General features: G+C 45.4%; 6 protein-coding genes, 1 long non-coding RNA gene and 2 pseudogenes across 16 annotated transcripts; 7 read left to right on the forward strand and 2 right to left on the reverse strand.

The window, feature by feature from the left end:
- Positions 1–698: 698 nt before the first annotated feature.
- LOC115421964 (IQ motif and SEC7 domain-containing protein 2-like) lies at positions 699–14,208 on the forward strand (annotated as a pseudogene).
- Positions 14,209–21,796: 7,588 nt separating this feature from the next.
- LOC115422277 (ER membrane protein complex subunit 3-like) lies at positions 21,797–31,842 on the forward strand (annotated as a pseudogene).
- A 3,636-nt stretch (positions 31,843–35,478) lies between these two features.
- Positions 35,479–50,859, reverse strand: LOC115422273 (ubiquitin carboxyl-terminal hydrolase 11-like). The gene is given in 25 exon segments (XM_030138521.1): positions 35,479–36,490; positions 36,798–36,886; positions 37,078–37,180; positions 37,183–37,195; positions 37,396–37,490; positions 37,492–37,546; positions 38,167–38,259; positions 38,261–38,277; positions 38,373–38,437; positions 39,426–39,567; positions 39,569–39,936; positions 41,403–41,506; positions 41,582–41,785; positions 42,540–42,634; positions 42,907–42,990; positions 43,085–43,309; positions 43,477–43,635; positions 44,931–45,104; positions 45,191–45,290; positions 47,105–47,166; positions 47,656–47,801; positions 48,536–48,653; positions 48,836–48,966; positions 49,043–49,152; positions 50,610–50,859. Coding segments are annotated over 25 exon segments (3,042 nt in total). The 5' UTR covers positions 50,720–50,859; the 3' UTR covers positions 35,479–36,310.
- Positions 50,860–52,037: 1,178 nt separating this feature from the next.
- LOC115422254 (replication factor C subunit 2-like) lies at positions 52,038–56,739 on the forward strand. Its single transcript, XM_030138483.1, has 6 exons — positions 52,038–52,300; positions 54,324–54,429; positions 54,529–54,630; positions 55,410–55,668; positions 55,747–56,007; positions 56,520–56,739. The coding sequence occupies exons 1-6, from the start codon at positions 52,060–52,062 to the stop codon at positions 56,631–56,633; spliced, it is 1,083 nt and encodes a 360-aa protein (XP_029994343.1). The 5' UTR covers positions 52,038–52,059; the 3' UTR covers positions 56,634–56,739.
- A 990-nt stretch (positions 56,740–57,729) lies between these two features.
- Positions 57,730–68,013, reverse strand: LOC115421965 (PHD finger protein 20-like). The gene is made up of 18 exons (XM_030137984.1): positions 67,914–68,013; positions 65,382–65,461; positions 65,132–65,297; positions 64,740–64,824; positions 63,951–64,024; positions 62,774–63,005; positions 62,585–62,668; positions 62,138–62,197; positions 61,858–62,053; positions 61,598–61,698; positions 61,421–61,516; positions 60,659–60,757; positions 60,449–60,594; positions 59,707–59,806; positions 59,391–59,586; positions 59,133–59,307; positions 58,695–59,031; positions 57,730–58,433 (listed from the first exon to the last, which is right to left on the reverse strand). Exons 2-18 carry the CDS (start codon positions 65,459–65,461, stop codon positions 58,297–58,299), a joined length of 2,364 nt encoding a protein of 787 aa, XP_029993844.1. The 5' UTR covers positions 67,914–68,013; the 3' UTR covers positions 57,730–58,296.
- Positions 68,014–69,572: 1,559 nt separating this feature from the next.
- On the forward strand, positions 69,573–75,661 carry LOC115422245 (ER degradation-enhancing alpha-mannosidase-like protein 2). Of its 6 annotated transcripts, XM_030138456.1 has the most exons (13): positions 69,573–69,823; positions 70,236–70,346; positions 70,429–70,468; positions 70,887–70,992; positions 71,227–71,352; positions 71,757–71,968; positions 72,992–73,133; positions 73,213–73,337; positions 73,414–73,558; positions 73,685–73,806; positions 74,644–75,143; positions 75,354–75,373; positions 75,526–75,661. In XM_030138456.1, the coding sequence occupies exons 1-11, from the start codon at positions 69,588–69,590 to the stop codon at positions 75,112–75,114; spliced, it is 1,836 nt and encodes a 611-aa protein (XP_029994316.1). In that variant the 5' UTR covers positions 69,573–69,587; the 3' UTR covers positions 75,115–75,143; positions 75,354–75,373; positions 75,526–75,661. The 6 variants fall into 6 exon arrangements, 3 of the variants coding, with proteins under 3 accessions (XP_029994316.1, XP_029994315.1, XP_029994314.1); XR_003935812.1 differs by having other exon boundaries at positions 74,644–75,359; XR_003935813.1 differs by lacking the exon at positions 75,354–75,373 and having other exon boundaries at positions 74,644–75,317.
- An 11,259-nt stretch (positions 75,662–86,920) lies between these two features.
- On the forward strand, positions 86,921–102,246 carry LOC115422253 (peptidase inhibitor 16-like). Of its 5 annotated transcripts, none has more exons than XR_003935815.1 (7): positions 86,921–87,451; positions 98,201–98,351; positions 98,461–98,528; positions 100,028–100,137; positions 100,985–101,076; positions 101,259–101,798; positions 101,883–102,246. XR_003935815.1 is itself a non-coding variant. In XM_030138480.1 (7 exons), exons 1-6 carry the CDS (start codon positions 87,158–87,160, stop codon positions 101,735–101,737), a joined length of 1,194 nt encoding a protein of 397 aa, XP_029994340.1. In that variant the 5' UTR covers positions 86,921–87,157; the 3' UTR covers positions 101,738–101,756; positions 101,883–102,246. The 5 variants fall into 5 exon arrangements, 4 of the variants coding, with proteins under 4 accessions (XP_029994340.1, XP_029994341.1, XP_029994342.1 ...); XM_030138480.1 differs by having other exon boundaries at positions 101,259–101,756; XM_030138481.1 differs by having other exon boundaries at positions 101,259–101,742; positions 101,942–102,246.
- Positions 102,247–104,458: 2,212 nt separating this feature from the next.
- Positions 104,459–121,041, forward strand: LOC115421966 (uncharacterized). The gene is made up of 8 exons (XM_030137985.1): positions 104,459–104,934; positions 116,755–116,969; positions 117,187–117,376; positions 118,319–118,414; positions 118,508–118,680; positions 118,749–119,017; positions 119,935–120,219; positions 120,386–121,041. The coding sequence occupies exons 1-8, from the start codon at positions 104,908–104,910 to the stop codon at positions 121,039–121,041; spliced, it is 1,911 nt and encodes a 636-aa protein (XP_029993845.1). The 5' UTR covers positions 104,459–104,907.
- Positions 121,042–129,145: 8,104 nt separating this feature from the next.
- LOC115422282 (uncharacterized) lies at positions 129,146–129,910 on the forward strand. Its single transcript, XR_003935820.1, has 3 exons — positions 129,146–129,178; positions 129,261–129,365; positions 129,856–129,910. It is a non-coding gene; the product is annotated as an uncharacterized LOC115422282 (long non-coding RNA).
- The last annotated feature ends 4,761 nt before the right edge of the window (positions 129,911–134,671 follow it).

A 134,671-nucleotide genomic window follows, 5' to 3' on the forward strand; every position in this document is an offset into this window, starting at 1 on the left:
AAGCCGGTCCGCAGATCTGGACCGCTGGTTCTGGTTCTGGTTCTTTCCAGTCCATAAACACTGTTCACATGTGGATGAGACGAACAAACAGAGAAAAGACCCTGACTGGTCCAACGTGTGCAGGAGTTTCCAGATGATTCCATTTGAATTTTCAACTTTTAGGTCCCATTAAACCCACATCAGCTCAACAGGGTTAGGGGGACCATAATCCAGTACGATCCACTACAGTCCAGCACAGTCCACTACGGTCCAGTACAGTCCAGTACAGTCCAATACAGTCCACTACGGTCTAATACGGTTTCTGCTGTCCTGTACAGTTCAGTACGATCCACTACAGTCTAGTACGGTCCACTACAGTTCACTCAGTCCATTACAGTCCACTACGGTCCAATGCAGTCCACTACAGTCCAATACAGTCCACTATGGTCCAATATGGTTCACTACGGTCCAGTTAAAGGGTTAAAGAACTAAGCAATATATTGATGAAATACTTGACAGCAGCATGGTGAAATGTTGAGAGGTTCCCAATCCTTTACGCTCTTGCCCCCCCCCCCCCCCCCCCCAGGGCAGCTGTCCAGTCTCTCCCTCCAGTCCGGCGAGCCTGACCTGGGCTCAGCGTAGCCGACACCAGCCGGCCAGCCTGGCGCTGCGCAAGCAAGAGGAGGAGAGCAAACGCTGCAAGGCTTTATCTGACAGCTATGAGCTCTCTACAGACCTCCAGGACAAGAAGGTACAGGGTCCAACTGGACCAGGTTCCAGGTCTAAAGTAGAATAAACTTAGAAGGACTAACCTTCAGTTTGATCATTCCCACCTCCTGGTTTAGTTCAGACTGTCAGACCTCTGCTCCTGTTGGTCGGTTTATCATCCAGTCTTGTGACGGCCGTGTCATGTGACAGGTGGAGATCTGGAGAGGAAGTACGGGGGTCAGTTTGTGTCCAGGCGGGCCGCCAGGACCATCCAGACGGCGTTTCGTCAGTATCGTATGAACAAGAATTTTGAGAAGCTGCGGAGCTCAGCATCGGAGAGCAGGATGACCCGACGCATCATCCTGTCCAACATGAGGCTCCAGGTAAACGACACACACACAGGTAACACTCAAAGCACCGAGACCCCGCCCAGCTCTGACCCCGCCCCCATCTGTCTGTCCAGTACTCGTTTGATGAGCGTCAGCCTCAGGGTCAGGGGTCAACGGGACAGCAGGGGTCAGAGGATGCCGGAGACATGGACGACTCCTTCACTAAACAGGTGAGCACGTTCCAACCAAAACTGACGTCATTAAGGCTGTGAAATGATTGGACAACAGTAGATGGACAGCAGCAGATGAATGAGTGTGATGGACAGAAGGCAGACAAGTGAAAGGAAGCCCCCCCCCCCCCCCCGTCTCATATTTAGTGAGCATCATGGTGTTCTACGATCCTTTTTTTTTTTTTTTTTTTTTTTTTTTGTTAATCATGAAAATGTCGGACTTTTATTTGTGCTAAATAAAGCGTTTCTGAAACAGGTGTCCGATACTACAGTACCCATGAGTCTCAGCTGTTTTTGATCACACACCAGCCTCAAACATTTATGATAAAAACTCAAATTCCCTGAATACGAATATTCAGATGATAAAGTTAAACATTTACCAGCAAATAAAAATGAAATATTCAGAGATTTTCTTTGTAAATTTGTGACTTTAAACTATTAAACTAAATTAAATTTACATTAAAAAACGACGGCCAAGTCACAAATTTACAAGAAAAAAAGTCAACGTAGAAAAGAGAAAAACAGCGACGTTGAAGAGAAACGACTTGATGGATTTAAATGTTTTTCAACTAAAACAGTAGATGTTGAAATCCGACCCTGAAGGAGGAGGCGGCCCAAGGTCCAGTTGGGGCGGGGCTAGGGGCTGAAAGACAGGCCTGCTGGGGGCGGGGCTAGGTAGCTGACAGACAGGCCTGCCGGATGTTCTGGGTCCATTGGGCGGGGCTAGGTAGCTGACCGACAGGCCTGCTGGGGGCAGGGCCAGGCGGCTGACAGGCAGGCCTGCCAGATGCTCTGGGTCTGGGGGCGGGGCTAGGTGGCTGACAGACACACCTGCGGATGCTCTGGGTCCAGGGGCGGGGCTAGGCGGCTGACAGACAGGCCTGTGTTCTACATCCTTAAAGCCACAGGGTACTGCCTCGGGTACCACCAGGTTCTGTCCATCCTGAAAGTATCATGTAGGTTCTGACGTTTATTGAATTTGGAATCTCAGACTCGTTCTTGTGTTTTTTTTCCATGATGATAAAAAAGTGTTCAGTGTCCATGAGAGTGTGTAGAAGTTGAAATGTTTGCGCGCGCAGGTGAAGTCGTTGGCCGACTCTATGGACGACTCCCTCACCTGTCAGTCCGGTCGGGAAGACTCCCAGGAGGCGGGAGGAGAAGGAGAGGAGGACGAGGAGGAGGACGAGGACGAAGGAGAAGAAGAGGAGGAAGAGGAGGAGGAGGAGGAAGGAGAAGAGGATGAGGAGGAAGACGATGAAGATTACAGAACTTGCGGCTGGCAACGCGGCGACGCATTGTCGCGGCGCCGTGTGGTCCGGACTGGGGGAGGAGTTGGAAGGGGAGGAGCGATGCACGAGGACAGCACCACCACCTCCTTCAGCGACGTCACCCTCTACATGGACGAAGGCTGCCTCCCCTCATCACCGCTGTCTAGACCCACCTCCAGCTCCGACACCGAGTACTGGGGAGGAGGAGGAGCAGGGGGAGGGAGGACAGCAGAGAGACGGAGGGAGGCAGCAGCACCTCCCGCAGGAGCAGCACCCCTGCACTGAGTGTCGAGGAGAGTACAGAGGACGAGCAGCAGGAGGAGGAGGAGGAGGAGGAGGGGGACACCTCCCTGTTCTGACCATAGAGCCGCCCAGTGACAGCTCCGTTGATATGAGTGACAGGTGGTACAGCCAATCAGGAGCCTTGAACAGTTTGTCCCACCCACAGTCGCCTGTAGAGACTCAGTGTGTGTTTGACTTCCAGGTCTGAAAGAGGCTCCATCGGACGTCTGGTTTACGAACAGGACACGCCAGGAGGCGAGCGAGCGGGAGGAGAGAGAGAACAGAGGGGAGGGGGTGAAGGAGAGAGTGGAGAGGATGAGCGAGGAGGAGGAGGAGGAGGAGGGAGCAGTGAAGCCGAGTCTCCGCAGGGAACCATCAAACACAAACCCAACGGACGCTCGGTGGCCACGGCGCAGGGACAGACACGAAGCCCCGCCTCCGTGTCCATATCCATGCCCTCCGCCCGGACCCTGCCCTCCCACCCGCTGCCTCCCGCTGCACCCCACCTCCCCACCGTCCTCCACCACCACCCGCAGTACAGCCAGCCGCACATCCTGCACATGCACCACGCCCACGGCTCCGCCCCTACGTGCAGCACCACCTGGCCCAGCACCACTACCACCACCTGCACCACCAGCACCACCACCACCTCCGCACACGTACCCGGAACCCCCTTCTTCCCCGCTGCCGTCCCCCGTTCTGCCGCTCGCACCCCCGTCGCCGCTGCCGCCGCCTTCTTCGCTGTCATCCTCCTCGTCCTCCGCCATTCCCAACATGGACGCTCAGCAGCAGCAGCACCACGCCCACCTCCACCACCACCACCACGCCCACCTCCACCACCACCTGCTCTGCTCTGACGGAGACAACGAAAGCGTCAACTCCACCACCACCAACTCCAACGACGACACCACCGTCAACAACTGCAGCTCCGGCTCGTCGTCGCGCGACAGCCTTCGCGAGCCGATGGGAGGGGCAGCGCCGGGGAAGCAGACGTACCAGAGGGAGAGCCGCCACAGCTGGGACTCGCCCGCCTTCAACAACGACGTGGTGCAGCGGCGCCAGTACCGCATCGGACTTAACCTCTTCAACAAGTGAGATTCCTCTAACTGCGGTCATTTTCACAGATGACCGCTGTCATACCAGCGCCAGATTTTACCGTGAATTCCATTGAATGTCCTTTTGTCCTGATTATGGATGGAACCATATGAAAATTTCATATCACAGTTATTGTGACCAAATTTGTCACGGTTATCATTATTTGCGGTATTATTGAAATTGTGCTCAAAATATTCAAAAAGTACTAATACACACATTGAAAGAATTTAACCAAGTTGTATTTAAAAAAAATAATAATAAATATAATGACAGTCCCAATGTCCCTTCTGTGTCAGAAACATTCACATATTAACCCTTAGTGGTCTGAGTCTATTCTGTCTGTTTTTCAGTCCTTTGGATTTGGCCTTTATACTATAGAAACAAATGTTTACTATACCCATGTTTGGGATCTGTTTTTTCAGCACAACTTCATCTGTATATTATTTTTCACTTTAACCTACTATAAAAACACAAAAGGACAAAAAACAAAAAATATAAAATCTGATTTGAAAAATGTATATAATTTATTGCATAAATACACAGATGTTTAACGAACCTTTTCAAAGACTTTAAAAGTGAATATTGGTTCCAAATATTAGGGATAGAAAATTAAAATTGTAATAAATTCAAACTATACTCAATATTTGACATAAAAGCAGATCTTTATAGGGTTTTTTCCCGTGAAAGTGCAGTAATCAAACTCGGTTATCATGAGAATTAGAATTTAAATGGTAATACTAACCGTCTGCAATTTTACCGTGGTTTATTGTTATACGGTAATCGTTACATCCCTAGTCCTGATAATGTTCCTTTTCCCTCAGGTCAGAAGTGAATTGTACACGACTGTACTCTTTTAAAACAAGTGTAGCTGGAATGCGCCTACGCGTATACCAGTCGATTACATCTTAAACTAGAAGCACTCGGAGAGCGCAGACCTCCGCCAAGGCTGATCAGTGGCCCCCCCCCTGGGCCCCCCATGCAAGGGTTATGTTTTTGCCAGGGTTTGTTTGTTGTCTGTCTGTCCGTTAGTGTGCAACATAACTCAAAAAGTTATGGACAGATTTTGATGAAATTTTTGGTCTGTGCCCCCCCATGGGCCCCCCCACCCCCGATCACCACCAAAATTTAATCATTTCTTCCTTATCCCATTTCCAACAAACCCTGAAAATTTCATCAAAATCTGTCCATAACTTTTTGAGTTATGTTGCACACTAACGGACAGACAAACAAACAAACAAACCCTGGCAAAAACATAACCTCCTTGGCGGAGGTAATTAGTCAAGAGTAGGGCTGTGTATCGGCAAGAATCTGGCGATACAATACAAATCACAATACAATATATCACAATATATCATGATACTGTTCAAAAGGAAAATTTTTTGTTTGTTTCTTTTTTTTATGATTATTTCCTTGAAGAATTGAATTACTCCAGAAATCTGCACAAATACTAAACACATTTTTTTTTTTTTTATCACAACAGGATCTAATGTTATATCACAAAATGTTCCTGTGTTCAAACCAAGGTTATAATCGTTAACGAAAACTAACAAAATGGCCAAAACTAGAATTGTAAAAACATTTTCGTTAACTGAAATAAATAAAAACTACAATTAAAAGAAAAAAACATAACTAACTGAAACTGTATTGTGAGTTTACAAAGCTAACTAAAATGGATAAAAATTCTGGATCAAATTCCCTTGGTTTTGGTCTTTGTCAATGTCAGATTGATGTTAAATGGATTTCTTTGTCTCTCTCAGTTTTCTGTGCTGTCTCCATAAGACACTTTTTGCTCCGTCACTTGTGTTCACTTGTGGTTTCCAGTCGTCTTCTGGTCCCCACTCTACCTGGAAACATGGAGACTAAAGCAGCAGACTCCTGTCTGGGATTGATTTGAATGAGGAGCACAGAGAAGAAGAAAAAGAGACCACTGAACTACAACTGAACTACAACTAAACTACAACTGAACTACAACTGAACTACAACTGAACTACAACTGAACTACAACTAAACTACAACTGAACTACAACTAAACTACACTACACAACTGAACTACAACTAAACTACAACTGAACTAAAACTGAACTACAACTAAACTACAACTAAACTACAACTGAACTACAACTGAACTACAACTAAACTACAACTGAACTACAACTGAACTACAACTGAACTACAACTGAACTACAACTAAGCATTTAGAAAAAAATGAAAAAACTAATAAAAACTAGCAAACCTGCTCTAAAAACTAATTAAAACGAACTGAATTAGAGAAAAAAAAGTCAAAACTAAATAAAACTGAACTAGAATGAAAAATCCAAAACTATTAGAACCTTGTAAACCACAAGTGACAAGAAGTGACGGACCATGAAGTACCATATGGTGCCGCTAGCTAAAATTGCTAGAGCGAAATGAATCACTTTTTTCAATCCGACATTGACAAAGACGAAAACGAAGGGAATTTTATCTATAATTTTTATATGTTTTAGTTAGTTTTGTAAACACACAATACAGTTTTAGTTATCATTTTGTCTTTTAGGTATAGTTTTTATTTATTTCATTTAATGAAAATGTTTTTCAATTCTAGTTTTCGTCATTTCATTAGTTTTCCTTAACAATAATAACCTTGATTATGATCTTTTTTTTTGAGTTTGATGCCCTAACTTGCACTTTGTAAATACATCCTGTGGGCTGGATCGGACCCTTTGGTGGTCTGGTTTTGGGCCCTGGGCTGCATGTTTGACACCTGTGGTCTATCGGATCATAACGGAGGGTTGTTTTGGAATCCACCCCGTCCATCAAACCAGTTAATCTGAGAACCTCCTTCACCTTCTGCAGGAAGCCGGAGAAGGGGATCCAGTACCTGATCGACAGGGGGTTCGTGTCGGACACTCCGGTGGGCATCGCCAGGTTCATCCTGGAGAGGAAAGGCCTGAGCAGACAGATGATCGGAGAGTTTCTGGGCAGCCGGCAGCAGTTCAACAAAGACGTCCTGGAGTGAGTAGGAAACCCACCACATGAACCAGTGGTTTGGTGAGGGTCCACTGTGATCAGGACCACAGTTATGGGAAAGATTTGTCTGAAACAGGTCTTGCTTCAACAGTTAGGAATCAACAGGAGTGGGCGGTCCTCCAGGATGCCCTTGACCCACGCCCATCTGTATATCCAGCACTGATGACCATCAATCAACAATCCAATTTATGCATTATAGGTCACATCATAACCCAAGTTCTCTGACCCTAACCCTGACCCGTGGGACTGGACCAGGGTCCACTGTCACCTCCTACCCTAACCCCAAACCCCAGGGCTCCGCCCATCTCCACTGACTGGGCCTGTTGTGCGTTGTGTTGGAGCTGCTCAATGCATCTGCTGTGTCTTTTTCCTCAGCTGTGTTCTGGATGAGATGGATTTCTCGGGGATGGATCTGGACGACGCTCTGCGGAAGTTTCAGGCTCAGATTAAGGTTCAGGGTGAAGCTCAGCGTGTGGAGCGTCTGGTGGAGGCCTTCAGGTACCGTCCAGCGCTGTGGACCCACATCCAACCGCTTTATGAAACCTGTTGACCTCCTGTGTTCATGTCTTCTCTCCAGTCAGCGGTACTGCGTCTGCAATCCGGTTCTGATCCGACAGTTCCAGAACCCAGACACCATCTTCATCCTGGCCTTCGCCATCATCCTCCTCAACACAGACATGTACAGCCCCAACGTCAAACCGGAAAGAAAGATGAAGCTAGAGGACTTCATCAAGAACCTCAGGGGTCAGTGTCACCGAGGGTCAGGGTCAGAGGAAAGACTGAGTGGGGTCACCATGGAAACCAGCCTCTGACATCCCATCAACATAGCCTTTAGGATTAGTTTTATAACAAGATGAAAAACTTCAAAATACAGTCACATCATCAGCATAAATGAACATAATCAATAAATACTGTAAAAAAAAACCCACTCACAATAAAATGAACGTGTTTAACTGTGAATAAAGTTAGTTCAAGAAGAACAGGTCTGAAATGAAAGGATTCTGTTCAGGTTCTGTTGGAGAACATGGAGATCTGTTTCCTAAGTTTAAAAAAAAGATTGTCTTAAACTCTGCAACATGGTTTCCACAGGTGTGGACAACGGACAGGACATTCCCCGGGACCTGCTGGTGTCCATATATGGCCGGATCCAGAAGTGGGAGCTGAGGACCAACGATGACCACGTGTCTCAGGTCCAGGCCGTGGAGAGGATGGTGGTCGGGAAGAAGCCGGTAGGACTAGAACTGCTGTGGAACCGCTGCAGAACCACTGTAGAACTGGTGTGGATCCACTGTAGAACTGCTGTGGAACCACTGTAGAACCGCTATAGGACCACTGTAGGACCGCTGTCGAACCACTGTAGAACCGCTGTAGGACCATGTAGAACATCTGTAGAACCTCTAAACCTCAGAAATGCTGGAGGGGGAGGATCTTAGGATTAGGAATGTGATTCTGTGTGAAATAATGGAGTTTTGTTTTCATTTCAGCCTCAGTTTAAATAAAAAGCAGCAAATAAAGACTAAGAGCCCAGGCTTTAGGACCTAACAAGTGATTCAAGAAACATAAATGCTGCCATTTCTAATCGTCCTCAGGGTTTTCAGGAGCAGAGACAGAAACAGGAAGTGATGTCATAATCTGGGATCAGGACACAAATCAGCTGATTGGTCATTAAGCAGTGTTTGTGATTGGTGGGTACTCAGTGTTAATAAAGCGCAGGTGAGACATTCTGAGTAATGGGTGTAGGTTCTCCTGTGCCCAGGTCCCGGTTCTTCTGGGTTCAACTGGACTGGGTTTAGAGCTAAACCAGTCCCGCTGAACCCAGAAGAACCAGGTCTGAATCATTGTTGGATTCATTTAGTACAAGGATCCATCAGGTTCGGAAAGTGGTACCGTTTGAGGGTCTGGACAGGATGTTTGGTGGGGCCGGTTTAGTCCAGAACCACCCGCTGATGGTCCCTGCCGTCCATTCGGACCTTTTCCAGGTGCTGTCGCTGCCTCATCGCAGGCTGGTCTGCTGCTGTCAGCTGTTTGAGGTTCCGGATCCGAACCGAGGCCAGAGGAGCGGCGTTCATCAGCGAGAAGTCTTCCTGTTCAACGACCTGCTCATGGTAAAGCGGATTTTTTAAGTAGGATGATTTTTTAAAAAGGGAAATTGTCAAATCGATTTCATCTTTGTCGTGCCTCCGGGCTGTGCGCCTGCGGTCTACTGTAGGCTCCTCCTCCTATCAGTGACAGTAGTCTGTCACAGAAGTCCATGTAATGACCGGACTTTAAATCTGTTAATGAGCCCGCAGTACTTAGAGCAATGTAAGCCGTGGCTTCACGCACGGATCCCCCAGTTTAAATAGAACCACATGTGGATCACTCATATTCTGTGGTCCACGCACACACAACTGCTGTCTGTCACTGACTGACACTGGTGTCACTGCTGTGGGCCAGATGCCCAGAAAAGTAAAAAAACAACTTTTAAAAAAAAAAAAAAAATTAATTTAGTCCTCTTACTTGCTTTTTTTGTCATTCACTAATGTAAGTTCTGTAACACAAAACCAAATATTATTTATTTTTTGAAAGATGTTGAACTTTATTCAAAGCTGTTTGATAAATCTGGAACAAAAAGGCTGTAGTGTATTCCCCCTGGCAAACTTGTGATGTTATTTTCTTGTTGTATACATCGTTTGTACTGTATACTGTACTTCATTCAATAAAGATTTAATGGAAAAAAAAAAACTTCTGTGGGTTCATCAAATGATCCCATCACAGATTTGAGGTGGGAGCAGTGCCTTGCATTGTGGGCGGCTCACGGAAGTGACATGCTGACTTGTTTTGTCTTTTGTAGTTTTATCCGAAAATTGAAATTGAAAATTGAGTTTTTAGAGGAAAAATTCAGGATTTTTTTTTGCCAAAATCATGCAGCCCTAGTTGGGGTTGGCGTTACAGTTGGGGTTAGGTTATTGTTGGGTTCGGGTCAGGTTTAGGGTCAGGGGTGTTGGGGTCGTTTGGTTAGTGTTAGGGTTAGGGTTTAGGTTGATTGGACTTCGACCAGACCAGACTTCAGACCAGTTGATGACCTCTGACCTCTGCTGGGTGGTTTCTGTCCAATGTCATCCATGTTTACACTCTGCTTTGGACTTTCCTAACCCTAACCCTAACCCTAACCTTAACCCTCATCATCCTCTGCAGGTCACGAAGATCTTCCAGAAGAAGAAGACTTCAGTGACGTACAGTTTCAGACAATCGTTTCCATTGGTGGACATGCAGGTGCACACCTTCCAGAACACCTGTAAGCCCACACCACACATTCAAGACTCTACAATGTTTACTGTCATTATGTGCACATGACGACATTTTCCTTGGAGGTAGTTCTCAGCTAGATAGAAATAAAAAAAAGAAAATATCAAATCACTAAAGAACATGTGTATCCAAACTATGTCTATTGTATGTAGAAGGAATTGTATAAGACAGTGTGTCCAGTCCAGTCCAGTGCAGGGTTAGGACCAAGGCTGGTTCTATCCTGTCATATTAGGGTGGGCTGGTTGAAATAACAGGTGGGTAGGGTTAGGGGTAGGGGTAGAGCTTTCTGGGTTAGGCTCCTCATCCTCATATTCACATGTTGACGTGGAGGTCAGAGGTCACAGGTGTGTGTTCTTTTCCATAGACTATCCTCACGGTATCAGACTGACATCAGCCAATCCTGGAGGAGAGAGGAAGGTTCTGATCGTCTTCACGGCTCCAAGTCAACAGGACCGAGCCCGGTTCACCTCGGACCTCCGAGAGAGCATCGCAGAGGTCCAAGACATGGAGAAGTACCGAGTAGAATGTAAGTACTGGACTACTGGACTGGACTACTATAGTACTGTACTACTGTACTACAAGTTCTGTAGTACTGTAGTACTAGTACTGTATTACTGTAGTACTGTAGTACTCATACTGTACTACTGTACCACTAGTTCTGTAGTACTGTAGTACTAGTACTGTATTACTGTAGTACTATAGTACTTGTACTGTACCACTGCACTACTAGTTCTGTAGTACTGTAGTTCTGGTTCTGTAGCACTATAGTGATAGTATTGTACTACTGTAGTTCTAGTTCTGTAGTACTATAGTTCTAGTGTTGTAGTACTGTAGTACTAGTTCTGTAGAACTATAGTACTAGTACTGTACTACTATAGTACTAGTTCTGTAGTACTGTTACTAGTACTGTATTACTGTAGTACTAATTGTCTAGTTCTGTGGTACTAGTTCTGTAGTACTGTAGTACTAGTATGGTACTACTGTAGTACTAGTTGTGCTACTGTAGTGCTAGTTCTGTAGTTCTGTAGTACTAGCTCTGTAGTACTGTTGTAGTCCTAGTCATAGTTCCACTGAATGCTGAGTTCCTGAAGGTGACCTTGGTCTTGTGTCCGTCCAGCTGAACTGGAGAAGCAGAAAGGTGTGATGCGTCCTGGCGTGTTGACGAGTGGCGGCCCAGGAGGCGGAACTCATGGGGGGGGCCAACACCAGCGGCCCAGTGAAGAGTGAGGTGGTGAATGGAACGGTGGGTAGACCGAGCCTGGATGACACGTACGCCTCAGTGGACGGACTGAAGCGAACAGCGCTGAGTTCATCCCTGAGAGACCTGTCCGACACAGGTGAGGATGGACACACCCACTTAACATGTGTAATTCAACACGCAGAAAACACGGCACACATATGAACCACATCTGACATGTCAGCCAGTAAAAAAGAAGTCTGAGCGAATACTGATATAATACTATGGAGATGTGTCTCCACCTTCTGGACACCTGTAGGAACTACAAACTAATGATTAGACACTGGACGGCTGGTCACTGTGTGTCCAAGACTGAGACTGTTTTAGAACAGATGAAGTCCAGTCCATGATGGTCCATGAGACCATGATGGTCCATAAGTCCATGATGGTTCATGAGTCCATGATGGTTCATGATGGTCCATGAGACCATGATGGTCCAGAAGTCCATGATGGTCCATGAGTCCATGATGGTTCATGATGGTCCATGAGTCCATGAGGGTCCATGATGGTCTGGTTCTTCCTTGTGATCCTCTGCTCTTTGTTCGTATGTTGCTGTTTCTGACTAACCTCACACACTGCCTTGTTCTGATTGGCTAACAGGGAAGCGAGGTCGTAGGAACAGTGTGGGCTCATTGGACAGTACTATTGAAGTAAGTTTGAGCAGGGGCGGGGCTTATTGTACGTGTCATGTGACCTCTGTACAAGCATGTTTGATGATGTGTTTTTGTTTATTTATGTCTCTGCCTTTGTCATGATGGCCGTTTCTCAATATCAAGAACGCAGAGTACAGTCTGAGTACAGCGACCTTTAACCCTGTCTCCTGGTCCTGGTGACCTTTAACCTTGTCCCGGTCCAGGTGACCTTTAACCCTTTCCTGCTTCTGGTGACCTTAACCCTGTCTCCTGGTCCTGTTCTATGGGTTCTAGGTTTATGTTAAAGCTAGCCGACAGAACAACATCCGGGTATTCCATGGGTTCTAGGTTTTTGCAAACTTTCAAATGGAACAGAACTAGAGCCACGACTGATGACGTTTCATGAGAATGTGAGAACAGAAGAACAGACAAGAACACATATTGAGAAATGGCCATTGTCTGGACTTTTGCAAATAGAAGACACAACAGAGAATGTTGGACTTTATTGTCGTCATTCACAGTAAAAATCTGAATCTGTTCAGATTTTCATGTGTCAGCATCTGTATTTGTATATTCTTTGCATCTGTTTTGGTGTGAACATCATTTTTTTGGTGTAATGGGTGGCTGGATGTGGCTAACTGGTCCTGGAAGTTCAACTCTGTGGGTTTGTGCTATTGTTTCTTGCCAGGGTTCCATCATTAGTAGCCCTCGGCCTCATCAGCAGCGCCTCTTCCTGTCGGAGGCCTGTCCTACAGCCCCATGATGGTCCCTTTGTCTCCTGCTTACCGGCCGCACCGCCCTACTCAGAGCCCCGGTACAGGGTGGGGGGTGGGCCGGGGCTCTGTCACAACCAGGGAGGGGCCGCCGCCTCCCAGCTCGCGAGCGGGGTCGGGGCTGGGGGCGTAGGCGGGATGGCGGGTGGAGTCGGGGGTCCGGCTGGAGGCGGGGGCCTTCTAGGGAACTTCTTTGGCAGCCGACGAGGGAAAGTTCCTGGTCCCCTGACGATGATGTCACCGACGCCACAGGGTCCCCCGAGTCCCCTGATGATATCGTCACCCCCCCACTACCCCTCCCGCACCTCCAATCCCCCACCCCTCCTCCCCATCCCCTTGCCCCTCCCCCGCGGCCAACATCGGCCAGTCAGACTCGGGTGGCGGCGGTACGGCAGGGGTGCCATCCAAACTCCAGGCTTTGCACGCCCAGTACTGCCACGGCAACAGTGGAGGAGGAGGAGTTACTGGGCAGCAACAGCAGACGCCACCACCGCCACCCTAACCACCATCACCGCTACCATATGCAGAGTGCCGCCCCGCCACCAGGTGCTGTCGCACCGAGCGTCCGTTCCGCGGCGGCAAGGCCCATCCGGCTGCGCTCCCTCTCTTACCCATCAGAGGATCCAACAAGGCCCCGTCCACCCCCGCTACAGCGGCGGGGTGGGGGGGGCTCAGGCTTCATCACACCTCCGCCGCTGTCCCCCCACTCCCCCGTTACCCCTACGACCCCACACGGACTCTACCACTCCCACCGACGCGGGCCGGCCGGGTGGCGCCAGCGTCACCAAGTTGCCGCTGACCGTCTCCCACTCGCAGCCCCACCCTCACGCTCACACACACTCTCACAATCACGCCATGCACATACACTCCCCACTCAGCCCCTCCCCTCCGCCTCCCCCTCCACCCACTTCATCTTCTCCACACCTCCTCCACAGGCGCCCTCAGCGGCCTCGTAAGCCAGACACCACCGCAGCCTTTCCAGTACCCGCCGCTTTCCTCCATCCCACCTCCGCCTCCACACTCCCCTTTACCACCCCCATCTACCGCCCCCCCACTCTCCCCACACCTGGGAGGAGGGTTGGGGGGGCCTCAAGGGGGTGGGTCCAAGTCAAAACCCGTCAGTCGGATCAGTACAGTCGTGTGAGGAGGCAGAAGTCCAGTGAGGTGGCAGCGGTCCGACACCTGCTGCGAGCCACCATTGGGGGGCGGTAGTGAGAGGGAACCAGATGAGGAGGGGAGGAGGGGGAGGAGAAGTGGAAGAGGAGGAGGAGAAGGAGGAAGACAGATGCAGGTTTATCAAAATGGCCGCCTGGTGAAGAGGAGGGCACTGAGAGCCGGGAGGAGGAAGTTACTGAGCTTGTGTTACTTCCACATCCACTTCCCCACAGGTAGAACAGAACTGCCAAGACCAGGACCACAGAGTCCAGCCCTGACTAGGGTGACCAGATCCCAGTAAACCAGATCCCAATAAATCAGATCCCAACAAACCAGGTCACAACAAACCAGATTGCAATAAACTGATTGATGAATTTAGAATAGATGAATGACATAAATTATAATAAACCTGACTTTAATAAATCTGACTTTAAGAAATCTGACTGTAATGAACCTGACTGTAGTAAACCTGACTGTAGTAAACTGACTGTAGTAAACCTGACTGTCGTAAACTTGACTGTAGTAAACTTGACTGTAGTAAACCTGACTGTTGTAAACTTGACTGTAGTAAACCTGACTGTAGTAAACCTGACTGTAGTAAACTTGACTGTAGTAAACCTGACTGTTGTAAACTTGACTGTAGTAAACTTGACTGTTGTAAACTTGACTGTAGTAAACTTGACTGTAGTAAACTTGACTGTAGTAAACCTGACTGTAGTAAACTTGACTGTAGTAAACTTGACTGTTGTAAACTTGACTGTAGTAAACCTGACTGTAATAAACTTGACTGTAGTAAACCTGACTGTAGTAAACCTGACTGTTGTAAACTTGACTGTAGTAAACCTGACTGTAGTAAACCTGACTGTAGTAAACCTGACTGTTGTAAACTTGACTGTAGTAAACCTGACTGTAATAAACCTGACTGTAGTAAACTTGACTGTAGTAAACCTGACTGTAATAAACTTGACTGTAGTAAACCTGACTGTAGTAAACCTGACTGTTGTAAACTTGACTGTAGTAAACCTGACTGTAGTAAACCTGACTGTAGTAAACCTGACTGTTGTAAACTTGACTGTAGTAAACCTGACTGTAGTAAACCTGACTGTAGTAAACCTGACTGTAGTAAACCTGACTGTTGTAAACTTGACTGTAGTAAACCTGACTGTAATAAACTTGACTGTAGTAAACCTGACTGTAGTAAACCTGACTGTTGTAAACTTGACTGTAGTAAACCTGACTGTAGTAAACCTGACTGTAGTAAACCTGACTGTTGTAAACTTGACTGTAGTAAACCTGACTGTAATAAACCTGACTGTAGTAAACCTGACTTTAATTTGGGTTTACGCCATGGCTTGTCTTCGTGGATGTGGGTGTGGCCTCATGGATGCAGTCAGGTGCATTGTGGGATTCCTGGTCACCCTAGCCATGTGAGGGATGTGTTTGTGGTTTTCCTGCGATGGAGGAACTCTTCGTGTCTTATTGTGAGTCAGAAATTATGAGTTTTCCGAAGGACTACAGGTTTTGGGACCAGACGACGTGAAGGGAACAGTGCCTACGAACTGAACACTCGCTGCCGGTTTTCCTGAGAACAGGACCAGTCCTTTTATTCCAAAACCACAGGAGGCAGACGTTCCATGGTTGGAGTCCGGAGCTCTGGTGGTTGGTGTGAATGTGGTCGGACACAGGGTTTGGCCTGTGCAACAGCTGATGAGTGTCTTCAATCCCATATGCAGAGGGGGGGTTAAAGCCCCGGTCCAGAGTTTTATGGCTTTAAAAAGTGTCATTTGTGAAAGTCACTGACGAGTTGACTTTCTTCATGGACAATAAACATTTGTAAAACCTTAAAAAAAAGCCATTATTACAAAACTTACAGGTGTTTTTTTAACCTTTTATTTTCAGCAAAAAAGGCTGAAGGAGAACCTGACTGCCTTCAGCAGGGGCGCTGTCCTGATGGACTGGACCTTTAGAACCAGGGGGATGTCCCCAGAGCGGTTTAAGCCTTTGTACCCGACAGTGAATGCTCCTCCTCAGTATCCCCATATACACTCAAGTATACGCCCCCATGTGTCAGCTGGGTTTCACCGTGAGGTTAGGACTAGTTACATTAGTACCAGTTAACATTAGCATCATGGGTTAGGACTAGTTACATTAGCATTAGCTAACATTAGCATCATCGGTTAGGATTAATTACATTAGCATCAGCTAACATTAGCATCACAGGTTAGGATTAGTTACATTAGCATCAGATAACAGCATCATAGATTAGGGTTAGTTACATTAGCATCAGCTAACATTAGCATCATGGTTTGAAACCCCTTAAAAACCAGCAGACATTAGTGTCATTAAACTTTTCAGCCAATCCTCAGGCTCCAAAGGAGGTTGAAAAGAGGGTTAATTTCACCCCAGTTCAGACTTGACTTGTGGAAATGTTCATACAAGGTCAAAGGTCAGACTGAGTCCAGCCGTGGTTGAAAAGAGACTGAGGTGACGCTGAGCGCTGACCACGTGGGGACGCTGAGCGTAGACCACATGGGGATGCTAGGTGTTTACTGTGTAGACCACGTGGGGACGCTTTAACATCTAAAAATGATGGTGACTTTCGGAGGAAATAAATGGTGTCCACCTCATGGTGATGAACAGTGACACAAAAGAACCTGCTAAGCAGACCCAGAGGACTAACCCTGACCCAGACTCAGAGGACTAACCCTGACCCAGACCCAGAGGACTAACCCTGACCCAGACCCAGAGGACTAACCCTGTCCCAGACTCAGAGGACTAACCCTGACCCAGACCCAGAGGACTAACCCTGACCCAGACCCAGAGGACTAACCCTGTCCCAGACTCAGAGGACTGATGTGCAGTCAGATATTGGAGACTAATTCCTTTTCCACATTCTTTTGCACTTTGATTTCATCTCAGTGTCCATTCTAATGGATGTAACTGGAGTCAGAGAAGCCTGTGGTTTGTCCATTACAGCCTCATATACATAATACCAGCATTCGACTGATGCATGATGGGAAACGTGTCTGTTTCCTGTGGTCCGGCGAATGCATGGCTTTGCTGTAGATATTACCTGTACAGTGTGTTCTCCTTTTACTGGGGCATCTGTAAATGAGGTTGGGTCTGCTTCTCAGAGGTCCTGGTGCTGATCAGCCTTTTCTATGGTCAGACCACTGCACCTGAAGGACCCTTTGGACCCCTTGGACCCTTTGGACCCTGTTCAGACCAAAGGCAAAGCCCACCGTTGGGTTTGACTCGATACAAATGATGGAACCAGTGGCTGATGATGGAGGGAGCGCTGTGGATGTTTCTGACAGAATGAGGCCAGGATCATGTGGACAGGTCTATTCTTCTATATTCTGGACAGTTCAATGTTCTAATAAAATAACAAAAACATGAAAACAGATGATGTGAGCCAAAACATTTTTATATGATTCCCCTAACCCCAACCCTAACCCCTAACCTAACCCTCTAACCCCCTAATGCCCTAACCCTCTGACCTAACCCCCTAACCCTCTAACCCTAACCCCCTAACCCTAACCCTCTAACCCTAACCCCCTAACCCTCTAACCCTCTAACCCTAACCCCTAACCTCTAACCCTAACCCCCTAACCCCCTAACCCTCTAACCCTAACCCTCTAACCCCTAACCTCTAACCCTAACCCCTAACCCTCTAACCCTAACCCCCTAACCTCTAACCCAACTCTAACCCCCTAACCCTCTGACCCTAACCCCCTAACCCTCTAACCCTAACCCCTAACCCTCTGACCCTAACCCTCTAACCCCCTAACCCTCTGACCCAACCCTCTAACCCTCTGACCCTCACCCCCTAACCCTCTAACCCTAACCCTCTAACCCTCTGACCCTAACTCCCTAACCCTCTAACCCTCTGACCCTAATCCCTAACCCTCTAACCCTAACCCTCTAACCTACCCTCTAACCCTCTGACCCTAACCCTCTAACCCTCTGACCCTAACCCTCTAACCCTCTAACCCTAACCCTCTAACCCTAACCCTCTAACCTCTGACCCTAACCCTCAACCCCCTAACCCTCAATCTAACCCTAACCCTCTGACCCTAACCCCCTAACCTCTCCTAACCCTCTAACCCTAACCCCTAACCCTCTAACCCACTAACCTAACCCTCTAACCCTCTAACCCTCTAACCCTAACCCTCTAACCCTCTAACCCTCTAACCCTAACCCTCTAACCCTAACCCTCTAACCCTAACCCTCTAACCCTAACCCTAACCCTCTAACCCTCTGACCCTAACCCCTAACCCTCTAACCCTCTAACCCTAACCCTCTAACCCTCTAACCCTAACCCTCTAACCTCTAACCCTAACCCTCTAACCCTCTGACCCTAACCCCCTAACCCTCTAACCCTAACCCTCTAACCCTCTAACCCTAACCCTCTAACCCTCTAACCCTAACCCTCTAACCCTCTAACCCTAACCCTCTGACCCTAACCCCCTAACCCTCTAACCCTAACCCTCTAACCCTCTGACCCTAACTCCCTAACCCTCTAACCCTAACCCTCTAACCCTCTGACCCTAACCCTCTAACCCCCTAACCCTCTAACCCTAACCCTCTAACCCTCTAACCCTAACTCTCTAACCCTCTGACCCTAACCCTCTAACCCCCTAACCTCTAACCCTAACCCTCTAACCCTAACCCTCTAACCCTCTAACCCTAACCCTCTAACCCTCTGACCCTAACCCCCTAACCCCCTAACCCTCTAACCCTAACCCTCTAACCCTAACCCTCTGACCCTAACCTCTAACCCTCTAACCCTCTAACCCTAACCCTCTAACCCTAACCCTCTAACCCCTAACCCTAACCCTCTAACCCTCTGACCCTAACCCCCTAACCTCTAACCCTAACCCTCTAACCCTAACCCTCAACCCTAACCCTCTAACCCTAACCCCCTAACCCTCTAACCCTAACCCTCTAACCCTAACCCTCTAACCCTCTAACCCTAACCCTCTAACCCTCTAACCCTAACCCTAACCCTCTAACCCTCTGACCCTAACCCCTAACCCTCTAACCCTAACCCTCTAACCCTCTAACCCTAACCCTCTAACCCTCTAACCCTAACCTCTAACCCTCTAACCTAACCTCTAACCTCTAAACCCTAACCCTCTAACCCTCTAACCCCTAACCCCCTAACCCTCTAACCCTCTGACCCTACCTGAAGCAGAAGCTGAAGTGACTTTTATTCAGCGTCATGTCCTGTTTCAGGCTGATGACCACCATCCAAGCTCAATCTCCTCTGGGATTCCACCCGTTTCCACCCGCGGCCTTTGTGTTTTGCCGTCTTTGCGTGGGCTCGGCCTTTGGTCTGAACATCCACCATCTGATATTATTATGAATATTGTTGTGACGAGCTTCTACTAACATGACCTACTCCTTGGGCTGTTTGTATTTTTCATATTTTTTATTTGGTTCTTGGTTTTCATTTATGTGATTACGAGTGTGAGATGATGACTGGTTTCTTTCTAATTTGGGCATTTTATGAAAGTATTACAACTTTTTTTGTAAATTTTTAATATGTTTTGCAACAAAATGAAGACTTTCTGTGGCGCCCAGCGGACAAACATTTACTGTGTCATATCTGAACACAAACTGGGAGGAGGGTTGGATCTGAAACACAGACTGGAGAGGAGGAGGAGGTTGGATCTGAACACAGACTGGGAGGAGGATTTTCACAGACATTCGCTTGTGCAAAAGCCTCTGAATCAACAGTGAAGCAACTTTAAAATAATCACGAACAAATCAACCTTTCACGACCACTGAAGTCATCCAAGCGATGCCGAGGCCCCCGTCATGTATCTGTGATGGCAGTAGTTTAATCCAGACTAACCCTAGACCTGAATGAGACCTGGATCAGACCTACCTGGTAAAAGGTTCATCCTCCAGATTTCAACCCCTTTCACTGCATGTGTCATTGTCCCTAAACTGCACACGTTAAAGCTCCATAAACCAGTCTATTCATTGATCTCACACGGGTTTTCTTCAGACACACGCTGGTCTAAGTTTCAGTAAAACTCCGCTTGGACAGAGTGGACAGTAAATGTCCTCAAAAAGTCACACAACTTTGCAAAGCTGCCCAGATGTTTTTCTGTGTTTGTGAAAAAAACTGTCTCAATAATATTTTAAGAATGAAGCTTGAGGTTTGACATCTATGAAACAGATTTATGTATCAGGTCCAGTTACACAAAAGCATCTTGAACCCACCAACATCCGCCATTTTGGATTAAAAATAGGTCTCCAGATTTGTTCTGTTTTATTTAAAGATGTTAAGGATGAAAAGTTTGACCTTTCAATGAATGGTGCTGCCGTGATGATGCAACAACTTTCACTGCACCGCCCAGAAACTACACTGCACTGTCCAAAAATTACACTGCACCGCCCAGAAACTACACTGCACCATCCAGAAATTACACTGCACCACCCAGAAACTACACTGCACTGCTCAGAAACTACAACTGCACTGCCTGGAGGCTCAGCTTGAACCTGAGAGAAAACCCAGGACCTGATCCAAAAGCACTTTTTCCCTGTTTTGTCATTTGGACCCATTGTGCAGTCGACACCAAAACATCTATTTCATGTTGACGTTCCTGTGTCCACTGCCCATCTGAGATGATCACCGTTGGCAGCTTTGTTAAACTGGTTCTTCAGACAATAGTCATTGAAAGGCAGCTTTTCTTGAAGAAGCCGTTCAGTGTGGAAATGACCAAATGCATCTGTTTTGTCCTGTTGACGGTTCCATGGATGAGATGATGTGAAGATGAGGCTAACATGTGTCTGGAAGGAAGGAGCTGGTGCTGATGTTCAAGTAGTGGACATTCATGCACAAACCCAGGTCTGGTCCTTTAAAGGTCTGGATGGGGTCTGTGAAGGTCTCCTGGGCCCAGGTCTGGTCCTTTAAAGGTCTGGAGGGTCTGTGAAGGTCTCCTGGGCCCAGGTCTGGTCCTTAAAGGTCTGGATGGGGTCTGTGAAGGTCTCCTGGGCCCAGGTCTGCTCTCAGTTTGCATGTGAATTTATTCCAGTATCTGCACTGAATCAAACGCTATAATAAACGTGAATGTATATAATAACCGTTGTTGTACTGAAATGAATACTTTACTCTGTGTATGTGGTGGGGGTGGGGGTGTTGTGGGGGTTATCTGGGTCCGGATCTAAAACCCTCTGGACTCATGTTTATAAGGTAGAGAACACACAGACTGAAAGTCCTACATGACGATGAGAGTCAGACGTGTGTTAGAGAACACATTTTAACTGTCATGGATGGAAGTTCAGCCTGTAGACACACACACACACATATATATATATATGTATATATATATATATATATATATATATATATATATTTATATATTATATATTTATCTATATACCATATGTATGTATGTGTGTATGTATGTATAACTTGCTTTAAGTCCTTAGACTAATGATAGGTGTGTTTGTGTTGATGGGGAACAGACTCAGTATTTGGCCTCTGTGCCTAACCCCCCAGATGAAAGGAGAACTTCACAAAATGTTCCCAGTTCTATATTGTCGATGAGTGGGTACGATTTTATTCTCATTATATAACGACTTTATTCTCGTAAATAATGATTTTTTTTTTAAACTACGACTTTATTCTCGTAGTGACAAACGTTTTTTTTTTCTTATGTGGCCCTAATACGCCGTCGTAGTATTTAATGTTAATTTGTTTAATTTCATTTGACTTTTGTTGTAGTGCGCCTTGGTCATGTGACTCACCGTTCCTTTCTAACCGGAAGTACTTCTTCTTGTTCGGTGTCGGTGTCCTACTATTGTCGGGTGTGAAAGTCCTTAAATGTGGTGAGTCCAACTTTAGCTTCATCCCGAGAGTCTGTGATTTCAGCGGTGTTTGTCAGAAGACAAAGAACTGAACTTAACCGGAAACTGGTTAAAGTGATTCTTTAATGAAGCTCTAATTAAATCAAACACAAAGGTTAACGTGGCTGTAGCTTCGGCTAATGCTAATGCTAACAGATGGCAGGAAACGACAGGTGTTGAAGACTAAAGTTAATAATTACAGAGTTGAAGCAGACAGAATGTATTTATATGTCACTACTTCATAACAGTAGTTTTCTGATGAGCCTTTCCATTTAGAGCTGGAATAAACTAGACTGTTAAAGCAACGGAGTTAACCAACAGTACACCTAGAACAGGCTCTTGTCAGATCAGAGGGTTAGGGTTAGCCTGATCCTGGCTCTAGCCAGTCTGTGGTCCTGGTTCTAGCCAGTCTGTGGTCCTGGTTCTAGCCAGTCTGTGGTGCCTGGTTTCTAGCCAGTCTGTGTTCCTGGTTTCTAGCCAGTCTGTGGTCCTGGTTCTAGCCAGTCTGTGGTCCTGGTTCTAGCCAGCTGTGGTCTGGTCTAGTCAGTTCTAATAATCTAGTCCGTATTGAATAAAACCATGGACTCATTTCTCTTCATTGTTCTGTTCAAATCTGTCTGATTTTAGTCCAGTTACACAGATGGAAAATGGCCGTTCTATAAACTTGTTTAATAAACCTGCTCCTAGTTTGCACTGTGTGGTATGTTCCTGCATGTTCTAGAGACGGGTTAAAAGCAGAGGTTAAATTCAGTGTATGGTAAAAAAACAAAAAACAAAACAAAAAACAAAACAGTACTACAAACAGTACTATAAACATGGACAAGAAAGGATGGTACTCTTATGAAGAACCCACAACCTTTCATGAGGCCCACACTTACTACTAAACTCAAAGCTACTGCCAGGATGGAATCATTAGTGACTTGTCTGCAGCTATACTGTGTCGGGTTAATATCGAGTCTTTTAGAATGGAGTCTTTTGTGGTTTATCTGAGAATTGATTAGTTATTAAAATAATCTACAGACTAATAGATTATTAAAGTCATTGGTTAGTTGCAGGCCTAGTTAGGGGGTTAGGGTTAGGTAACGGCGTTGCAATGTCATGTGATTCTGATCATTATCTATGGTTCAGTCTGGTCTGGTTCGGTCTGGTTCAGTCTGGTCTGGTCTGGTCTCACAGAGCTATGTCTGGGCCGGAGCTGCTGCTGGACTCCAGCATCCGGATGTGGGTGGTCCTGCCCATCGTCTTCATCACCTTCTTGTCGGTGTGATCCGTCACTACGTCACCCAACTCCTACACAGCGACAAGAAGATCGACCTGGAGCAGGTGTCTGACAGGTGAGAGCTGACCTCCTGTTTGGGGGTGGTCTAAACCTGTAAACCAGTCCTATTTGGGGGTGGGCTCATTGTTGCAGCTGAACCTGAAGACCCACCCCCTCTGGAACTGAACCAACCACATCAGTATCCCAGAGGTTTGACTTACAGGTTGACGTACTCCCATTAAAGAGGGTTCTTCTAACTTTTTTGAGCAGTGTATATTGGACTGATCTGTCATCACTCACCGTTTATCCTGAATGGTCCTGCACAGATGATTTATCCATCATGTTTAGAGCAAAACATCAGTGATAGCATCAACAATTGCGACTTTAAATGTTTACTTACATACTCATAAAACTGATGATTGCAGTGTTTCATTCAATTTCCACTGATGTTTCTCCTCTTTGTGTTCAGTCAAGTTCTGCTACGAAGCCGAATCCTCCGCGAGAACGGGAAGTACATCCCCCGACAGGTAAACACGCACTGTTTACAGGTAATTACGCACTGTTTACAAGCAAACATGCACTGTTTACAGGTAAACATTCCTGTTTACTAGCAACATGCACAGTTTACAAGCAAACACGCACTGCTTACAGGTAAACACGCTCTGTTTACAGGTAAACACACACTGTTTACAGGTAAACACCCTTTTTTTTTTATTTTTACCAGTAAAAAAATGTGATTTAAAATGTCATTACATGAATTTGAACCAGAGCACGGTGGTTCCTCTGACTCTGGTCCAGATGATGGGTCTTCTTCTTCTGCCTGTTCTTCTGTTCTTTGTCCGTCTGTTTTCAGTTTCGTGGAGGCTGGTTTCAGTAAATCTTACTGATGCTTTCTTTCTGTTTTAGGTCTTTTGCCATGAGAAACATTATTTCAACAATGCAGAGACCGGGTTCTTCAAGAAGGTGAAGAGGAAAGTCATCCCTAAGAACCCAATGACAGGTCAGCTTTAAGGTCAACAATCCTGTTACCCATGACGACCAGTAGTGTTTGAGCGGTGGTCCTGATCAGTCTGCTAACAGGGCTCTTATTGGTTTGGGTTAGATTGACAACAGCATTATTTCTCTGCCTGTTGTTTATAAAATAATAAAATAAACATGCTTATTCTTAGTTGTCAGTCACATGACTTTTTTTGTTGTCGCCGCCACCATCTTTAGGACCTAGCGCACAGAGGGGAATGGCTAGTCAGATAGGTGTCAATCAAAAGGTAACAAGTTAGTGTGTCATTCTTTACCGGTATCATCGGCAGAAGAAGTCAATAAGGATGTCTCCGAGGAAAATGGAAAAATCCCCAACGCTGATCTCAGGTTGGACAGATATTCCTACTGTTTCTGTGCCTTGGTGGATCTTCCGTGTGTTTTGGACCTAAATACTTTACTGGATTATATTTGCTGGACTGTTAGGAGGAAAACCAGACCATATTTGTTGGGATGGATTGATGTTTGATCTGCAGACAGATTTCAAAAGTAAGAAAAGCCACATTTCTCACATTTTGCTTTTCTGAAAACAGCCTTTTGCGTATGTGGTGTTGCAGTTTCATTTCAGATTGGTTTATATATCTGGAAGGGACGAGTTTGTTCGCTTTCATTGGATGTGAAACAAGTGGAGGTGCATTAATGATGGAGCTGTGGACATGGGAGGTGTTTAAGATAACCAGCTCTACGTCCCACGACTGGGACGCAAGACTGTTAAGGGGTTGGTGTCCAGTGGTCTGGCGTGTCCTGTTGGTGTCCAGTGGTCCTGTTGGTGTCCAGTGGGTCTGGAGTGTCCTGTTGGTGTCCAGTGGTCCTGTTGGTGTCCAGTGGTCTGGAGTGTCCTGTTGGTGTCCAGTGGTCTGGCGTGTCCTGTTGGTGTCCAGTGGTCCTGTTGGGTCCAGTGGTCTGGCGTGTCCTGTTGGTGTCCAGTGGTCCTGTGGTGTCCAGTGGGTCTGGCGTGTCCAGTTGGTGTCCAGTGATCCTGTTGGTGTCCAGTGGTCTGGCGTGTCCTGTTGGTGTCCAGGGTCCGGTTTGGGTGTCCCGTGGTCTGGCCAGTGTCCTGTTGGTGTCCAGTGGTCCTGTTGGTGTCCAGTGGTCTGGAGTGTCCTGTTGGTGTCAGTGGTCTGGCATGTCCTGTTGGTGTCCCAGTGGTCTGGCTTGTCTTGTTGGTGTCCAGTGGTCTGGCATGGTCCAGTTGGTGTCCAGTGTCTCTGCAGATGTCCTCCTGTATCTTCTGTCTTCTGTCTGGCTTTCTGTGATGTGTTCATATATAGAGCTCTGTCTTCTGGACCTGCTGTTGCCACAGTCCAGCAGACACAAGGCATGCTGGTTACTTCAGCGTACGGTCCCTGGACAGTCCTAAAGGTGGCGGTGGGATTGCTCTGGGATGTCACATGACATCTACGAATAGATGTTCTGTCCAGAATCTGTAGAATTCTGCTGAAACAGTTTATTTCCCCCCAAAGGGAAAACCAGGGCCTGGTTCCTCCTGAACCCAGGACTTTTTCCTAGACTGTGTTTGACATGTCAGTGGTGGGTTCAGTGTACAGAGACCAACCCTGGGTTGGACTTAAACCTGGACGCGGACTAGCCTTACCTGTACCTGTGGCCCTTTTCACCTGGTCTGCTTCCATTATTATATACTATATAAACCTTAAAGTTGATGAAGTTCATTGGTCAGTTAATGGATAATAGCATTTAATATAATATAATATAATATAATATAATATAATATAATATAATATAATATAATACTGTATAATATAACTAGTGCTGGGCAGCGATTAAAATTTTAATCGCAACTAATCGTGTGGATTTCTGCGATTAATTGCAGTTATTGGGGGGGGGCATCAACAGCGTGTTTTGCCTTTAAAGCTCTACCTACTGATGTGGCATTTCTCACAGCACTTAGTAAAAGTTTGAACATGAACAACCCGCCTCCCTCCAAAGCTCCACCCACTTCCCTCTGCCTGAGCTCTGAGGCTCCTCCTCTCTCCTCCTCTCACCTGATGCACGCGGAGGAAGCAGGGGTGGAGGTCTGGTCTGCTTTGGTGCGTCCGCAGACCCCTCCCTTAGTAATCAGATACATCATCCATCTGCCGCGGGCCCACGGCCCCTGTTCCATCAGTAGACCCTGTGTTTAAGGGTGTGGTCTGTATTTAAGGGTGTGGTCTGTGCAGTACTGGGTCAGGGTCTTCACTGCACCATGGAGATGAGTTGCCCAGGCGACGGGCGCGCACTGTGAACGCGCGGCCTCCGTGAATTTTCCGTGGACATTTGCGGTTTCAGTCCATACATTTCTCATCCACATAATCCTACATGTGTGACACCAGGTACATGTACCTGTATGAGTCCCACCGTCATAAAAGCTGAGCTTTATGCGACCTGTTCAGTCCAGTACAGCTGACTTCCAGACTTTTATCTCCATCCTTCATTCATTGGACTCCTGTTTGTTCCCCTCAGTTGTCGTTTCTGTTCATAAATCCGTTTTTCCCTTCCACATGTGAATGTCAGTTCTATCCAAACACATCCTAGACAGTAGACTGTGGTCAGTGACAGTAGACTGTGGTCAGTGGACAGTAGACTGTGGTCAGTGGACAGTAGACTGTGGTCAGTGACAGTAGACTGTGGTCAGTGACAGCAGAAGCAGCGCCAGTGAAGTGTCAGATTCAGAGGGACACATATCGGATGCGGGGACGGCGATAATGAATCGGATGCTGGACGGCCGTAATGGATGATTGACAGGAGGCTCAGTCAGGTTCGGCCAATTATTTCATTTGGACCGAATAAAATGATTGGTCAGACTTTTATCAGAAATATATGAGAATTAAACATTTTTGAGTTTTAATACCTGGTGGATTTCTTTTACATTTTAGTTTGACACACACTTATTAGGAGCATTTGAAGATGACAAAGAAAAGTGTAAAAATGCCACATCATACGGTAGAGCTTTAAGTGATATTTCATGACTCGAAATACTCCAGTGATAAAAATAATTCCATACTGCAGTGCTTCCAAACACCTGTGTCCCCCCCCCCCCACCGTCTGAAGACATTTAAAATGAAAATGTCCATGGAACAGACCGCTACTTTTCTCGATGTTTATGTCCACACATGTTTATTTCCGCTTGTGAGTGATTGACAGGAGTCCTAGTCCCACTGATCAGTACTAATACTAATAAGCTCAATAATCTGTGATGTTCAGATGTTCAAAGTAAACAAAGGGGGCCCTCTAGTGGTGGGAATAAGTTGCACTAACGTATGTTTTGTCCTTACGGTGTTCCCGTAGTCAGTTCGGACATAAGAAGGAACTAACAGACACGTTTCTGGCACTCTGTTTGTATGGCCCCAAAAACGTTTGCCTGTGAGTGTTTTCTGTTCAGTTGTTGTCAGAATGAATAGTATCAAATATCTCTGATGTGAACCTTTGTTGCTGGATAAAAGGACGTTGTAAATCTTAAATTAATCTGTAAATGCTAATTGTTAGCGTGTCTATGGATTTTCCCATTCAAGTTAGCATCGAGCTAGCGATCTTTTTTCCCATTCATTTAAATGTATAATGCCATGCAAATGTACTAAGGCAGTGAACAGAACTCAGACAGATTTTGTTTGTATGTGTCAGTTTTACAGTGAGCCTACAGGAACAGATTTGGACACAAGTTTTGGGCTTTTCTTGTTTAACCTGTTGTCTATCTGCAGCTAATCGCTACACGCACACAAGCAGAAGAATAGGAGTTAGAATTGTACTGTCCTCGCTAAGACGTCTGTACTTAGTCTGAGCTAGACAGCGAACTAAACTCTGAACTGACGATGCCAGATCTGTGCTCTGAAGTCTGCAGCTTTAATGTCCATACTTGACATCATGCAGACTGACAGAGTGAAACTATCAAATACAGACAAAATAATTCAATTAGTTATGTCTGTTAATGATATGCATATTCACAGAGAATGCATAGATGTAATTATTATAAACTTGAATTGACTGCTAATACAACAGTCACATGGTAAGTAAGTAAAGGTCAGTTCAAAGGCTGGCATGTTAAACACAACCAATGAATTTACATCAACTGAACATGAGCCTGCAGAAAGAATTAGCAACCCATCTGCGACTGCTAGCATAAACCAATTGTCTCAAGGTCAAGGTTACTTTATTTATATCCGTAGGTAGATTTGTTTTGCAGTCTAGGTGATTGCTTTGGTATGACAACAGTACATACATTGAACATGTTAATAACACATTGTAATAAACACATCCAAAATAACATCATAAACATGTGTCTAACGGCACGTTTGAATGTGAAATTATTGATCAAACGACAGAATGATTGACACATACACGCGTTGAACTGCAGGAGTTACACACAGTTGGATTCAGCATTACTCGGAAAGTTCGCTCACTTTTCTCCTCTCAGCTACACCGGCACCGGCGCTTGGTGCGTGTGGAGCACCAAAAAAAAAAAGCATGAGTTTCAAAATAAGAGTCCGTATGTAAACATGAACTAAGACTTGCTTGAAAGGCAGAATGGCATTAACAGGAGATTTTTTAAAAATTGTCGGCGTTATTTGATGAATGCGTTAACGCGGTAATAACGCGTTAACTTGCCCAGCCCTAAATATAACATAATATAATATAATTATAATCATATATAATACCATGTGTGTTCCAGACCACAGCATGTTGACCGACATGATGAAAGGAAACCTCACCAATGTTCTGCCAATGATTGTGATCGGTGGATGGATTAACTGGGCCTTTTCTGGATTCGTCATCAGTGAGTTTTACAACTAACCCACACCAACCCCAGAATAACCCACACACTCACATTAACCAAAACACCAGTAACTCACCGATGGGTTAACTAGTAACTCTCACCAGAGGCACCATCAAAATAGCATTGTCTAATCAGCTGATAGTTTACACTATAGCTCTGTTAGCTTGGCTCTGTTAGATTAGCTGTGTTAGCTTAGGGTGTTTTTAGACTAATATGGCCACAGTAAAACCACTAATCCCCTCTGTTAGCTTAGCTCTGTTAGCTTAGCTCTGTTTTTAGACTAAAACAGCCACAGTAAAACCACTAATCCCCTCAGTTATCTTAGCTCTGTTAGCTTAGCTCTGTTTGTTAGACTAAAACAGCCACAGTAAAACCACTAATCCCCTCTGTTATCTTAGCTCTGTTAGCTTAGCTCTGTTTTTAGACTAAAACAGCCACAGTAAAACCACTAATCCCCTCTGTTATCTTAGCTCTGTTAGCTTAGCTCTGTTTTTAGACTAAAACAGCCACAGTAAAACCACTAATCCCCTCTGTTAGCTTAGCTCTGTTAGCTTAGCTCTGTTTTTAGACTAAAACAGCCACATTAAAACCACTAATCCCCCTCTGTTAGCTTAGCTCTGTTAGTTTAGCTCTGCTTTTAGACTAAAACAGCCACAGTAAAACCACTAATCCCCTCTGTTAGCTTAGCTCTGTTAGCTAGCTCTGTTTTTAGACTAAACAGCCACAGTAAAACCACTAATCCCCTCTGTTATCTTAGCTCTGTTAGCTTAGCTCTGTTTTTAGACTAAAACAGCCACAGTAAAACCACTAATCCCCTCTGTTAGCTTAGCTCTGTAGCTTAGCTCTGTTTTTAGACTAAAACAGCCACAGTAAAACCACTAATCCCCTCTGTTAGCTTAGCTCTGTTAGTTTAGCTCTGCTTTTAGACTAAAACAGCCACAGTAAAGCTTCAGCTTGTATCAGACTCAGTTTGACCCACTGTCAAAGTTGTTTTTTAATGGTTCTTGTCCTCTGCCCAACCTTGGTGTGTCTTTTCATTGCCATGGAAACCAGACTCAGTGCTGCCTCCAGTGGTCATGTCTGTTTGGTGACATGTCAGAGGTCAGGGGTCATGTCTGAGCACTGACCATGTTTCAATGACAGTAGAAATACTGTGTGTACTTCAAACCCTGCACTAACCCTAACACAGCACAGGCTTTGAAAAGGCTCTGAGCTTAAACACTTTGACGTGTGACGTCTGTGTGACTTGTTTCTCTTGTTTCTGTTGTGGTCGTCATGGCGACCAGCCAAGGTGCCGTTTCCTTTGACCTTGAGGTTCAAACCCATGTTGCAGAGAGGAATTGACCTGCTGACCCTGGATGCCTCCTGGTAAAGACCCTGAACACAATACTAATATGAACACAGCAGACCCTGAACGCAACACTATACAGCAGTTGACTTGATTGCTTACATTGTTGAATTGACTGATAATCGCTTCCTCTGTCTGTGTATTGGTTTATTGATCGCTGGTTGGTTTTCTCTCTGCAGGGTGAGCTCAGCGTCCTGGTACTTCTTGAACGTGTTCGGCCTGAGGAGCATGTACAGCCTCATCCTGGGACAGGACAACGGTCAGACGTCCGATCCTCCTGAACGCCCCACGGCCCTTCCGTCAGTCTGTGACTTAAGTTCTGCTTCCTTCTGTCTCTGCTTGTAGCTGCTGATCAGTCTCGGCTCATGCAGGAGCAGATGACGGGCGCTGCCGTGGCCATGCCCCCCGACCCCAACAAGGCCTTTAAGGTGAGAACAGTAGAGCTTCCGCTTTCATGGGAACATTGGACGGCCTTCACCGCAGAACCACCTTCATTCACTGCAGTCAGTTCTCATGGACACTTTGTGGGATGAGATCCATTAAGAAACAACTGTGACAGTGGGTCAAGTGACTGATAAAAGCTGAAGCAGTTGTTTCATCCACCGGACTCAGCTGTAAATGTAAAGAGCAGAGTTGGATTCTGAGGCGGATGAAGGTACACAGATATTATGGGGTGTTCTTATCTTTGCTTCGTTTCCATTTGTCAATCTGTAGTTCAGACTAAACAGTGAAAGTTCGGACCTCGTTTATTGGATTCCAGCAGACCTGTAGTTCAGGTACTGACGACATAAACCAACAGAAAACAGAGCTAAGCTAACAGAGCAAAGCTAACAGAACTAAGCTAACAGCTCTAATGTAAACTATCAGCTGATTAGACAGTGTTACTTTGGGTGTCTGACTCTGGTGGACTGAGTGGACACTTCAAGTATGTCCTGTTTGTCTTCGTCTGTTGACCCTGACTACAGACTGAACTGGACTCGGTCTAGTCCATGTCCACGTTCCAACCACATTCAGACCCGTCCTGTATGTCTACTGTGTCCCACTTTGGATGCTGAGTCTCAGCTGTGACTTTGTTTCAGAGCGAGTGGGAGGCGTTGGAGATCGTGGACCATAAATGGGCTTCTGGAGAACGTGGAGGAGGAGCTGATGTCCAGAGACCTGAACTTTGGGACGTTCTTCAGTCAGGACAGAACATGCACTATGTTCTAGAAGCAGTTGGACATGAACTGTTCTGGACTCTACCCTGGGTCCACCTAGACCTGTTGGCCTGAATTTCAAACCTTCCGTTGAAATTTGTCAGTGATCAGAAGTGAATGCGTTCATTTTTCAGAGGCTTTTCATTCAAACACTTGTGGATCATTTTCTACACAGTTCCTTTGACCGTTGGAACATCTGGATGTCAGAGGTTTTCCAGATGTTCCACAACACCAGTGGGTCAGGAACCACGGCTTTATTCTGAAACACTGTCTGGAACCCAGTCCTGCTGGATGTGAGCCAGTTTGGACCGAACCGTCCTGGAGCTGGTTCTGCTCAAACCCACGTGACTTCATGTGTGAGTTCAATAAAGGTGCCATAAAGAACTGGATTCATCTGCAGGTTGTTTTAATTCTGTTTCAGATTCTATAGAAGTTTTTCTGTAAAACTCAACAGGTCAGTGCAGGGACACTTTGACCATAGACCACCCAAACCCGAACCCAGAATTAACCCAAACCCAAAGAAAGTTGAATTTGGACTGGTTCTGGAATATGGTTCCAAAGGGTTTTATTAAATGAATGCGGTATTTAGAAGGGTTCTATGAGGTATTTTAGGTGTTTTTAAGCCTTTATGTAGGTTTTTTCCGAGGACCTAAAATTTTCAAAAAGTAAGACTATAGTATGTCATTTTAGAACGTCCAACTTGGACTGGTTCTGGAATATGGTTCCAAAGGGTTTTATTAAATGAATGCGGTATTTACGTAGAAGGGTTCTATGAGGTATTTAAGGGGTTTTTATCCCTTTATTTAGGTTTTTTCCAAGGACCTCAAATTTTCATAAAGTAAGACTATAGTATGTCGTTTTAGAACGTCCAATTTGGACTGGTTCTGGAATATGGCACTAAGGGGTTTTATTTAACTAATGAAATATTTAGAAGGGTTCTATGAGGTATTTTAGGGGTTTTTTTAAAGAATTTTTTAGGTTTTGCCCATTGACCTCTGATGGTCAAAAAGTAAGACTATAGTATGTCATTTTAGAACGTCCAATTTTTACTGGTTCTAGAGGATTGTTTTACAGGGTTCTATTTAACTAATAAAGTATTTAGAAGGGTTCTATGAGGTATTTTAGGTGTTTTTAAGTGTTTATTTTGATTTTTTTCGAGGACCTGTGCTGGTCAAAAAGTAAGACTATAGTATGTCATTTTAGAACGTCCAATTTGGACTGGTTCTGGAATATGGTTCTAAAGGGTTTTATTTAACTAATGAGGTGTTTAGAAGAGTTCTATGAGGTATTTAGGTGTTTTTAAGCCTTTATTTTGAATTTTTCCGAGGACCTCAAATTTTCATAAAGTAAGACTATAGTATGTCGTTTTAGAACGTCCAATTTGGACTGGTTCTGGAATATGGTTCTAAAGGGTTTTATTTAACTAATGGAGTATTTAGAAGGGTTACATGAGGTATTTTAGGTGTTTTTTCAGCCTTTATTCAGATTTTTTTCGAGGATCTCTGAATGTCAGAAAGTAAGACTATAGTATGTCGTTTTGGAACATCCAGTTTGGACTGGTTCTGGAATATGGTTCTAAAGGGTTTTATTAAATGAATGCGGTATTTAGAAGGGTTCCATGAGGTATTTTAGGTGTTTTTAAGCCTTTATTTCGTTTTTTCCAAGGACCTCAAATTTTCAAAAAGTAAGACTATAGTATGTCGTTTTAGAACGTCCAAGTTGGACTGGTTCTGGAATATGGTTCTAAAGGGTTTTATTTAACTAATGAGGTATTTAGAAGGGTTCTATGAGGTATTTTAGGGTTTTTTTTAAAGAATTTTTTAGGTTTTGTCCGTTGACCTCTGATGGTCAAAAAGTAAGACTATAGTATGTCATTTTAGAACGTCCAATTTTTACTGGTTCTAGAGGATTGTTTTACAGGGTTCTATTTAACTAATAAAGTATTTAGAAGGGTTCTATGAGGTATTTTAGGTGTTTTTCAGTGTTTATTTTGATTTTTTCGAAGACCTGTGCTGGTCAAAAAGTAAGACTATAGTATGTCATTTTAGAATGTCCAATTTGGACTGGTTCTGGAATGTGGTTCTAAAGGGTTTTATTTAACTAATGAGGTGTTTAGAAGAGTTCTATGAGGTATTTTAGGTGTTTTTAAGCCTTTATTTTGAATTTTTCCGAGGACCTCAAATTTTCATAAAGTAAGACTATAGTATGTCGTTTTAGAACGTCCAATTTGGACTGGTTCTGGAATATGGTTCTAAAAGGTTTTATTTAACTAATGAGGTATTTAGAAGGGTTCTATGAGGTATTTTAGGGGTTTTTTTAAAGAATTTTTTAGGTTTTGTCCATTGACCTCTGATGGTCAAAAAGTAAGACTATAGTATGTCATTTTAGAACGTCCAATTTGGACTGGTTCTAGAGGATTGTTTTACAGGGTTCTATTTAACTAATAAAGTATTTAGAAGGGTTCTATGAGGTATTTTAGGTGTTTTTAAGTGTTTATTTTGAATTTTTTTGAGGACCTGTGCTGGTCAAAAAGTAAGACTATAGTATGTCATTTTAGAACGTCCAATTTGGACTGGTTCTGGAATATGGTTCTAAAGGGTTTTATTTAACTAATGAGGTGTTTAGAAGAGTTCTATGAGGTATTTTAGGTGTTTTTAAGCCTTTATTTTGAATTTTTCCGAGGACCTCAAATTTTCATAAAGTAAGACTATAGTATGTCGTTTTAGAACGTCCAATTTGGACTGGTTCTGGAATATGGTTCTAAAGGGTTTTATTTAACTAATGGAGTATTTAGAAGGGTTACATGAGGTATTTTAGGTGTTTTTCAGCCTTTATTCAGATTTTTTTTCGAGGATCTCTGAATGTCAGAAAGTAAGACTATAGTATGTCGTTTTGGAACATCCAGTTTGGACTGGTTCTGGAATATGGTTCTAAAGGGTTATATTAAATGAATGCGGTATTTAGAAGGGTTCCATGAGGTATTTTAGGTGTTTTTAAGCCTTTATTTCATTTTTTCCAAGGACCTCAAATTTTCAAAAAGTAAGACTATAGTATGTCGTTTAGAACGTCCAAGTTGGACTGGTTCTGGAATATGGTTCTAAAGGGTTTTATTTAACTAATGAGGTATTTAGAAGGGTTCTATGAGGTATTTTAGGGGTTTTTTTTAAAGAATTTTTTAGGTTTTGTCCGTTGACCTCTGATGGTCAAAAAGTAAGACTATAGTATGTCATTTTAGAACGTCCAATTTTTACTGGTTCTAGAGGATTGTTTACAGGGTTCTATTTAACTAATAAAGTATTTAGAAGGGTTCTATGAGGTATTTTAGGTGTTTTTCAGTGTTTATTTTGATTTTTTTCGAAGACCTGTGCTGGTCAAAAAGTAAGACTATAGTATGTCATTTTAGAATGTCCAATTTGGACTGGTTCTGGAATGTGGTTCTAAAGGGTTTTATTTAACTAATGAGGTGTTTAGAAGAGTTCTATGAGGTATTTTAGGTGTTTTTAAGCCTTTATTTTGAATTTTTCCGAGGACCTCAAATTTTCATAAAGTAAGACTATAGTATGTCGTTTTAGAACGTCCAATTTGGACTGGTTCTGGAATATGGTTCTAAAGGGTTTTATTTAACTAATGGAGTATTTAGAAGGGTTACATGAGGTATTTTAGGTGTTTTTCAGCCTTTATTCAGATTGTTTTTTCGAGGATCTCTGAATGTCAGAAAGTAAGACTATAGTATGTCATTTTAGAACGTCCAGTTTGGACTGGTTCTGGAATATGGTTCTAAAGGGTTATATTAAATGAATGAGGCATTTAGAAGGGTTATATGAGGTATTTTAGGTGTTTTTAAGCCTTTATTGAGGTTTTTCCGATGACCTCAAATTTTCAAAAAGTAAGTCTATAGTATGTCGTTAACCCAACGTTAACCCTAACCCAGCGATTACACTAAGCCCAGTCTGGTTCTGGTTGGTCCACGTAGTTTAAGCCCGGTCTGGTTGATCCACATAGTTCCCAAAAACATCCGACTCATGTTTATATCTGATAATAATCATCTTTTATTTATATCAAAAGATTCAAAGTACAATAAAATATTTCCATCTGATATTTAACAGGAAGACAAAGAAAGAAACCAGTCCAGCGTTTGTCCTTCAGCAGGAAGAAGAATCTGAAGAAGAAGCCATTTGTTTCAATAGAAAAATACTGTACACAGAGGTGGACCTCAGAGCCGGTCCTTGGACCAGAGGTCTCACTCTGAGTCCTAGTCTGAAGCCAAACGACTGCAGCTCCTCATATGAATGTGAAAATAAATATGACACCACAGAAACCAACCCAAACGTACAGACTTTAAATGAGGTTTGAAAGAAAAACAGCACATACATTCATCTGATTTCAAACATGTTTTGATCCATTAATTTATGAAACTAAATGAAATATTACTGCTTTAACTTTAACTGGAAACTGAAATATTTTTACAACAAACCGAAAATAATGAGCAGATTCTGACGTTTGACCTGAATTCAAAGCTGTTTGATGTGGCAGTAAATGATCGGAAACATTTAATGAATTCACTGATTAAGGATCAAACTCCGTAAATGTTCCGTCTGTTCGAATTAAACAGATGCAGATGATGAAGGTCAAAGGTCGATCCTCATCACTTTCACTGATGCAGGAACTGAATTCAACTAAAACCACAGGAAACAAAGTGTCGACGGTGAATCTTCTCTCACCTTCACCTGAGAATCACTGACGTTTGGTCCACGCCCACAGACCACGCCCACAGCCCAGAGGTGTTCAAGTGTCACTGGGAATATCTATTTCAAGTCATTTACTGTCCAGTGGAACAAACTGACACAGCAGCTTCGTTCACTCTGTTTCCATGGTGACACAGGAGGCGGAGCCCGGCCCCGCCTCATCATTTTTGCAGGAATTGGCATTGTGAGGTTGGCTGTCAGACGAAGGGGCGGGGTTTGTGCTGGGGGCGGGCAGAGTGGGTTTTCTGATCTTGTCTTGTCGATGGTAGAACAAGACGTAGGCAGCGTTTGTCTGGAGGTGGAGACAAGGACACACACAAGGTCATTTAACACGGGTCACATGTGATGAGACGGATCAATAAAACTCAAAGACCTGAAACTGATCGGATCAGTACGAGTCATGATGTCACTGTGGATAAAGCTGTTGCTTTGACTGTTTTGTTCCATCGTTAATGAGTCTTTAAAAGGATGATTGTCCCTTTAACCTTAAATACTGGACCTGGATCTGGACCTGGACTGGACTAGACTGAACCTGAACCTGGACCGGACCTGGACTGGAATGGACTGGACTGAACCTGGACCTGGACCGTCTTACTCACCACTATCTGCTCCTCTTTGGCATAGGTCACTTTACTGTCGTCCAAATAGTACCACTGACCGTTGTCCTTGTTCCGGGCATAGCTGGTGTCTTTGAACGTAACACACACAAACATGACATCATCAGTGTTAAAGCATCGCATTGAAAACATGTAAACAGACGTGACATCATTAGAGTCAAAGCAGGTCGACTCCACTCGTTGACCTTCTACAGAAACAGGAAACACACGTCTCGTCCCTTCCTTCTACAGGTTTTTAACAGATGAATGTTAAATGTCCTACAGTGTCCGTCTCTCAGTCCTCCGTAATGATTGGACACAGCGATGAGGTCATAACGGCTCGGAGGCTCCCCATTGGCCGGGTGTTTCCTCAGAAGGCAGTCGGAGAGAAGTCCAGGTCTCTGAAACCACAACAAGAACCATCACAACCCTGTGTGTCCTCCAGTGGACACATCCGTGTCATCAACATTCTAACAGTTACCACCTGGTTTGAGTTTCTGCACGAACAGGTGGAAACCGACCAGAACATCAAGTCGTCCCCTGTGCTGGGACACGTCCTGCATGTCCTCACACAACCCCCCGTGTCCGTCCCCGTCAGTACCTGAGGGGGAAGTCCACGATGCTGTCCAGTTTCTCTCTGGTGAACTTGGTGTAGGAGAACCTCTTCAGATGGATGATCAGGACCTCCGGCCGAGCACCACAGGTCCAGCTTTCTGGTGGCCAGCTGGTGTGTCTTACACACTGGACAGTACCTGAACACACCACACATGATGGGGTTAGTCTGTCCGCGGTCACCTGTGGTAACCAGTAGCATGTGTCCCGACAGGTGAAAACACACCAGTCATTTGGAGGAAATGTTGACGTATTCGAAGGAAACAAGTTTCATCTGCAGTGAAATGACCGATGTTTAAACGGCATTGAATTCACAGAAAAAACCAAGAAACCAACAAACAAATGAACAAAGGAACGAACGAACCAATGAAGGACAAATGAACAAACAAACAAAGGAACGAACAATGAACAAATTGAAAAAAGGAATGAACAATGAACCACTACGAACAAATGAACGAACAACAAAATGAGCAAAAACACAAATGAAAGAACGGACAAAAAGCACATGAGTGAACAATACAAATTAGCGCCTGGGACTGTGGGACCAGTCTGTCCCCCATGTCCTCATACCATGACGATAAGGTCCAGGAGTCCGATCGTCTCAGATGACACGGTGTGTTTGAGAAGGGACCAACCGTTACCATGGTGACATCAGTTTTGCAGGACATGATGCGGACACGATGAAGACCGAGCAGAGTGAAGAACAACTAGCACTGGACTGAGTGAGTTGGGTGAATGTGTGTGTGGTTGCTATGGTTACCATGGGTTCTCCTCCTCCAGCGTCTCCACGGTGGTGAACAGTTCTATACACTCCTGGAGCTGGACCGTGGTCTGCTGCTGAGGACCCTCCATACGAGTGTTTCACATACTTCTACAGGAAGGCAGGAGGACAGCAGGACAAAGGTCAAAGGTCAGAAGGACGAGAGGGTCAGAAAAACAAAGGGTCAGGGGTCAGAGGGTCACGACCTCTGCCTCGTTCGCATTGTAGAACCTCTTCTTCATGTCAGGGTCCCAGTCGATTGCAACGTAGGCTGAGCTGAAGACAAGAACAAAGCCATCACACACCTGGGTTAGGAACAGGGTTAGGGTTAGGAAACAGGGTTAGAAACAGGGTTAGGGTTAGGACAGGGTTAGGAACAGGGGTTAGGGTTAGGAACAGGGTTAGGGTTAGGAACAGGGTTATGAGACAGGGTTAGGGGTAGGAACAGGGTTAGGGTTAGAACAGGTTAGGTTAGGAACAGGGTTAGGAACAGGGTTAGGGTTTAGGAACAGGGTTAGGGTTAGGAACAGGGTTAGGAACCGGGTTAGGGTTAGGAACATGGTTAGGGTTAGGAACAGGGTTAGGGTTAGGAACAGGGTTAGGAACCAGGGTTAGGGTTTAGGGTTAGGAACAGGGTTAGGGTTAGGAACAGGGTTAGGGTTAGGAACAGGGTTAGGGTTAGGAACAGGGTTAGGGTTAGGAACAAGGTTAGGGTTAGGAACAGGGTTAGGAACAGGGTTAGGGTTAGGAACAGGGTTAGGGTTAGGAACAGGGTTAGGGTTAGGAACAGGGTTAGGAACAGGGTTAGGGTTAGGAACAGGGTTAGGATTAGGAACAAGGTTAGGGTTAGGAACAGGGTTAGGAACAGGGTTAGGGTTAGGAACAGGGTTAGGGTTAGGAACAGGGTTAGGGTTAGGAACAGGGTTAGGAACAGGGTTAGGGTTAGGAACAGGGTTAGGGTTAGGAACAGGGTTAGGGTTAGGAACAGGGTTAGGGTTAGGAACAGGGTTAGGAACAGGGTTAGGGTTAGGAACAGGGTTAGGAACAGGGTTAGGGTTAGGAACAGGGTTAGGAACAGGGTTAGGGTTAGGAACAGGGTTAGGAACAGGGTTAGGGTTAGGAACAGGGTTAGGGTTAGGAACAGGGTTAGGAACAGGGTTAGGGTTGAACAGGGTTAGGGTTACCCTAAAAAGCAGAACCCATGTGAACTGTTACCATAGCGGTGTTGATAAGACCAGTATTATTATGGGATGTTCAACTCACAGCGAAGGACACATCGCTGTCCCCCTCCCCCTTCCCTCTTTCCGTTGTCCCATTGGAGTTCACCGCCTGGATGCTGACAGGGCTCCTCCTCCTCTTAGGACACGCCCTCTTCTTCATTGGCTGCTCATTGGCGGTCGGGGCTGGGAGAACTCGCTTCCTCCTGCTTGTCCTCTTCTGTTCTTGTGTAGCATTTTGGACCGATTCTAGGGCTGGTTCTGAGGCCAGTTCTGGGGCCGGTTCTGGGGCTGGTTCTGAGGCCGGTTCTGGGGCGGTGGGCCCAACTAGAGTCTCTGGAACACGGGCCATCAGAGCGGCAAGAACGCCTCCACCTCCTCCGCCTGCTTCTGGTGCCAATGCTGGTACCTGTGGCGGGTCACGGTCCTACTGGTGTCTGCATGTTGTTCAGGTGGGGGAGGGGCTCAGCAGGGACATCTGATTGGCTGTTTGTGCTGCAGCAGGGCTCCGACTGGGAGGGGCCAGGTCTGTCCACGCTGTCCTGATCATCATCTGATGAAAACAGGCTGAAGTGAGAATGTGTGTACCACATGTGATGTGGATGACCATGAGTTTACAGGTGCACTCGAACGCACCACGATAGATGTTTCATCTGACATCAAAACACTGTCATCACTTTTCATTAAGAATTTGGAACATTTTTTAATTCATTTATTCACCGACCTGAACATTTACTTGTAATAATATAAAGATGTGTCAATCACTTCAAATTTATGAGGCGTTTGTGGTCTTCATGGAAACGTTTTTTAATGCGTCTGTCACATTAAAATGAGGCTGAATAGATGAGTACCAAAGTCCTCAAACATCTAGGTGAAAAAAAACATATGTTTGTGAGTTTGATAAATGTCCTGAACTTTGGACAGTCTGACTCTGGGGACACCGAGTGTCCAGGAACCCTGAGTGGACTGAGTCCAACCTGATTCTGGGTTGTTGTGTGAGATCAGAGACGGAAACATGTAAAGTGACCGTTTAAAACCTGAAACCGAGAAACGAGTGGACAGGACAATGTCCAGTTCCATGACTAGGGATGGGAATCGAGAACCCAGTTCTTTTTGAGAACCGATCCCAGTAGCTCGATTCCTTGGAATCGTTTGCCTGCCTGCTTAACGATTCTGCGTATTGAGGTCCACCTTCATTGCGCATGCGTGATGACGTCAAGCGTACGCTGCATTGTTTTGGTCAGAACGAAGACAGCATGGTGTTGAGGCAGAAATGGTCCAAAAGACCCCACCAGGTCCAAACAGAACCCACCAGGTCCAACAGACCACACCAGGTCCAAACAGACCACACCAGGTCCAGTTGAACTCTGTCAACGCTTCCATTTCTTCTAAAGGTGGAATCCCTCCAATATCCTCAAACATTTGTCCACATGTGACTCATTTACAGGAATGTCACATATTTCATTCTTACTTAGCGATGCTTGTGAATGTAGCGGCAGATGTGAAGCCAGGCCCAGTTCTGGTCCGGTGCGGGCAACAAGCGTCGTACCCAAATACAAGTTTCCAAGGTAGGGAAAGGAAATGAGGTGCACAACAACGGGAGACGAGCAGAGTCGAACTGAACTGGTTGGATGTAGTGGACATGCAGCAATACAGGAATTAGTAAAGAGTCTTAAGTTTCACTTTCACTGCACCCCCCCCAACCGGGCCCGCCGTCTTCTGTTCTATTATTTGTACATACTGTATATGGTATATTTTCTGTCCAGATGGAAATATAAATACAGTTAATACAAACACACCCATTTGTACTCTTTTATTCCTCCCTAATGAGACTCGATAAGCAAAATCGATAATGGAATCGGAATTGTTAATTCTTAACGATTCCCATCCCTACCCACGACCATAGAAGACCTCTGTGAAACCCAGCTGAAGACAGGGAGGACGAGGTGGACAAGACAACAAGGACAAACCATGACACTAGTCTGCGACCCATGAACCGTCTTGAAGAAGACATTTTACCGTCACTGATGCCGTTGGTCTGCGTTTTGTACAGTTCGTCTTCATCGTCGTCCTCGTCCTCCTCGTCCAGCTCGTCTGTGGGGTCGGGACATCGGACGTATCTCCTGGACACAAACACAGACATGTCAACGGCTGCGGCCTCAGACAGGACCCACTCGTCCTCGGCGGCGTCTCCTTACACCAGTCTCTGCAGGAACAGGTCGTACAGCGCCTCCCGGCTGCAGCTGCTGCGAGGGACGCTGAGGAGCAGCGGGTGTCCAAACAAGGACGTCCCGTAGGAGCTGCTGCCTGTCCCGTAGTCCCTGTAGTGGGACCGCTCCCGGAGGTAGAGCGCCAGCAGCACCTGGTCCTCCTGCTCGTCCTCCGGGTCCCGCAGCTCGTACCTGGACGCAAGGACAGTACGTGAAGACGGGGACGTACGGTGACGGGAGGACACGAAGACAGACAGGCAGATACAACACAAAGACGGAAGACAGAAGAGGACATGAGGACAAAAGAATAGGACACGAGAAGACAAAAGAAAACACAAGGAGACACAAAAAGACACATGAGGACATGAGGACACAAAGAAAATGCAAAAAGATGGAAAGTCATCAAAACAAAGAGACAAAGAGATGAAGACACAAGGACATAAATATGGGAAGACGTGACGATACAAGACAACTCAACACATGAAGACAAAGACTTAAAACACATAAAAAGACAAAAATAGACACAGACAGACAGACAGGGACAGAGTGATAAAGTCCAGTCGTGTGTCTCTACATGGACTCGCATTGATTTTCAGTTTTCCGTCACTTTTGGAAACATTGGACATGAACAGTGTTTAAAAAGGATCCAACATGTAAACAGGGTTTCCAACAAGGTTCTACAAGGTTTAAAGGACACAGTTTGGACTATAAAGGACATAGCGGGACACCACAGGTTATGGAAATACAAGTGGAAGACATTAGGTCTTCAAAGACTTTTAAGGGATTAAATGCAGATCTGTCAATTCAAGACTTTGAAGCCTTTTTTAGACCCTGCAGAACCCTGGTGGAACCACATGGTTCTGGAGGGTTAAAGGTCAGATCCTTCAGTTCTGGATCAGACTGATGAAGACATGAGAACTTCAGGGTTCTGAGGACATGCTCGTACACAAAGATGTCATCTCGGTCCAGGATGCAGCTCAGAGACTCGTCAGCGCTGTAGATTTTATAGAACCGATGGTTGAAGACGTCGGCGACGACCATCTGAAACACAGAAATGTTTAAAAGACAGAACCCAATAACAGAACCCAATAACAGAACCCAATGACAGAACCCAATAACGTTTAAGCTAGCAGACAGAACAACATCCAGGTGTTCCATGGGTTCTAGGTTTGTGCGAACTTTCAAATGGAACAGAACTAAGGTTACGACTGATGACGTTTCACGAGAATGCGAGAACAGAAGAACACACCAGAACACGTACTGAGAAACGGCCGCTGTCCTGTTGTAAACGTGTGTATGTTGTGAGCTCTGACCTGCGTTGGATGTACGTTGGTCATTTCCGACAGACAACTGCACAGGTCGGACACTTTTCCTGCTTTCGGGACCACCACACGATGCTGCAACCAAACAAACAGTCGTCCCTCAGTAATGACATCACTGGCCCGGGCGGTACCGCAGGTTCAATGGTTTCCCTTAAGTATCAACTGGTACCTGGACGGGTTTGGCGTACGGGTCCAGGGACACGAAGAACACCTCCATGACGCGCTCCTTGCTGACAGGAAGTGGGACGCTGAGGTAGCAGAAGGGGTCAAAGGTCACTGAGACTTTGTGGCACTCGGGGCAGACCAGAGTGGACTTGAAGAGGCCGTGGAACGTGTCGACGATCACCGAATCGTTCCTCCGCCGGTGGTTACGCCACGCCTCCTCGGCCACTTCCTGTGAAGAAGAAGGAGAAGACGGGGAAGGTTAAACCTGGACCTGGACGGGAACAGGTAACGGTGACACCTGGAGGTGAACACTGGGACCGCACAGACGACTAGGTCTGTAGGGTCCCACTTAGAACCCCAGTTTACAGGTGCTCAGCTGAGTGCACGTCACGTGACCTGGTCCGGCCGTCCATCGGCGTCTCGCAGCTCGATGTACTCTTTGTTCTTGACCCGGTTCAGGTCTTCGTGGAGTCCGTCCAGAAGGAAGGACAGCAGCTCCTGACTGTCATGTTGTTGGTACCCAAGGAACTGGGACGCAAAGTGTCCCACCTTCGTCTGAAGGAAACACACACACAGGACAGAAGGTGGAGTTGACCTGCAGGTTCACACGGATGGAGACAACACCCACTACACCCTGAACTACACCTGAACTACACCTGAACTACACCCGACACCTACACCCTGAACTACAACCAGACTCCAACACCTGAACTACACCCAGACACCTACACCCTGAACTACACCTGGACATGATGAGCACCACCCTTCAGTTCTGTCCAAGTTCTCTTGACTGGTCAGACACGTCCTTGTACTTCATGGAGGATCATCACGTTTGTGTAACTTGACTCTTTCACCACAAAAAATCTTGAACGTTAGAATTCCTTGTTGGTGGACATGAGGCCGACTCCACCTCCGGTCCACGTGGACCGGGGTCAGGACAGGTTTACATGTTCTACACTTGATTCGTTTTCAGATCAGACCAAACAGGTGTGTGTTTGGTTCACAGACGTCCACTGCTCTGAATTCACTCATTACTAATGTTTTCTTTGTTGGTATTTTGGTGACGGTCACCTGTGGAGAAGGTTTCACACCTGAACATTTGGATCACATCAAACTGCAACATCTGAAACTGGACCAAACAGAGGAGTGAGTCTAACCCTTATGCCGTGTTTCCACTATGTGGAACCGGCTCAACTCGACTCCACTCTGGTACCAGGTCCTATTCCAGACCGTTTCCATTACAGGAGACTACCCACTTTCCAGTACCTGGTCGTCATAGCTTTGCGGTGCGTTACTTCTGTGTCGTCTGCTCGTCTGTTGCTGATAAACTCGCTTGTTGCCTGTTGTCTCGTCAAACTCATGCTGAATTTTTACGTCAGCCACCAAAGACTGAATCTCCTGACTGAATGGTGTAGTTTTACAGACTGTCATCATGTGGATTCACCTACCGCTACATTTACTGTAAACTTCTGCACCTGTTTTTTGCAAAAGGGCGGGTCACAGAGATGACTCTGACCAATCAGTGGTCTGCAGTGTTTACATGTCACCTTTTAGTTTCTGGTCCCCAGTCCTGGAACCTCGACGAGGTGATACCAAAAAACTAGTACCGGGTACCAAATTCCAGGTCCTTTTTCGTAATGGAAATGCAAAAAGGCCGAGTTGAGTCGAGTCGAATAGAGTCGAGTCAGTACCACGTAGTGGAAACACAGCATTAGCGTTAATCTGGAAACTGAAACTGGTCTGGGTCCAATTTTCTCAGATCAGGGCTGGTTTAAATCTTAAACTGATGCTGAAGGTGGAGGTTGAAGGTCATTCTGAAGTTTTCCTCGACAGCAGTGGTTTGTTTTTACCTTGAAGACTCGTGGAACCACAGAGTAATGTCTGCCCGACCACATCTGTTTGATGACGTCGGCGTAGGCCTCTGCGATCTCCCCCTTCATCCCCAGGGGGTTGGTGAAGTTCAGCTCGTCCAGGTACAAGTTCCTCAGGAAGTACTCGGTCAGAGGAGGAACGTTACTGAGACACTGAGGACGACGGCGGAGACACGGACACATGAAGGGGACAATAATAAACAGCAGAGAGGATGAAAAACACCAGTAAATGTATGGACCTGCAGGGCCGAGTTCATGAAGCAGGTGTTCCCCAGGTTGGTGAGTCCACAGACCCCTGGTTGACCCTGGTACGAGTCCTGATCCTCCACTGAGGTCCTCCTGAAAACCACATACAGGTCAGATCCACATACACAACAAATCTGAGTCCGGCTGCTCAGACCGGGTCCTGTTCAGACCAGGGACACAACGGTACTCAGGAAAACCGTGGACCATTCGGTCCACCCCGCACGGGACGATCCGCCCAGATGGACGGCAGGTTTTCGGTTTTGCAGTTCATTTTGCATTGGCGGTGAAAGGCCAAAGTCCACCCCACAAGTCACTCTCTCTCTCAGTCTCTCTCTCTCAGTCTCTCTCTCTCAGTCTCTCTCTCTCAGTCTTTCTCTCTCAGTCTTTCTCTCTCAGTCTCTCTCTCTCAGTCTCTCTCTCTCCGTCTTTCCTCTCAGTCTCTCTCTCTCAGTCTCTCTCTCCTCAGTCTCTCTCTCTCAGTCTTCTCTCTCAGTCTCTCTCTCTCAGTCTCTCTCTCTCAGTCTCTCTCTCTCAGTCTCTCTCCCTCAGTCTTTCTCTCTCAGTCTCTCTCCTCTCTCTCTCTCTCAGTCTCTCTCTCTCAGTCTTTCTCTCTCGTCTCTCTCTCTCAGTCTTCTCTCTCAGTCCTCTCTCTCTCAGTCTCTCTCTCTCAGATCTCTCTCTCTCAGTCTTTCTCTCCTCAGTCTCTCTCTCTCAGTCTTTCTCTCTCAGTCTCTCTCTCTCAGTCTCTCTCTCTCAGTCTTTCTCTCTCAGTCTTTCTCTCTCAGTCTCTCTCTCTCAGTCTCTCTCTCTCAGTCTCTCTCTCTCAGTCTCTCTCTCTCAGTCTCTCTCTCTCAGTCTTTCTCTCTCAGTCTCTCTCTCTCAGTCTCTCTCTCTCAGTCTCTCTCTCTCAGTCTCTCTCTCTCAGTCTTTCTCTCTCAGTCTCTCTCTCTCAGTCTCTCTCTCTCAGTCTCTCTCTCTCAGTCTTTCTCTCTCAGTCTTTCTCTCTCAGTCTCTCTCTCTCAGTCTCTCTCTCTCAGTCTTTCTCTCTCAGTCTCTCTCTCTCAGTCTCTCTCTCTCAGTCTCTCTCTCTCAGTCTTTCTCTCTCAGTCTCTCTCTCTCAGTCTTTCTCTCTCAGTCTCTCTCTCTCAGTCTCTCTCTCTCAGTCTCTCTCTCTCAGTCTCTCTCTCTCAGTCTCTCTCTCTCAGTCTTTCTCTCTCAGTCTCTCTCTCAGTCTCTCTCTCAGTCTCTCTCTCTCAGTCTCTCTCTCTCAGTCTCTCTCTCTCAGTCTGTCTCTCTCAGTCTCTCTCTCTCAGTCTCTCTCTCTCAGTCTCTCTCTCTCAGTCTGTCTCTCTCAGTCTCTCTCTCTCTACGTGCATGTGAGCACACAGCACAGGGAAGCCCCGCCCCTCAGTGACAGACAGCAGACACAGGCATGGTTTTAGACTTGACTCATATCAGAGTCCTGCACAGATCCACTACTGTTCCAAACCCGTACCCGTACCTGTACTCATACCCACGTACATTAGACCCACAACCCGACCTGTTATTAAACACATTGTTTACACAGTGACTCAAAAGCCGAGGTATGGACCGAACCGTGGACTACCTGTACCCGGTGCAGCCCTAGTTCAGACCAGGTCCTGTTCAGACCCAGGTCCTGTTCAGATCCAGAGTCCTGTTTCTGGACTGGGTTCTAGTCTCTAAATAGGTATGAACCCCCACAAGGACATGTGGAGATCTGAGCCGGTCTGAACAGTGACCCGGGTTGTGTTGTTGTGGATCAGCTGTTTGACACTAGAGTGAAATTAAAGTCATGACTCATTAACTACAAATCAAACAATAATATGAATAAATGACAGATCAGTGCAGAAGGAAAGCCTGAGTCCAGTTCTGAATGGGGTTCTTACATGATCTGAGGTCTGGAGCTGGGCCACGTTCCATCTGCGTTCCTGGTCTCCATGATCACCGTCTGAACAAAGACACGGCAGAACCCATTAGCCTTCGTCTGTTCACACGCAGGTGCTCATGTGACGTCAGTGTGGTGATAGCGTGGCGTTAGCGTGATGTTAGTGTGACATTAGCGTGATGTTAGCATGGTATTTGTGTGATGCTAGAGTGACATTAGCATGAGGTTAGCATGGCGTTAGTGTGATGTTAGCGTGGCGTTAGCATGATGTTAGTGTGGCGTTACAGTGATGTTAATGTGACATTAGCATGATGTTAGCGTGGCGTTTGCGTGATATTAGAGTGACATTAGCATGATGTTAGCATGGTGTTAGTGTGATGTTAGTGTGACATCACCATGATGTTAGCGTGGTGTTAGTGTGATGTTAGAGTGACGTTAGCATGATGTTAGTGTGACATTAGCATGATGTTAGCGCGGCATTAGTGTGATGTTAGAGAGACATTAGCATGATGTTAGCTTGGTGTTAGTGTGACATTAGCATGGCATCCTCACCATCCCTGAGCTCAAACATGCATCCAACACACTCAGGTGGACGTTTCTGAGACGTTCACAGCTACTGTCGGAGCTTTTCATCCACAGACGACACTCGGAACCCGGAGGAACCGAGAAGGAGCGGCAGACCGTCTTCTGGACCCGCTCTGGACACATACAGACAGAGCAGTTACACGCAGAACTCAAAGAATCAACGGGGTTCAGATCCAAACCAGGCTGAGCTGGACCTTCTCATGGTCCACCTTCAGCTTCAGCTCACCTGTTTCAGGTGAAGACACAGATCAGACACAGACCTCTGGGTTCAGTGCACAGGTTTCCCTCTGTTTCAGTCTGGGCTTGTTCACTCTACCCTTTAGTTTTCTGTTTGTTTCTGCCAGTCCAGCTCCTGTTCCAGTGTCCACCAGTACAACTACCACCGAGACCAGATCTAGGACCACCAAGACCAGATCTAGGACCACCGAGAGATGGACCACCTAAAGGAGATCTAAGACCACCAAGGCCAGATCTAGGACCACCAAGACCAGATCTAGGACCCACCGAGAGATGGACCACCTAAAGGAGATCTAAGACCACCAAGGCCAGATCTAGGACCACTGAGACCAGATCTAGGACCACCTAGAGGAGATCTTTGCTCTGCCATCAGTGTACTGTGAAACTGTTGAATTAAGGTACAAATGTTGTATCATTCCCTTTAAAGGTCAGGGTCAGGGTCAGGGTTAGGGTCAGGGTCAGGGTTCATTGTCACCTCATGCAGAAATGAAAACAGTCCACCTTAAAACCTGCGCCGATCAGGACCAGAGTCAGTCTGATAGAACCAGATCAGCAACCAGAGACCAGGTCTGATCCCTATGTGAACAGAACCAGACCCACCCAGACTTACGGATGCTGTCAGTGCGGCTGAACTGTGCAGTGACCACATTATCCATGTTACTATGGAGACACAGGAACACCTGGACTGGATAAACCTCCACCTTCAGAGTACTGGGAAGGTCCACCACCTACAACACACACACACACACACACACACACACACACACAGCTGCTGTTAAATTGAACACCACTCTCATTGGTCGTTGTTTTCTCAGTTACACAGTGATGATGAAGAAACTGTGTTTTACGTGTGTTTTATGTGTGTTTTACGTGTGTTTCAGTAGTGCTTCAGGAGTGTTTCAGGAGTTACCTTCCTCTCCAGTGGCGGCTGTCCGTCCACCATCCCGTACCAGGACAGGAGTTTGTGCCAGGCCTCGGCTGGAACCAGTACAAAGTCCTCGTTCTCCACCAGACGCTCCTTCAGGTGGTATGAGTCCAGATCTGATCAGAGACCACAGAATAAGTGTCACCTGTTCAGAGTCACACATGGGAGTGACATCACAAGGTCTTTACTGACCTTCGAACAACTCTGTGTTGTCAATCTGTCCTGGAAAAGATGAGGAGTTCTGGTCTCCAGATTCCACAAACTCCTTCCACTGTTCGAACCAGCGTCGCTCCAACACATACCTGGAAAACACACGACAACCAAGAACACATCCATTCAGAGCCACAGCGTGTGTTTCCAGTGTCAGATGTTTGAGGACATCATATCAGCTCTGACTGTTCTTCTATAAGCAGTTCAAACAGCAGGAGTCCACCTCTAACTCCAAGCAGAGCCAAAGCCCTTCAGAATGAATGGATCTGTAAAAACACTTGAACACCAGTGAACAATGGTAAAGTTGTACTGTCATACTTTCACATTAGCAATAGATTTAGAATAAGAATATTAGCAGTAGTATTATTATTAATAATGACAAATTGTATTTAGTCAATATATTAAAAAAATAACTGGAGCTGAGGTGGATGTTTGTTCACACCAGAAATATGTCTGATGATACCTTGTCCCCAAACACCTGATTTAACCTAAAGTCAGAGTAATGGAGTCACCAACAAACTCTCATAAATACAGAGACACAGAGGGGACCTGAACACACCAATAACCATCAGCTTTTGGTTTCTGTTCAAACTGTCAACAAGTTGTCATTTCAAACAATGACATTTATATTTCTCAGCTTCACTAAAATGTTCTTGTTTTGTATGTAATGATAGATTTTTTTTTTTTTTTTTTACTTAACATCAAGTAAAGCTTGTTTTCATGAAGTTATTGATTAATGCAGGATTAGAATAACATGTTCACTCGTTATATCCATGAGTAACGAACATTAGCTTTTTGATCATTAATTACATGTTTAATAATTAGTACATATAGTAGAATGCTCATCTACCATGCAGGACCAAATAGTCCTAATTAAACTACACCAATATTGCTGCTATTTAATAGAACTTCCTTATACTTTATTTAATGTTAACAACAAATTCCAAGTCAATAAATAAATAAACCGTTGAATCACAAACATGATAAAAAGATTCATAAGTCAAACACAAGTGGATTCTCCGGATTAGATGAGGTTAGTGGTTTTATGTGAACTCTGAATAACTCCCCTGAACTGAAAGGAATCTGACAACAGGAGCCAAACAGAAAGTGAAGCGGACGGTGTGACAGTGAACTCAACGCCTGTCAACGCGTCTCCTCATAGGATTAAAAGTACTGGGATGTTTGGTTAGACGCCGCTAGTCAGTCCTGATCTGATTCTGACAGTATTAATATCAAGCTCTTCTTTAACTGTGTGAGAAACACAGCACACCGCCGTTAAAACCACAGTTGAATCTTACGAGGCGCCTTGAACGTCGCACTCGGCTCACATTAGCATTAGCAGCGTCGGCTAATGATGCATTCCGTCCACGCTGTTACTCGACTCTCCGCGGTGATCGAGCGATTACAGCGCAGTTTAACTGTCCTAATAAACCCCCCACACACACAGCGGCCCCAGCGGGAACCCGACAACCTCCGCGGAGCTTGTGTAGCCGCGTTAGCAGCGGCAGCAGCGGAAGCGGTAGCGGCAGCGGCGGGCCGCTTCACTCACCAACTGTCGCCCGCGCGGAGCTCACAGCGCCGCAGCAGACACTCGACCTCCCTCCGCTGGGTGTCCAGGCCCGGCGGCTCCACGGAGGAACAGTGGCTGTTGGCCGTCATGACGCCGATCAGACACTCATTAATAGTATCGATTAGAAAAACAGGCGGAAACGGAGCGCGGAAGCAGAACCGATAAATGCGAATAAACGGGAACTGCAGAGCGGTGTTTGCGGAAGTAGGAAGTAGTTCAGGCGATGACGATGACGACTTCCGGTGGCATACTGGTGCGCATGCAGGTCCGCCACCAGCAGGGGGCGAACAAGACAGGATGACTGATCAAATAGATGATGTTTCATTAAGAAGATAATAATTAATACTACAAAACAAACCATGAATACAGAACCTGTGGTTCACCATGTTTGTACCGTTATTGTTTAAATAAATACATAAAGAAAAAACCTTGTCAATATAATTAACCATTGTTTTTTTTATGTTCGGTTCCGTGTCCATTTATGTTTTCCTCAATAAAACGTACACCTTGATCCTGCGTTATTGTCTTCTTCTTCTTCTTCTTCTTCTTCTTCTTATTATTATTATTATTATTATTATGATTATTATTATTATTATTCATAATAATAATCATGACAAGTAATGTGTTGTTCTGCAAATGTTTTTGTTTTTTTTTTTAACTTGAAAAATACAAACTCTCATTAAGGATAATAACATAGTAATACAAATGAACATAAATAAAATAAAGTACAAAAATCATTGGGATATGATGGCAAGAGCAGAAATACATTCAAATACAATACAATGCAAATCATTAGGCATTTAAATTAAAGTAAAGGAGCAGAGATGCAACAGAGAAGACCTTTTAAATTAAAATAATAAGTAAGGAGCAGCGTTCTGTCTTATTTTCATTGCAATTTTGTTTTTTTCTAATATTCTTAGGGACAAGACAAACATTTTAAATTCGTTTGTAAATCCAGAAAAGGAGGACTTGTTATTTCTTCACTTTGCACAGTGGATATATTTACCCAATAATAAAGATTATATTATAATAATATTGGAAACAGATGAGGCCTAATTATCCATACAGAAAATAATATGATATAATTTAAAACATGGAATATCATTATTTTTTTGTGAAATCCAATTTTTTTTTTTTATGTCTGACCAAAAACAGTGTGATGCAGGACATAAGAAAAATAAGTGTTCTAAGGTTTCATCAGTACCACTGCAGAAGGAGCACTGATCCACCTCAAACTGAAATCTTTTCTTGAGGAACTCTGCTACAGGATAAATCCTGTTTATGTTTGTCAGCCTTCACGCTGTTGCTGTACTAAATATCGCGAGGTCATGACGCATAGTTCTCAGCCAATCAAAGTCGTTTTGTACATTCTGTCAGCCAATAAGATGTCAGCTCAGTGACGTATCACGTCAGTGGCGGGCTCAGTGTCATGGATGCGAACATGGCGGACATGGATACAGACTCAGAGCGGAGGCCGGCGGAGAGCGGACAGAAGGCGGACACTGAGGCCGCAGAACCCGCGGCTAAAGGTCCCGGAGGCGCCTATGAGCTGCCCTGGGTGGAGAAATACAGACCCCTGAAACTGGACCAGATCGTGGGGAACGAGGAGACCGTGAGCCGCCTGGAGGTGTTCGCCCGGGAGGGAAACGTCCCGAACATCATCATAGCAGGTGAAACACAGGAATATACCAAGAATTATGTCAAAGAAAGGTTTAAAAATAGAGGAGGAAAGGTAATTAAAACACTAATAATGTGAGTAAGGTTTAAAATACAGAATAGATATAAAAGATTAGAAACAAAGGGACTGAAATTACATTATTATAGAAGAAGATTCACAGACAAAACATCCATGTTTTTTCAAACTCAAACCAACAGCAGGTTAAAGGATTGAATAACAGTCTGATTATATCTGCTGATATGTAATCTGATTATATCTGCTGATATGTAATCTGATTATATCTGCTCATATTTAGTCTGATTATATCTGCTGATATTTAGTCTGATTATATCTGATCATATGTAATCTGATTATATCTGCTCATATGTAGTCTGATTATATCTGCTGATATTTAGTCTGATTATATCTGCTCATATGTAATCTGATTATATCTGCTGATATTAGTCTGATTATATCTGCTGATATTTAGTCTGATATATCTGCTGATATTTAGTCTGATTATATCTGCTCATATTTAGTCTGATTATATCTGCTCATATGTAATCTGATTATATCTGCTGATATTTAGTCTGATTATATCTGCTGATATTTAGTCTGATTATATCTGCTGACTATTTAGTCTGATTATCTGCTGATATTTAGTCTGATATATCTGCTGATATTAGTCTGATTATATCTGCTGATATTTAGTCTGATTATATCTGATCATATGTAATCTGATTATATCTGCTGATATGTAGTCTGATTATATCTGCTGATATTTAGTCTGATTATATCTGATCATATGTAATCTGATTATATCTGCTGATATTTAGTCTGATTATATCTGCTGATATTTAGTCTGATTATATCTGCTGATATTTAGTCTGATTATATCTGCTCATATTTAGTCTGATTATATCTGCTGATATGTAATCTGATTAATCTGCTGATATTAGTCTGATTATATCTGCTGATATTTAGTCTGATTATATCTGATCATATGTAATCTGATTATATCTGCTGATATTTAGTCTGATTATATCTGATGAGATTAGTCTGATTATATCTGCTGATAGTAATCTGATTATATCTGCTGATATTTAGTCTGATTATATCTGCTGATATTTAGTCTGATTATATCTGCTGATATTTAGTCTGATTATATCTGCTGATATGTAAGTCTGATTATATCTGCTGATATTAGTCTGATTATATCTGCTGATATTTAGTCTGATTATATCTGCTGATATGTATCTGATTATATCTGCTGATATTTAGTCTGATTATATCTGATGATATGTAGTCTGATTATATCTGCTGATATTTAGTCTGATTATATCTGCTGATATTTAGTCTGATTATATCTGCTGATATTTAGTCTGATTATATCTGATCATATGTAATCTGATTATATCTGCTGATATTTAGTCTGATTATATCTGCTGATATTTAGTCTGATTATATCTGCTCATATTTAGTCTGATTATATCTGCTGATATGTAATCTGATTATATCTGCTGATATTTAGTCTGATTATATCTGCTGATATTTAGTCTGATTATATCTGATCATATGTAATCTGATTATATCTGCTGATATTTAGTCTGATTATATCTGCTGATATTTAGTCTGATTATATCTGCTCATATGTAATCTGATTATATCTGCTGATATTTAGTCTGATTATATCTGCTGATATTTAGTCTGATTATATCTGCTGATATTTAGTCTGATTATATCTGCTCATATTTAGTCTGATTATATCTGCTCATATGTAATCTGATTATATCTGCTGATATTTAGTCTGATTATATCTGCTGATATTTAGTCTGATTATATCTGCTCATATGTAATCTGATTATATCTGCTCATATGTAATCTGATTGTATCTGCTCATATGTAATCTGATTGTATCTGCTCTCAGAGCTTGTTCATTGAGAAACCTGTCAGAGGAGCAGATGGTGCTTCCTTCACCTGTGTCCGTCCTCTCAATCTGTATCTGTACTAATCCTGTATCTGTGTGTGTGGTCCAGGTCCTCCTGGTACAGGAAAGACCACCAGTATACTGTGTCTGGCCCGAGCTCTGCTGGGGGCCTCCATGAAAGACGCCGTCCTGGAGCTGAACGCTTCCAATGACAGGTGAGACCAGACCTCAGCCTGGGCTGGGTCCATGTCATGTGACCTGTTATGTCATGTGACCCACTCCGTCATGTGACCCATTACGTCATGTATCTGCAGAGGCATCGATGTGGTGAGGAACAAGATCAAGATGTTCGCTCAGCAGAAAGTCACACTGCCCAAAGGACGACACAAGATCATCATCCTGGACGAGGCCGACAGGTGAAAGACCCTGACCCACAGACCCGAACCCACAGACCCTGACCCAAACCCACAGACCCAAACCCACAGACCCAAACCCACAGACCCTGACCCAAACCCACAGACCCAAACCCACAGACCCTGACCCAAACCCACAGACCCTGACCCAAACCCACAGACCCAAACCCACAGACCCTGACCCAAACCCACAGACCCTGACCCAAACCCACAGACCCTGACCCTGACCCACAGACCCTGACCCAAACCCACAGACCCTGACCCTGACCCACAGACCCTGACCCAAACCCACAGACCCTGACCCTGACCCACAGACCCTGACCCAAACCCACAGACCCTGACCCTGACCCACAGACCCTGACCCAAACCCACAGACCCTAACCCACAGACAGAGGAAACAGAGTTGAACCAAATCAAACGGACACAGACACAAGCTCTGACTTTAAGCAGCAAAACTTTGCAAATTAGTCTCAAACATCTACGTAAAGAATGGTGATAAAATCCAGATTGTGATTTTCTTTGTAAAAATGTTGGTATGATATTTTTGCCATCCAGCCCAGACCTGGTTTAAGGTGGATCTGCACCTCCTCTCTTTTTAAAGCTCCGTTGAAGTCACAGATGGAATCCGTCTTTGATCCGGTGTTTCCACGGCGTCACATCAGAATGACCACTGACTACTTCCTGGCATTATTATTGGACGTCCACCCCTGTGGGCGTGTCTTCTGTCATCTGTCGTCTATACCGGTGTGTTTGTGCTGACCACTGTCCTGCTTCTCCTTCAGTATGACGGACGGAGCTCAGCAGGCCTTGAGGAGGATCATGGAGATCTACTCCAAGACCACGCGCTTCGCTCTGGCCTGCAATGCCTCCGATAAGATCATCGAGCCCATCCAGTCGCGCTGCGCGGTGCTGCGTTACTCCAAACTGACGGACGCTCAGATCCTCAACCGACTGCAGGACGTGGTGGAGAGGGAGGCGCTGGCGGTGTCCGACGACGGGCTGGAGGCCGTCATCTTCACCGCGCAGGGCGACATGAGGCAGGTCGGGAGGTTTCCATGGAAACGTCTGATCCGTGTCACCGGTCTGCATGTGGGTTCTGAGGTTCTGTTGGTTTTCCAGGCACTGAACAACCTGCAGTCGACCAACTCCGGCTTCGGTTACATCAACAGCGAGAATGTGTTCAAAGTGTGTGACGAACCCCACCCTCTGCTGGTGAAAAGCATGCTGGGACACTGCGTGGACGGAAACATCGACGAGGCATTCAGGGTCATGGAACACCTGTGGAAACTGGGCTACTCCCCGGAGGACATCATTGGAAACATCTTCAGGGTCTGCAAGACGTACCAGATGGCCGAGTACCTGAAACTGGAGTTTATCAAGGTGAGCAGCCACACCCCCTTCACATTCAGCCACGCCCCCGTCACATCCAGCCACGTCCCTGGAATGGAGACGAAGGTTCAAGACAAACATTAAACATGTCAAACAAGTTGACGCCGTTCACCTGAACAAACAAAAGACTCAGACGGTAAACAGTTCGACAACAACTACAATGACAACGACAACTATGACAACAACTACGACAACAACAACTATGACAACGACAACAACAAGGATGACGACAATGACAACAAGGATGACGAGAACAACTATGACAACGACAACAAAAATGATGACAACTACGACAACAACCACGATGACGACAACTACGACAATGATAATGACAACAATGACTACAACAACAAAAACAACAATGATGACGGCAGCAACTATGACAACAACAACGATGATAATAAAACCACATTAAATGGATGATGCTGTTGATCTGACCTAGATCTAACGTGTCTGTCTGTTGTCTGTCTGTGTGTCTGTTATGTGTCCATTGCGCTCCTCAGGAGGTGGGCTCCACCCACATGCGAGTGGCTGAAGGTGTGAACTCTCTGTTGCAGATGTCGGGGCTGTTGGCTCGACTCTGTTCTAAGACGGCGCCTCCTGCTGCTGTCTGCTGAATGCAGGTGGTGGGTTCTGATCCGGTTCTGGTGGGTTCTGATCCGGTTCTGGTGGTTTCCTGTGCAGTGTTTGTAATAAATCAGATTGTCAGCGGTTCTGACTTGATCGGTGTGTGTTTTCTGCTTCTTCCACATCCACGGTTCATGTGTTTCCGGTGTCTGTTGAGGTTCTGCGTGCACTGTTGGGTTCCAGATGCAGAACCCATCCAGATCTGATCACAGGCGTGTGCTGCTCACAATCACAGAACCCACAAACATTCAATGTCAACCGAATGCGGGTTTGGTTTGGTCTGTGATGAACGAGTGCAGCTGCGAGGACAGTCAGGTAGTTCCTCCGTTCTCCTCAAAGGTCAGAACCACACAAACCCGGTTCTGTTCGACATCACACTGGAACCCAATGACCTCCTTTAACTTCTCATGTTGGAATAGAAGCCTTCAGTTTGACTTTTATAAATAAATAAAATCTGATGCATGTCCACAGGTCAGAATATTCAGCTCAAAGCAAAGTTTTTACTTTAAACGTCCAGGACACAGATCAGTACCAGCAAGTCCAGTCCAAACAGGTCCAAGCTGAACCTGGTGTTCTGTCTGCAGTACTGGAGTTCTCCACCAGGGGGCAGACCACTGACAGTTCAGGTGTATAATGACGAGTCCAATCATGAGGCATCTACTGATAGGATACTGATCAGTAATCACTGATCAGGACCAAACAGCTCCATATCTGCTTTTCATGTCTGTGGTGTTTGTAATTTCATCTTTGATGTGGTCTTGGTTTGGGTTTTACCTCCTGGATCTGGACTGATCTGGTCTGATGTGGTCGTCACCAGTCCACCACAAGAAGCAGGCGGTCACCACGGCAACCAACCCACAAACACAATCTACAAAGAAATGAAGAGTAGAAGTAGAAGGAGGCGGTGGCCAAACACAACAGAAGGAGAAGAAGAACCGGTTCCACTCACAGTTAGGGTTAGAAGGTAGGAGGGTTAGGGTTAGGCTAAAACCCATGATATAAACCCTAACCCTCTAAGGTTAGGGTTTATATCATGTGGAGGATAAACTCAATGTTTATGTGAAATAAAGAGAATGAACCAACACAAATGTCTGAAAATCTTTTTTATTTGTGTCAGTGAGCAGAGGAACAGTTCAATGATCAGGATGTTTAACACCAGGTCAGAACAACTGGACTTCCAACAAAGTCCAGTCCAACTGGACTCGAACACTGAAAGGATGGGAAGATCTGAGCTGTTGGAACATGAGAACAAACTGAAGGGTTCCTCTTCTAATAAAATAAATCTGCTCTTTGTACAGTCGGTTCTTACAAACATCTATTTACACTGAACCGGCTGTTCCAGGACCAGCTCCGGTCCTGACCAGGTCACATGATGACAGCTGGAAGTGCAGATGACGTTCTGATGTTCTCGAGCTTTCATGTAGAAAAACCACTGATCCATCAAACAACAACACAGATCAGAACTGAAATGTAAACGTCTTCAACTGTGAGCAGAAGTCGATCCACTGGTTTCACTGTCGATTTAAACCAGTTCATCAGGGTTCAACCTGGTTCATTAACTAGTCCTGTTAATGAGTCTAATTCGTCCACTGGGGGGCCGTCCTGGGTTCTGACTGGAGTCAGTCTGGTCCTTCAGGGTCTGGAGGTCAGAGGTCAGCGGCAGACGGACAGACGCCTCACCGTACACAGGTCACACAGCAGGCGCCTGATTCGCTGTTTGAGCTGCGGGAGGCGGGACAAAGGGTCGGGAGGTTGGAGTTCACCTGAGTGGTCCAACCAGGACTCCAAGACTGGTGGGGGGGGGGGGGGGGGGGGGGGGGGGGGGGGGGGGGGGACAGGTGAGAACCAGGACTGGAGACAGATCAAAGACCAGACAGACAGAAGGCAGAGAGGACATGTCCTCCTTCTGATTGGACAGGAAACACCAGAGTAGGAGGAGTCTGGACCAGATGGACCTCCTCCTTTGTCCAATCAGGAACCACCAGGACCAGGTCTTCACATGTCCTCCATCTGTTTGGTGTGTGTGTGTGTGTGTGTGTGTGTGTCCTTACCATCCAGCTCCTTCTCCATCTGGTCCATCCTGTCACTGATCTGCTGATGCAGCTGTTCGATGTGGTCCAGGAGGTTCAGCTGACACTGCACCTCTGACACCGCCTTCTGATTGGCTGGAGGTGGCTGTGGGTGGGGCTGTGGCTGTGTTTTGTCATGTCTGTGTGTGTCTGTGGGCGTGTCCTCCTGTTGGACGTCTTCTGTCTTTGGGTCTGTGGGCGTGTCCTCCTGTTGGATGTCTTCTATCTTTGGGTCTGTGGGCGTGTCCTCCTGTTGGATGTCTTCCGTCTTTGGGTTTGTGGGCGTGTCCTCCTGTTGGACGTCTTCTGTCTTTAGGTCCTGTACAAACAGAGGGATGTGAGACCTGGTCCAGGTCCAGGTCCAGGTCCAGGTCCTGGTCCTGGTCCACACACACACGTGTTTGTGGTCCTCAGTCTTACCATGTCCTCCTCAGATTTCTCCCATGATGCTCCTGGTTTCTGGTAACAGTGTTCGCTGCTGACGTAACAAACGCTCATGTCACCTTTCAGACCGCCGCCGCCCATCACTCTCAGCCCCTCCTCCTCCCATTGCCATGGTAACCGCCACAGACGCAAATCGGGGTGTGATGGTGAGCTGCATGTGTGAGGACAGACAGAGAGGATTATGGGAAACCACCAAGGTGGCACCAGATGGGGGTGGGGTGGGGGTGTACTCACTGTAACAGGCTGACTTTGAGCTGCAGGCCGCTGATCACATGACCCAGGCTGTGCATGTGCGCCAGCAGGTGGTGGGTGTGGCCGATGGTGGACGAGTTCATGTCAAAGTAGTTTTCCTTCACACAGGACAGACCAAACATGTGACCTGATAACAGCCAATCAGGCTCCGGCCGCAACCGATGAACCCGCCTCCAGCCTGAATGAGGACGCAGACACAGAGACAGACACACCAGACCCAGTTAGTATGAAAGCCATTAAGTCAGTTGTGTGTCTCGTTTGTGTGTGTCATGTGTATGTGGTTTGTGTGTGTTCCTACCTGTTGTGTGTCTACAGTAGTAGCAGGTGTAGTTGTGTGGGACGCTGTCTTCGTATAAACCCATACACGTCCCATGCTGCCAACACTGACATGACTCACACTACACACACACACACACACACACACACACACACACACACACAGGTCAGTAGTGTAGACTGTGTTGAAGACGTTCCATATGTGAGTGTCTGGTTCACGCTGAAGGAATGAATATGAACAAGGATAAAAGGCCACAGCACAGAACCAAGACCAGAACCAAACCCAGACCCAAGACCCACACCCCACATTCAGGGCATGTGGGTCAGGTACTGGTGGGTCATATGACCGGTGACCATAAGGCGTCCTAACGTCAGATTGTTGGAGGCGTTTTAACGATTATCTGGAGAAAAACATGGTCATCAGACACGCTGACTAGAGAATGACATCATGGTTGGAGGCGGAGCTTAACCTGAGGTTCAACAAGCGTTTACGTCACTGCTGCACAAACCAGTCGACTGATAACACATGCCTGAATGCCACCGTAGGAACGGGGATGCCGCGGTAGGAACAGTAGCACCGCTCTAACATCAACTGCTCTAACATGTCAGTCAAACACCTGGAGAAGCCCCGCCCCCTGTGTTTGACTCTGCAGGTGTAAAGTCACGGATCCACCAGGTTTGAGTCCGATGTGGATCCGGTGACTTTAGACCTGTTTTTTCCTCCAGTGGAGCCTGGTTTAAAGGGAGCGTGTCTAATGTTTTACCTGAATCATGAAGTCGTTCTCCTCGTCCACCTCACACACACACCTCACCACTTCACAGCGCTCTTCTGTCTCCATAGCAACCAGCCAAGAGGGCGTGTCCTCTCCGCTTTCGGCTGTCAGCGTTGACCAATCGCTGCCGTCGTCGGCTGAAAGAAGGCGGAGTCAGTCTTTAAAGCAGGTTCTCAAAACACATTGAGTCATATGGTGGACAGCGTTCAGACCTGGGGGGTGAGGGTCCATGGCTCTGGTGTTCAGCTTCAGGGTGAGGGGGGGGGCGCACGCCGTTTTCATCGTCACTGCTCCCGAGTCCTGACACATGGGAGGCGACAGTGAAACAAGAACATGACATCACACACCCAGATGTTCAGAGGCGTGGCTTTAACGTCACTACAGCGGTTTTCAGAACCCACAGAACCGAGCCGGTTCCCACTCCTCATCTGCTTCCAGCCCACGTGTTCACACTGAAAATCAGACCATTTGGGAACCTAATTTTTGGTTCCCAACAGGCACCAAGTAAAACGAACTGTGACGTCAGCAGGTCGATCCAGCTCAGAAGCAGAAAAATAAACAAACCAAGAAAACGTGAGTGTGGAAAACGGCACAGAAGCCAATCCTACAGTTCTGTGTTGCATTAAATCAGAACCATCTGTGCAGAGTTCCTTTACTGACACTTGTGCATTCACTTGCAGACGTGCTTTTTCTCCTTCAACCTATCCCATCATGCATCAGTCCTACTACATCTACAGTAAGTGTCGAAGGACAAAACAGTAGCAATACGACGTCCCCCTTTTTCTGTTTTTGGAGGCGAAGCGACGCCCTGTTGATGAGCCGTCATGGGCTCGAAGAACGGTATGAACCGTTCCCAGTGGAACTGCTGCAGGAACCATCTGAAAACAGCTTCTGAGGTCCTCATAGACCTGGACCAGGTCCACCAGGACCACATCTACAGACATCCCCTCACCTCCCACTCACCTGACTGACTCTTCTTCTTCTTCTTCTTTTTCTTCTTCTTCAGTTTGTCTCTCAGGACGTGTCTCCGCTCTTTTCTGCCTCCGTCCTTCTTCACCTCTGATAAAACACACCATCTTCATGGAACCTCTGAACTCTACACCTGCAAACACACTGGCTGCTCACGTGTGGGTGGCTAACCTGTTGCCATGGCGCCCTGCTCTCCGTCTCTATGGTTACAACTGCTCTCCATTGTCCTGTCCAGCAGGAGGTCGTCTCCTTCAGACAACGGGCACTTCCTCCTGAAAGAGGAGCAGAGGGTCAGAGGTCACCTGGGCTCCGAAACCCTACCAGGATCCAGGTCTGGGTTTAGGGCCCTACAAGGATCTAGGTCTAAACCCAGACCTGGAACCGCTTATGCTAGACCTGGGTCTTGTACCAGTTGGTCATTAATTGTGGACCTGTTGGGTGTCGGCTCCGCCCCGGGCCCCGCCCTTGGCTCCGCCTGCTGCTCGCTATGGTAGTACTTGATGTGGTAGTGCAGCAGACTGGCCTTCCTGAAGGACTTGGTGCAGCCGACAGCCAGACACTTGAAGGGGTTGTGGTCCAGTTCGATGGAGAGGATGGGGGGGGGTTGGTTCTTGATCACCCTGTAAACTGAACACACAGAGATGTGAAGCTAAGTGGACCTGGACCTGGACCAGGGGTCTGATTTTGACAGGGTCTGGGTTTGTTACTTACGTGGTTCCCGGCTGTATTTGTTGGTGGTGGGCAGGTGGGCCTGGCGCTCCAACAGGACATCTGACACAAACACACAGTCACTACAACAACAGCCCCATCTGTGTGTGTGTGTGTGTGTGTGTGTGGGGGGGGGGTTAATGTGTGATGGTGTTGGTGGGTGGGGGGTCAATGTCTGGATCAAAGGTCAAGGTAAACCAGGTCAAAGCTGCTGGAGCTTCACTGGAACACCTCCATGTATGAAGAGCAGCAGAAACACCTTCAACAAACACTGACTGTAGTTCACAATAAAACCAGGACCATCTTAGACCAGAGACCAGGTCTGGGATGAGCCCAGATAAGCCAGGTCTGGGTCTGATGTGGACTGATCCACCAAGGAGGGACTTTGGACCTAAGCCAGTATCTGATGTCCTCCTGTGAGGACGGCAGTGGAGATGTGTGGACATTTACCTCTGTCCATGTGGGCGGGATTAGACAAGGCCAGCGCCGCGTAGTCGGCTCTGATTGGCTGACCGGGAGCCCTACTGCTTCTGCCTGAAAGACGAGGAGCTATGAGTCACGGCTACAGGGACACCAGTACCGGTGCTGGCCATGGTGCGTTCAAGTACACAACAGGTTCTGCTCAGTCATGTGACTCACTCTCATCAGGTTTCTTCTTTGCTGGTGTTTGTGTGGATGAAGGTTCAGCCTTCCTCTTCCTGTCCTCGTCCTCCTCCTCCTCCTCCTTCTTCCCAGACGTCTCCTCTCCCTCCTCTGCTTCATCCTCCTTCTTCTCCTCCTCCTCCCTTGGACCTCCTTCCTCCTCCTCCTCCTCACTGTCTCCTTCCTCCCATCCTTCACTGCCCACTGCTCCTTTATCACACCTGTCCTTCTGTTCACACACCCACACACACACACAGACACACACACACACATCAGTGGAGTCTCCGTGGTTGGCCCTTTCGTATATGGTCATTATGTTCCAGATCTCATCTACGCATGCGCATTGTAATCTGTCGGAATCCGTCTCTTCCACGCATGTGCACTGCATATCTGTCAGAATGGCGGCTAGTACGAAGTGGAAGAAATAAACAGGCAGGAATATATTCATGCGAACAGTAGCGGTAAGTGCACATTCATTGTATTCTTTCACATTATAACTTTTATTAATTGAAATATTTTGAAGCAAGCAACCATACAGCCTGTCATATAAGTATTCAGCGCAAGTCGGGGGCGGGGCAGTTATCCGTCAGGGAATTCCCTGGGCTCTCCCAATTCAATCAGGATCTGTAACTCTGCAGCACGGGATTGGTGAAACAGGTTATTTACTTTACGTTCATTAAAAGGTAGTCAGAGTAAGTCAGAAATGACATATATGCTACAGAAAGAGTAAGGTCATTTCTGACTTACTCTGACTACCTTTTAATGAACGTGAAGTAAATAACCTGTTTCACCAGTCCTGTGCTGCAGAGTTACAGATCCTGATTGAATCGGGAGACCCCAGGGAATTCCCTGACGGATAACTGCCCTGCCTCCGACTTGCGCTGAATACTTATATGACAGGCTGTATGGTTGCTTGCTTCAAAATATTTCAATTATTAAACGTTATAATGTGAAAGAATACAATGAATGTGCACTTACCGCTACTGTTCACATGAATATATTCCTGCCTGTTCGTTTCTTCCGCTTCGTACTAGCCGCCATTCTGACAGTCTGACAAATTACAATGCACATGCGTAGATGAGATCTGGAACATAACGACCATATAGGAAAGGGCCAACCGCGGAGACTCCAGCCCATCATCTGCCCACACCATCCACAGTCCTCAGGTTCTCACCTCATCCACTGGTTTGAGCTTGGTGGACTTCACCGTCCGGACCACGCCGTCGAAGAACCGCACCGTGTATGAATCTGACCGACACACACTCACAGTTAGTCCACGTTAACCCCTTAGCTCAGGGGTCAGCAACCCTGGTCCTAGAGAGCCACTATCCTGCATGTTTTAGATTTTTCCTTCTTCCAGCACACCCAATGGTCCTTACTGGGCTTCTGCAGAGCTTGATGATAGGCTTATTATTTGAATCAGCTGTGTTGGAAGAGGGATACATCTAAAACATGCAGGATAGTGGCTCTCTAGGACCAGGGTTGCTGACCCCTGCCTTAGCTGGACTATCACCTGCTACAGCTACAACTTACACATCTCTATCTTCAAAACCAAACTGAAAATTAACTCTTTACAATTATTAAATCACAGTGTCATAAAATAATATTCTGAAAAAATTATATGATAATAAACGGTTTCAGTAATTTTCCATCAAAATATCAAACAGTTGGCTCCAAAACTGGAAAGCATCAGAAAACAGTGAATGAATCGATATATAACTAATCTAACACTAGAGGACAGTATGTATATAACCGATTTAACACTAGAGGAGTGTATTTATATAACTGATCTACCACTAAAGGACAGTATGTTTACAACTGATCTAACACTAGAGGACAGTAAGCATATAACTGATTTAACACTAAAGGAGTGTATGTATATAATTGATTTAACACTAGAGAACAGTATGTATATAACTGATTTAACACTAGAGGAGTGTATGTATATAACTGAGCCACTCACCGTCCTTGTTGACCCGAAGAATTTTGGCGGGATAGAAACGACAGTCTGTCCAACAAGCCATGACCTTTGACCCTGAAACAAACATCTGAACAGACAGGAGTAATGTGAGAAAACATGAACACTTCATTGTTAGATGGCAAATATGTCTTCAACCCAGAGATAGCCATGGTGCATTCAGGTCCCATCCCCTCAGGTTGACTCACTAGAGGTGTGCTCACTGTGGTGCATTCAGGTACATATGCTGCTACCGTCCACCTGGTGCTAGTTTTTGGTGCATTCAGGTACATGTGCGTGCTACTGTCCTTCCACTGCTGGTTTGGTTGCGTTCAGGTACATGTGTGTGCCACTATTCTACTGGTGCTGGTGTGTTCAGGTGCTTACTAATGCCCTACCGGTGCTGGTGCGTTCAGGCCCTGTCTCCTCAGGCTGACTCTCTCCAGCGGTCTCAGATAAGGGGAGCTCCACTGGAACCACTCGTTGTGGCGTCGACTCCATTGGCGGTAGTGGATCAGGACTCGCTCTTTGTCGTAGTCGATCTTCTCGATGGTCGCCGTGTACCTGAGAGCATACATCACAAAGTTGTCACGGCGCAGGAAACGTCAACCGGACAAACTACAGATGCGTTTCTGCTCATGGTCTCACCAGTTCTTGTGCCGATCTCGCGCCTCCAGCTGAGCACCGACCTCGAAGGTGATACCCGACCTATCGGGTGGCGTCTTCATCTGGAACAAATGTTTGACAAATGAATCAGGCCAACGTGGACAATGACAGAGTTAGTGGAACCAACCAGTCTGTAGCACATTTACATTTGGTTGAGTAAATCTTAGGCCCAATCACCCCTTGGCCCCTCCCTGTTGGTCTTCCCCCTTTAATCCTAGTTGTAAGGGGTAGTGGTGTACTCATTCCTCTCTAAATGGTCCAACCCTTCCAGACCTGTTTTCGTCATCATCAGTCATCGATGTCACTATAAACAGATGTTCAGTATTTCTTTGGGTCAGAATTCTCCATGTCGTCATCTGCTGGAACCGTCTCTGTTCCATGGGCTTTGTTCATCTGTTTACCACTATCAACCACAAACAGCACAAATGCGATCTACAACACATTGCAACAACATTAAAGGGACGATCACATGATTCAGTTGTTTGTTTCAGTAAATTTGTCCATGTGTGTGTTTCTTTGGTCACTGCTGCTCTGTTTGACTGTGTTCGATACAATACGGAAGCGTAACCAACGAATACATGCATCTTATGTGAAGGATGCAAACACTCGCCTTAAGTTTCCACACAAGGTGGGTGAAGTATCTTGCCCAAGGACACAACAACACATGACAAGGACAGACTGGGATTCGAACCACCAACCTTTCGGTTATTGGACGACCTGCCCCACAGCCACCGCATGTCATCACACTGTTCATTTCCCATGATTTTATCTAATGAAACCTTTTCCTCAGGTTTCAGCTGTTTTCAGGATCCTGAACAAACTAATAATCACCAATAAATACTGATATTGATTAATAAGGCCCAGAACTCAAGAAATACATTTTTATGCATTAATTAACAACAGAAACAACAACAATAATAATAATAATAATTTGCATTTATAACGCACTTTTCATTCAGTGGGATCTCAAAGTGCTAAAGTGGGGATGTTCATCCAAATCTGGACATGCTGAAAATGTTAAAAATGAAAATTTAAAAAAAAAAGAAAAAAAAAAAGGGCAGTTTATAAATACACATGAATTTCAAGGCAATAAAATCTTCTTCTATGGATGTAACTGGTGTAATAACATATATTATTTTAAAGCTGCTGCTTTAAAGCAAGGACTGAAAATTGTTTCTAAAAAACTTTATTTTGATCATCTGCCACATTTCCAGTGATAAATGACATAAACGCACATGCTTTTCCTCTAATGTGGCTACAACAGGAGTACACTGAGACTTCACTGTTGTAAATACTCAGCAAAAAAGCCATGCTTTACTGCATTCTATAATAATTTCAGACAATACATTCTCCCAATTAAGTACTCTTAAAAGTGAAAGGCAATCAAAATTGTTGAAATCTGTACTTCCCTTAATATACTCATCTGAACTTTGACATCCCTGGTATAAGTTGGCATACTTTTTATCTTTTTCCTATCCTTTTTCTTTTCTCCTTTCCTTCTGTACATGATTATAATTAAGCATTTATCAAATCAAATTTTATTTATATAAAGCCAAATCATAACAAAAGTTATCTCATGACACTTTACATATAGTTGGTCAAAACCAGACTCTAAGCCAATTTACAGTTTATATAATATCTTCTATTGCAAATGTTGTTGTTGTTGTTTTGTTTGTTATTTTTGTATATTTGAATTGAAAAAAGCTATATTTGTATTGTAAACTGTGCTGTTCTAAAGCAAATTACTTAAAAAAAATTTACTCTGGGGAAAAAAAAAGGCGTACACTGAGAGAACGTCAACTCTACGTAACGTGATGGCGTAATACGCACAAAGGCCGTCTCCAAATAACGGTTGTAAACTTCAGAGTTCAGTTGGTGCAAACGCGCAGAAACAATCCGTCAACGGTGTCAAAGGTTACATGTATGGCACACATCATACATGTGGTTCGAACACACACGTCCTGCGGCTCTGATACCGTGAAATGAACTTTCAAAGCTGTTTATTGACATGTACGGGTCAGCTCCGTTCTCTACGATACACGCTGATTGGCTCACGGGTTTCTATGGGGGCAGTTAGGACTTTTGATTGGTCCGGAGTGTTGTCATTCTTCCCTTAGTCCCGCCTCCTCGCTAGGTCTCTGACAGTGGTTATCAGCTAATGCTAATTAATGTTTGTATTATTAGCTCATCAGGTTGTAACACAGTATTAACACCGGGATATAAACCCGTTACAGAGCGGGCAGGGGGCCGGAGGACGCGCTCAAACGTCCGTTAAGCCGGTCCGTTGTCTGCATTAGACCGTGCAGTTTGTGCTTCATTCAGTGTACTTCTGTGAGCTAACAGGCTAACACTAGCCTTAGTGAAGTCTCTCCAACAGCCGCTGGACGGATTCAAAACACAGCTTTAATGACGCCTCTCCCCGGTTAATATGGAAACACATGGACGCATGAACCATAAACACGTCAATATTACCCATAAAGGTGTAAAAACAACAGGGAAAAAATGCTGCTTTACCTCCGGAGCGGTTTGTGCACTGGGTGACGTCCCACTGAGCGGACAAAAGTGCGCATGCGCCGACAAAAGATTATCACTGACGTACAGTTTAGAGAAAAAAATAAATAATAAACTGGACAAAAATAATCAACAAAACGAATAAAATAATGGACAAAATTTGTACAAATGACCGAAATAATCAACAAAATAATCAACCAATTGAACAAAGACGAACCAAAGAATTACAAACACACACCAGATGTTTGTAAACGTTAGTGCTGCTTCTTTTCATGGGGTCAGAGGTCACAATCAATAGTGTCTTTAACCTTAACTACCTTTTTTATTCCGTTTGTTGCATGTCTTAAGGCTGTGCACATACTTGTATCTAGTTTACAGATGCACTACAACCACATATCAACACTAGGGTAAGCCAAAGCACACGCAGCACGACTGAAACTATGAATTTAAATCCAAATCCAAATAGATACTGTGTTTCCATTTATATTGACACATAAATGTCACTGTCTATGCGTCAAACATGTACATTTATCCAGTTAAAGTCAGACATGAGGCAGGACAGGTAGAACACATAGAACTACAAACAATAGATCAGGTAGAACACATAGAACTACATAGAATAGACCAGGTAGAGCACATAAAACTATATAGAATAGACCAGGTAGAACACATAGAACTACAGGGAATAGACCAGGTAGAACACATAGAACTACATAGAATAGACCAGGTAGAACACATAGAACTACATAGAATAGACCACGTAGAACACATAGAACTACATAGAATAGATCAGGTAGAGCACATAAAATGGCATAAAATAGATAAGGTAGAACACATAGAACTACATAGAATAGACCAGGTAGAACACATAGAACTACATAGAATAGACCAGGTAGAACACATAAAACTACATAGAATAGACCACGTAGAACACATAGAACTACATAGAATAGACCAGGTAGAACACATAAAACTACATAGAATAGACCAGGTAGAACACATAGAACTACATAGAATAGACCAGGTAGAACACATAAAACTACATAGAATAGACCAGGTAGAACACATAGAACTACATAGAATAGACCAGGTAGAACACATAGAACTACATAGAATAGATCAGGTAGGGTGAGGGTAAGGGTTAGGCAAATGTTAGTTAATGTCAGTTAATAGAGCGTTAAAGGTTAGTTCATGGTTAGTTTAAGGGTTAGGTAAAGGTTTTTTAATGGTTATTTTCACTTTTTAATTCCTTAGTCTCCATGGTAACAGTCCTTGGTGGGGCTGGTGCAGCTTACTTTATCTTTCGGATTTTCCCTGCTCAAATGTGAATAATATACATGATATAATACATGATATGACATGCTATGCTATGCTATCTGATATCCAGCCTATGCACCAGTCCGTCGGAATGCTTCATGTCTACTGGATCCTTGGAGTTAAAGCGCTGCCTGTGATTTTTTCCAGTCAAATCACTGTTTTTACACCCATTAATCATTAACTGAACATACTTTGAGGAGCAGAAAATCAAATCATTAATGAATTCAATGTAGTCACGGACACATCATGTTTATAATCACTTACTGATCGATTGATCAATAATACAGCTGATTCGGTCCTGTACGGGCCTATTATCGATGTGTTCTTGAACGCATCTCATAGTGGAGTCATCGTCAGCGCATGCGCCGTCCGTTCTCTTCCTGGATTTTTCCGGACAGTAAACAGCGGCTTCAGTGGATTCTCCCTCAGTTCGGGTTTGATCGGGTTCCGGTGTGGCATAAAATACGGACGTCTGTCTCCACGCGACCGTTTTTGTCCATGCGCGCTCCCGTGTGCGCGGCTCTGCTGCTGGTCTGCGTGTTGAACCATGGGACCCGGGCTCATCAGTTCACAGAGGACGAGATGGACCAGATCAGGTCAGCTGATCCTGAACCTACACAGAAACCAGGCCGAACCTGGTACTGATGATGGACCACAGGGTAACCCGAACCCACAGAGTCTCCACGAGCTGCGGGTCTGGACCCTGGGTCTGGTCTATGTGTACAGGTCTGGACTCTGGGTCTGGTCTATGTGTACAGGTCTGGACTCTGAGTCTGGTCTATGTGTACAGGTCTGGACTCTGGGTCTGGTCTATGTGTACAGGTCTGGACTCTGAGTCTGGTCTATGTGTACAGGTCTGGACTCTGGGTCTGGTCTATGTGTACAGGTCTGGACTCTGGGTCCGGGTCTGGGTTCGGGTGGCGGTGGTCCCAGGTGTGTGTGTGTGGGGGGCGGGGGGGTTCCCAGTGGAATGTACTGAACACATCCTGTTTGTTGTTGTTGTTCCAGACACCGCATCAAGTCCATGTTCTACCACGCCTACAACAGTTACCTAGACAACGCCTTCCCTTATGATGAGCTCCGGCCACTAACCTGTGACGGACAGGACACCTGGGGCAGGTAACCGTCCACATGGACTGAACACCTGCTCTGTACATTTGTTCAAGGTCAAAGGTTCTGAACCTCCTGTCATTTGTTCCAGTTTCTCTCTGACGCTGATCGATGCTCTGGACACTCTACTGGTAAGGCCTCCTCTAGTCCTCCTGTCCTCCATCCAGTCCTCTAGTCCTCCTGTCCTCCATCCTGTCCTCTAGTCCTCCTGTCCTCCATCCTGTCCTCCAGTCCTCCTGTCCTCTAGTCCTCTGTCCTCCTGTCCTCTAGTCCTCCTGTCCTCCTGTCCTCTAGTCCTCTGTCCTCTAGTCCTCTAGTCCTATGTCCTCTAGTCCTCCTGTCCTCCAGTCCTCCTGTCCTCTAGTCCTCCTGTCCTCTAGTCCTCTGTCCTCCTGTCCTCTAGTCCTCTGTCCTCTAGTCCTCCTGTCCTCCATCCTGTCCTCTAGTCCTCCAGTCCTCTGTCCTCCAGTCCTCTGTCCTCTAGTCCTATGTCCTCCAGTCCTCCTGTCCTCCTCCATCACTGCTCCTCTCACTGTCCTCTGTCTCCAGGTGTTGGGAAATCGGACAGAGTTTCAGCGAGTGGCGTCTCTGCTCCAGGACACTGTGGACTTTGACATTGACGTCAACGCCTCTGTGTTTGAAACCAATATACGAGGTAGAAACAAGAAGGCAACGCAGAACTGTGTGACCTTTAGCATCTGAAGGGTGGAACCATAAGAACCAGTTCCACATGGAACCAGTGGAATCACTGTGTGACTCATTACTTGTGCTGAGTTTGGGTTGAATTAACTCGTGTTGTTAGAACTAGTGTTTAAAAGGTCAGCTGGATGATGAGCTGACGTTGGTCTGATGTGGTCTAATGTGGTCTGATGTGGTTTTTGTTGGTCAGTGGTAGGTGGGCTGCTCTCTGCTCACCTGTTGGCAGGTCGAGCCGGCATGGACCTGGAACCTGGTTGGCCATGTTCTGGACCATTACTGAGGATGGCAGAGGACGCAGCCAGGAAACTCCTACCAGGTACAAAGGGGGGCGGGGGGAGGGGGGCGAAGGAAGGAAGGAAGAAAGGAAGAAGAAGGAAGGAAGGAAGGAAGGAAGGAAGGAAGGAAAGAGAAGGAGGCAAACTAATATATGCAAATTAAAATCAGTGGTGACTTTCATTGACTCACCACCACAAACCATATGAGAACAGAGAACAGAACAGGGAATAGAACAGAGAACAGGGAACACAGAACAGGATGCTCAGCTGACTCAGCAGGTTTTGGATCCGTTTCACTCACTGAACCAGAACCTGCTTCTCCAGGTTCCACATGCTTCAGTGTGGACAGGTTCATGTTCTGTCAGCTGGAGAACAGACAGTATGAGGACGTTCCCTGACTCACTTTGGATGTTTTTATGTGTCCCGTTCTGAACCGGTGTCTCAGCGTTCCAGACTCCCACTGGGATGCCGTACGGAACCGTCAACCTGCTGCGCGGCGTCAGTCCCACTGAGACCCCCGTCACCTGCACCGCCGGAGTGGGAACCTTCATCCTGGAGTTCGGCGCTCTGAGCCGACTGACCGGAGACCCGGTGTTCGAGGACGCCGCCCGCCAAGCCCTGAGGGCCCTGTGGAAGACCCGCTCCGACATCGGACTGGTAATGACTTGACTTCAGTTACCATGGAAACACCAGTGCGACCGTGTGGGTGGGGTCAAAATAAATGAGTGAGAACGTTAAAGAATAAAATCTGTGGAGACGCAACAGATCATCTCACAGCAGAACACCCTGGAAACCATCCAGTAGATAGTACCAGTCTGGACCGGTCTGGACCAAGGTTATTATCGTTAACGAAAACTAACAAAATGATGAAAACTACAACTGAAAAAACATTTTTGTTAACTGAAATACATAAAAACTATAATTAAAAGAAAAAAACATAACTAACTGAAACTGTAATGTGTGTTTACGAAACTAACTAAAACGGAAAAAAATTATGGATAAAATTCCCTTCATTTTCATTTTTTTCAATGTCGGATTGATACGAAATTGATTTTTTTCACTCCAGCAATTTTAGCTAGCAGCACCATACAACACATCACGGTCCGTCACTTGGTTTGCAGTCGTTTTCTGGTCCGAACTGTACCTGGAAACATGGAGACTACAGCAGCAGAGTCCTGTCTGGGATTTATTTGAATACGACGGCAAAGAAGAAAAAAGGTACGACAAAACTAAAACTAAACTAAAACTAAGCATTTAAAATAAAAATAATGATAATAATAATAAAAACTAGCAAACCTGCTCTAAAAACAAATTAAAACTAAGTGAATTAGAGAAAAAAAGTCAAAACTAAATAAAACTAAACTATAATGAAAAATCCAAAACTATTAGAACCTTGGTCTGGACCGGTCTGGACTGGTTTCAAGTTAACTGATTATTCAAATGAATTAAAAAGAGGTTTTTATGTTGGACATTAAATAAAGTGATGAACTGGGATTTAAGTTGAACAATGTCATTAATTAAGACAGAACTAGACGAGTCCAGAATGAACCAACTGATGGAGAACCAAAGAACCTAAGTCCACAGAACAGGATGGAAACGCTCATGTTCCAAAGTTCAGAACAGTCACTTCAGTCAGTGGCAGATTCAGATGTAAACCTGTCTCACCTGTCTCCATCTCAGGTGGGGAACCACATCGACATCTCGTCTAAGAAGTGGGTGGCCCAGGACGCGGGCATCGGGGCGGGCGTGGACTCGTACTTCGAGTACCTGGTCAAAGGAGCCGTGATGCTGCAGGATGAGGAGCTGCTCAACATGTTCTTAGGTAAAGATGGCACGACGCTCACAGACGTGTACCGAAGACCTGCTCCACTAGAACACTAACAGTAGAACCCCCCCCCCAGAGTACGACCGCGCCATCCAGAACTACACCCGCTTTGACGACTGGTACCTGTGGGTCCACATGCACAAAGGGACCGTGTCCATGCCAGTCTTCCAGTCTCTGGAGGCGTTCTGGCCCGGTCTCCAGGTACGTACTGCCCACGTGTCTGTTACTGAGGAAATCCTGCAGGTCCTGAAGGCTCACATCCTCTGTGTCTGTTCAGTCTCTGCTGGGGAACCTGGACAGCGCTACCAGAACTTTCCAGAACTACTACTCGGTGTGGAGGCAGTTCGGAGGCCTTCCTGAGTTCTACAGCATCCCTCAGGGCTACACTGTGGATAAGAGGGAGGGCTACCCCCTGAGACCAGGTCAGGAGTTCAGTTGAAGATGGTTCCTGGTATCTGGGTTCATCTGGTCCATCAGTTCACAGCTGAACTGATCTTCTGTGATGGTTGACCTCAAATCCACTGACCTCGGTGTGTTTTCTTCTCCAGAGTTAATAGAAAGTGCCATGTACCTGTTCAGAGCCACAGGTGATCACACCTACCTCCAACTGGGCAAGGACGCCCTCGAGTCCATTGAGAAGATCACCAAGACCCCCTGTGGATACGCCAGTGTAAGACCTTCTGTTCAGGTGGCTCTGATTCACAATTCCTGAAGGTGTTGGTTCCACTTTACTCCCCTGTATCAGGATCAGGTTTTCCCTCTGGATGTGGACTCCACATTCCTCTGAAAAGGTGGAGGTGGTCTTTCATCAGACCCCTGGTGGTCTTCCAAACCTTCAGAACTTTGTGTTTCTACTTTAATGTTTATCCTCAGCCACACTGACCGCAGGGTGTTGTCATCAGTTGGTCATCCGTCCTTTTGTCCATCCTTTCTTCCGTCCTTTCTTCCATCCTTTTGTTTGTTTTTTGTCCATCCTTTTGTCCATCCTTTTGTCCATCCTTTCTTCCATCCTTTTGTCCGTCCTGTCTTCTGTTCATTTGTCCATCCTTTCTTCTGTCCTTTTGTCCATCCTTTCGTCCATCCTTTTGTCCGTCCTTTTGTCAATCCTTTTGTCCGTCCTTTTGTCCATCCTTTTGTCCATCCTTTCTTCCATCCTTTTGTCCGTCCTGTCTTCTGTCCTTTTGTCCATCCTTTCTTGTCCTTTTGTCCATCCTTTTGTCCGTCCTGTCTTCTGTCCTTTTGTCCATCTGTATGTGCAGAACCTTTGGTGGGGACTGAAGGCTGAGGGTTTTCAAGTGTTAATATGTTTTGGACTCTGGTGAATGTCCACCTTCAGGGTTTTTCAATAGTTTCCAAACAGTTGTGAAGGTGTTGATGTTCTGGTGCTTGGGTTCCTGCTGGTTCCTGTAGGTTTCATGTGTGTTGGTGATGTTCTTCTGCTGCTCCAGATGAATTATGACACCCCCCCCCCCCCCCCCCCCCGACCACGTCTCTGCTTTGTCTCCAGGTTAAAGACCTGCGCGACCACCAGCTTGACAACAGGATGGAGTCTTTCTTCCTCGCCGAAACCATTAAGTATCTCTACCTGCTGTTTGACCCCACCCACTTCCTGCATGGGGGGGCCATGGAGGGGGAGGGGTCATGGGAGGAAGGTGGCGAGGGCGGTCAGTGTGTTTTAGGGGCGGGGGGCTTCATCTTCAACACCGAGGCCCACCCTCTGGACCCTGCGGCCCTGTACTGCTGCAGCCGTCACAATCAAGACCGGCACGAGCTCCGACACATCCTGCTCAGCCTATCGCAGCCTGGACGGCCCGTAGCCCCTCCCCCTGCACAGACAGAAGGCCCTCCCCTTGGCCAATCAGAGAGCGTCGCCCTGAAACCAGGAGACAAGAAGAGTGCCCCCCTGCTTTCGTGTCCCGTTCAGCCATTCAGCGCTCGGCTCTCAGTCCTTGGACAAGTTTTCACCGAGAGCACGTGAGACCTAGCGACCAGGTTCAGGTGTCTGGGGTCAGGCACCCGAGTTCGGGTGTCCGGGGTGAGGTGGTCAGGGTCAGGTTATCAGGATCAGGCATCCAGGGTCAGGCGTCTGGGGGTCAAGTAGTTGGGGTCAGGTTTCTGGGGTCAGGTGTCCAGGTTCTGGCATCCAGGGTCAGGTGTCAAGGGTCAGGCACCCGGGTTCAGGTGTCTTGGTTTTGGTATCCAGGGTCAGGCATCCAGGTTCAGGTGCCTGGGTTCAGGTGCCTTGGTTCTGGTGTCCAGGGTCAGGTGTCCGGGTTCAGGTGCCTGGTTCAGGTGCCCGGGTTCAGATGTCCAGGGTCAGGCATACAGGGTCAGACGTCTGGGTTCTGGCATCCAGGGTCCAGGGTCCGGGTTGAGGTGCCGGGTTCAGGTTTTCTCAGGGTCCGTTTATGAAACAACATTCTCTGGTGTTCCATGTAAATGTCAAACCACTGTTTCTTGAGATTAAAGCAGATTTTTGTTCATGAGTAAAAGTTGAAGAAACTAAACTTGAATTTTGTGTCTGATTTGTGATTTTCTGCTCATTGGTTTATTTTTGATCCTTTTATTTTCAGTTGTGAATTTTCCCTTTGAGGTGAAACCACATGGACATGTTTAATCTGCGTCACATTCAGAAGAAATGTCTGTGGTTTTGTCTGTTTTAATCAGATTCAGGTTCAGGTTTGGGTAAAGGACCAGGGTCTGACAAGGGTCTGACCAAAGTCTGACCAAGGTCTGACCAGGCTCTGTGAGGATGTGAAGGGGACTGTGAGGACGTGGATCTGCCACCAGAGGGCATCACAGGACACCAGTTAAGGGTTAACTGAGCGTCCCAGTCCGGCTAAGACCAGGACAAAGACCAGAACTGGGACAAAAACCAAGACCAGGACATAGACTGGGTCAAGACCAGGTGGTAAAGTGTCCAAAAGTCTTTTATTCATCTAACATCAACAATAACAAACTAGAAGCACTCGGAGAGCGCAGACCGCCGCCAAGGCAGATCAGGCCCCGCCCCTGATCACCACCAAAATTTAATAATTTGTTCCTTGTGCCAGTATCAACATTTCCTGAAATTTTCATCCAAATCCATCTGTAACTTGTTGAGTTATCTTGCACACAGACAAACAGACAAACCAACGCCGGCAAAAACATAACCTCCTTGGCAGAGGTAACAAAACCCAAGCAGAATAAAGAGAGGACGAAGCCAAGTCGACCAGACCAGAACAGACCAGAACAGACCAGATTTGAGGTAAATATGTTCTGGAGCAGATGGTGTAAACCCACCAGAGACAGGGTTAAAGGTCACCAGGACCAGGAGACAGGGTTAAAGGTCACCAGGACCAGCTGTTCAATTACAGACTGGAATTAACAGGAAGTCCAACCTCTGGGACCGTTTGGACCAAGACTGGACTTTGTGTTCTTGATATTGAGAACCGGAACATTGACCGGTGAAGAGCGGACATGGTTTTATACCACAGTAAAGGTCCACGAGGACCTGAAAGGACAACTGACCAACCTGATTCAGAGTCTGGATCAGGTGACCAAGAACAACTGAGTCAGAGACTTTTGACCAACGACTGCAACGACACAGTGAGCAGGTCTGGAAACACACGGGTCTGTGTGTGTTGCATCCAGGGTGTGTGTGTGTGTGTGTGTTGTGTTCAGGGTCTGTGTGTGTGTTGCATTCAGAGTCTGTGTGTGTGTGTGTGTCGCGTTCAGGGTCTGTGTATGTGTGTGTTGCGTTCAGGGTCTGTGTGTGTGTGTTGCGTTCAGGGTCTGTGTGTGTGTTGCATTCAGAGTCTGTGTGTGTGTATGTGTGTTGCATTCAGGGTCTGTGTGTGTGTGTTGCGTTCAGGGTCTGTGTGTGTGTGTGTGTTGCATTCAGGGTCCCCCCCTCAGTCTGGGTGTTGGGTGGGGTCTCTGGGTGGATCCTAAGTAGAAGCAGCTGTGGTCCACTTCAGGGCGTTGACTTCAGTCTGAGTTTCAACACTGTTGAACGGACGTCATGGAAACGTGTGAAAGCATCACAAATGTTTATGACAAACATGATTTTACTGTCGACATAATCAATAATCAATCAAATCAGAAAAAAAGAGGGAGGCGGAGCTGATTAATGAAACCAAACCAGAGGAAGAAGACGAGAGGTTAGAAGAAAAACTGAAAAAGAAAAAAGAAAAGAAACTGGAACAGAGTCAAAGACAGAGAAAAGAGACACACCCAGGACAGAGGAGATGAGGAAAGGACACGAGGAGACGAAGAAAAGACACGAGGAGACGAAGAAAAGACACGAGGAGACGAAGAAAAGACACGAGGAGACGAGGAAAGGACACGAGGAGACGAGGAAAGGACACGAGGAGACGAGGAAAGGACACGAGGAGACGAAGAAAAGACACGAGGAGACGAGGAAAGGACACGAGGAGATGAAGAAAAGACACGAGGAGACGAAGAAAAGACACGAGGAGACGAGTGAAAGTGACACGAGGAGACGAGGAAAGGAGACACGAGGAGACGAAGAAAAGACAACGAGGAGACGAAGAAAAGAACACGAGAGACGAGGAAATGGACACGAGGAGACGAGGACAGGACACGGAAGACGAGGAAAGGACACGATAAGAGACGAGGAAAAGAACACGAGGAGACGAGATGAGGAAAAGACACGAGGAGACGAGGAAAGGAACACGAGGAGAACGAGGAAAGGAACACGAGGAAAAGACAACTAGGAGACGAGGAAAGGACACGAGGAGAACAAGGAGAGGAGACGAGGAAAAGAACACAAGGAGACGAGGAAAGGACAGGAGGAGACAGACAGGAAAGGAGACGAGGAAAAGACACGAGGAGACAAGGAGAGGAGACGAGGAAAAGACACGAGGAGACAAGGAAAGGACAGGAGGAGACGAAGAAAAGACACGAGGAGACGAGGAGAGGAGATGAGGAAAAGACACGAGGAGACGAGGAAAAGACATGAGGAGACAAGGAAAGGACAGGAGGAGACGAGGAAAGGACACGAGGAGACGAAGAAAAGACACGAGGAGACGAGGAGAGGAGATGAGGAAAAGACACGAGGAGACGAGGAAAGGAGACGAGGAAAAGACACGAGGAGACGAGGAAAGAACACGAGGAGACGAGGAAAAGACACGAGGAGACAAGGAGAGGAGACGAGGAAAAGACACAAGGAGACGAGGAAAGGACAGGAGGAGACGAGGAAAGGAGACGAGGAAAAGACACGAGGAGACGAGGAAAGGAGACGAGGAAAGGACACGAGGAGACGAGGAAAAGACACGAGGAGACAAGGAGAGGAGACGAGGAAAAGACACAAGGAGACAAGGAGAGGAGACGAGGAAAAGACACAAGGAGACGAGGAAAGGACAGGAGGAGACAAGGAAAAGACACGAGGAGACGAGGAAAAGACACGAGGAGACAAGGAGAGAAGACAAGGAAAAGACACGAGGAGATGAGGAAAGGACAGGTGGAGACGAGGAAAAGACACGAGGAGACGAGGAAAGGACACGAGGAGACGAAGAAAAGACACGAGGAGACGAGGAGAGGACACAAGGAGAGGAGACGAGGAAAAGACACGAGGAGACGAGGAAAGGACACAAAGAGACAAGGAAAGTTCTTTAGCTGTTTATCCTGTCTGGTCCTGGAGTCTGTGGTTGTGGTTCAGGTCTGGTCCTGGAGTCTGTGGTTGTGGTCCAGGTCTGGTCCTGGTGTCTGTGGCTGTGGTCCAGGTCTGGTCCTGGAGTCTGGGGTTGTGGTCCAGGTCTGGTCCTGGAGTCTGGGGTTGAGGTCCAGGTCTGGTCCTGGAGTCTGTGGTTGTGGTCCAGGTCTGGTCCTGGAGTCTGGGGTTGTGGTCCAGGTCTGGTCCTGGAGTCTGGGGTTGTGGTTCAGGTCTGGTCCTGGAGTCTGTGGTTGTGGTCCAGGTCTGGTCCTGGTGTCTGTGGCTGTGGTCCAGGTCTGGTCCTGGAGTCTGGGGTTGTGGTCCAGGTCTGGTCCTGGAGTCTGGGGTTGAGGTCCGGGTCTGGTCCTGGAGTCTGTGGTTGTGGTCCAGGTCTGGTCCTGGAGTCTGGGGTTGTGGTCCAGGTCTGGTCCTGGAGTCTGGGGTTGTGGTTCAGGTCTGGTCCTGGAGTCTGTGGTTGTGGTCCAGGTCTGGTCCTGGTGTCTGTGGTTCTGGTTCAGGTCTTACCTCTGACCCCCTGACCTCTCATGACTTACACTCACCTGTTCCTCTGGCTCCGCCCACAAACCCTGTTGCATCCTGGTCTGGGTTCACCTGTAGTCCAGGTGGTCCAGGTCTCTCAGGACCGGTTTTCCTGGTTGTCCATTAGGATGGACACAGATTCAGGACGTCAAGGCAGGAACTCAGGAACCAGAAGAACCAGTCTGGAACCGGGACGGAGCGGAGGAGGGGTCAGGTGAATGTGGGCGGAGACTGCAGATGGGTGGGGGGGTGGCCAAGAAGGACAACTGAGACAAGAAATAAACCAAATAAGGACTGACCATGTGACACCAGCAGAACCAGTCAGTCCAGCAGAAGTGGTCCCAGTGGAACCAGTTCCTCGTTCTCAGAGTTCTGGGTGAGGTCCACTTTCTGTACCCATGACTTCATCACTGAGCACGTGCAGAACAGATGATGATGATGAAGATGAGACACACACACACACAAATGCACAGCTTATATAAGTTCGACCCTGGCTGATGGTCCTTAAAGTAATCACACTGTGAACAGCAGAGGGACCACACCCTGAACGCAACACACACACACTCTGAACGCAACACACACACACTCTGAACGCAACACACACACACTCTGAACGCAACACACACACATCCACACCCTGAACACATCCACACCCTGAACGCAACACACACACACCCACACCCTGAACACACACACCCTGAACGCAACACACACACACCCACACCCTGAACACACACACCCTGAACGCAACACACACACACACTCTGAACACAACACACACTCTGAACGCAACACACACACACTCTGAACACAACACACACTCTGAACGCAACACACACACACCCACAACACATACACAGCCTGAACGCAACACACACACACCCACACCCTGAACACATACACAGCCTGAACGCAACACACACACACTCTGAACACAACACACACACACTCTGAACGCAACACACACACACCCACACCCTGAACACACACACCCTGAACGCAACACACACACGCTCTGAACACAACACACACACACTCTGAACACAACACACACACACTCTGAACGCAACACACACACACCCACACCCTGAACACACACCCTGAACGCAACACACACACACTCTGAACACAACACACACACACTCTGAACACAACACACACACACTCTGAACGCAACACACACACACCCACACCCTGAACACATACTCAGCCTGAACGCAACACACACACACTCTGAACGCAACACACACACACACCCTGAACGCAACACACACACACCCTGAACACACACACCCTGAACGCAACACACACACACACACTCTGAACGCAACACACACACACTCTGAACGCAACACACACACACACACCCCCTGAACACATACACACCCTGAACGCAACACACACACACCCACACCCTGAACACACACACCCTGAACGCAACACACACACACACACACTCTGAACGCAACACACACACCCACAACACACACACTCTGAACGCAACACACACACACACTCTGAACGCAACACACACACACTCTGAACGCAACACACACACACCCACACCCTGAACACATACACACCCTGAACGCAACACACACACACCCTGAACGCAACACACACACACACCCTGAACACATACACACCCTGAACGCAACACACACACACCCACACCCTGAACCCAACACACACACCCTGAACACAACACACACATATACCCTGAATGCAACACATACACACACACACCCTGAATGCAACACACACACAGAACCACCTCCTCCATCAGCTGTAAAACCAGCAGGAGGTTGAACGGCGTCTGTCCCTGGATGGAAGACTTATTACAGGACTGTCCCCGTCCCCACACACACATACACACACCCGGGACAGTTTGTGTCAACAGAAGACACTGAACGCACCACAGAAGGAGGAATGGACTGATTTGATCTGTTTTTATTTTTTTATGATGCTCTTAATCTATTTTATTTATTATGATGTTTCTTTCTTTATTTGATGCAGTTATTGAACTGGAGTCACACACACACACACACACACGCAGGTTACACAGAGTTCATCTGTGAACCATTAGTGTCAGTGAACACACCATCTGGTGGGTGGGGCTCAGTGTTCTCACTCCATCTCATACTGTTCATCTGACATGTGACACTGAAGGGGATCTCCACACAGAGCCCCGCCCCTTCTATGACCTCATCTGTCCAGCTCTTATGTCATTGGATGTGGGGCTGATGCTCAGTTTCAACTAAGTGGGACCAGCTCGGTCCCTGGTACCTCTGACCCGGTCCACCCAGTCCCCGGTACCTCTGATCTGGTCCACCCAGTCCCCGGTACCTCTGATCTGGTCCACCCAGTCCCCGGTACCTCTGATCTGGTCCACCCAGTCCCCGGTACCTCTGATCTGGTCCACCCAGTCCCTGGTACAGGGTACAAGGTACAGAGTACAGAGTACAGAGTACAAGGTACAGGGTACAGAGTACAGGGTACAAGGTACAGAGTACAGGGTACAGGGTACAAGGTACAGAGTACAGGGTACAAGGTACAGGGTACAGAGTACAGGGTACAGGGTACAAGGTACAGAGTACAGGGTACAAGGTACAGGGTACAGAGTACAGGGTACAGGGTACAAGGTACAAGGTACAGAGTACAGGGTACAAGGTACAGGGTACAGAGTACAGGGTACAGGGTACAAGGTACAGGGTACAGAGTACAGGGTACAAAGTACAGAGTACAGGGTACAGGGTACAAGGTACAAGGTACAGAGTACAGGGTACAGGGTACAAGGTACAGGGTACAGAGTACAGGGTACAAGGTACAGAGTACAGGGTACAGGGTACAAGGTACAAGGTACAGAGTACAGGGTACAGGGTACAAGGTACAGGGTACAGAGTACAGGGTACAAGGTACAGAGTACAGGGTACAAGGTACAGGGTACAGGGTACAGAGTACAGGGTACAGAGTACAGGGTACAAGGTACAAGGTACAAGGTACAGAGTACAGGGTACAAGGTACAGGGTACAGAGTACAGGGTACAAGGTACAGGGTACAGAGTACAGAGGACGAGGTAGGACGGGGGGGGGGGGGGGGGGGGGGACCTCAACCCCAGACTCCAAAAGACACAAGACACAAAATACACAAAATACACAAGACACAAAAGACACAAAATACACAAGACACAAAATACACAAAAGACACAAAATTCACGAAAGACACAAAATACACAAGACACAAAATACACAAAAGACACAAGACACAAAATACACAAGACACAAAAGACACAAGACACAAAATACACAAAAGACACAAGACACAAAAGACACAAAATACACAAAAGACACAAGACACAAAATACACAAAATACACAAGACACAAAAGACACAAAATACACAAGACACAAAATACACAAAAGACACAAAATTCACGAAATACACAAAAGACACAAGACACAAAATACACAAAAGACACAAGACACACAAAATACACAAGACACAAAAGACACAAAATACACAAGACACAAAATACACAAAAGACACAAAATTCACAAGACACAAAATACACAAAAGACACAAGACACAAAATACACAAGACACAAAAGACACAAAAGACACAAAATACACAAAATACACACAAAAACAAAAGACACAAAATACACAAAAGAATCAAAATACACAAAATACACAAGACACAAAATACACAAAAGATACAAAATACACAGAAAAAACAAAAGACACAAAATACACAAGACACAAAAGACACAAGACACAAAATACACAAAAGACACAAGACACAAAATACATAAAAGACACAAAATACACAAGACACAAAATACATAAAAGACACAAAATACACAAGACACAAAATACATAAAAGACACAAAATACACAAGACACAAAATACATAAAAGACACAAAATACACAAGACACAAAATACATAAAAGACACAAAAGACACAAAATACACAAGACACAAAATACATAAAAGACACAAAATACACACAAAAAACAAAATACACAAGACACAAAATACACAAAATACACAAAACACAAAAGACACAAAATACACAAAATACACAAAAGAAACAAAAGACACAAAAGACACAAGACACAAAATACATAAAAGACACAAAATACACAAGACACAAAAGACACAAGACACAAAATACACAAAAGAAACAAAATACACAAAAGAAACAAAAGACACAAAAGACACAAGACACAAAAGACACAAAATACACAAAAGAAACAAAAGACAAAAGACACAAAATACATAAAAGACACAAAAGACACAAAATACACAAGACACAAAATACATAAACGACACAAAAGACACAAGACACAAAATACACAAAAGACACAAAATACACACAAAAAAACAAAAGGCACAAGACAGAAAATACACAAAAGACACAAAATACACAAGACACAAAATACATAAAAGACACAAAAGACACAAAATACACAAAAGACACAAAATACACAAAAGACACAAGACACAAAATACACAAAAGACAAAATACACAAAAGACACAAGACACAAAAGACACAAAAGACAAAATACACAAAAGACACAAAATACACAAGACACAAAATACACAAAAGACACAGAATACACAAAAGACAAAATACACAAAAGACACAAAATATACAAGACACAAAAGACACAAAATACACAAAAGACACAAAATACACAAGACACAAAAGACACAAGACACAAAATACACAAAAGACACAAAATACACAAAAGAAACAAAATACACAAAAGACACAAGACACAAAATACACAAAAGACACAAGACACAAAATACACAAGACACAAAATACATAAAAGACACAAAATACACAAGACACAAAATACATAAAAGACACAAAATACACAAGACACAAGATACACACAAGACACAAAATACATAAAAGACACAAAATACACAAGACACAAAATACATAAAAGACACAAAAGACACAAAATACACAAGACACAAAATACATAAAAGACACAAAATACACACAAAAAACAAAATACACAAGACACAAAATACACAAAAGACAAAATACACAAAATACACAAAATACACAAAACACAAAAGACACAAAATACACAAAATACACAAAAGAAACAAAAGACACAAAAGACACAAGACACAAAATACATAAAAGACACAAAATACACAAGACACAAGACACAAAATACACAAAAGAAACAAAATACACAAAAGAAACAAAAGACACAAAAGACACAAGACACAAAAGACACAAAATACACAAAAGAAACAAAAGACAAAAGACACAAAATACATAAAAGACACAAAAGACACAAAATACACAAGACACAAAATACATAAACGACACAAAAGACACAAGACACAAAATACACAAAAGACACAAAATACACACAAAAAAACAAAAGGCACAAGACAGAAAATACACAAAAGACACAAAATACACAAGACACAAAATACATAAAAGACACAAAATACACAAAATACACAAAAGACACAAAATACACAAAAGACACAAAATACACAAAAGACACAAGACACAAAAGACACAAAAGACAAAATACACAAAAGACACAAAATACACAAGACACAAAAGACACAAAAGACAAAATACACAAAAGACACAAAATACACAAGACACAAAATACACAAAAGACACAGAATACACAAAAGACAAAATACACAAAAGACACAAAATATACAAGACACAAAAGACACAAAATACACAAAGACACAAAATACACAAGACACAAAAGACACAAGACACAAAATACACAAAAGACACAAAATACACAAAAGAAACAAAATACACAAAAGACACAAGACACAAAATACATGAAAGACACAAAAGACACAAGACACAAAATACACACAATACACAAAAGACAAAAGACACAAAAGACACAAAATACACAAGACACAAAAGACACAAGACACAAAATACACAAAAGAAACAAAATACACAAAAGACACAAAATACACAAAAGACAAAATACACAAAAGACACAAAATACACAAAAGACACAAAATACATAAAAGACACAAAAGACACAAAATACACAAAAGACACAAAATACACAAGACACAAAAGACACAAGACACAAAATACACAAAAGAAACAAAATACACAAAAGACACAAGACACAAAAGACACAAAAGACAAAATACACAAAAGACACAAAATACACAAGACACAAAAGACATAAAATACACAAAATACACAAAAGAAACAAAATACACAAAAGACACAAAATACATAAAAGACACAAAATACACAAGACACAAAATACATAAACGACACAAAAGACACAAGACACAAAATACATAAAAGACACAAAAGACACAAAATACACAAGACACAAAATACACAAAAGACACAAAATACACAAAAGACACAAAATACACACAAAAAAACAAAAGACACAAAACACAAAATACAAAATACACAAAAGACACAAGACACAAAAGACACAAAATACACAAGACACAAAAGACACAAGACACAAAAGACACAAAATACACAACACACAAAATACATAAAAGACACAAAAGACACAAAATACACAAGACACAAAATACATAAAAGACACAAAATACACAAAAGACACAAGACACAAAATACACAAAAGACAAAATACACAAAAGACACAAAAGACACAAGACACAAATACATAAAAGACACAAAATACACAAGACACAAAATACACAAAAGACACAAAATACACAAAAGACAAAATACACAAAAGACACAAAATACACAAAATACACAAGACACAAAAGACACAAGACACAAAATACACAAAAGACACAAAATACACAAAAGACAAAATACACAAAAGACACAAGACACAAAAGACACAAAAGAAACAAAATACACAAAATACACAAGACACAAAATACACAAAAGACGCAAAATACACAAGACACAAAAGACACAAGACACAAAAGACACAAGACAAGACACAAAAGACACAAAAGACACAAAAGAAACAAAATACACAAAAGACACAAGACACAAAATACACAAAAGACACAAAAGAAACAAAATACACAAAAGACACAAGACACAAAATACATAAAAGACACAAAAGACACAAAATACACAAGACACAAAATACACAAAAGACACAAAATACACAAAAGACAAAAGACACAAAAGACACAAAATACACAAAAGACACAAAATACACAAAAGACAAAATACACAAGACACAAAAGACACACAATACACAAGACACAAAAGACACAAGACACAAAATACACAAAAGACACAAAAGAAACAAAATACACAAAAGACACAAGACACAAAATATACAGAAGACACAAAATACACAAGACACAAAATGATTAAAATAAACAAAAGACCCAAAATTCACAAAAGATGAAGAGACACAAAGACAGAGCGATGTGGAGAATGTGGACAGTAAGTGGAGGGTGGAGGGTGTTTGTGCGTACCAGTCAGAGCAGTGTGCAAAATGTGAACTGAGTGTGTGTGTGTGTGTGTGCGTCTGTGTGTGTGTGGGAGGATCCTCTGACTCTTAAAGCTGTTCAGAAACACAGACGTTGTCATAGAGTGAGAGACACCGAGGAGGAAACTCACACTAACACACACTCATAGAAACGACACTCACACACACACACATGCACACACACACACACAGACACACACACACACACACACACACACACATATATATAAGACAAACACAGACAGCCTGTTGTACACTCTCTCTCTGATCAACACAGTGGCTGATTGACACACTCTGGACTTTGGATTGACCTCTTGAGGATACATCCCTCTGGACTTCGTATCCCATCATGCATCAGCGGAGCCTCTCGGAGCTCCAAAGGGTCTCCGGCACCTCGACCCCCCGGGACCGAGCCTCCGGCCGGTCTGCGCAGCAGTGCCACAGCTCCAGGCTGAGCAGGGGGGAGAACCTGCGCCTCTGCCCGCCGACGGGAGCCCTTCTGTGGGCGTGGCTGCTGCTGGGGGCCCTGGTGTTCCCCGGAGCCTGGAGCTTTTTGACGGAGGATCAGGAGGAGCTGCTGGTGGAGCTGCACAACCACTACAGAGGAGTGGTGTCCCCCAGCGCCTCGGCCATGCTGCCTCTGGTAGGACACCTGCAGGGCATGAGCACGCACTCAGCACGGCTGACATTTCACCAGCTGGGGTCTAATTATAGGGACCCATAAGGTCTGGTCATGGGATACAGGTTCAGGAATCTGATAGGTCAAATATGGGCGGTCTGAACGGTGGGTCCTGTCAAATGGTTTTATGTCTGTCATGTGATCAGAAAGGATGTGGTCCTCAGACTTCAGGTGGTTCTCAGAGATCAGGTGGTTCTTAGAGTTCAGGTGGTCCTCAGAGTTCATGTGGTCCTCAGAGTTCAGGTGGTCCTCAGAGTTTAGGTGGTTCTCAGTTCAGGTGGTCCTCAGAGTTCAGGTGGTTCTCAGTTCAGGTGGTCCTCAGAGTTCAGGTGGTTCTCAGTTCAGGTGGTCCTCAGAGTTTACGTGGTTCTCAGTTCAGGTGGTCCTCAGAGTTCATGTGGTCCTCAGTTCAGGTGGTCCTCAGAGTTCAGGTGGTCCTCAGAGTTTAGGTGGTTCTCAGTTCAGGTGGTCCTCAGAGTTCAGGTGGTTCTCAGTTTAGGTGGTCCTCAGAGTTTAGGTGGTTCTCAGTTCAGGTGGTCCTCAGAGTTCAGGTGGTCCTCAGTTCAGATGGTCCTCAGAGTTCAGGTGGTCCTCAGAGTTCAGGTGATCCTCAGAGTTTAGGTGGTTCTCAGTTCAGGTGGTCCTAAGAGTTCAGGCGGTCCTCAAAATTCAGGCGGTCCTCAGAGTTCAGGTGGTCCTCAGTTCAGGTGGTCCTCAGAGTTCAGGTGGTCCTCAGTTTGGTCTGTAGGGTTAGGGTTCAGACAGTCTTTAAGTGTTTGGTTGAATATTTTATTTCAGGTCTTTGTTTTTTTCACTTGGACTCATTTTCCCATCAGGCTTTAGTTTTAACACTCTGCACCTGAATTATCCTTTAGTAGAGTTAAAGCCTTTAACCCAAACCGTTAGGGTTACTGTCCTCTACTGTCCTCCACTGTCCTGTCCTCTGCTGTCCTCCACTTCCCTCCGCTGTCCTCTACTGTCCTGTCCTCTACTGTCCTCTGCTGTCCTCTACTGTCTTCCGCTGTCCTCCACTGTCCTCCACCGTCCTGTCCTCCACTGTCCTGTCCTCTACTGTCCTCCACTGTCCTGTCCTCTACTGTCCTCCACTGTCCTGTCCTCTACTGTCCTCCACTGTCTTCCGCCGTCCTCCACTGTCCTCTACTGTCCTCCACTGTCCTCTACTGTCCTCCGCTGTCCTCCACTGTTCTCTACTGTCCTCTACTGTCCTCCACTGTCCTCTACTGTTCTCTACTGTCCTCCATTGTCCTCTCCTCTACTGTCCTCCGCTGTCCTCTACTGTCCTCCACTGTCCTCTGCTGTCCTCCACTTTCCTCCGCTGTCCTCTACTGTCCTCCACTGTCTTCCGCTGTCCTCTGCTGTTCTCTACTGTCCTCCACTGTCCTGTCCTCTACTGTCCTCTACTGTCCTCCGCTGTCCTCTACTGTTCTCTACTGTCCTCCACTGTCCTGTCCTCTACTGTCCTCCGCTGTCCTCCACTGTCCTCCACTTTCCTCCGCTGTCCTCTACTGTCCTGTCCTCTACTGTCCTCTGCTGTCCTGTCCTCTACTGTCCTCCGCTGTTCTCTACTGTCCTCCACTGTCCTCTATGGTCCTCTACTGTTCTCTACTGTCCTCCACTGTCCTGTCCTCTGCTGTCCTCCACTTTCCTCCGCTGTCCTCTACTGTCCTCCACTGTCTTCCGCTGTCCTCTGCTGTTCTCTACTGTCCTCCACTGTCCTGTCCTCTACTGTCCTCCACTGTCCTCTACTGTCCTCCACTGTCCTCTACGGTCCTCCGCTGTCCTCTACTGTCCTCCGCTGTCCTCTACGGTCCTCCGCTGTCCTCTACTAATCAATCAAATTTTATTTATATCGCACCAAATCAGAACAAAAGTTATCTGATGACACTTTACAAATAGACCTGGAATAAACCAGACTGTAAAGCCAATTTATAGAACCAACAGAACCAGCAGAACCACCAGCAGTTCACACTTTTGAGTGCAGACAGATGAAGGAAAAACTACCTTTAACAAGTTTAAACCTGGAGCAGAACCAGACTGAGGAGAGAGAGAGAGACAGAGACTGGGGGAGAGGGGGAAGTAGGTGGAGACACAGATGGAACTGATGCACAGAAAACTATGGAACTATAGAATAAACACTATCAACTGTATGAACAAATGAGAGAAGAAGGAGCACAGCAGTAATTAGCTGTAGTTTAATTAAGTGTAGTTCAGTGTAGCTCTGTTGAACTCCACTGTCCTTTACTGTCTTCTGTTGTGTTCAGTCCAAATAACCGTCCGTCCTCTGTCAAACCTTCAGTATTGTTCTTGTTTTTATCAGCTCTTCTGGAGGTCCTTCAGCTAACCTTTACTAAACATGAGTCCAGTGTTAGAATGTGATGACGGGTCCACTTGGTTCTGGACGGTCCAACAGACTCTCACTGATGCTGGAGTTTGAGGAGGATCCTGAAGAGTCCTCAGGCCACAGGATGACACAGTCCAGTCCTTGTCCTCAGACAAACACTGCTGTGGACTTTTCTAATCCAATTGATTTGTCATGAGTCTCCACAAATGTCAACTGAGTGTCTTTGTTCTGGCTGAACTCATGTGACACTGACCAGGATGTTGAACTGGTTTAAGGGTACAGATGGAGAAATGGAGTCAAACCTAGACAGAGATCAGAATATCTCCAGCCCTGGTCCTGGACCGGCCTCAAGTACTACTACACCAGAACCACAAACTAGAACAACCAGTGTCCCCGTCCAGCCCTGGTCCTGGACCGGCCCCGGGTACTACTACACCAGAACCATAACTTTGATGACATGGGCTGAGACCGACACAGGAGTGCCCATGATGAGATGAGATGACTGGACGTCATTTCAATGTTTTTGTTTCCATTTCTGTAAAACCTTGAACCCTGTAGACCACAGGTGTCAAACTCCGGTCCTCGAGGGCCGGTGTCCTGCATGTTTTAGATATTTCCCTCGTCCTTCCACACCTGGTTCAATTAATGATCAGCTCATCATCATGCTCTGCGGAAGCCTGATAACAATGTAATGGCTTCCAGGTGTGATGGAGGAGGGAAACATCTAAAACATGCAGGATACCGGCCCTCGAGGATCTGAGTTTGACACCCCTGCTGTAGACCTACAATCCCAGAATGCACCTGGACCAACACAGCCCAGTGGCTCAGGTTGACCCACCCATGGCTCTGGTCCAGTGGCTCAGGTTGACCCACCCATGGCTCTGGTCCAGTGGTTCAGGTTGACCCACCCATGGCTCTGGTCCGCACAGGTGACCTTTATGATCATCTAATATCAGAAGTGCTGGAGTGGAGGTGGATGTGTATTCCTACTGTTGTCATGGTAACCCTTGGTGTTATTTCTCCTCCTCCCCTTCTTCCTCCTCCCCCTCCTCCTCCTCAAATATGAACCAACTCCCCACAGTCGGATCAACAGGAAATGACTGAATGTTTCTTCTTTTATTTCATACTTTGGGGATTTTCTGGGCTTTGTTCTAATGCGTTCCAGCTGCCGTTCGCTGCAGTTCGAACCCATCTGAACCAGAACATGTCCACTTTCTGAACTGACTCATGTGTCTAAATGATGTCCTGTTGAATAACTGGACCCGAATCAAAGTGATAAATAAATGGATGAGCCAATCAGGACGCGGGGGAGGAGCTTCAGACCAATAGGAAACAAGAGGAGGAGACTAAATACATTCTGATTTAACCAGCCAGGTCCAGGTCTGTCTGAGTCCAGGTGGAGTAATGATGACAGGAGGCGGAGTAACGATGACAGAAGGCGGAGTAATGATGACAGGAGGCGGAGTAACGATGACAGAAGGCGGAGTAACGATGACAGGAGGCGGAGTAACGATGACAGGAGGCGGAGTAATGATGACAGGAGGCGGAGTAACGATGACAGGAGGTGGGGTAATGATGACAGGAGGCGGGATAATGATGACAGGAGGTGGAGTAATGATGAAGGACTGATGTTCATCAGAACGACCTCAAAGTAAACAGACAATCCCAGATACAGTCCAGTTTGAGTTCCAGTCTGTTTATAAAACTAGACTAGACTAGATCAGACTAGATAAAACTACATTAGACTGGACTAGATAAAACTAGATTAGACTGGACTAGATTAGACAACATTAAAGTAGACTAGATCAAACTAGATTAGACTAGACTAGATATGACTAGATAAATCTAGATCAGACTACAATAGACTGGATATGACTAGATAAATCCAGATTAGACTAGAACAGACTAGATAAGTCTACATCAGACTAGAATGGATTAGATATGACCAGATAAATCTAGATTAGACTAGAACAGACTAGATAAGTCTACATCAGACTAGAATGGATTAGATATGACCAGATAAATCTAGATTAGACTAGTTCATGCAGGTTGAGTTCTCCAGTCTCCTTTAACTCAACCTGTGTAGGATAAAGTGGATTTATTTGACTTCCTTCAGTTAATAACAAGAGGAATGCAGCAGAGAAGGGGGGGGGGGTAGTATTTATGAGTTGACCAACAGAGGACGATGAGTGTTGTGAAAGAGCTGAGATGAGGCTCAGTGTTTATGCACTGAAATCAACTCTCTGTTCAACAGGTCCATGAATCAACTCTCTGGTTAGTTTAACTGACTGTTACCATGGAAACACAGGCCTTACCTGTCATGCTAACCAATGTGTTCAGCTGAGTCTAAATGAATCCAGATCATCTACAGTTGATACAAACTACAGAACATTATTTCTGTGATTCAGAGATTCTAACTAACCCTGAAAAAACAAAAACATTTAAAGAGTATTTTAATATTTCAACACAAAATGGCTCCATTAATCTGAAAGGGCTGTAAAATGAGCTCTAGTCCAACATGGGACAGTGACCATCAGGGTACTTTTCTGGTCCTTCAGATGGTCAGGGTCCTTCACTGGTCCTTTAGATGGTCAGGGTACTTCATTGTCCTTCAGATGGTCAGGGTCCTTCAGATGGTCAGGGTCCTTCAGATGGTCAGGGTACTTCACTGGTCCTTCAGATGTTCTGTCAACAGCTGTTTTTGTTGTTCATCTAATCTGAAACTGATCTATCGTCCTTCTCCACCATCCATGTCCAACTGACCCTGCCCACAGTGAAACCTGACCCCAGTCTCCACCCCTTTGGTTTCCAGGTGGAAGGAGGTCCTGGTCTATGTCCTCATCACATGACCTCTGCAGTGACCACCCACTGCAACTTAAAGGAGACCAGGTCAGGCAGGACTGAGTACCAGGTAGACCCCATCCACCCAGTTCAGATAAGACCACCTGGTCCAGTGTGACCAGTTCAAACTCAGACCACTAAGACCAGCCCAGTCCCTGGGCCCTAACCCTAAAGGCGGAGTCAGACTCTGGACACCACTGTGTTGAACATGGGCTTTATGTGTGTAATTGGACATGTGAGTCCCTTCATAACAAGGACCAGATGTTCCAGAACCAGGAGACCAACAGGAATGTGGACCAGACCCCAGAGCACACACACAAACACACACACAAACACACTGACACACAGTCCACACACTGACACACACCGCCTGTTACTTAGCAACAACAACAATAACAACAACTGGACAAAAACAATGGATCCGCACAGAACGTGTCTGTGCACACATGATCTACTGACACATGGGTAACTGGGTTTAACAGGGTTTACCTGGGTTTAACCTGGTTTTAACCTGATTTAACTGGATTTAACCTGGTTTAACTGGATTTAACCTGGTTTAACTGGGTTTAACTGGATTTAACCTGGTTTAACTGGGTTTAACTGGATTTAACCTGGTTTAACTGGATTTAACCTGGTTTAACTGGATTTAACCTGGTTTAGCTGGGTTAACTGGGTCTAACTGGCCCCAAGGCCCAGCAACCACACCCCCTCCAAGGACCAGGGACCAACAGTAAGGGCCCTAAGGCCTGGCCAACCAGCAGACATTAACACCCCCCCGAGAGGTGACAATGCACCCGCCCCAAAGATGGTCAACGGTGGCCCCACAGCGCCCGAGCACAGGCCCCAGGGAGCCAGGGACACCAGCTGCCAAACCCCTGCCAGAGGCCAGCCACCCAGGGGCAAGCAAGGCACCAGGAGCCACCCTGGGAAACCAGACCCCCGAGACAACCACCCACTGTGGGCCAGTACACACCACAATGCCCCAGCCAAGTGCCCCAGGGACCCAAAGGCCCCCCAGCACCACCACCATCCCTGCCCCCAGTCCCTACCAACTCAAATCCTACACCCCCTCCACCTCCAACCCCCCCCCCCACACACACACACACACACACACACACATAGACACATCCATAAGCACATGTACACACACTGACACCCACACATGTACACTTATACACACACACACACACACACACACACCTACACGCATAAACACATCATATCTTATGTCATATCTTATTTCATGTCCTATCCTGTGTTGTATGGTGCTCTGGGATGTTTCAGACATCTGCAGACACAACACACGGTCCATGCTGGAAAGGTTGTGAACTCTGTGGACCTGTAGATCTGACATCCCCCCTTCAGCTCAAACCAAACACTGGCCCACCCTCATGGACTGGAGTTGGTTTCAGTGTGTAGTGTCTCCCCCTGCAGGACACAGCCGGTCATTACACCACAGCAGTGACTTGTCTGATTAGGGTTAGGGTGTTAGGGTCCTTGGGTTAGGATTAGGGGTTAATTTATCATATATATATATAGGTTGTTTTTAGTCGGTGTTTTCAGGAATTTTCTTCTGTGTTTTTATTTCGTGCTGTGCATTTTGCTATTTTATGTTTATGTTTATGCATTTGGCAGACGCTTTTTTCCAAATCGACTTACAGGGGAAAACCAATTAAATCACTCAATCAATCAAATTTTATTTATATAGCGCCAGATCACAAAAAAGTTATCTCTTGACATTTTATATATAGAGTTGGTCAAAACCAGACTCTAAGTCAATTCTACAGAAACCCAACAGAATCCTTCAGGAGCAAACACTTGTGACTGGTGACAGTGGCGAGGAAAAACTTCCCTTTAACAGTAGAAACCTGGAGCAGACCCAGACTCCTGGAGGATGGCCGTCTGCCTTGACCAGTTGGGGTTAAAGAGAGAGAGTAGAGAAGGGGAAAAAGAGAGAGCGATAGAGACTGGGGGAGAGGGGGAGAAGGGGGGAGTAGGGGGAGACACATGGAGACGGTTGAGGATAAGTGAGTGGTGATGATGAGGGCAGGGAAGAGGCCGGACCATCGCAGCAGGTCCAGAGATAATCGTGAAAGAATCTGTGGTTGTCCTGGGAAAAACCTTATTAGAATATTTAAAATGGAATGTTTGAAAGTGCTAGGATAGGAGGTGCTCTCGGAAGAGCTGGGTCTTCAGGAGCTTCTTGAAGATAGGCAGGGATGACTCTGTTCTCGTAGCACTTGGTAGAGCGTTCCACCAACGTGGAACGACCCATGAAAAGAGCCTGGATTGTCTTGTACAAGGTCTGGGGACCACCAGACTACGTTCCCCAGACGAGCGGAGTGGTCGTGGGGCGACATAAGCTTTTATTAGTGCACCTAAGTAGACAGGAGCAGACCCACGGAGAATTTTGTAGGCTAGGATTAAAGATTTGAATTTGATGCGGGCAGCTATGGGTAGACCAGTGGAACTCAATGAGTAAGGGGGTGACATGTGCCCTTTTAGGCTGATTGAAGACCAGACGTGCTGCTGCATTCTGGACCATCTGTAGTGGTTTGACAACACAAGCTGGGAGGCCCGTTAGAAGAGCATTGCTGTAGTCAAGACGGGAGATAACCATAGTCTGCACCAGGAGCTGGGTGGCCTGTTCGGTTAGGTATGGCCTGATCTTTCTTAGGTCGAACAGAGTGAAACGGCATGATCGGGTGACAGAGGCAACGTGATCCGTGAAGGTCAACTGATTATCAATCATGACTCCCAAGTTACGTACTACACTGGTAGGAGCCAGAGGTATGGAGTCAATAGTGATGGAGATGTCCTGCTGTATGGTTGGCTTAGCTGGGAAGACCAGCAGTTCAGTTTTGGACAGGTTCAGCTGAAGGTGATGGGCTTTCATCCATGCAGATATGTCAGAGAGACAATCTGAGATCCGCACTGAGACTGTGGAGTCATCAGGTGGGAATGACAGATAGAGCTGGGTATCATCAGCATAGCAATGATATGAGAAGCCGTGTGAGTGGATGATCTGACTGAGTGAGGTGGTGTATATGGCAAAAAGGAGGGGGCCCAACACAGAGCCTTGGGGGACCCCCGTGGTGAGGCGGTGAACTGCTGATGTGTGCCCTAGCCAGGACACACTGAAGGACCGACCAGTAAGGTAAGATTGAAACCAGGAGTGGGCGTGGCCTGTGATGCCCATGTTCCAGAGTATGGATAACAGGATATCATGATTGACAGTGTCAAATGCTGCTGATAAGTCCAGTAGAATGAGTACTGAAGACTTGGCTGCTGCTCTTAGCCTCTTTCAAGGCTTCTGTCACAAACAACAGAGCCGTTTCAGTGGAGTGGCCGATTTTGAAGCCAGATTGGTTGATGTCAAGGAGGTTATTTTGGGAGAGGAATTCTGTGACCTGTTTGAAAACAGCCCTTTCGATGATCTTAGAAAGGTATGGGAGGAGTGAGACTGGTCGATAATTCTCCACTTGAGTGGGGGTGAGGGAAGGTTTTTTGAGTAGTGGTGTTACCTGCGCTTGTTTAAATACTGTAGGAAATGTTCCTGAAGTCAGTGAAGCATTAATCACATGTGTGATTGGTGCTGTGATAGTAGGGGCAACAGACTGTAAGAGGTTGGATGGAATAGGGTCCAACAGGCATGTTGTAGGACGGCTAGAGGAAAGGAGTTTAGACACCTCGTTCTCTGTGAGGGGAGTAAATGAGGGGAATGACGCAGTTGGGCTTTTATCAGTTGAGTTAGTAGTAGCCATAGTCAGGGGAGAAGAAGCAGTGTGTGATGATGATGATGTTGAAGAAGGAGGCGTGCAGTCTATGGGTGGAGCAGTGAACTGACTGCTGATAGTAGACACTTTATTTGTGAAAAATGAAGCAAAATTGTCTGCTGTCAGATTAGTAGTGGGCGGTGGAGGTGGAGGGTTGAGTAGTGTTTTAAAGGTTGAGAATAGTTTCTTGGTGTCGGTGGCAGAATGAATTCTGTTATTATAGTAAGCCTTCTTCGCAGCAGTGACACTGGATGAGAAGGATACCAATAGTGACTGGAATGTGATCAGGTCAGAAGAGCTTTTTGTTTTGTGCCATTTTCTCTCTGCGGCTCTGAGGTTGGTACGCAGCGACCGGAGGTTATCATTGAGCCATGGGTGGGACTGGGAGGATGGAGCGGGTCTAGTAGATAGAGGGCACAGATTATCCAGACAGGAGCTAAGTGTAGAGCACACAGACTCAGTGGCATCATTAACCTCTAAGGAGGAAAAAGTGCTGGGGGGAGGGAGAGCGGAGGCTACGACAGTGGAGAAGTGGGTGGGGGACAAATTGCGGAGGCTGCGGCGGAAAGAGACCATGGGGGAGGGAGCAGAGTGTTTTTCAGGGAGAGACACACTGAACTGAATGAAACAGTGGTCAGACAGGTGTAAAGGTGTGACTGTGAGGGCATCTGTGATGCAGTTTCGGGTGAAAATGAGATCGAGCTCTTTACCAGCTTTGTGGGTTGGAGGACTGCAAACCCGCTGTAGCTCAAAAGAGAGTATTAGTGACATGACATTTTGTTCTTTAACAGCATCTGAGATGTTTTTATCAAATGACAATAAATCTGAATCTTACGCTGTTAGGGTCCTTGGGTTAGGGGTTTGACTTTGAAGGCCTTTAGTTCAATAGTTACCTCCGCCAAGGAGGTTATGTTTTTGTCGGTGTTGGTTTGTCTGTGTGCAAGATAACTCAAAAAGTTATGGACAGATTTGGATGAAAATTTCAGGAAATGTTGATACTGGCACAAGGAACAAATGATTCAATTTTGGTGGTGATCAGGGATGGGGGGGGGGGGGGGGGGGGGCACTGATCTGGTTTGGCAGAGGTCTGCGCTTTCTGAGTGCTTCTAGTTTGTCCTGTTTTTTTTTTTTTTTGGGTTCTTCTATCATTTGTGTTTCAGAAACTACTAGAACACTTCAGCAGGTGAACAGACTAAACACACTGGACCTGTTATTAAAGGTCCGATTATTTTACAGTTTGTTTTTGGTCTGAGTTCAACAGTTGTTCATTTGTGTCTGATTGTTTAAATTCTGATCCATCCACTAAATCCATGCCATAATAAACAGTGTTAAATTCCTACACTAACACCCTTCTACCAAGTGAGTAAAAATACACACTGACACATTTAACATTAAACCCAGAACCAAAAGCAATAATAATATGAACCAGTTTTGGAGTTAATCACTGACAGATGACAGAAGGAAAAAATACAAAATAAATAATAGAATTTATATGAAAAATATTGGAAAAAACTTTTTTTTTTGATCAAAAACTGCTTTATTTACAAACATCTTTAAAGGGTGAAATATGAGACAAGTTTGGACGATTCAGGATTTTTGTTTATGGATCAAGTTGATGAAATACAACTTGAGCTGGTCCGGGACCTGACCGCCCCCTGGTCCGGGACCTGACCACCCCCCCGGTCCAGTACCAGACCAGCCCCTGGTGAACATGTGTGTCCTGGTGTGTTTCAGAGGTGGGACCCCAGTCTGAAGCTGATCGCAGAAGGCTATGCTGCCAAATGCATCTGGAACCACAACCCAGAGCTGGAGGACACGGGGGAGAACCTGTTCGTGGGGACCGGGCCTCTGGACCTCCGAGTGGCCCTGGAGAAGTGGTTCCTGGGTGAGTCCAGGGGTTCTGGGTCCAGTGGGTTGTGGGTCCAGTGGTTCTGGGTCCAGTGGGTCAGAACACATAAAGGTGTAAATGAATGTTTTGTTTTGTGGATCCACAGAACATCTGGACTACGAATACAACAACAACAGCTGTGATGAAGACAAGATGTGTGGACACTACACACAGGTACACACACAGACACACACATATACACACACAGGTACACACACACATACACATATACACGTAGGTACACACACACATACACATGTACATGTAGGTACACACACATATACACAAGTACACACACATGTATATATATATATATATACACACACACAGGTACACACACAGCTACACACACACACAATTACACACATATATACACATCAGTGGCAGCTGTTCGTCTTTCAGACAGGGGAAGCTCATTGTTGGCTTACAAAAAGAAAAAAAAAAGGTAAAGTTATTTAAACATAAATTTGTCCTCCGTTCCTTTTTAAGAAAATGCTCAGTGACCTTATCGTACCAACTAAACAAGAAAACGTTGAAATTCTGTTAAATTGAAACAAGGAAGTACAATGAGTGTGTTTTCTTCCAGGTCAGTAAATGAACAGTTCATTTGGTTTCTGTGATTTCACAGCAGAATGTGTGACGGTATTAAACTGAACTGTGTCAGTGAAGGAGCAGATCTGAAAACAGCTGTCAATCAAACTGGATTCAGCCCTCGGACCCATCCTCCAATCAGCATGTGGAAGCTCAGCGTCCGGCCCGGCCGAGCTCCGCCCACAGCGCCATTCACCCCCAGAGACGCCGAGCGTCTGGGGGTGGGACAACATGGTGTCATTTATCCAATGATCGTCCAGTTTAGAGTCAGTTTAAAGCAGTTCCACTCAGTCCCACTGAAGTGCATGGACGCTGAGCGTCTACGGACAAATGCACTGAGCAGAGATGGAGGAGAAAACACAGACATGGGAATGGAGGAGAAGTGAACAACATCCAGTCCACTGATCTGGGATCAAACTGATTCTGAACCAACTGGTCTGTGAGACGAGCTTCCCTTGCAGTCTATGAGAAATTGCCACTGATACACATATACACAGGTACACACAGGTACACACACACACACAATTACACACATATATACACAGGTACACACACACACACTAGAACTGAACCAGAGGTTCTGACCCAGAATCCAACATCATGCATCTGATCTGCACCAACACTAGAACAGACAATCCCATATATGTCCCACATGTCCAGATGTCCACTGTTGTCCATGGTGGCTGACAGTGATGCTAATACACTGTGTTAGTGGGTCTAGTATTTTGGATGAGAACAGTCCACATTTGTGCGACTGATTCCACACACAGGGTTTGTCCACTCAGGGTTTGTCCACTCTAGGGTTTGTCCACTCAGGGTTTGTCCACTCTAGGGTTTGTCCACTCAGGGTTTGTCCACTCTAGGGTTTGTCCACTCAGGGTTTGTCCACTCAAGGTTTGTCCACTTGAGGGTTTGTCCACTCAGGGTTTGTCCACTCAGGGTTTGTCCACTCAAGGTTTGTCCACGCAGGGTTTGTCCACTCTAGAGTTTGTCCACTCTAGGGTTTGTCCACTCAAGGTTTGTCCACTCAGGGTTTGTCCACTCAGGGTTTGTCCACTCAGGGTTTGTGTTGTTTGTTCCAGATGGTGTGGGCAGACACACACAGAGTGGGCTGTGCCTTTCATCTGTGTAACCAAATGGAAGGACTGGACTGGGAAAGAGTGTCCTTCCTGGTCTGTAACTACTACCCAGCGTGAGTACTAATACTACTACTGTAATAGTACTAATACTACTACAGTTATGCCCCAATTCCACTGCGTGGTATCAGCTTGACTCGACTCAGCCTTTTTGCGTTTCCATTACAAAAAAGGACCCTGAGAATCTGGTACCCAGTTCTACTTTTTTGGTACCACCTCCGCCGAGGTTCCAGGACTGGGGACCAGATACTACAACGTGACATATAACACTGCAGACCACTGATTGGTCAGACAGTTTTCTCTGTGACCCGCCGTTTTACAAAAAACAGATGTGGAAGTGGACAGTAAATATAGCGGTAGGTTAATCCACATGATAACAGCCCGAAACTACACCACAGTCGGTCGAGGAGATTCAGTCTTTGGTGGCCGACGTAAAAATTCAGATGAGACAACACGCAACGAGCGTATCAGCAACTCTGAGCAGACGACACGAAAGTAATGCAGCGCATTGCTATGACGACCAGGTACTGTAAAGTCTGTAGTATCTTGTAATGGAAACGGTCTCCAGGAATACCAAGTCGAGCCGAGCCGGCTCCACGTAGTGGAAACGCAGCATTATAGTACAGTTACAGTACTAATACTACTACTGTGACAGTACAGTTACAGTAGTAATACTACTACTGTTATAGTACAGTTACAGTACTAATACTACTACTGTGACAGTACAGTTACAGTAGTAATACTACTACTGTTATAGTACAGTTACAGTACTAATACTACTACTGTGACAGTACAGTTATAGTACTAATACTACAGGTTTTATTGCATTTATTTTCCTGTTATCTGTAATTGTTTTATATAGTGAGGTCAAAGGTCAAAGGTCAGATGTCATGTGTGTTTCAGGGGGAATTATGAAGGGGAGCGTCCATATGTAGAAGGAGACTGGTGTTCCAGATGTCCAGAGAACCTGCAAAGATGTGAGAACAACCTCTGTGGTACGAGCACCAGGACTATGACTATAACCCTAACCCTCCCTAACCCTAACCTTAACCCCTCCCTAACCCTAACCCCACCCTAACCTTAACCCCTCCCTAACCCTAACCCCACCCTAACCTTAACCCCTCCCTAACCCTCTCTCTATAGGATGTAAAACAGTTTCCTTTCGTGTGTTTGCTAGTTGCTGAGGAGGAGGAAGAGGAGGAAACAGTGACTCCTCCCCCTGCGACCCCTGACCCAACAGACAACAACAAAAATGAGGAGCAGAAGGAGGTTCCGCCACCTGTTTCTGACACCACCCCTGCTCCCAGAGCTCCCACTATCACCTCCTCCTCCTCAGGAGACGCAGACGCCTCCACACCTCCAACTCCAGATGCCCCCACCCCAGAGCCATCCTCCACAGGAAAGGGAGAGGAGGTGAAGGAGGTGGAGGAGGAGACGAAGGAGGTGAAGGAGGAGGAGACTAAGGAGGTGAAAGAGGAGACAAAGGAGGTGGAGGAGGACATGGGGAGAAAGATGGACAAAGAGTGGAGCAAAGGACAGAAAAATAAGATGGAGGAAAAAAGTAGAGGTGTGAAGGAGGCGCATGACAGAGGACAGACATCTGCACCTCCTCTGCTGTTAGTGTGTCTGAGTGGACTCCTCACCCTGATGCCATAACGACCAGAAGGAGGAGACCAGGAGAAGGAGACTATACCATGATGACCCGGAGGAGGAGACCAGAAGGAGGAGACCAGGAGAAGGAGACTATACCATGATGACCCGGAGGAGGAGACCAGAAGGAGGAGACCAGGAGGTGGAGACTATACCATGATGACCAGGAGGAGGAGACCAGAAGGAGGAGACCAGAAGGAGGAGACCAGAAGGAGGAGACTATACCATGATGACCAGGAGGAGGAGACCAGAAGGAGGAGACTATACCATGACCTCACTGCTCCACATTGACTCCGCCCACTAACACTGATTTGCCTTCCCCTCATTTACATGGTTCCTTGTTTCTGTTTCCTCATTTCCTTGTTGTCAGACGGTGTTGGGTGGACCATGTTTCCCTGTTTCCTCCTCCATTTCCTACCTGTTTCCTCCTCCTCTTCTTCCCCAGTTTCCTCCTCCGTTTCCTCCCTCGTTTCCTCCTCCTCCGTTTCCTCCTGCGTTTCCTCTCATATTCCTCCTCCGTTTCCTTCTCTGTTTCCTCCTCAGTTTCCTCCTCCGTTTCCTCCATTTCCTCCCTGTTTCCTTCTGTTTCATCCTCCATTTCCTCCCTGTTTCCTCCTCTGTTTCCTCCCTGTTTCCTCCTCTTTCCTCCTCCATTTGCTCTGTTTCCTCCTCCGTTTCTTTCTGTTTCCTTCTGTTTCCTTCTCCATTTCCTCCCTGTTTCCTCCTCCGTTTCCTCCTCCTCTTCTTCCCCGTTTCCTCCTCTGTTTCTTCCCTGTTTCCTCCTCTGTTCACCCCCCGTTTCCTCCTCCAGTTCCTCTGCTGTTGGTCCTGGATGTTCTGGGTTCTCGGGTCCAACAGGTTCTGTTCTGTTTCCTCATTTTTCAGGTTTTGTTCAAAGACAGACTTTGGTTTTAATAAACTGATCAGGATTAATCGCTGAAAAATCCAAGTGTATTTTTGTGGCTGAAGAATTGTCTCCTGTCGAGGACGTTTGTTGGTGTTTGTTTTGGTGACGCAGGAGAACACGGTTTAGTTCAAGGATATGACGACGACCTGCTTAAAAACACAATAACCAACATGTAACAACTGGAGTCCATGAGTTTGTAAAAGTGTGGAAACGAGAAGAAGATTCACCAATAAACTGGATCTGACCATGATTTTGTCTGAGCTTCAGTTTCTATATGTAAATGTCTATATTTGGTCCGTTCGTGTTTCTCTCTGAGCTTCAGCTTCTACATGTAAACATCAACATAATGTCAACAAGATAAGATGAGATAAGATAAGGTAAGTTTGGACAAGGTAAGATAAGACTTTATTCCCACTGTGGGCTTTTTTCACAGTTAACAGCATCAACAATCAAGTGCAGAGAAAAAGACGGAGAAAAACTAAAGTAATGAAAAATGAAACCATCATCTGAACTACTTTACCCTCCAGAGGGTCTCAGGGGCGGAGCCTATCCCATCTACCTACGAGCAAAGGCAGGTTCACCTGGACATGTCTCCAGTTTATCACATACTGAGATGAACAACCAATCACATCTATGGGTGGTTTGTCTGAACCTATGAGTGCATGTGTTTGGACGGTGGGAGGAGCCAAAGAGCATGAAACCCCTAGCCCTACTAACCTTAACCCCACTAACCCTAACCTAATTAACCCTGACTCACACAAACATAGGGGAAACATGTCAACTACACACACAAAGGTCCCCCCAGGAATACAACCCACAACCTTCTTGCTGTGAGGTGACAGTGTTAACCACTGCAGCACTGTGTCTCCTAAAGAAGAAGGAGGAGGAGGAGCAGAAAAAGGAAGAGGAGGTAAAGGAGATGGTAGAGGAGGTGGAGGAGGAAGAGGTAGTGGTAAAGGAGGTGGAGGAGAAGGTGGTAAAGGAGGTGGAGGAGGAAGAGGTGGTGTTAAAGGAGGTGGTAGAGGAGGTGGAAGAGGAAGATGTGGTGTTAACTGAGGTGGAGGAGGAGGTAAAGGAGGTGGTAGAGGAGGTGGAGGAGGAAGAGGTAGTGGTAAAGGAGGTGGAGGAGAAGGTGGAGGGGGAAGAGGTGGTGTTAAAGGAGGTGGTAAAGGAGGTGGAAAAGGAGGTGGTAGAGGAGGTGGAGGAGGACGTGGAGGAGGAAGAGATAAAGGGGGTGGAGGATGTGGAAGCAGAGGAGGTACAGGAGAAGAACGAAGAGGAGGAGGTGGAGGAGGCAGAGAAGGTGGCGGAGACGGAAGAAGAGGTGGGAGAGGAGGTGGAGGAGATGGAGGAGGAGGTGGAGATGGAGGAGGAGGTGATAGAGGAGGTGGAGGAGGAGGAAGAGGTGGTGTTAAAGGAGGTGGAGGAGGTGGTAAAGGAGGTGGAGGAGGGAATAAAGGAGGAGGAGATAGAGGAGGTGGAGAATGTGGAAGTAGAGGAGGTGGAGGAGACTGAAGAGGAGGTGGTGGAGGACATGGAGGAGGTGGTAGAGGAGGAGGAGAAAGAAGAGGAGGAGATGGAGGAAGCAGAGGAGGAGGACGTTGACTCCTCAGACTAGCTCCAAACACTGAGTGTGAAGCAGAGTGAAAACACAGAAAACCCTTGAATGGATGCTGTAACTGACACTCCCACTGGCCAATCAGAGCACACGCTTAGCCTCCCGCCTCCTCCCGTCTAGGGTCTGTGATTGGCCAGAGGATGCAGCGATGCAGTGACAGAGAGAGAGAGAGAGAAGAGGATGAGGAGAAGGAAGCTGAATGTGACAGAGGAGGAGGCAGAGCTCTCTCTCTCTCTCTCTCTCCAGTTTCCATAGTGTGTCGACCTCTCTCGCCCTCCATCAGATGAGCGTCGTCGTTTCCATCACGTTCCTGATGAAGCTGAAGCTTTAATGCGATGGACCCGCTACCCACCGACTGCTGCTGTTTACACCGCTGCATCATGGGAGCTGGAGTTCCCTGGGCGTCACAGGAGGACAGCTGATGAGCTGGGGATTGTGGGTGATCAGAGTTTGGAGATGTGCGGAGGTGGGCGGAGGAACATCAACAAACTCTGAGATGGTGGATGAGTCTGCGCTGACTCTGGAGGAGCTGCACACCTCTGCACCAGCACACACATAAACACTGCTCCTGCTGCTCCTCCTGCTCCACCTCTGTCCATCTTCGTCGTCTTCATCTGTCCATCTCCAACTCATTGTGGAGGAGAAGTCACCATGGGCTGTCGACTCACCAGAACCAAGGTGAGTGATCTGAACAGAACCAGAACAAAACAAAATCAGAACACAACCACAACAAACCAAAACAGAACCAGAAAGAAACAGAACAGAACCAGAACAGAACCATAGCATGTGGAACCTACACGGAACTGGTTCAGACTCATCTTGTTCATAATTCAAAGGTGATTTGATCAAACAATGAAAAGTAAAAGGTGCTAATGGTCGAGTCATGTATGTGGGTGTTGGACTGAGGGGTTGGGGGGTTGTACTTGGGGGGCTGGACTGTTGGGGGTTAGGGTGTTGGACTCGGGAGGTTGGGGTGTTGGACTGGGGGGGTTGGACTGTGTTGGACTCGGGGGGCTGGGGTGTCGGACTGGGGGTGTTGGACTGTTGGACTGGGGGGGTTGGGGTGTCGGACTGGGGGCAGGGCATAAAATTAACACCCACCGAGTGCCAATGGTGGGTGAAAAAATAGTTTGGTGTGTAAAACAAAGACAGTCACCCCCCACAGTGGTAGATGGGAAATGTTGAATTACATGTGAGTTTTTGTTTTCATCCATTGGAGCGTTTGTTCCGGATCGTTCTGAGCAGGTTCTGACACAGACTCACACATGTGACTCAGGCTGATCATGTGATCATTACCTGAGCTACAGCCAGGTCAGACATCTGACCTGGGGTCAAAGGTCATAGAACCACCTACAGATGAGTGTGGATCCACATTCATATTCACAGAAGGACCGGCTCCTACGACCCGCCTCGGAGAACCTCCACCGACCAGACAGTCCAGGACCAGTTCCTGTGCAAACCAAGTTGGACTTTAACACCAGGAGGACCTCCCACAGAGGGGTTTCCACACACCTCCTCCGCAGACCTCCTGTGCCAGAACCGGCGCAAGCGAGACCGTCTCCCACAGGGTCCCACAAGATGGACCTCAGTGGAACCCGGTTCTGGACCTGGCAATCCCACTCTGAAAAACCTATCTCATCCACTATTACTCGATAATGCAAAATCAAAATAAAATCGATCAATTTTTTTACCCTACCTCAGTGTTCATAGAACATTCCAGACAAATGTCTGTGAAGTTCAGTTCAGTTAGACTCAGTCCAGTTGGCGTTTTCTGATTCTTTTCATGTGGGTTAAACAGAACGTTCCTGTTAAAGCTGTGACACACATTTGACTCAGTCAGTGTCAAAGGTTCCACTGTTGAATATTTTTACAACATGATGATGCAGCAGTCACCTTCAAATGAAACAGAACCTCAGAAAACTGTAAGAATCTACTTTTATCTGTACAGAACTGGATTCTTTAAGTGATGCTTAAAGCTGTGGGGGACTTTCATCCCCAGTTCGTCCTCAGTCTGTCCAACCCCAGTCCTATCCTCAGTATCATGAATCTGTCATTCTTCAGCTGAATGTCTTCCCTCATGGTGAACACTTTCTTAGTGTCCTCCAGTGTCCATGTGTTTACAGAGTCAGTAGGTAACTCTGGCATCTTCAGAATTTTTTTTGCGACGTGCATTGTGGGAAGTGGAGGTTTGCGCAGCCGCCTGGCAGCACAGCCATATGATATCATATGGGTGCAACAAAGATGAAACAGCTGAAACGGCTGGAGGGAAGCGGAGCTCCAGCCGCTGGACTGGTGCAGAACATATGATTAATGGGTTCACTGATTCATCTGTTAACATTAGCCGACTGCAGCGCTAAGCTAACACTGTTAATGTGTTAACATGGACCAACAGGAATGTCACAAATGACACCTACTGAACCAATCAAATTAAAGACAAATTCATTTGACAATTGAAGGTTTTACTTTAGAGTAGGAGAACTTACAGGTAGCTACAGAGTTCATGGTTACTGTTTCCATAGTTACAGGACACCATGAGCGCTCATCTCATTTATTTTAATTAGAACAAATAAACACTGTATTGATTCAAATGTATTTAAACTCATGAATCATCTATGTCAGGGGTGTCAAACTCATTTTCTTCTGGGGGCCACATTCAGCCCAATTTAATCTGAAGTGGGCCAGACCAGTAAAATAATAACATGATAACAAATAAATAATGACAACTCCAAATTGTTTTAGTGCAAAAAATAACATTCATTTATGCCAATATTTACATTTACAAACTATCCAAACAAAAAGGATGTGAATAACCTGAAAAAAAAGAAATTTGTTAAGAAATAAAAGAACAATTTTATCAATATTATGCCTCGACTTATCATTTCTACATGTGCATTACAGATCAGATCTACAAAGGCACAAAACATTTAGTAACAGGCAGAATATTGTTAAAATTGTACTTAATTTTCTTTAGACATTTGTTCATATTATTCACATGTTATTGTTAAAGGATAATTTCTTAATGTAAATACTTTCATAATTTGATGTTTTTTGCACTAAATCAAAGAAAAAAAAATTGGTGTTGTCATTATTTATAGGTTAGTATGATATTATTTTTGAGTTTGATGGCCTAACTTGCACTTTGCTAATTCATACCAGGGGCCAGAATGGAAACTTTGGCGGGTCGGTTTTGGCCCTGGGACGCATGTTTGACACCTGTGATCTAGGGGCTCTGCTTCATCCCAGATGCATATCAATGCAAACTGATGATGGTCAATGGCACTGATGTGTCCTGTAATGGTGGCAGTGTGCGTGTGGGCGGGGCTTGGTGGCAGTGCTGATGTTGCGTGTTCATGACAGGATCTGGGTGAACGTGGCATGTTGTGTCGGTGACGGCATTAGAGCTGACAGTTGGACGGAACGGGTGATGCTGCTAACGGCGCCTGCAGCTTTACAGGCCCAGTTTCACAGAAGAACAGTGGAATGACGCTGATGAGGTGCATGATGGGATATTTTCACATGGTGGGAACAGGCTGATGGAGGTGGATGTGGTTCTGAGAGTCCATCCATCTGTACCAGGTCCAGTCTGTTCCAGGGACGTGATGATGAAACCTTGCTTTGAATTATGTTTCACCTCAACCATCAAAACCAAATACAAACATTCATCCACTTTAAAATACTTTCATTTGTTTCATCATTTGTATTCATGTGATTTAACAGCCGCTCTCAGCCTCACTCTAATGTCAACTGATTTTAGATCATTAGAGTTCTGCTTGGTAGTTCCTCTGGGTTCAACAGGACTAGTTTTCAAAACCTTTCATCTTCTTCAGGTCTAATGGCTGGTGGAGGGGCGTGGACTACTGAATCTGTGGGGGGTGTGGACTAATAAACCTGTAGGGGGCGTGGACAGTGAAGGTGGCCTTACTGACCTTAACTCCAAGGGTCATAGAGGGGGAGGTGCTAGGTTTCAGGGCCATTGAGGAGGGGGGTCGTTGTTGTCTAAATCCTTGGAGGGGGCTTGGTTCCTCTCAGGTGTAGAAAGTTGCTGGTTTGACTGCTGGGGGTCCTGTTGGGGTTTCTAGATCAGTGGTGACTATGGTACCGCCTACCTCTGTTCTTTGACTCCTCCCCCAAACCCCTTGTGTTCTGGGGCCAGTGTTCTGACGTTGCAGTCTTCAAAGGAGTCAGAGTCCGGTCCTGGGCCTGCCTGTCCTGGTCCTGCAGAGTCTGGTCCTGGGCCTGCAGAGTCTGGTCCTGGACCTGCTGGTCCTGGACCTGCAGAGTCTGGTCCTGCAGAGTCCGGTCCTGGTCCTGCAGAGTCTGGTCCTGGGCCTGCTGGTCCTGGGCCTGAGGTGGGCATTCTCCTGTGTCCGTTCTCTGTTTGTGGAGGGTTCCTTCTCTCAGGTGTCCGTCTGTTGTGTTGGTTCTAAACCCTTGGTGGGTTCTTCTTCTTCCCTTGGACCTCTGTCTGGCATTCATTGGTTCTGTGACGGAGGTTCTGACCACTCCCCCATTTGTTCCATTGGGTGGGAACAATTCAACCACCTTTAGTTCTTTTCCTCTTATATAGTTTTTGACATAAATATAACTAGGGGTGTAAGAAAATATCAGTTCTGCAATATATCACAATATTTCATTTCACAATACTGTATCGATATTAAAAAGTACTGTATCGATATTTTTAGGTATTTATTCAAATGCAGATATTGTGGAAGTTCATTTTTGTTTTTCTTTTTTGTTTATATTTTATGTATTATTATTATTTAACACTCTTGTATTAAATAATGTTAGTTCCTCTGTTGGGATCACACAAAAATCCTGTTCTGATGTTAGCTCTGAACTAATAGAATAAGAACATTTGAACAGGATCTTACACTGTAATGTCTGTAAAACAGAATTTAAGTTTTAACAGAGGAAAATTTTGGTGATATAACATTAGATCCTATTGTGATCAGATAAAAATGCGTTTAGTATTGGTGCAGATTTCTGGTGTAATTTAATTCTTCAAGGAAATAATCATTTAAAAAATGAAACCAAAAATTGCCTTTTTAACAGTATCATGATATATCGCGATATATCGTATCGTGATCCTGCTATTGTGATTTGTATGGTATCGCCAGATTCTTGCCAATACACAGCCTTAGTTGTAACTGTAGTTTGATTAAATATCGTTCCACTTACTGTGTTGAAACCGTACACTTGAATGCTTTAACTTCCTTATTTTCATTGTATCATGTTCATCACCTCCCGGTTTTATTATTTATTGTGTCTTTTGCTCGTCTTCATTTAAGACGCGTGAATGTCCTTGTATTCAAAACCATAAATAACAGATTCAGATTGTGGATTTGACATTTCTGGTGATGATCATCGACACTGACTGATGTGAATGTTCTGGTCTTGGTTATGTAACGCCTTGTGTATCTGACACATTTACAGTCATTGGGGTTTTGTGCTGAGGACGAAGCGTCACATTTTGCAGAGTTCTGCAGGTTTTTTTTTACAGTTTAGAGTCGAGTGAAAACTGAGTCAAGGCATCAAATAATAAAGAGGAGTGAGGGAAAAGGAGGAGGCAGATGATGAGGAGGAGGGAGGGCGGTCAAGACCAGTTAGCGTCAGCGTTCACTGGAGCGAACACCCCCCTCCGGCGGCGCCGTCGCTCTGCTGCACTGTGTTGTTTCTGCGTGGATTCAATGAGGCTTTTAACATCTACGAAGGCTTAGACGTCCTCCTGAGCATGTGCGCGTATGTTCTGAACGGATTTGTGCGTCTTCAGGTGCGTCGGTGCTGAAACGCCGTCCCGTCCTGTGGTCTCGTCGGTGCGTCAGGCCTCGGGCTTCGTGCTCAGACTCCTGACCTACATGGAGCCTTTAACTTCAGCACATCTTCACTTTCACACAAGGCCCAGAACAAAAAGTCCACACATAATGACACCACGTCCTCCAGGGTCTGAGCCGTCCTTAATGTCCTGGACTGACAGAACGGTGGCCCAGTTACAGACCAGGGTCAAAACCACCACATCAAGCATTAGTGAGGGGAGGGGGGTGTGGGGTGTGGGGGGTGTGTCAGTCCTCCGTGGTGGTAGGGGGCGCTGCACTCCACTATGCTCAACTCGGATTAATCTCAAATGGTTAGAGCAAAGTTTGAGGATTCATTTTGTAATGTTTCAAAGCACAGGTGTCAAACATGCGGCCCAGGGTCCAAAACCGGCCTGCCAAAGGTTCCAATCCGGCCCCTGGGATGAATTAGCAAAGTGCATGTTAGGCCATCGAACTCAAGAATAATATCATAATAACCTATAAATAATAACACCAATTTTTTTTCTTTGATTTAGTGCAAAAAACATTAAATTATGAAAATATTTACATTAAGAAACTATCCTTTCACAATATCTTGAACAAATATGAACAACCTGAAATGTCTAAAGAAAATTGAAATTAAATAAATACATAAATAAAATAATTAAATTAAAAAAAAAATAAAATAAAATAAAAAAAATTAGAAAAAATTTAAATTACAAAATAAAAATTTAAAATTTTTTTAAATAAATAAAAATAAAAAAAATAAAATACAAATTTTTTTTAAAAATTAATGAAAAAAAAAAAAAGAAATAAGTGCGATTTTAACAATATTCTGCCTGTTACTAAATATTTTGTGCCTTTGTAAATCTGATCCAGAAGAAAATAAGTTTGACACTCCTGGTTTCAAAGTCATAATTAGGGATGGGAATCGATAAGAATTTAACAATTTCGATTCCATTATCGATTTTGCTTATCGATCCGATTTCTTATCGATTTTCATTGAGTGATGGAATAAAATTGTACAAATAGGTGTGTTTGCATTAACTGTCTATTGTATTTCCATCTCTGCACAGAAAATATAACATTTACAATACGTACAAATAATAATAACAGATGACGCCGGGCCCGGTTTGGGGTGGCGCATACAGTGAAAGTGAAACTACAGACTCTTTACTAATTCCTTTATCCCTGCATTTCCACTATATGGAAATGACTCTGCCCGTCTCCTGTTGTTGTGCACCTCATTTCCTTTCCCCTACCTTCGGAAACTTGTATTTGAGGAGGTACAACGTTTGTTGCCCGCACCGGAACTGGAACTGGGCCTGGATGACAACCTGCTGTTCACTCTGCCGCTAGATTCACAAGTGTCACTAAGTAGCAAATCAAATATGTGACATTCCTTTTTTTTTTTTTTTTCTTTTTTTATGGGCTCAGCTGGCTGACAGGCAGCTGTCTGTACCGATAAGGCAGCAGCCAACACCAACTGTACTCCCAGTCATCATTGCCCATTTTTCTGACACCTTGCTTGTGTATCTTCTTTTATTTGGACATTTTACCAGGGAGTATCTCACACTACTTTTTTTTTTTTTAGAATGTCGGCTGGCTCGTCTTCTGGGAGGAAACTTCCTCCCAATCATACTATCCCCCAACCCCTCGCCTCCCCACCCCCCTCACACAAAGCACGTAGGGTCTTGGGGAGGGTGCACATCCTGAGGGGGTATGGCGGGGGGGGGGGGGGGGGGGGGTCACTAAAACGGCCTCCCTCTGTGGTGCCCTGGGGTGGCTAACTCTTCAATTTTAATTACACCCCCCCACAACACAACACACAGAAACACTAACACCACACATTCACTTTTGGGGGGCGGGCTGCGTGGCGCCTGGTGGGTGGTGCCGTGCCGGTGGGTGAGGCTGCCTGTGTGGTGTCGCCCTCAGTGGTGCACAGTTATGCACCTCAATTTTAACCACTTGCATACAGACCTCACACTTCAAAACACTGATAGATGGGGAGGCGAGGGGGAGGGGGGGTCTTCCCACACCCCTGTTTCCTGGATGCCGTGTGGGGCAGGGGGCCCCGGGGGGGGGGGCGCTGGAACATTAGCTTGGGGCTCACCTGGCTGCATTGCTGGGGGGTGCCACCCACTGATGAATGATGTGTGCGCATGGGGATTGTGGTCGGGGGTGGGGCTGGGCTAGCCGCTCTCTTGCCCGCCGCAGGTTTTGTTGGGACTGCTGGGGGGGGGGGGGGGGCCACTCAGGATACGTGTCTGGTGTGTGGGAGGGGCTGTTGATGGGTGTGAGTACATGTGTGGGTATGTGTGTACATGTAGATGTGTGCGTGTGCATGTGGGTAGGTGGGTGTATGGGCATGGGTGGAGGTGTTTGTGGGGGTGTGTGTGAATGGTCAAACATGTGGGATGGGTGGTGTGTATGTCTGGGAGTCAGTGGGTGTGTGTGTGCATATGCTTGTGTGGGTGAGTGGGGGACTGGGGTGTGTGTGGGGTTTGGGGGTTGGGCTTGGTGGGATGGGGGGTGGTCCTCCGGGCCCCCAGGGCACTTGGCTGTGGTATCAGGGTGCGCACTGGCCTGCAGCGGGTGGCGGTCCGGGCCGGCCTGGCCACCCGGTGTGCTGGGTGGGACCCCTGCCCGGGGAGATGGGTGGCTCCTGGGCTCATGGAGCTCGGGGACCGGCGCCTCGCCTGCCCCTGGGTGGCCAGCCCCCGGCGGGGGGGGTGGCGGCTGGCGTCCCTGGCCTCCTGGGGCCTGTGCTCGGCTGCTGTGGGGCCTCTGGTGGGGGGCCTCCCTCGACCATCTTCCGGGCAGGCACACTGTTGCCTCTCTGGGGGGGGGCTGGATCCCCCCTCTCTGTGGTGTCTGCTGGATGGCCGGGCCTGGGGGCCCTCTGGGTCGGTCCCTGATCCTTGGAGGGAGTGCGGTTGCATGTGTGTGTTCTTCACCTCAGTCTGTTTGCCTGGTTCACTCTGTCACAGCAGATGAATGTGAACTGATGTTGTGTGGATCTGGTACTGGGATTATTTGTTATAGGTATTATTTGTGCGAATGTGGTATACGACATTTTGTTCATGCTTTCTTATATTCTTCATTTCATAGGTCTTATGTATCTCGTTGTGTTTTTTTTTTTTTTTTTGTAGTTTTGTTTGTTCTGGGGTTTTTTCTCTCTTCTGCCCAGTTTACTCAGTTCTGGTTGTAGTTATTGTTTCCATTATAATTGTCTCCATGGTTGTTGCTGTTTGTATTGTTGATACTTTCTTGTGAGGGTCTTCGCCACCTTCTTCTCTCTTGTTCTCTCCCCTTCTTCTACCCCGCCACCCCCCACCCCCACCCCCCATGTCAGGTCCGGCATCGAAATGTGGTTCAACAAAACTCATAATAAACACAGTAGAATATCAAAGAGCACTTCATATACTTTATGAAGTTTTGAATGAATGAATGAATGAATGTTTATTTCAGTTAAATACAAAATACAAAACACAAAACACATACATATTAAAAAAAACAAACTGAAAAAGGAAGAAGCTGAAGCCGGAGGCTTATTTCTGCTTCTCCTATTCACATCCTTAGTCCAAGTCCACACCTGAAGTTGCAGCAGATAAATACTTAAACACAAATTATACTACATTCAGTGTTATAAGTCATTTTGGAATATATTACTGTCATAGCCCTTCATAATTTGACAAATTAAATTCTTTTTGAAACTCAACAGTGAGCTTCACAATTTCACTTCATCCTTCAATTCGTTCCATAGCTTGACACCAATAACTGAAACACTGTTATATTTAACGTTTGTTCTTACTTTACATTTTTCAAACACAAACATCCCTCTTAAATTATAATGTCCTTCTCTTAACTTAAAAATTTTCTGAATACAAAAAGGAAGGTTTTTACTTTTAACGCGAAACATAAATTCCATTGTTTTTAAATATACAATATCAAAAAATTTTAGTAAACCAGATTCTACAAAAAGTGGATTACTTGATTGGAGATAACCAGCTTTGTTTATGACTCTAATAGCTTTTTTTTGGAGTTTAATTATCGGGTCTAAATTAGTTTTATACACATTGCCCCATATTTCCACACAGTCTGACATATATGGCATTACAAGTGAACAGTACAGCATATGCAAACATTTTTTGCTTAACAAGTCCCGAGTTTTATAAAGAATCGCAACAGCCTTGGACATTTTGCGTTGATATTATCTATTTGTGGTTTCCAACAGAGTTTATGGTCAATAATCACTCCCAAAAATTTTGTTTCATACACCCTTTCATTTCAATTTCATTAATTTTCAGTTTTATATCATTTCACCTAGCACCACCAAAAACCATAAATTTTGTTTTATCTTCATTAAGTGACAACTTATTTACGTCAAACCATTTTTTTTTAACTTGACCAATTCCTTTTCCACAGTTTCTAATATTTGTTTCATATTTGCTCCCGAATAAAGCAAATTAGTATCATCTGCAAATATTGTAAATTTTAACTCACTAGATGCCATAAAAATATCATTTAGATAAAGCATAAATAACTTGGGTCCCAGAACTGAACCTTGTGGGACCCCACATGTTACTTTTCTAAGTTGTGAATTTGTATTTCCAATTGATACGTACTGAGACCTATTTTGTAAATAACTTTTTAACCAGTTTTGTGCCACACCTCTTATACCATACATTTCACATTTCCGTAGTAATATTGAGTGATCAATTGTGTCAAATGCTTTCCTTAAATCAATAAAACACCAACAGTATGTTGTTTCTGATCCACTGCTGTTGCTATATTTTCTGTAAATTCCATTACTGCTAAAGATGTTGATCGTTTTTTCCTAAATCCGTACTGATGATCATTTAATATCCTATATTTATCTACGTAGTCATCTAACCTCTTTACAAACAGTTTCTCAAGAATTTTAGAAAACTGTGGTAACAGTGACACCGGTCTATAATTTGACACCATGTGCTTATCACCATTTTTATAAACTGGAATCACTTTAGCTATTTTCATGTTTTCTGGAAAAGTACCTGTTGAATTGATTTGTTACATACATAAGTGAATGGTTGAAGGATCCTGTTTATCACTTGTTTTATGAGTGACATATCAATGGAATTTCTATCAGTAGATTTTTTATTTTTAAACTTCCTGACCACTTCCAACACTTCACTTTCACAAACTCCACCAAGAAACATTGAATTATTGTTTTCAATATCAAAATCAAAGTTTTTATCATCCTTTTCCCACTTGGTAATATCTTTTGCCAAATTTGGACCGACATTAACAAAAAAGTCATTAAAAATATTCACAATGTCCTCCATATTTTCCATCACAGTGTCACCAGTTTTAACAACATGTGGAAAAATCCTTTTATTACTTTTTTAATCATATCATTTAACACTCTCCAAGTGCCTTTAATATCATTTTTGTGTATTTCTAATAACTTATCATAATAGGCTTTTTTATGTGTTCTTATGATTGCTGTTAATCTGTTTTTGTATCTTTTATATTTATTCTCTTTTTCTTTCGTTCTGTGCTTCAGAGATTCCCTATAGAGCCTGTTTTTCTTCTTACAAGCCCTTTCCAATCCCTTAGTTAACCATGGTTTCTTATTCTTTTTAAAATCTTGTCTATATTCTTTCACAGGACAATGTCTGTTGTAAAATGTCAGGAATATGTCTAAGAAAGCATTATATGATTCATTAACATCATCTACATAAACGTCATGCCAGTCATAATTTATTAATTCCTCGTTACCCTTGGCAAAGCAAATTTGTTCAGCACCGGGAGGAACCAGACTACCATTCTGCTGTTAGGACGCTGGACAAGTAAAAAAAAAAAAAAAAGTAATAATTTAAAAAAATAAAAATAAAAAATGTATATATATATGTATATATATATATATATATATATATATGACATTCCTGTAAATGAATCACATGCTGTGAACAAATGTTTGAACAGACTGGAGGGATTCCACTCTTTAGAAGAAATGGAAGCTTTGACAGTGTTCCAGTGGATCTGGTGTGGTCTGTTTAGACCTGGTGTGGTCTGTTTGAACCTGGTGTCATCTGTTTAGACCTGGTATTGTCTTTTTAAACCGTTTCTGCCTCAAGGCCACGTTGACTACATTCTGACCAAAACAATGCAGCATACGTGTGACGTCATCGCACATGCGCAAAGAAAGCAGAATCGATAAGCAGAATCGTTAAGCAGACAGGCAAACGATTCCAAGGAGTCGAGCTACTGGGATCTGGTTCTCAAAAAGAACTGGTTCTTGATTCCCATCCCTAGTCATAAGTCATTCAGAATCATGTTGAACTCAAAGTTGGTCATGTGACATGGGCTTGACAAATGAGGGAAGGGCAGTCGGTGTCATCCATCCACGACACAAACCGGCGGGAAAATAAAAATATCACAATAATTTCGAACACAGATCCACATGAATGTGTTAATGTCATGAGGAATTTCAATATTAAGGTTAGTCGAACCGAAGAACCAGACAGAAAACTCACTGAAACGTGGCTGAAGCAGTTCAGGGGTTCTGTTTTGGACCTGGACATCGCACACATCAAACTCAGGCAAACGCTGTAAAAAATGCAACAGGTTGTTGAAAAAATTTTAAAAAAAAAATACAAAAACAGAGCGATGTGGTTCGACTCCTCCGGAACAGTCTAATTTCTGAAATGTGTCTCCTCAGGCCAAGACTCATGACCAGTCTCGTTACCGTCACCGTGAGGAGCTGCACTTTGTGGACGAGTACGGTCAACCAATCACTGTGCATGTGGACGGGAGGAGGGGGCGGGGCCGCAGGAGGAGGCGGTCCCACTGTGCAGTCGAATGCAGTGCTCCACCAGAAAGACAGTGGGACGCCCTGCGAGTCATGGGACTGATGGACGGAGAGGATGGACAAGGGTACGTACTGAAACCCAGAGGATGGACGGGTCTATGCACAGGGGACATACAGGGGTGCTTACTGGAAACCAAAGGATAGACGGGTGTACGTACTAAAACCTAAAGGACCGATATACAGAACATGGACAGGGTTATGTACTGGAAGACAGATAGAAAGGGTTTCTCTAAAGACAGACGTGGTCCTGAACTCAAATGGACTTCCTCTTTGTCCTTACAGGCCCTTCTATGGTCACATGCCCGTGTCACCTGACCTCTACTCTCCCAGCACTCACATGATGATACCACCTGATGTCTACCCGTCCAACGGTTACCTGAGCCGGGGGTCAGGTGACCAGCAACACCCAGCCAACAGCTACCTGCCCAGCGTCTCCTACAGTCTGGACCACCTGGACCGCCTGGACTACCAGGTCACTGAAGGATTAACACTTTATTTTCGTTCTGAGTTCTTCTGAATAATTTTAGATCACCAATCGAATTTTATTTACACAGCCCATGTCATAACCAAGGTTCTAATAGTTTTGGATTTTTCATTACAGTTTAGTTTTATTTAGTTTTGACTTTTTTTCTCTAATTCAGTTCGTTTTAATTTGTTTTTAGAGCAGGTTTGCTAGTTTTTATTAGTTTTCTTTTTTTTCTAAATGCTTAGTTTTAGTTTAGTTTTAGTATTAAGTCTAGTTTTGTCATATCTTTTCTCTTCTTCTCCGTCGTATTCAAATAAATCCCAGACAGGACTCTTCTTTCTCCCAACTTTAGTCTCCATGTTTCCAGGTTGAGTGGGCACGAGAAGCTGACTCTAATTGACAAGTGACAAGAAGTGACGGACTGTGAAGTGCCGTACAGTGCCGCTAGCTAAAATTGCTAGAGCAAAATAAATCAATTTTGTATCAATTTGACATTGACAAAGATGAAAACGAGGGGAATTTTATGCATAATTTTTAGTTAGTTTTGTAAACACACGATGCAGTTTCAGTTATCTTTTTTTTCTTTTAATTATAGTTTTTATTTATTTCAGTTAATGAAAATGATTTTTCAATCCTACTTTTCGTCATTTTGTTAGTTTTCATTAACAATCATAACCTTGATCATAACAAATGTAAAGGTTTGATAAATATAAGTGGTGTCGTCAGCATACCGGTGAAAGTTGATGGAGTGTTTCCTTAGTCAGTTTCCGAAAGGACACATGTATCAGATAAACAGTATTGGTCTAAGAACTGAGCCTTGAGGAACGCCACGACTAACTGTAGTGCACTGAGAGGATTCATTATTAACATCATAAACTGAAAACCATCTGTTAGATCGGATTTAAACTTAACGACACACAGATTATGTTCTATTCTTTTCTCTCCCAGGGTCCGGAGATGTCATCATACCAGCCCAACTCAGAGAGCTGTCTGATTGGCTGTTACAACACAGAGGAGGTGGAGCCTAAGAGATTCCACAGACAGGTAACTTGACCTCAGATACTGTGTCATGACTGGTACGTTTCTCGCTCGTCTTCTAAGTCCGCCCTCTTCCTGTGCTACTTCCTGTGCTCCCAGCCCGACTACCGTCCATCCTGGAGGTCCGACCGTCCTCTTGGATACCTCCCCCTCAGTGAACTCGACAGCGGGTTGGGTTGTTGCCCCGACAGCCCTCACCACCGTGTGGCGCTCTCCGAGGCCGAAACGGACGCCATGTCATCTCTGCCGGGCCACACCCCCCTCCTCACAGGGCTCCTCCTCCTCCTCTGAGTCTTTGATCTCGTCGGAACCCAGCGACTCGGGTTTCCACAGCAGTCAGCACCGGAGAACATCGACGCCTACACAAGATCCACACAGGCCACACCCACCGGCAGACTCATCACCTCCGCTCGGTACATTCGCCTCGGGAGCAGAGAGGACGCTGGGATTTGGAGTCCATCCCTGAGACAACTCCAGTAACCCACACTGGACCAGCGCAGTCGTCCCGGTGCACCGTGGGCAACAGCACCACCACAACGGTTCACTTTCACAGAGCTGAGAGGAGTCCGACCTTACCCCGACACCGCTCACCGCCGTCGCCTTCCATTGGTCAGTACGCTACGGTACAGGGTCAGACAAGATTGGGAGGTTTCATGTGATTTGACCATTTTCATCATAATATTCCAAAATAAAAATAATAAAGGATGATGAGGACAAACCCCATATGTTCAGATGGTCCATGATATGAGGCAGAACATATGGAGTTGTACTAGATATGTTCTATGTTCTTGTGCTTCCTCGTCTCTGCTGCAGCTGTTTATCCATGTCGTGGTTGTAAATAGTGCACGTGTCCAGTCCAGGTGAAGGTGACGATCAGGTGGACTTCATCCCAAGGTTATTATCATTAATGAAACCTAACAAAATGATGAAAACTACAATTGAAAAAACATTTTTGTTGACTGAAATAAATAAAACTATAATTTAAAGAAAAAAATGATAACTAACTGAAACTGTATTGTGTGTTTACAAAACTAACAAAAATGTATAAAAATTATGGATAAAATTCCCTTCGTTTTCGTCTTTTTCAATGTAGGATTGATGCGACAGCGATTTATTTCGCTCTAGCAATTTCAGCTAGCAGCACCATACAACACTTGACGGTCTGTCACTTGTGTTCACTTGTGGTTTCAAGTCGTCTTCTGGTCCCCACTCTACCTGGAAACATGGAGACTAAAGCAGCAGAGTCCTGTCTGGGATTGATTTGAATACAACGACAGAAGAAGAGAAAAGATACAACAAAACTAAAATCAATACTAAAACTAAACTAAAACTATGCATTTAGAAAAAAAAGAAAACTAATCAAAACTAGCAAACCTGCTCTAAAAATGAATTAAATGAACTGAATTAGAGAAAAAAAAGGCAAAACTAAACAAAACTAAACTATAATGAAAAATCCAAAACTATTAGAACCTTGACAGTCATTGGAGCCCAGACGTTATAAAACACCAGGACATCTTTCTCTGTAGGTTGTCGTACAGAGCCCTGCCAGCGGAGGGCGCTGTGGTTGGAGCAGCAGCAGGGAGGAGGCGGGACGATTGACGCTCCAGGGCGGAGTCGAACCATAACAGACCTGAGCGAAAGCCAACGCCGCCGCCGGGCCAGTCACCCCAACACGACGGACCCCAACCTCCTCAAAACCAGACTCCAGAACAGCCAGACGGCGACGGCAAGCAGCACACTGGGCCCGAGGAGCCGAGCCAGTTACCCCAGCAACACCCCACCCACCGCACACTTGAGCCTCGACAGCAGAGGTGGGTACAACATTTACCCCAAATTTGGCCCCCCATCTGCAGTGAGCAGGGGCTGCAGCACCATTATTATAGTAATATGACCTAGTCCTTGTACTTGACCAGGTGTGGTTTTACTCTAGTACTTGTACTTCTACTGTCATTATCTGACTCTTGCCTCCTCTTGTAGATCGGTCGGTTCGTCTGGCCACCAGAGGAGCGCCTCTCGGAGCCGGGATGATGACTCCCCCTTGTCCAAGAGCCCTGGGTCGGCCTCCAGCGTGGCGTCAGATTGGCGTGGATTTCAGACTCTGGGAAATCACACCAACAACCCTAAAGACTCCTTGGTCCCATTCTACAGCACACTGGGAGCCCCCAGCGGAGCCCTCGCTCTCCGCCCTCCCCCCACTCCAGACCGTCCAATCAGAAGTCTGTCCGGAACCAGCTGCTCCGAGCGCGGGCCTACCGATTGGCCCGGGAGCGCAGCGAAGTCACGACGGACGAGGAGGCTCGAGGAGACGGAGGTGGAGGAGGAGACGAGGACAGGGAGGAGACGGGCGGTTGGCAGGGCGATTACTGGAGCCGAACGGAGCGACGAACGACATCTGGCATTGTCACGCCAACACCGGGAGCGCAGAGGGGAGGAGCCAACGGGAGGGTGGAGGTCAGGGGTCGCAGACCCAGACGGTTCTGGAGCTCAGTCACATGAAGCAGAACCGGCTGAGAAACAGCAAATTGTTTGGACGACTGGACCACGGTGGAGGAGCTGCTGACCCATGGGACCCGGGTGGAGGCGGACACTCAGCTGTGTCCCAGTCCACTATTATCGGATCCACCACCGTCTGAGACCGCCACAGACCAGGTCCAGCTCCATCAGCTGTGTCCCAGTCCACTGTTATCTTTCAACCAACATCTGAGACCGCCACAGACCAGGTCCAGGTCCAGGTCCCACTCAGCTGTGTCCTAGTCTACTGTTATCGGTCACCACTGTCTGAGACCACCACAGACCAGGTCCAGGTCCACTCAGCTGTGTCCCAGTCCACTGTTATCGGTCACCACTGTCTGAGACAACCACAGGATTCCTGGACCATTACGTGGACCAGATCTGTGACCTGCAAGGATGATCTTGGTCCAGATCAGACTGATCCATGGTTTGGTTCCTTGTGGACCAGCTTTAAAACCAGATCCAGGAGGTTCAGGATCAGACACAATGAGTTAAAAATTAGGTGATTTAACAACACGTCGAGTCAATGAACCAATCAGTGTTGAAAACAGAGATGACATCATCACATAGACGATGACATCATGTAGATGACAACAACACCGTCCCATAGACGACGTCATTGTCACGTAGACAACGATATGATGAAAAGACGTCTGATCCAAACCAGAACTCCTGAACCAACTGAAGGCCCATTGGCCTGGGAGTGCAGCAGTCTATTTTCCTTTTTTCCAGACAGTGTCAACAGTTAATTTCATGCAATTTAATTTTCTTTTAATTTGTCCTACATGAACCCTGACCTCAACCTCCTTTTAGAAATCTGGTCCAGAGTTTAGGGGCTGGTCTTGGTCCATGTGGTTCCAAATTAGACCAGTGCAGTAAAGTCCCATCTAATATTAAACACATATGTTTACTTTACTTAAATAATTCTACATCATTTCATTGACTTTACATTTAAAAGTGTTAGTTTTTTCAACATACTAAACTGAAAATACAAACAAAATGTAGATTTAGCCCAAAACCAATTAGTATATAATGAATAAACTACAACTATCTTTTTTAATCTTTCATTTTTATACTTCAAGTTTACAAAATATTATTGTGAATTTTTATTTTTACCGTGAATTCATTGAAATAATAAAACTAGGTCTTACTGTGAGTCAAAGATCTGCCAAAAGACACTGAAATGTTTGTTTTAATGTCATAAATTAATCAGATCTATTTGAATTAATGGAAACAAAAGCCTGAATTCTCTCTTTATCAATAATAAGTAAGAAATGATGGAGCGTCCACATGCAGGTACACGACAAAAGAGGAAAAAGCTGATCAAACGACAAACCTTTTCCATCAGTCCAGCGACATTTCAACAGGCCATGGGTGGAACCCAGAACATTTACACAGACAAGGAACCAAAGGGGGACTCAATCTGAAAATGGGGAAATGCTAGAGTCTGTTCCTGTGGAAGGAACCATGAGGGGTGAAGGATTGGAATCAGGACCCGGGTCTGCACCGAGTCTGGTCTGAAACTCAGAGACTCTTATTTACTGAAATTGGTTCTGTTGGTGTCCTCTGGACCAACTGGAGGTTTCTGCACCTTCTGATTCATCACTGTCAACCCTGACCAGTGTCTGAGAGGAACATGGTGGATTCACTGGTTCCTCTGTCCACAACGGGATCTGGACCCCACCTAGACCCATCTGAACCCACCACTGCTTTAGGTTCATGACGTATCGTGAACCAACTGGAAGGAGGGAATATGGAGAAAAGACTCAAAATCATTCAGAGAGGGACTAGACTTCAGATATGACCCAGCTTGGACTTCAGATATGACCCTGTTTGGACTTCAGACATGACCCGGTTCGGACTTCAGATATGATCCGGTTCAGATTTCAGATATGATCCGGTTTGGACTTCAGATATGACCCCGGTTCGGGCTTCAGATATGACCCGGTTCAGACTTCAGACATGACCCGGTTCGGACTTCAGATATGACCTGGCCTGGACTTCAGATATGACCCGGCTTGGACTTCAGATATGACCCGGCTTGGACTTCAGATATGACCCGCTTGGACTTCAGATATGACCCAGCTTAGGGTCCAGAAACCAGCAGCAAATTCAACTCAACGACAGAGTGCAAGTCCTGTCGACTTTCATCCAACACTGGCAGATGAATTCCAGTTGTTTCTTTGGGATTTTAGTTCAATCAGTGACTTTACAACAGGACAATGAGACTGATAATCACCAGGTCAAGGTTCATCCTGTAATAATAGGGAACACAGCAACACTGTTCAATGCAATTTTGTTAAATATGATAAAAAAAGTCCATTTATTTTCATATTGTGGAGATGAATCCTGCAGTTGAAACTATATTTACTGTATGTTTGTTACCTGGTTATCGGCAGAATTGAGCCATAGACATGGTTGGGTTTGTGGACAATCGAAACACTGTCAACACTCTGTTTTAGAACCATATGAGTTTGAAATGTGTCCCTTTGTCAGTGTGGGAGTTCTTCTATGGTCTACTACCATTACATGCATCTGCACTAACATCAGCACTTTTCACATCGGACAGACACGACAGGGGTGGCACCCAGTGGAGTCAGGATGTGGTTAGCTTAGCTTAGCATAAAGACTGGAATTGGAAAGGAAAAATGGAGTAAGGTTATCAGCCAGAATGGATGGATGGATGGATAATGGTTGGATGATGGTTGGATGGACTATGGTTGGATGGATGATGGTTGAATAGATAATGCTTGGATGATATCCACGCAACAGAAGAACATCAGATAAAAGATCAACAAAACCAGAACACGAGTAAACAGGCCTTAAATGTTCAGATATATAAACCAGTCTAACCGGAAGGCTACTGACCTCCAACCGGCCAATAAGACCAAGGCTACCGACCTCCAACCGGCCGATGAGGCCAAGGCCACCAACCTCCAACCGGCCGACGAGACCAAGGCTACCAACATCTGTTTGTTTAGTCTAGTTTGTGGGGTTCTCTTCGTTTAATCCAGTTTTTGGGGTTCTCTTCGTTAGTCCAGTTTTTGGGGTTCTCTTCGTTTAGTCCAGTTTTGGGGTTCTCTTCATTTAGGACCAGTTGGGGGTTCTGTTGGTTTAGTCCAGTTTGGAGGTTCTGTTGGTTTAGTCCAGTTGGGGGCTCTGTTGGCTTAGTCCAGTTTGGGGGCTCTGTTGGTTTAGTCCAGTTTGGGGGTTCTGTTGGTTTAGTCCACTTTTGGGGGTATGCTGCTGCTTTAATTGTCCAGTATGAACCCAATACAAATAAACTCACCCCGACTGCTCCCTCAGACAATATTTGTCCAAATAAAAATAGAGAATGTGCAATTATCTACAACGATGGTGATAAAGTTCCTTTTTTTAGACCAACAAAACACATTCTGGTTCCACAGCAAGGTTCTAATAGTTTTGGATTTTTCATTATAGTTTAGTTTTATGTAGTTTGACTTTTTTTCTCTAATTCAGTTCATTTTAATTTCTTTTTAGAGCAGGTTTGCTAGTTATTATTAGTTTTCATTATTTTCTAAATGCTTAGTTTTGGTATTAATTGTAGTTCATGGTCTCTTTCTCTTCTTCGCTGTCGTCGTATTCAGTCCAGTACTTGTCCATTGTCCAAACCTAAACTGCCCAGGGACATTATTCAATACGTATCGATACACCGACACATGCATGCACAGTCCCAGTGCAGCCTTAAAGAAGCTGTGAGTGAATGAAAAGTTTGGAACAATATCATGATGCGTCGGTTATTGACTGTATCAACAGAATTCGATCTATTCAATAGAATATATTTTTTACTTTTATTTAAAAGTGGGCAAAGGGTAAAGTTTTTCTTCTCTGCAGACCCACGGTAATGTGTGCGGCAGATTCACAGATGTGTACACAACAGTATGAGCTCCGCCCATGAATACTATAATGTCTGTATCTGAAACTTACAAGACATGGACTGGACTGGAATGGACTGGAGTGGTATAGCACATCTTCTACATCAGGGGTGTCAACTCATTTTAGTTCAGGGGCCACATGCAGCTTAATATGATCTAAAGTGGGCCGGACCAGTAAAACGGTATTAATAGAAGGATAAGAACTGATACATAATGTCAACTCCAAAGTTTTTTCTTTGTTTTGAGTGAAAAAAGTCCAATTCCATAGTGAAAATGTTTACATCTACGAACTGTACTTGAACATAACATGAACAAATATGAACAACCTGAAAATTTTTAAGAAAAATAAGTGCAATTTTAACAATATTACGCCTTAGTTTATCAATTATTCATATGCGTCACAACTTAGAGATTACAGTGGATCTACAAATAAACAAGGTTTATTACTTTTTTTTTTTTTTTTTTTTTTTACATTTTTTGTAAAAGGCTAGTGTGTAAATGTCAACATTTTTGTGTAATTTAACTTTTTTTTTTTTTTTTTACACTAAAACCAAGAAAAAAAGTTTGCGGTTTTCATTATTTACAGTTTATTATGAACAGTATTTTACTGGTCTGACCCACATTAGATTGAATCGACCTAAAATGATTTAAACATCCTTGATTGTTAATTTCTCAGTGTGATTTTTGTATTTCACTAATTCATCCCTCGGGCCAGATTGGACCCTTCATTGGGCCAGTTTTGGCCCCCAGGGCCGCATGTTTGACACCTGTGTTTCTACTCCTTCATGGTGCCCAAAGCGCTTCAAAAGGCCTCACACATACACCAGCTGTCTGCCAGGCCCGACTGGGACACATTTAGGGTTCAGTGTCTTACCCAAGGACACTTGGACATGCGGACGGCCAACTCTTGGGTCACTGGACGGCCAACCCTTGGGTCACTGGGACGGCCAACGCTTCGGTCATTGGACGACCCGCTCTGCCACCTGAGCCACAGCCACCCCCATAGAAGGAGGTGACCACCATGGTTTGTGAACGTGTACTTTTACTAGATCAGCTGTACTGAATACTACAGTACATACCACAGATACTTCCTTAAACAGTCACAAAACATATCCAGCAGTACATCCCATAATACCTTGTACAGGTGTCTCTTAAAGTGACAGAACCTTTTTCTGTCTGATCTACATTACAAATGGATTCAGTGAAGGAGGAAGAAGTTGCGTGTTAGAAACAGAGAAATGACTTTGGAAACAAAGTCCGAACTTTCTCACCTGACTGAATGTGAGGCACGTGTTCTGACACGGAACTAAAGACACTCTGTGAAAAAGTCATGGTCTTATTTGATAAATAAATAATCAAGCTCATTGAATTCCACTGCATATTTTTTACAGAATGAATGTGTTGAATCAGAATGGGTTTAATCGCTCTGTATCGTGATTTGGGTGTGAATCGTATCGCATCATGAGGTTCCACACATGGATCTGTAAAACCCTACCTCTACCCCTAACCCTACCCCTACAGATCCCCAGGGCAGAAGATTGGTTTGGTGTACGTCCCTAAAATGAGTCCAGGGTGTTCCAACGCTAAAACATTAGTTCCACCTGATACATGTTCTAACCTGAAAAAAAAAAACAACACTCAGAGTGATCCCATGACCCCCCTGGCAAGCCCCCCCCCCCCCCAGTTTGAGAACAGCTGGATTAGACTGAAACTAATATGAGTCCAAGTTCAAGTACAAGCCTGAACTGGAATCTGCAACACACAACCACAGCTCAGCAACACTGGAAACCAACAGGAAACAGGTCAAAAGGTCAACCCTGTGAGCCCCTCCCACCCAGCTGAGGATCCTCTGAACCACTGAACCCAAACCCATCCTCTATAGACTCATTTATGGAGGAAAGGTGTTGGTTCTGTCCTCATGTACTGAGGGTTTCATCTGAGGCAGATTGGACCTGCTGACATATGAGGAGGAAGAGGAAGAAGACAAAGAAGATGAAGAAGACGAAGACGAAGAAGAAGAAGAAGAAGAAAAAGAAGAGCAGATCTGTCACTGAGGATTCAGCCAAAGTCAGTTTGATCCAGTTCTGGTTCTGAATGTGATAGAACTGGAGGTAAAGTTGGACCCAGATAATGGTTCCTATCAGTCCATGAAGTAACGCCAGTAGAAACTGTTGGAAACATGTTCTCTGTTCTGACTCCTCCTCCTCTCATCCACTTTATGTTGGCTTCATTTCTCCTTCCTGTTCAAACGGCAGCAGCTGTGAGTCTGTGTGTCTCTCCCATGAAGGTAATGTTGGACCTGTTGACTCTCACCTCCTTCACTGAGGGGGTTCTTTTACTTCAGTAGAAGACAGTAGAAACTGGATGAGTTTTAATCCATGTGTTGGAGTCCGTCTGAAGTGACTGTGATCAGACACAGCCTCAGAGTAGGAGCTGATATGCAGCTCAGTGGTTGAACTCAGTGTTACTGAGGCTCAGGGTTTTTCTCACTGCTCCATAAAACTCCTCTGGACTATTTCCATTCGACTGGACCGTGTGTTGAACTGGGAACTTTACCATTAATAAAAGTACAGAGAAAATTGGCAGCCATTAGATTCAAAATGGGGGAAGTGAAACTCTGCTACTTTGTGAGAATGCCTTGATTTAATGCTGCGCCACAGAAACAGATGCTGAAAAAGAGGAAGTGTTGGCGTTTCTGTAGCTGATCCACTTCTGAGCCTCAGGTGGTTGTGGACCAGACGAACCACCGTAAGGGTTTGGACTCACTGTCCCACATCCATCAGAAGTAAGTCAGTAAAGTTGGTTTATATGGAACTTTTCACAGAAGGAATTGACAAAGTGCTTTAGAGTCAAATCAGAAGTGTGATCCGCAGACACACAGCTGCGTCCACAGGCAGAAAAACTAAACATGGTCCCAAAACCCACAGCTCATTCAAAGCCTGTGGAAACAATAAGCTCTACAGCTGCATTTGTTTCTACAACACAAATCAGTTCAAATCCTCAAACCAGGGCTGACCATCAAAGCAATGGGACATCGTGACACACCACTTTTAATTTGCATTAATTGGCCTGTTTTCTGTTCACATTCTAAGCTTTCCACATGTATGTTCACGCTGTGTCAAATACCACACACTGAGGGTTAGGGTTATATGAACTGCAGATGTTGGTGTAAATTGACACGCTGTCAAATGGCGTTGAATAACACGCAAAATGACAAAAATGCGTATGTCCAAATATCATAAGAACTGGTGTGACATGCAACAGGATTTCATGAGATCAGTGTGGATCACAGAGCTGGACTACAGTAGGTCTGGAAACAGATGGAAATGAAACGTGTACGACACCAGATTAAATATGAACTGAGTCCATTTCAGTGGGACATGCAATAGACGGATCCAGATCGGCTTTAAATGAACCGCACAGACTCAACAGTTTGACCATCATGTGACCAAAACAGCCCAAACTGTGGTATTTGACAGACACACTGTCCTGGTTTTGGGTTCCTTTGAACAGCTGAGTTATTTCACAGATATGACGACTCCTGTTAGAGGATCAAACACACTGACCTTTGACCTCTGATGTCACCCTCAGGCGTCAAATCTAAACCAATCAGCTGTTGCGTCCAAATAAACCACATGTTCAGGTTTGAGTCTAGACCCTGAAACCGACAGAACATGAGTGTCATTAAAGGTTCTAGGCAGGTTTCCAGTGAAGAACATGAGCAGTGAACAGTTCAGAATCACAACCTGATGTTTATGTTTTAGAGGTGACTGAACGTCTCCTCAGGTCATGTGACCTCTGGTCTGGACTGGTTTAGTCCTTCAGGTTTGAATGGAAATCTGAGAAACCATCATCCCATGGTGCTGGTCAGACTGTAAACCAGTAGACTAAACCAGTTCCCCTTCAGATCAGCTGTGCCTGTTCTTCCCTTCAGGTCCCATCATCAGCTCCAGGAGGCCATCTAGTGGTCTGACAGTAGAACTACAGCACAACCAACACACACACACACACACACACACACACACACACACACCACACACACAGGGATCAGCCATTACACTTCAGCTCACACTCACCACAAACACCTTCATGAACTCACATCTACATTAACACACACCATATGAGATGTGGGACGCAGGTCTTGGTCCAAAACCCAGAGTCTGGTTTATCTCTGACCCGCTGGTCCACATCAGACTCTTCTCCATCATAGAACCACGTCTCAAACTCTGTTGTTTTCAGTGTTTGTCGTGTGACTGATGTGGAATGGATCAGTGTGAGGACAGAGGTGAGGGAGCCCCTCCCCCAAAGACCACTGACAGGACCCCCCAGGACCTGGACCGGACAGACCCCCTAAAGCTCAGAGGTGAGACCACCATCTGGATCTGTCCTCCACTGTTCTCCATGTCAGAGCTCAGCACTAAAACCACTGACATCACTGTTTACAGACCTGGACCAGGACCAGGACCTGGACCCAGCTGTGTGTCCATGAAAAGTACTGATTCTAAGGGCTGGCCAATTGACTTCCAACAGGATGGTTCATCAGAGTCATCGTAGGTGGTCCTCATTCAGACCTTTAGACCCCAGTGCGACACTAAACCACTTGTATGTAAATGTTGATCCGACCACAGACTCTATGGATGAACGGATCCTTCAGGACTCAGCAGGAAACTGGGTTTGGGTTCCCTCATGTGACATAGAGTTGTGTGTGTTCCTCTTCAGTTTTCAGTGCCATGTTTCCATACAGTAGTAGGTCTGTCCATCAGCTGGGTGCAAATCTGATGGTTGTCTGTGGACACACAGGTCCAAATAGTCTGTCATTAGATTCACCTGGTTGGACTCAAGAACATCTGACCAACAAATACAGGAACTACATTATTGATTTAGACTCAATCATTATTCATCACCTGATAAACGTAGAATGAACTCAATGATCCTGATCTAACGGATCTTTGATCTGTGAGTTTTCTGATCAGATTCAGACTTAACTGATCTTCAGTGTATTGATCATTTTCTTATTGTCTCTGTTTTCCTGATAATCAGGATCCATCAGAGACCACAGTCCTCTGGACCTGATCCTGGACCCAGTGGTGTGTCCTTCAGGAGTGACCAGTCCATATTTTTACCACCAGTCTTTCCACAGAGACGTAAGTTTGATGTAAATATTCGATGTTTCAACTGTTTATTAAATCTATATTAAATATTGACTTTAGTTTGAAGGTTTAGAACGGGTTCATTTTCAGATTCTTCACATCATTTATTGTCTAAAGGTTTCATGAGGATAAAATAAATAGACGTTAGAACTGCTAACCAAACTGACGTTCCCTCTGGACACAGAGGCGTCTCCATGGTTACTGTCCATTCTGCATTCTGATTGGCTGACAGGTGTCCCTTTGTTTAGTCTTAAAGTGACTGTTTAGTAAATGTTCTTCAGTGTCTGAAATGACATTTCTGTGACTAAACTCAGTTCAGTCCTGCTGCCATGATGTGTCTGATGGGGATCCTGATCAACTGAACTCAACTAAACCTGTTGATCAACTCAAACAGTGAGTGTGAAGCTCTAAACTCACTCACATGTTGATTCTCAGTGGGATCAGCAGGACCAGGACACCTTTCCCACTACAGGGGATCATGTGACTCATGTTGACGTCCAGGTGTGTCCACCTGTCGGTGTCAGTATGGACAGACATAATGTGAGCTCATTGTTGAGGTTTGGTCCACAGAGTGGAGCAGCAGAGCTCAGAGGTTCCCACTGGTCTACAGGATCAGACTCAGCTGGACTCCATATTTAAGGTGTGTACATATCCAACATCTACTGGTCCATCTGTTCTGTCCAATCATGTCCTGCTGCTGGTTTCAGACCAGTGGACGTCACTGTGTCCAACATGGACCTGAGCTTTGGTCCATGGCTGGACTTTGGCTCTTTCATCATGTTGTGTGTTCCAGCTGCTGGAGGAGAACATCTGCACTTTTGTCAAGAATGAACTGAAGAAGTTCCACCAGGTTCTGAGTACGGACTACCCAGAATGCTTAGAGAGTCTGAGTGATGAGGATGAAGAGCAGAGGAGGAGCTCAGAGGCTTTTCTGAAGATCACGCTGAACTTCCTGAGGAGGCTGAAGCAGGAGGAGCTGGCTGAGCGTCTGCACCGCAGTAAGACCATTCTGGACAGATTAGGGATGTCACCATACAAAGAATTCAGTAGTCGATACTGATAAAAACTAAAATTAAATATTCTCAATACCAAATCAATACCACAATTAAAAAACAAAAAAAAACAAAAAAAAACAACAGAATCATCAGAACCCATAAACTTAAACAGACCTCCTTTCAGTATTTCCATCTAAATGAATCTTGCTGTTTCCTCTAACTCTCTAATCTGTTCCACTGTCAGTCACAGTTTACTGCTTTGAATGCACATACCTGATTGGCTGAGTGGGATCATGTGGGATGGTTCTACATCCATGTCATTGGTCTGTGTTTTCCTCATCTACTCCACCTTCAGCTGCTCTGGTTCAAATAGAAACACTCCACCACCGGCTGGAGGTTCGGGTCCGTATGGGACGGCTTCTGGGTCCAGACCAGGACCACAGTCCCCCTGTTAGTGACTGCTGGTCTAGTTTCAACATTTGGTCTGGGCGGTGGTCCGAACAGGCCTGGCTGTAAAAACTGTGTGGGACCATCGGACCAGTACCTATGTGTAGCCCTGATGAGATCACATGTCAGATGTTTAATGTTGAAGAACAGAACTCACCTTGGATTCTTTAAACAGATCTGGGGGTCTGTCTACAAGGGACTCTGATAGGTTCATGGTACCCCCCCCCCCCAATTTCAATTCTACGGTGTTGTCGTTTACACGGTGGTTTATGCATGTCCAGAACCACGCTGTGGTCGTCTACCTGAAATACTTCCACACATGACTGTTGGTCCTGTTTTATCCATTAGAAGAGGCAGAGCTTCAGCTGCAGCTGTGTCCATTAGAGGAGGCGGAGCTTTAGCTGCAGCTGTGTCCATTAAAGGAGGCGGAGCTGCAGCTGCAGCTGTGTCCATTCTTTCAGTAGTTCCTGAACCTGTTCCATGTGTCCTGTCGGAGTGGACTGACCACATCAGTTGTGGAACAGTAGTACCCTACCGATGGTACCAAGTCTTATGCAGGTTTCGGTTTTTCCGTTTATTAAAAAAATGAGTATTGATGGGGTTTTTTTCATCATAGTATTGAATGGTATCGTTAGTATCAGTTCACATGACATCCCTAGTTCAGATTAAACACATGAAAATACTTGGATTTACTGTGAGACTGATGGTTTTATCTGGGTCTGCATTCAGGAAGTCAGTCTGGAGTTCTTCAGCAGAAACTGAAACGTAACCTGCAGCAGAAGTTTGAGTGTGTGTTTGAGGGCATCGCTAAAGGAGGAAACCCCAAAACCCTCCTGAACCAGATCTACACAGAGCTCTACATCACAGAGGGAGGGGCTACAGAGATCAACCAGGACCATGAGGTCAGACAGATTGAAACAGCATCCAGGAACCCACACAGACCACCAACAACCATCACATGTGAAGACATCTTTAAAACACCACCTGACAGAGATCAGCCAATCAGAACAGTGCTGACAAAGGGCGTGGCCGGCATCGGGAAAACAGTGTCCACACAGAAGTTCAGTCTGGACTGGGCTGAAGACAAAGCCAACCAGGACATCCACTTCATATTTCCATTCACCTTCAGAGCTGAATGTGCTGAAACAGAAGAAGTTCAGCTTGGTGGAACTGGTTCATCACTTCTTCACTGAAACCAAAGAAGCAGGAATCTGGATCTTTGAAGACCTCCAGGTGGTGTTCATCTTAGACGGTCTGGATGAGTGTCGACCTCCTCTGGACTTCAACAACACTCAGATCCTGACTGATGTAACAGAGTCCACCTCAGTGGATGTGCTGCTGATGAACCTCATCAGGGGGAACCTGCTTCCCTCTGCTCGCCTCTGGATAACCACACGACCTGCAGCAGCCAATCAGATCCCTGCTCAGTGGGTCGACATGGTGACAGAGGTCAGAGGGTTTAAGGACCCACAAAAGGAGGAGTACTTCAGGAAGAGGTTCACAGATGAAGAACAGACCAACACAATCATCTCCCACATCCAGAGGTCACAAAGCGTCCACATCATGTGTCACATCCCAGTCTTCTGCTGGATCACTGCTACAGTTCTGGAGGACGTGTTGAAGACCACAGACAGAAGACAACTGCCCAAGACCCTGACTGAGATGTACATCCACTTCCTGGTGGTTCAGGCCAAACTGAAAAACGTCAAGTATGATGGAAGATCTGAGACAGATCCACACTGGAGTCCAGAGACCAGGAAGATGATTGAGTCTCTGGGAAAACTGGCCTTTGAGCAGCTGAAGAAGGGAAACCTGATCTTCTATGAATCCGACCTGACAGAGTGTGGCATCGATATCAGCTCAGCCTCAGTGTACTCAGGAGTGTTCACAGAGGTCTTCAAAGAAGAGAGAGGACTGTACCAGGACAAGAGGTTCTGCTTCATCCATCTGAGTGTCCAGGAGTTTCTGGCTGCTCTTCATGTCCATCAGACCTTCACCAACACTGGAGTCAATCTGCTGTCAGAACAAACATCTGTTTGGTCTAAACTACTGTTGGACCCCTCTGTCCAGTTGTACCAGACCGCTGTGGACCGGGCCTTACAGAGTCCAAATGGACAGCTGGACCTGTTCCTCCACTTCCTCCTGGGTCTATCACTGCAGACCAATCAGAGTCTCCTACAAAGTCTGGTGAAATCAACAGGAAGCAGCTCAAAGACCAACCAGAAAACTGTAGAGTACATCAAGGAGAAGATCAGTGAGAATGTGTCTGCAGAGAGAAGCATCAACCTGTTCCACTGTCTGAATGAACTGGAGGGACGGCTCTCTGGTGGATCAGATCCAGCAGTCCCTGATATCAGGACGTCTGTCTACAGAACAACTGTCTCCTGCTCAGTGGTCAGCTCTGGCCTTCATCTTACTGTCATCAGAAAAAGACCTGGATGTGTTTGACCTGAAGGAATACTGTGGTTCAGAGGAGGTTCTTCTGAGGCTGCTGCCAGTGGTCAAAGCCTCCAACAAAGCTCTGTGAGAACAAACAGTTGGATCAAACTTCTCAAATATGGATCTATCATTTCAACCAGATCAATAACTTATACTCATCCCTTTTGTTTTGTCCAGACTCAGTGGCTGTAACCTGTCAGACAGAAGCTGTGAAGCTCTGTCCTCAGTTCTCAGATCCCAGTCCTGTAGTCTGATACATCTGGATCTAAGCAACAATGACCTGAGGATTCAGGAGTGAAGATCCTGTCAGATGGACTGAAGAGTCCAGGATGCAGACTGGACACTCTCAGGTCAGGGTTCACAAACACAACACATCATTTCAATGTTTGTCTGCAGTTGTTGGATGGATAGAACTTGTCAGTGGTTGTTTGTGTTGAACTCCAGACCAGTTCTACTGATCTTCAAGTGTGTTCAGAGTCTAGAACTCATAGACTTCACATTGAAGTCCTGTTGGTGAAGTCCCATGCATTCACAGACTCTGTTCAATGACTCCAACTCCACTCATCTCCATCCTCAGTTGATGGATGTGATGTTTTGTGTTGCAGATTGTCAGGATGTCTATCACAGAGAAAGGATGTTCTTCTTCTCAGCCCTAAAGTCCAATCCGTCCCATCTCAGACTGCTAGACCTGAGCTACACCATCCAGGAGCCTCAGGACAGGAGCTTGTGTCTCTAGTGGAGGATCCACACTGGAGACTGGACACTGTCAGGTATGGACTGAGCTGATGCATCCACAGATAATGGCAGATAGAACAGGTAGAGCTG

The sequence above is a fragment of the Sphaeramia orbicularis genome, chromosome 7, assembly GCF_902148855.1.
Source record: "Sphaeramia orbicularis chromosome 7, fSphaOr1.1, whole genome shotgun sequence".
In the NCBI taxonomy this organism is placed as follows: domain Eukaryota; kingdom Metazoa; phylum Chordata; class Actinopteri; order Kurtiformes; family Apogonidae; genus Sphaeramia; species Sphaeramia orbicularis.

What these genes read in the sequence shown, in the direction of transcription:
- LOC115422254 (XM_030138483.1), top strand. Translation starts at nt 52,060, where the DNA reads ATGGATGCGAACATGGCGGACATGGATACAGACTCAGAGCGGAGGCCG. An exon ending in ATCCTGGACGAGGCCGACAG is followed by an intron (nt 54,631 to 55,409) that starts GTGAAAGACCCT and finishes CTTCTCCTTCAG; the next exon opens with TATGACGGACGGAGCTCAGC. An exon ending in CGCAGGGCGACATGAGGCAG is followed by an intron (nt 55,669 to 55,746) that starts GTCGGGAGGTTT and finishes TTGGTTTTCCAG; the next exon opens with GCACTGAACAACCTGCAGTC.
- LOC115421965 (XM_030137984.1), bottom strand. Translation starts at nt 65,461, where the DNA reads ATGAAGACGCCACCCGATAGGTCGGGTATCACCTTCGAGGTCGGTGCT. An exon ending in CTACTGTAGACACACAACAG is followed by an intron (nt 59,587 to 59,706) that starts GTAGGAACACAC and finishes GTCCTCATTCAG; the next exon opens with GCTGGAGGCGGGTTCATCGG. An exon ending in GATGGAGAAGGAGCTGGATG is followed by an intron (nt 58,434 to 58,694) that starts GTAAGGACACAC and finishes CCCCCCCACCAG; the next exon opens with TCTTGGAGTCCTGGTTGGAC.
- LOC115422245 (XM_030138454.1), top strand. Translation starts at nt 69,588, where the DNA reads ATGCGCCGTCCGTTCTCTTCCTGGATTTTTCCGGACAGTAAACAGCGG. An exon ending in GCTGCTCAACATGTTCTTAG is followed by an intron (nt 73,134 to 73,212) that starts GTAAAGATGGCA and finishes CCCCCCCCCCAG; the next exon opens with AGTACGACCGCGCCATCCAG. An exon ending in GGGCTACCCCCTGAGACCAG is followed by an intron (nt 73,559 to 73,684) that starts GTCAGGAGTTCA and finishes TTTCTTCTCCAG; the next exon opens with AGTTAATAGAAAGTGCCATG.
- LOC115422253 (XM_030138480.1), top strand. Translation starts at nt 87,158, where the DNA reads ATGCATCAGCGGAGCCTCTCGGAGCTCCAAAGGGTCTCCGGCACCTCG. An exon ending in CCTCGGCCATGCTGCCTCTG is followed by an intron (nt 87,452 to 98,200) that starts GTAGGACACCTG and finishes GGTGTGTTTCAG; the next exon opens with AGGTGGGACCCCAGTCTGAA. An exon ending in GTCTGTAACTACTACCCAGC is followed by an intron (nt 100,138 to 100,984) that starts GTGAGTACTAAT and finishes TGTGTGTTTCAG; the next exon opens with GGGGAATTATGAAGGGGAGC.
- LOC115421966 (XM_030137985.1), top strand. Translation starts at nt 104,908, where the DNA reads ATGGGCTGTCGACTCACCAGAACCAAG. An exon ending in GACGGAGAGGATGGACAAGG is followed by an intron (nt 116,970 to 117,186) that starts GTACGTACTGAA and finishes TTGTCCTTACAG; the next exon opens with GCCCTTCTATGGTCACATGC. An exon ending in CTAAGAGATTCCACAGACAG is followed by an intron (nt 118,415 to 118,507) that starts GTAACTTGACCT and finishes CTGTGCTCCCAG; the next exon opens with CCCGACTACCGTCCATCCTG.